This window comes from Carya illinoinensis, chromosome 4 (assembly GCF_018687715.1).
Source record: "Carya illinoinensis cultivar Pawnee chromosome 4, C.illinoinensisPawnee_v1, whole genome shotgun sequence".
Classification (NCBI taxonomy): Eukaryota; Viridiplantae; Streptophyta; class Magnoliopsida; order Fagales; family Juglandaceae; genus Carya; species Carya illinoinensis.
The window spans coordinates 42856825-43000487 of record NC_056755.1 but is presented as its reverse complement, the minus strand read 5'-3'; the positions used below and the strand labels follow the sequence as shown (position 1 = coordinate 43000487).

At 35.2% G+C, this 143663-nt stretch overlaps 10 protein-coding genes, 1 long non-coding RNA gene and 1 pseudogene across 23 annotated transcripts; 8 read left to right on the top strand and 4 right to left on the bottom strand.

Annotated features, from left to right (window-relative positions):
- Positions 1–20958: 20958 nt before the first annotated feature.
- Positions 20959–22124, bottom strand: LOC122306897 (ethylene-response factor C3-like). The gene has a single exon (XM_043119454.1). It carries the CDS (start codon positions 22068–22070, stop codon positions 21201–21203), a length of 870 nt encoding a protein of 289 aa, XP_042975388.1. The 5' UTR covers positions 22071–22124; the 3' UTR covers positions 20959–21200.
- Positions 22125–35399: 13275 nt separating this feature from the next.
- LOC122308093 (ethylene-responsive transcription factor ERF098-like) lies at positions 35400–36206 on the top strand. Its single transcript, XM_043121265.1, has one exon. It carries the CDS (start codon positions 35464–35466, stop codon positions 35929–35931), a length of 468 nt encoding a protein of 155 aa, XP_042977199.1. The 5' UTR covers positions 35400–35463; the 3' UTR covers positions 35932–36206.
- Positions 36207–57890: 21684 nt separating this feature from the next.
- LOC122307809 (hyoscyamine 6-dioxygenase-like) lies at positions 57891–61948 on the top strand. Of its 6 annotated transcripts, none has more exons than XM_043120908.1 (7): positions 57891–58070; positions 58950–59025; positions 59368–59464; positions 59907–60098; positions 60478–60731; positions 60951–61269; positions 61428–61948. In XM_043120908.1, the coding sequence occupies exons 4-7, from the start codon at positions 60066–60068 to the stop codon at positions 61680–61682; spliced, it is 861 nt and encodes a 286-aa protein (XP_042976842.1). In that variant the 5' UTR covers positions 57891–58070; positions 58950–59025; positions 59368–59464; positions 59907–60065; the 3' UTR covers positions 61683–61948. The 6 variants fall into 6 exon arrangements, with proteins under 6 accessions (XP_042976842.1, XP_042976837.1, XP_042976841.1 ...); XM_043120903.1 differs by having other exon boundaries at positions 59887–60098; XM_043120907.1 differs by lacking the exon at positions 58950–59025.
- A 13648-nt stretch (positions 61949–75596) lies between these two features.
- Positions 75597–77328, top strand: LOC122308068 (RING-H2 finger protein ATL16-like). The gene has a single exon (XM_043121223.1). It carries the CDS (start codon positions 76027–76029, stop codon positions 76984–76986), a length of 960 nt encoding a protein of 319 aa, XP_042977157.1. The 5' UTR covers positions 75597–76026; the 3' UTR covers positions 76987–77328.
- A 12881-nt stretch (positions 77329–90209) lies between these two features.
- On the bottom strand, positions 90210–93697 carry LOC122308535 (protein KINESIN LIGHT CHAIN-RELATED 1). Its single transcript, XM_043121911.1, has 2 exons — positions 91896–93697; positions 90210–90680 (listed from the first exon to the last, which is right to left on the bottom strand). Exons 1-2 carry the CDS (start codon positions 93563–93565, stop codon positions 90440–90442), a joined length of 1911 nt encoding a protein of 636 aa, XP_042977845.1. The 5' UTR covers positions 93566–93697; the 3' UTR covers positions 90210–90439.
- Positions 93698–94116: 419 nt separating this feature from the next.
- Positions 94117–101721, bottom strand: LOC122308534 (autophagy-related protein 9-like). Its single transcript, XM_043121910.1, has 11 exons — positions 101381–101721; positions 100942–101064; positions 99478–100124; positions 99023–99343; positions 98572–98794; positions 97359–97538; positions 97050–97256; positions 96091–96168; positions 95932–96002; positions 95689–95799; positions 94117–95220 (listed from the first exon to the last, which is right to left on the bottom strand). The coding sequence occupies exons 3-11, from the start codon at positions 100047–100049 to the stop codon at positions 94383–94385; spliced, it is 2601 nt and encodes an 866-aa protein (XP_042977844.1). The 5' UTR covers positions 100050–100124; positions 100942–101064; positions 101381–101721; the 3' UTR covers positions 94117–94382.
- A 4311-nt stretch (positions 101722–106032) lies between these two features.
- Positions 106033–110215, top strand: LOC122306608 (CDT1-like protein b). Its single transcript, XM_043119037.1, has 7 exons — positions 106033–106405; positions 106501–106620; positions 106994–107228; positions 107818–108717; positions 109294–109495; positions 109573–109660; positions 109858–110215. Exons 1-7 carry the CDS (start codon positions 106086–106088, stop codon positions 109946–109948), a joined length of 1956 nt encoding a protein of 651 aa, XP_042974971.1. The 5' UTR covers positions 106033–106085; the 3' UTR covers positions 109949–110215.
- Positions 110216–114402: 4187 nt separating this feature from the next.
- On the top strand, positions 114403–116149 carry LOC122307231. The gene is made up of 3 exons (XR_006241668.1): positions 114403–114489; positions 115828–115902; positions 116020–116149. It is a non-coding gene; the product is annotated as an uncharacterized LOC122307231 (long non-coding RNA).
- A 902-nt stretch (positions 116150–117051) lies between these two features.
- On the top strand, positions 117052–123294 carry LOC122306538 (protein FAR-RED IMPAIRED RESPONSE 1-like). The gene is made up of 8 exons (XM_043118964.1): positions 117052–117782; positions 117867–118521; positions 118644–118733; positions 121033–121096; positions 122448–122558; positions 122672–122721; positions 122946–123003; positions 123089–123294. The coding sequence occupies exons 1-8, from the start codon at positions 117052–117054 to the stop codon at positions 123283–123285; spliced, it is 1956 nt and encodes a 651-aa protein (XP_042974898.1). The 3' UTR covers positions 123286–123294.
- Positions 123295–124520: 1226 nt separating this feature from the next.
- On the top strand, positions 124521–126036 carry LOC122307059 (annotated as a pseudogene).
- Positions 126037–133696: 7660 nt separating this feature from the next.
- On the top strand, positions 133697–141168 carry LOC122308530 (transcription factor bHLH155). 8 transcript variants are annotated; one of them, XR_006242062.1, is made up of 11 exons: positions 133698–134740; positions 135313–135483; positions 135730–135814; positions 136000–136041; positions 136827–136886; positions 138073–138192; positions 138279–139451; positions 139554–139655; positions 140107–140250; positions 140536–140641; positions 140725–141168. XR_006242062.1 is itself a non-coding variant. In XM_043121901.1 (11 exons), the coding sequence occupies exons 1-11, from the start codon at positions 134580–134582 to the stop codon at positions 140812–140814; spliced, it is 2271 nt and encodes a 756-aa protein (XP_042977835.1). In that variant the 5' UTR covers positions 133699–134579; the 3' UTR covers positions 140815–141168. The 8 variants fall into 8 exon arrangements, 6 of the variants coding, with proteins under 6 accessions (XP_042977838.1, XP_042977835.1, XP_042977833.1 ...); XM_043121901.1 differs by having other exon boundaries at positions 133699–134740; positions 138282–139451; positions 140516–140641; XM_043121899.1 differs by having other exon boundaries at positions 133699–134740; positions 140516–140641.
- Positions 141169–141259: 91 nt separating this feature from the next.
- Positions 141260–143263, bottom strand: LOC122308531 (1-aminocyclopropane-1-carboxylate oxidase homolog 1-like). The gene is made up of 3 exons (XM_043121906.1): positions 142519–143263; positions 141886–142207; positions 141260–141632 (listed from the first exon to the last, which is right to left on the bottom strand). Exons 1-3 carry the CDS (start codon positions 143055–143057, stop codon positions 141381–141383), a joined length of 1113 nt encoding a protein of 370 aa, XP_042977840.1. The 5' UTR covers positions 143058–143263; the 3' UTR covers positions 141260–141380.
- Between the last annotated feature and the right edge of the window lie 400 nt (positions 143264–143663).

The following is a 143663-nucleotide window of genomic DNA, read 5'->3' as shown; positions in this document are numbered from 1 at the left end:
TTTTTAGATAGTGGATGTTCAAGACACATGACGGGAGACAAGACTAAGTTCTTTGATCTTAGATCTAAAGAAGAAGGACACGTGACATTTGGAGACAACTCGAAAGGGAAGATCGTGGGAATAGGTAAAATTGGTAATGAATCTTCTCTCAAAATTGAAGATGTTCTACTTGTTGAAGGTTTAAAACATAATCTTTTGAGCATAAGTCAATTATGTGATAAATGATTTACAGTTACTTTTAAAATGGATAAATGCATTATTTTGAATGATCATGATTATAATATTTGTTTTATTGCTTTTAGAAACAATAATGTTTATACAATTGATTTTGAAGAAATTACTTCACAAGATGCTATTTGCCTGTCAGATCAAAATGAAACTAGTTGGTTATGGCATAGAAGACTAGGTCATGCCAACATGGAACTTATTTCCAAACTTTCAAAAAATGATCTTGTGAGAGGTTTACCAAAAACATATTTTCTTAAAGACAAAATTTGTGATGCATGTCAATTTAGTAAACAAACAAAAACTTCTTTTAAAACTAAGAAACATATTTCCACTACTAGACCATTGCAACTGATACACATGGATCTTTTTGGACCAAATAGAGTTGCAAGTCTAGGAGGAAAATATTATGCATTTGTTATTGTTGATGATTTCTCTAGATATACTTGGGTCATCTTTCTTGCTCATAAAGATGAGGCACATAATGCCTTTACCAAGTTATGCAAGAGAATTCAAAATGAAAAGGGCTATACTATTTTAAGTATCCGAAGTGATAGGGGAAAAGAGTTTGTTAATAAAAATATTGAAACATTTTGTGATGAAAACGGTTTTATTCATAATTTTTCTGCTCCTCGAACTCCTCAACAAAATGGGGTAGTAGAGAGGAAAAATAGATCTCTTCAAGAGATGGCAAGAACAATGCTCAATGAGAACAACTTGCCTAGTTATTTTTGGGCCGAAGCGGTAAGTACTGCATGTTATGTTATAAATAGAGTTATGTTAAGGTCTAAATTAGATAAAACCCCCTATGAGCTTTGGAATGAGAAAAAGCCCAACATTGGTTACTTTCATGTATTTGGATGCAAATGTTTTATTTTGAATGACAGAGATAATTTAGGCAAGTTTGATGCAAAATCTGATGAAGGTATTTTTCTCGGGTATTCTACTAATAGTAAAGCTTATAGAGTATTCAACAAAAAGACTTTGACTGTACAAGAATCTATGCATGTAGTATTTGATGAATCTAATTCTCCACTCTCCAAGAAATCTATTGATGAAGAAATAGAAGGTATAAATAACACAGAAAGTCTCAATCTCAACAAAGAGAAAGCAATAGAGGAAGTTCAACATGGAGCCATCAGGAAAGATCATCAAAATTTAATACAAGATGCAACCAAACAGTGGAAATTTGTGAAAGATCATCCAGTGGAACAAATTTTGGGAGAACCTTCACAAGGTGTAAGTACTCGATCATCTCTTAGAAATATTTGTAATCATACTGCTTTTCTATCTCAAATTGAACCAAAAAATATTGATGACGCACTTCTTGATGAATCTTGGATTCTAGCTATGCAAGAAGAGTTGAATCAATTTGACAGAAATGATGTTTGGACACTTGTTCCTAGACCCAAAAATTATACTATTATTGGAACAAAATGGGTTTTTAGAAACAAGAAAGATGAGTCTGGAGTCATTACTAGAAATAAGGCTCGACTTGTAGCCCAAGGTTTTAATCAAGAAGAAGGAATCGATTATGATGAGACATATGCACCTGTCGCAAGATTAGAAGCTATTCGAATGCTACTTGCATATGCTTGTTATAAAGATTTCAAACTTTTTCAAATGGATGTTAAAAGTGCTTTCTTAAATGGTTTTATAAATGAAGAGGTATATGTTGAGCAACCTCCAGGTTTTGAAAATCATATTTCCCCAAATCATGTTTTCAAACTCACAAAAGCACTATATGGACTTAAACAAGCTCCTAGAGCTTGGTACGAGAGACTCAGTGGTTTCTTGATTGAAAAAGGTTTTTCAAGAGGAAAAATCGACACAACTCTTTTCATTAAATATGAAAATGATGATATTCTTTTGATTCAGATTTATGTTGATGATATAATATTCGGTGCTACTAATGAAAATATGTGTCAAGTTTTTGCTAAGACTATGCAGGAAGAATTTGAGATGAGCATGATGGGTGAACTTACATTCTTTCTCGGATTGCAAATTAAGCAAGCAAAAAGTGGGACATTCATCAATCAATCAAAATATATTAAGGAATTACTGAAGAAGTTTGGGATGGAAAATGCCAAGGAAATTGGAACACCAATGAGCCCATCAACTAAACTTGATAAAGATGAATCCGGTAAGCCAGTTGACTTGAAGATATATCGAGGTATGATTGGTAGCTTATTATATTTAACAGCCAGTAGACCAGATATTATGTTTAGTGTGTGCTTATGTGCACGTTTTCAATCATCTCCAAAAGAATCACATTTAATTGCAGTTAAGCGCATTCTTAGATATCTTAGTGGTACAATTAACCTAGGGTTATGGTACCCTAAGCACACATCTTTCGATCTAATCAGCTACACAGATGCAGATTATGCTGGCTGTAAAATAGATCGAAAAAGCACTAGTGGAGCATGCCATTTCTTAGGTCATGCATTAGTTTCCTGGTTTAGTAAAAAACAAAATTCTGTTGCACTATCTACTGCTGAGGCAGAATATGTTGCTGCGGGTAGTTGTTGTGCTCAAGTTCTCTACATGAAGCAACAACTTGAAGATTTTAAACTCATGTATAATCACATTCCAATCAAATGTGATAATACAAGTGCTATAAATCTTTCAAAGAACCCAATACAACATTCTAGAACTAAGCATATTGAAATAAGGTATCATTTTCTTCGAGATCATGTGCAAAAAGGTGATATAATGTTAGAGTTCACAAACACACACGATCAGTTAGCAGATATTTTCACAAAACCTTTACCAGAAGATAGATTATGTATGATCAGAAGAGAAATAGGTATGATGCATGCTATGAATATCTCTTAAAAGATAGACCAGAATCAATAAAAATAGAGATAGATTTTTTTTAATACTTTTACATAAATTTGAGATTCTTAGCCTCATGTTTGAGACGCTCATTCTCTTCATACAATATCATGTCATTCTTATTCATGGAAACCGGCAAGCGGAATGAAGAATCTAATAAAGATTTCAACTGTTTATTCTTCTGCCGAATGATTCCTTCCCTTGTGTGAGACTCTTGAACAATTTGTTGAAGTACAGCAATTTGTTCTTTGAGCTTTTCAACTTCGTGATTTTTGGCTTGTAGCCGCTGAGAAAAAGCCACAATAGAGGAAGAGTAGCGAGTCCCAAAACTCACCAAGTCATAAATAGCATCAGAATCTGACTTATTAGTCAGATTATTATTTTCTTGCTGCAACATGGCACCAATGGTAGCTGCAGAAAGAACAGGAGGTTGAGATGCAGAATGCCTCATGGATGGATCTAGAGAAATGTTAGAAGAATGAGCCATTGAGAAAAGAATAGAAGGCTTAAAACGAGAATGCTGAAAGAATGCAGATGAGTTATAGAGATGAGATGAAAACTTGATGCGGATTGGATGAACTTCAGGACTGATTTTATAGAGATAGCATAAAGAATAAGACAAACTATTTTCTCTTCAAATCTTATTTAGTCAAAAGAAATACAAGATATGCTGGACACACATTGTCAAAAGTTTTCTTATTAAGCCAGCGAGATTAACAGTAGATTGTCCCTATTTTTCTAGTAAACGATGAACCTCTGCTGTTATCTGCCGATGTTGACCTTGTATCTGAACCCTTTCTCGTTCCAGCTCATCTATTCGTGGTTGCAGATCATGAGCATACCAATCTGCAAATTTTTTCAACTCTTGGTTTTCTTGCTTTAGCCTTTTATTCTCACTATCCTTATTAGCAAGCTTCTGTCGTAACTCAGATATTTGCATGTTAAGATGATCAATCTCACTCACCCTCGCCATTAACCTTCGAGACATGATCGTAACAGAGGCAGTGTGACGCCCCCAAATTCCGTTTGGGATCGGACGGACATTTGAAGCGTCGAGACATGCAACACAAGGTTACCTGCCCCCGTTCATGACATATAAGATGCAATAATCCTAACATGCATCTAACATTATGCAATATTCGCAGCGGATAAATTTTTTCTTTAGCAATACTATGCACCAAACTGAAAATATCCCAATACTTAAAACATACTTCATACATAAAGATCCATTAAATAACTAAGATCACAGCACTATTCCAAAATAGTTATGATCCAAAAGTACTGGAGATGCAACTCCATCGTACAAGTAGTAATTTAACTACTATATTAACATTAATGACGCACCGTCGTTCAGTCGACTGTGTCTAGTTGGTCAGCTCCTGATCCTCCTTCAGGTCCTGTAACAAGATCTACCATTCGGGGGGAATGGTAGTTGGGACTACCGCAGTGAGATTTGATTACAAATCTCAGCAAGTTAACAAAAAACTTCCATACAGACTAATGATGCATGTATGACAGTAAAAGCATAAATGCATAATCAAATTCATAAGTAATTAAAGCATAACTTAGCGTACAACATAGCATAATTGACATAGCTTAAATTGAATCATGAATTGAATTTGACTTGACATGAACTTGATCTGAAACTTGACTTAGCATGAACTTGCTCTGAAACTTGAATTAACATGAAAAATACATACTCCACAGTTGTTGTGGCCCTATGTATTCTACGTGTAAATACATACTCCACGGTTGTTGTGGCCCCATGTATTCTTCACAAACTTGACTTAACATTAAAAATACATACTCCACAGTTGTTGTGGCCCCATGTATTCTACACAAACTTGACTTAACATGAAAAATACATACTCCACAGTTGTTGTGGCCCCATGTATTTTACGCATCACATTTGTAGTTAAATACATACTCCACAGTTGTTGTGGCTCCATGTATTCTACACAAACTTGACTTAACATTTAAAAATACATACTCCACAGTTGTTGTGGCCCCATGTATTCTACACAAACTTGACTTAACATGAAAAATACATACTCCACAGTTGTTGTGGCCCCATGTATTTTACGCATCACAATTGTAGTTATATACATACTCCACAGTTGTTGTGGCCCCATGTATTCTACACATCATAATGTACTCAAGATGAAATGTGACTGGAATACGAAAGGACTGAAGTCCTGACGTAACATAACGTGACTTGAACATAACTTAGAATACATGACCAACTTGAGATAGAAACATTTCGTAACATGGCATAACATATAATAGACAACATATTTAACATGACATACTTGCAACAGTGAATATTACATGATTTGACTTACATGTAATAGATGACATACTTAGCATGACGTACTTGTAATGTACAGTAATACATAACAGAATATATTATGTAACAGATAAAAATTGATGACAGAATAAATTCTGTATAATAGACAATTACATGATAACTTGACATGGCATGACACATATGATAACATACATACATACATACACTGTAGTTCTTTTACTTAGCACACATACATAGTAGACTGCTAGTAAGTTAAAAGCTAACTTACCTCGATCTCCGCGATTCTTATAAAACTTCAAGTGCGATCATGAGGAACTGTAATTAGTGATTCTAAAAGTTAGAACTAAATCACTAATAATTTGAAATATGGAAAATAATAACTTAAAGAGTAAAATTTTCATTTTACTCTCTACATGTGGGAAAATGACCGTTTTACCCATAACTTAAGGATTTTGCATACTAACTCCAAAAGTTTCCAAAATTTACATTCCTCATATAAATTTTGTCCTAAACTTAAATATCAACTCAGAAAAATTTAAAACAAAACACAACTATGGAAAACACACTATGGCCGAAACATCCATAGGCCATTTCCCTTGATTTTTGTTGCAATTCCTTCCAACTTCAAAACTCATGCTTAAACCAAAATTTTGCAACAAATATCTTCCAATTCTAAGTTCAAAACCATACTTAAAACATCCATTTAGAAAAAGCTAATAATTAACACCAAACTTTTTTATAAAAAGATCTAAGCACTTGAATCATAAATTTTGACCTTAAATCAAAATATCTCCAAGAATTTCAAAAATCAAATCTTACTTCTAACATATTCATAATATCATCCTAACATCAACCATGCTTTAAATCATCAATCTAAAGTCACCAAAATCACAAAATAACATTTGGAGTTTTTGGTTTTACACTTAGTCCAAAAATAGAAACTTTTTCCTCAACTAGTTTTGATAATTCTCTTGATCTATGACTTATAATTATATGATCTTCAAACCAAACCATCACATGGTTTAAAAAGATGTCCTAAAACATATATAAGCTTCTAATTCAAGATCACATGGTTAGAAATTAACCAAAACATAAATTTAGCCAAGAATATCCACACTTTAGCTTATTTGAACATCTCTTTGCATAAAATTTCATATCTTTGAAACTAACATCAAATATCTTCAAAATAATAATATAACATGTATATAAGATACTTAGGATCCTCCAATAAAATTATTAAAGTTATTAGAATAGGTTTAGACCACCAAAGAGTTAAACTTTCTCAAAACAGAAACTGTTTTTCCTCTTCCAGTTTCTAAGTTTCTAAATCTAAGAAAATCTTTCATCAAAACCTTTAATCATGCAAAATCCTCAACCAATAGTCATATATACATGTTAACAATACTCCATAAAAATTTCGGACCAATATCTATCCATTAGCTTGGTCAAAAACTCCAAACTATAACATACTCTCCAGATTCACGCCCAGAATGACCTTTCCATGGTTAAAAATACTTTTGACCGACCAAATGACCATGGAATGATACGAAAAATACATCTACGGAAACTAGACTCAAAGAGGAACAACTTATATGAAGGAGACTTTATGATAAAATACTTACAAAAGCTTCGAAATGGGTGTGCAAAAGAACTCCTAAAAGCTGTCCGAGAGAGAGTGTTTGATATTCTTTCAATGGAAAACATAAATGAAGATAATTTCGTGGGGAGGGGTGGCTGGAGATACTTGTGGATAAGATATGGAAGAGATGAGGCTGGAGTGAGAGTTAAGTGTAGTTTTCTCCTACCCAAAAAAATCTATAAATGATTATCTTATAATATTCTATCCAATAATATCTAAAAAAAATCAACTTAAGATATTTTTATCTAATAATATCTATCAACTCAAAATATTTTTACCCAATAATATTCACGAAAATTACCTCAAGATATTTCTTTTTATCTAATAATATCTACAGTTTTGAACAGACGTTTTGTCCGAAAATATGAAAAAATGTTATTGCGCCATAAGACTTTAAATAACCCTCCGAGTCTAATGGCACAAACCATAATACATTTTGACACTTCTAACTATCTCCAATAATCAAAAATACACTTATGATACCATAGTAAATAATAACACTAACTATATAGTTAAACAAAAACCTATACGATTAATGGATTCGTGAAAACTTATGAGGTTTTCACGAGGTTCCTAAAGTTAATAGAAATTTCACAATTGAATTTCTAGCGGGCTGTTACAATCTCCCCTCCTAAAAAAAAAATTTCGTCCTCGAAATCGAGTTAAATAAGAAGTAGCAATTTAATGAGGAGGTGTTGCTTACCAACCTATTGTCTATCCCGTATATATATATATATATATATATATATATATATATATATATATATATATGCCTTTGAGATTATGTCATTCCTTAACTCTCTTACTTTAATCAACAATTAGATTATACTTCTTTGCACAAGGTTGGCCAAGTTGTAACGACATACTCTCCAAACCTAAAACTTTAAGTAATTAATCTTCCGAAACTCTTCTTTAGAAAAGCATAGGTGATATACTTTAAATGTTCTTGTAAATACCATAGTTAGTAAAGAATTCATCAAAATTAAACCGTTAACCTCTCTCTTTTTAACAAAATCGGTGGCACTCTGTTTTAGACCAGACAACTCTGATCCGCGTGATTTTTATAGGTCTTCTGTAGTTGTCAGGCGCCGCATAGCTACGACACTACTTTGTTCTTCTGTAATTGTCAGGCACCGCAGCTATGATACTACATTGCTCTTGTCTCTTGTAGAGAAATGATTCACGAGAGGTGATTCGTCATAATTTTCTCTATAAAAGAATTATTCAGTTCATCTTCTTTCTCATCTCATGTTCTTCACTTTTCTGAAATTAATCTGCATTCTTACTCTGCAATCTCTTTCTGCTTACTCGCTTTGCAATGGCTCAGCAATCTTCTCATTGCCAAAACATGAGGTATTCTGCACCTCGTTCCCCAGTTGTTTCTGCTTCTTCCATAGGTGCTATTATGCAATCAAATAATGATCTGACTAATAAGTCAGAAAATGAACTTATTTACGAGCTTGTGAGTCTCGGTACTCGATACTCATCAGCCATTGTCGCATATTCTCAGAGACTGCAATCCAGGACTGGTGGGGTTGACAAACTCCACGAGAGTATTTCTCTGCTTCAGAGGCTTCTTATGGAATCCAACATGAAGATAGAAGCAGTAAAGCGAGAGAACAGAGATTTAAAATCTTTGCTTAACTCTTCTTTTCGAGTGGCTACTCCTTTAAATAGGAGAGGCATGCAGATTTTTGAAGAGCAAGAACGTTTAAAGATTGAGGCAAAGAGCCTCAAATTTCTGTAATTTTGCTTTATGATAATAAAATAATACTTCACAAATATTCATATTTGTGTTTCTATCTTCTGGTATATGTTTTATGTACTCCATTTTATTTCTTTCAGGGATTTTCATATATATGACATGATCCAATGACTCATATAAATATGCATTTAATCATGCATATCCAAACTCTCGGTAATCTTCAAGTTAATAAAAACCTCAAGGAGTTCTACTGGTCTAGGACTAACTTACTTCTTTATAATCGCAACAATCAGTCCTCTTCCTAGGTGGTACTTCGATAACTGACCATTTAATAACTTAAACTTGAGACTTTCTCTCTTATGATTGTCATAACTATCCATCATGAGCTATCACTTATTCTAACTCTAAATGATTTGTTCTTAATGTTCACATAAATCCTCAAGATCAAGATTTTACTCCCCATATAATAGTCTCCAAAAGAAGATCGATCTATGTATCCATAAAGATAGTGCTTTGCCAGAAATCATTTACTGGCGGCATGGTAATACTATTATCATAAATGAATCCTACTAAGGCAAAAGTTTCTCCTAATCAAATTACTCTTCCAAACACAATTTCCATCGTATTCTCAGAATAAAAACAATTCTCCAAATATGTGGAATACCATTCATCAATCATACATATCCTTTCTCATATTACTAAAAGGTATTCTATATCTACATTGGTATGAACAATAACACTTTTAATGAAAATTGTTACTCTTACCACTAGGATAACAATTCAGCTTCCAAACTGAATTCTCAAGCACCACCACAATTAATAGAAACAATGACTCGTTTGAATCAAACAATGTACAATTTACCAACCCCAATGACTTGACCTACTCCAAAATAACAATAATGCAATACTACCATCAATTGCAATCAGATCAACCTTAACTATGTTTAACCACACATAGGTCCTAGTAAAATACTAGTGACGATACCAGCTCCTGCAGTTCCTGGAGCGCCAGCTTCTACATCTCTCTGAGTGACAGCATATACTCTAATGGATATGTGCACTTGCCGTAGTTGTGGATGTCTAAACACGTTGGTCAGCAAACTTACCACCTCAGCTAATCCTTCATCCATCGGGCAATTTTGATACTCTTGAATGTTATCTCCCTTAGGATTCCGAGGTATTCTACCACGAGTCATGTGTCCCTTCTTGAAACACACAATATATGTATTAAAACCACATACTACTTTTCATACCTTAAGAAATTCAAGCCTACTGACGACTAAAATTTCAAGCCTAATATTTGGTGCATTTCCTAAGGACATGTGGATTTACTGCCCAGAGACGTATTGCTCTGATACCACCCTGTGACGCCCCCAAATTCCGTTTGGGATCGGACGGACATTTGAAGCGTCGAGACATGCAACACAAGGTTACCTGCCCCCGTTCATGACATATAAGATGCAATAATCCTAACATGCATCTAACATTATGCAATATTCGCAGCGGATAAATTTTTTCTTTAGCAATACTATGCACCAAACTGAAAATATCCCAATACTTAAAACATACTTCATACATAAAGATCCATTAAATAACTAAGATCACAGCACTATTCCAAAATAGTTATGATCCAAAAGTACTGGAGATGCAACTCCATCGTACAAGTAGTAATTTAACTACTATATTAACATTAATGACGCACCGTCGTTCAGTCGACTGTGTCTAGTTGGTCAGCTCCTGATCCTCCTTCAGGTCCTGTAACAAGATCTACCATTCGGGGGGAATGGTAGTTGGGACTACCGCAGTGAGATTTGATTACAAATCTCAGCAAGTTAACAAAAAACTTCCATACAGACTAATGATGCATGTATGACAGTAAAAGCATAAATGCATAATCAAATTCATAAGTAATTAAAGCATAACTTAGCGTACAACATAGCATAATTGACATAGCTTAAATTGAATCATGAATTGAATTTGACTTGACATGAACTTGATCTGAAACTTGACTTAGCATGAACTTGCTCTGAAACTTGAATTAACATGAAAAATACATACTCCACAGTTGTTGTGGCCCTATGTATTCTACGTGTAAATACATACTCCACGGTTGTTGTGGCCCCATGTATTCTTCACAAACTTGACTTAACATTAAAAATACATACTCCACAGTTGTTGTGGCCCCATGTATTCTACACAAACTTGACTTAACATGAAAAATACATACTCCACAGTTGTTGTGGCCCCATGTATTTTACGCATCACATTTGTAGTTAAATACATACTCCACAGTTGTTGTGGCCCCATGTATTCTACACAAACTTGACTTAACATTTAAAAATACATACTCCACAGTTGTTGTGGCCCCATGTATTCTACACAAACTTGACTTAACATGAAAAATACATACTCCACAGTTGTTGTGGCCCCATGTATTTTACGCATCACAATTATAGTTATATACATACTCCACAGTTGTTGTGGCCCCATGTATTCTACACATCATAATGTACTCAAGATGAAATGTGACTGGAATACGAAAGGACTGAAGTCCTGACGTAACATAACGTGACTTGAACATAACTTAGAATACATGACCAACTTGAGATAGAAACATTTCGTAACATGGCATAACATATAATAGACAACATATTTAACATGACATACTTGCAACAGTGAATATTACATGATTTGACTTACATGTAATAGATGACATACTTAGCATGACGTACTTGTAATGTACAGTAATACATAACAGAATATATTATGTAACAGATAAAAATTGATGACAGAATAAATTCTGTATAATAGACAATTACATGATAACTTGACATGGCATGACACATATGATAACATACATACATACATACACTGTAGTTCTTTTACTTAGCACACATACATAGTAGACTGCTAGTAAGTTAAAAGCTAACTTACCTCGATCTCCGCGATTCTTATAAAACTTCAAGTGCGATCATGAGGAACTGTAATTAGTGATTCTAAAAGTTAGAACTAAATCACTAATAATTTGAAATATGGAAAATAATAACTTAAAGAGTAAAATTTTCATTTTACTCTCTACATGTGGGAAAATGACCGTTTTACCCATAACTTAAGGATTTTGCATACTAACTCCAAAAGTTTCCAAAATTTACATTCCTCATATAAATTTTGTCCTAAACTTAAATATCAACTCAGAAAAATTTAAAACAAAACACAACTATGGAAAACACACTATGGCCGAAACATCCATAGGCCATTTCCCTTGATTTTTGTTGCAATTCCTTCCAACTTCAAAACTCATGCTTAAACCAAAATTTTGCAACAAATATCTTCCAATTCTAAGTTCAAAACCATACTTAAAACATCCATTTAGAAAAAGCTAATAATTAACACCAAACTTTTTTATAAAAAGATCTAAGCACTTGAATCATAAATTTTGACCTTAAATCAAAATATCTCCAAGAATTTCAAAAATCAAATCTTACTTCTAACATATTCATAATATCATCCTAACATCAACCATGCTTTAAATCATCAATCTAAAGTCACCAAAATCACAAAATAACATTTGGAGTTTTTGGTTTTACACTTAGTCCAAAAACAGAAACTTTTTCCTCAACTAGTTTTGATAATTCTCTTGATCTATGACTTATAATTATATGATCTTCAAACCAAACCATCACATGGTTTAAAAAGATGTCCTAAAACATATATAAGCTTCTAATTCAAGATCACATGGTTAGAAATTAACCAAAACATAAATTTAGCCAAGAATATCCACACTTTGGCTTATTTGAACATCTCTTTGCATAAAATTTCATATCTTTGAAACTAACATCAAATATCTTCAAAATAATAATATAACATGTATATAAGATACTTAGGATCCTCCAATAAAATTATTAAAGTTATTAGAATAGGTTTAGACCACCAAAGAGTTAAACTTTCTCAAAACAGAAACTGTTTTTCCTCTTCCAGTTTCTAAGTTTCTAAATCTAAGAAAATCTTTCATCAAAACCTTTAATCATGCAAAATCCTCAACCAATAGTCATATATACATGTTAACAATACTCCATAAAAATTTCGGACCAATATCTATCCATTAGCTTGGTCAAAAACTCCAAACTATAACATACTCTCCAGATTCACGCCCAGAATGACCTTTCCATGGTTAAAAATACTTTTGACCGACCAAATGACCATGGAATGATACGAAAAATACATCTACGGAAACTAGACTCAAAGAGGAACAACTTATATGAAGGAGACTTTATGATAAAATACTTACAAAAGCTTCGAAATGGGTGTGCAAAAGAACTCCTAAAAGCTGTCCGAGAGAGAGTGTTTGATATTCTTTCAATGGAAAACATAAATGAAGATAATTTCGTGGGGAGGGGTGGCTGGAGATACTTGTGGATAAGATATGGAAGAGATGAGGCTGGAGTGAGAGTTAAGTGTAGTTTTCTCCTACCCAAAAAAATCTATAAATGATTATCTTATAATATTCTATCCAATAATATCTAAAAAAAATCAACTTAAGATATTTTTATCTAATAATATCTATCAACTCAAAATATTTTTACCCAATAATATTCACGAAAATTACCTCAAGATATTTCTTTTTATCTAATAATATCTACAGTTTTGAACAGACGTTTTGTCCGAAAATATGAAAAAATGTTATTGCGCCATAAGACTTTAAATAACCCTCCGAGTCTAATGGCACAAACCATAATACATTTTGACACTTCTAACTATCTCCAATAATCAAAAATACACTTATGATACCATAGTAAATAATAACACTAACTATATAGTTAAACAAAAACCTATACGATTAATGGATTCGTGAAAACTTATGAGGTTTTCACGAGGTTCCTAAAGTTAATAGAAATTTCACAATTGAATTTCTAGCGGGCTGTTACAGGCAGCATATTGATTACTGAGCATTCTTGATTCTGCAATAATCTCAGAATCAGCCTTACTAGAAAAACGGTTCACTGCTCCTATCATGGTATTGACGGCCTCAGGAGAGAAGATTGATGATTGATGCATCAAGGGTTCCTGATTCAACTCTGAAACATTAGTGGAAGAGAATTGCTCAGCCATTCTATCGTTGTGGAAAAACAGAACTCAGGTCAAGAAGTGATTATTTTTTTGGCATCCGATAGATGAAAATGATCATTTTTTTATAGAAACTAAGAGCCTTCAATCTCGTTTGTCAACAACATCAGGCGATTGTTTAAATCTTCAGCCGTATTAAATTCATAGATTTAGGCCTCGAGGCTTTGCAGCACTTGTCGGGTCACGGACGGCTCCATTTTTCAACTATCTACAGTGACTATTAAACGCATCGTTTTCTTCAGTCCATTTACTTGTTGCGGATCCTTTTTAATGATGCCAAAAGGGGGAGAAGTGTTAGACTAGAACATTAACATCGTTTGAATTGCTATATATATTTGGAATTATATTTATACTTTTGCTTGAAAAACTAACGCACATTCTCAGGGGGAGCTTAAGTATTAATTCAGGTTTCAGGTTCTATCAAGTATTTGTCATCATCAAAAAGGGGGAGATTGTTGAACCCAAGATTTCAAGTTTTGTGTAATTATATATTTACACATGGATTTTGATGATAACAAATGAATTCAAAGAATAAAGAAGTCTCAAGCTCAAGTTGTCTACACAATGGAGTCAAGCACATCAAGGAAATAAGCATGAGCAAGAAGGGAACAAGTTCACGTTAAAATTATAGAGTAATGTTGTAAATCTCTTCAAAATTCGAAATTAGGATTAATGCTCAAAATTAATATTTTATCATAAAGCATTAAAATACATTTTCCACATGTGCATGAATATTTTTGAAAATTAAATTTGAAAATTTTGAAAGATGATTGATTGTTATCTTTTGCATGTGCATGCCTTGATTAAAGGGTTGAACTTTGAAAATATTAAAGATGATTGATTGTCATCTTTCACATGTGCATGTTTTATTTGAATATTTTCAAAAGTGGTTGATGCTTTTTTAGACTTATACAAAAAGTATAAGATTAGGTTTGAATTTTTTGAAAATGAAAGTGTGCTCATTTTGTCATATGCCAAAAGTAAAAGATTAGGTTTGATTTTTTTGAAAAAGTGAATGATGTTGTCCTTAACAATTGAAAAAGAAGAACCTTTTATTTGAATTCTTTGAAAAAATGAATGATGTTGTCTTTGACAATTGAAAAAGAAGAACCTTTTATTTGAATTTTTTGAAAAAGTGAATGATATTGTTTTTGACATGTGAATCTTTTTAAATTTGAATATGAAGTCTCATATGCCTATAAATAGATCAATTGAGAGCTTCACATTTACAACACCAAGAGCATACAACATTCATTCAAAGTTTTCATTCTCTCTTCTCTAAACATTGAGCCTTAATCCTTGTTCATTTTGAGAGATATAGTTTGCGTTGTATTGTTCTTATTTCACTCGTTGAGGAGTGTTTTTTGATAACCTACCCACTATCAGCTTTTGTATCAGAAAAAGGGTGTGTATAACCCTTGTGTGTGTAGAAAGTATTTTACACGGGGAATAGTTGAATCACCACGTGTAAGGTGATTGCAAGTGTAGAGGGTGTTCTACACGGATCCTTTGTAGCGGTGTTGTTCAAAGGTGTAATAGGTTTCTATCTCCACCTGAAGGAGGTTGAATAGTGAATTTGGGAATCCTCAAGGGGTAGCTTGAGGCGAGGACGTAGGCAGTGGGGCCGAACCTCGTTAACATACTGAGTTTGCTTCTCTCTTACCCTTACTCTTTATATTTATTGTTATTTCATATTTTGTTTATATTTTATATTATATATTTGATTTATAATTGTTATTTTTTTTAATACAACTCAATTCACCCCCCTCTTGTGTTAGTCCTCTGGGCAAGAGGACCATTAAAGTTCATGAAGTTGATTGGGGTGGTTTGAGATCATATGATGATCTTGATCATAATTAAATTAGACAATTAATTGGAGTTTGGGCATAATCAAATGGAGTTGGTACGACTATTCATTTAGCTTTAGTTTATCATCGAGTTATATTTTATATTAATTCACTAATGTACAACTCATTTATTATTTGAGCTAATTCGAATTTGTTGAAGATTAACTTAATTTTCACAAAATAGATTATTTATACTATATATCTTACATATACTTTATTTTCAAATCTTAACAAACAATTTTCAAATATTTTTGTAAATACATTTTTTTTTTCCTGATAACAAAACTTTAATCTTCATTAATCAATGGATGATTACAAACATAAATCAAACCATAATATTTGAGATAAAAAATCCGGAATACAATCCCACCGCATATTGATACTCTCAACATTTCTCACATATTAAGCAAGAGAATAAGTAGCCATGTTAGCTTCTGTATAGACATGTAAAAAACCATTCCCCAAAATAAGATGATAGCTGTGTTTAATTTTAGAAGAAAGATCACTTGCATCCTGGATTGCTTATAAGAAACTTTATAACTCTTAAATAATGAAACTGCATGTTCAGCAACTTGGTAAGAAGAAATGACAAAATGTTCAAGAATAAATTTATTTCTCCTATACCAAAACTCCCAAGCCAAAGCAAAGAAAGTAGACAAGCTATCATATTGTTTATCTTTACAGAAATTAAAAGCCACCTCAAAGACATTCAAAGAGTTGTCAATAAAAAGTGCCATAAAAATGTTTTCCATGTTTTCTGAAGCTGCTTGCAGCTCACCAAAGCATGATAAATTCATTCTCGTCCATCATTACATAAGCTACAAATCCCATCATTTGGAACATAATAATAGATTTGCCTTTGATGGCAACCCATCCTTATAAGCACACCAAGCAAATATTTTTATCTTGTTAGGAACCACCATTTTTCAAATATGTTTCCAAACCACTCTTTGAGCACTTGCGGTTGAAGACTCGACTTCCTGAGAACCCTATTGGTCTAAAATAAATTTATAACAGCTTCTAACATTGAACAATTCATTCATTTCATAACCCCACACTCTCTTATCTACACTATTCCCAACACATAGAGTTATCTTCAGAATGTCCTCCACAACCCTTGGATTAAAGAGAAGTATTTTGTGAATATTTTATATTCTTGATATAATATCAATATTTATATTTATATATATGAATTCAAGTAACATGATATATAGTAATACGAGTATAATTGCCTTCTGATTTTTTATATACGTAGTTAAGATAATCTTATTGTAAAGTTAAAGAAAATACTAAAAATATAAATGCAAAGTTATTAATGTTTATAGGGTTTTATATGAGTGAAGCCGAGTTTTATACAAGTTGTATTACTACTTAATAATCGATCATAATTTTATGTATATAAATAAATTGAGCCAAACTCAAGAGGAGGCTTGTCAAGCAGTCTGGTCTTTAATGTGCATTAAGATTGTGCCATATCACATATTCTTGTATGTTTTTCGTGGCCTTCTCAAAACCCATATCAAATTTAAGTACCATAGTTAGACGGTGGAACATGTAAATTCTCGTACAATCTTGTGCAAGATTTTAGATACGACTGCACCATTTCAATTATGTTCATCATCTATGACCTGTATATATTATTCGAAAATGATAGTTGTAATCGTGACTGTGTAAGTACTTTAAAAAAAATTAAATAAATATGGGACCTAAATGAAAAGAAATTAATTTTTTAGTAGTGAATTTTACTCTTTTTTAATGTAACTGTATAGCTTTTATGCACTTCACGACTCTATGTAACATTCTTTATATTATTTTAGATGTTTGAATTGCATACTTGAAATTCTTTAGCTGGAAACTGGTATCGTGGTTGCTTTTTAGTTTTTGCTTGTTCGTCATATTAATTGGACCTTTCTACTTTATGTGGGTCTTGGGTCATAAATTATAATTTTACACCTAAAACCTAAGCATGCATCTTCAGTTTTCTTTGTTGGGCTTAGCTGAAATAGCCTGCAACCAAACAAAAGGCTGTGATATATGGGTCTCGTATGGAGTAAAGTTCCAATGCTCAATGAAGCCAATTAACCATATATGCTTGTAATGGTCGACGAATGGTACGGACCTTTTCTAGTTGTCTTGTCTTGTGTGGTTTAAATTAAGTGGGTTTTCTTTTTCTTTTTCTTTCTTTTCATTGGAGTATCCATTTCATTCAATTAAAGAGAGTTACATAATGGAGTTTGGCATCTCATGAACCACATGTTTGGCATGACCAACTTGCATGCGCACCTCCACATTTCCTTCTTCACCCACATGGATCACCTTGAAATTATTGAATATTTGCAATAGAACTCCTATCTCCTTAACCATATTACCTAAAGGAGACGAGTCTTGAGAGGATGAGTTAACCAAATCCACAATTTTCACACAATCATTCTCAAGGATCGATCATCCTGCCCATATATGAGAATCATTTGCAAGCCTCTAGCATTGCACTTGCCCCCCAACACCCTCTGCTGCCCTCAAATCTTGCATATATTAGATGCCATACAATTAAACCAACAGAGGGAAGGATGTGGTCTCATGATCATGAAGAAGGATTAGTGAAAAGTACTAGTTATATATGATGGACAGAAACATAAGCTAAAAAAATTATATATATGATGCTTTATATTTACTTGATAGCAGCATTGGTAACAGTTCCTATCTGGTTCTTCTCATCTCTGTTTTTCTTTTTTTAATCATAGTCCTTCAATACATACAATGAACAATTCATCGAAAACTCGATGTAATATAAAGCAAGACATACATAGATTAAGATGCATTATTATTATTATTATTATCATCAATTGTATAAAAACCTAATAGTAAGAGTTGAAGCTTGATATGTGCAATAAAATATAGAGACAAATGATCAATTAGACTCTGTTTTTGGTTTGGTTTACTTATTTTGTGTTAATGTTAGTGGGGACGAATAAATCTGGATGCTAACCTGTTTGGTGTTGACAAATATTACCCACTTGGGTTGGTGGGTGCCTGCTGCCACTAATAACAAACATGGAAGTTTGATATTTTTGGGACATTAGCGTCTGATGTGATTTGTGTCAAATCCAAGGATCAAATACAAGGGTTAATTATGTTTGAACCATTACCCAACTTGGATATTTGTGGGCCAACTGCTATACCATATCTGGAAGGTTGATAGTGTTGCAGTACAGTCTACCTTTTGACAAATGCTAAACAAATCCAAATTATCAATTCAATGGCCTGAATTATTAGAAAATAAACCTAAAGTAAGTATTGGGGTATGTGCCATGACAATGCTGGATCTACAAGGCGGTGACATTTGCTGCAGCCTGCTTGGACAAACCAAGGTTTGAGGCAAAACATACTTGAGACTCTGTTTTAGGGCTGGTTTATGTATTATTAACATAAAATGCTAAAAGAAAAAAAATGTCCTGAGGACATAAAGAAATCTAGATGCACGCTTGTTTTATGTACCGTGAATGCAAAAGTTTGTTGGTCAGGATTAGGTGTCCAAGTTGATAAGTTTAAATAAAATTAAGTGATTAAAATGATAAGGTTTATTTTATTATTATGTTTGTAATTTTAAATAAATGTAAAATATTTATTGACTTTATCTATAACAATATTGGATTTATATAGAAGTCTTAGAGGATATTTATATAAGTTATTTATGTTAAATTCAAGTCTATAAGGATCTACACTTATCTAAAATAAAAGTTGAATAGAAATCAGTTATTCCATCTGTCAAGAGACATCTTGTGTCAGACTCGTCCCGTTAGCAAAATCTTATTGAAACTGGAACTCTTTCTAAATTGTTTATTTAAGAAATCTTATTGGTTAGGATATGTAAAGATTTAGATCTATATATTTTCTAGAGTACTTTCTAATACATATTTTGATGAGAAAGTTTTTTAATAAATTTTCATATTTCTTTAAATCTCTTTTTGAATGTGATCGTGCTCCAAGTTTGAAAGATCGTTGATTGGATTTTAGTAACTGAAGTTTCAGGAGGAAAGACAATATTTGAAAATTGCTAAAGGATCTAATTGCTACTGCAATAGAAGACATTTCTCTCAATAAGTAAGAGAGTGAAGTTATAAAGATTTTATAATTGATGATTACTAGTAATTAATTTTTAAATAATAAAATTGACTTTCTTGAATTTGACTGTTTGTATAATTTTATCTTTAAAGAGTTTTTTAAAGAATTTCTTTTCATAATCAATCGTTATGTTACGCAAGTTTGTTTGTTTGTTTACTTTGAGTATTTGATTTACTTAATAATTATAATATTAATATTTAATCAATTTAAATAAGAAAATTAATGGATAATTTCATAATTTTACACAGATACCTCGGGAATTTCATAGACCGACATTACCCAGTTGGGGTTGGTGGGGCCTAATGCCATTAACATGTACGGAAGTTTGATATGTCACATTCCCTGATTTTTTTTTTTCTTTACGCAGATCAATGATCTTCACAGTGGGTTGTGTCTGAATTATTACCCAACTTTGGTTTGTGGGACTTACTGTCATACTATATGTGGAAGGTTGATATTGTTGTCGGACACTCTGCTTTTTGTCTAATCCAAGGATTTGGATGAACAATATGGATAGATGCCTGAGTTATTAAGAAAAAGAAGTGAAAGCGGAGCATTGGGCTATGGACAATGACAATGCTGGGTTGGCAGGGTGGTAACAGTTGCTGCCTAGGACAAACCAAGTTCGACATCTCTGGTTAATTAAAATAAAAAATTTCATCTTATTTTATTTTAATTTATTATTATAATTTTTTTAAATTTTTATATAAAATATAATAAATAATTTAATTTTTTAAAATTTCAATACAAAATTAATATTATAATAATATTTTATTTATTACTATTTAAAATATTTATTCTCATATCAAAATTAGAACAGATGGTAAATAAAAAGAAAAAACAAAAAAGCCAACAAGTTCATGCCTTAACAACTGAAATTGTTTGCTCAATAAATTAAAGGGATTATGCCATTTTCTTTTATCATATCAAATACTTCTGGCAAGAAACCTAAAAACAAAAGATACTTTATGTTATTGAGAGATTTTTTTTTTGTTTTCTTTCAATTTTCTTATTCATTTTGGAAAATTACAATTTGTGGCAATTATGTAAGCTGGCCAGCTGTGAAATACAAAGGCAAAGTAGAACTATACATTTAAACAACAGCAAATATGAACAGATTTTCATGTCAGACTTTAGACTGCAATAATAGAGGTAGAGAAGAAGATCTTGCAATTGATAACGACTCTCTTTTCAACTTTACAAACAACAGAATTGAGTAGGACAACTAGGACTTGGATCTAACTCCCATAATGATTATTGAAACGGCTAAACTCTATACAAAATTGATTTTGCTCATCAAGTGAAGATAGGAGAAAGAGGAGAAGAAGAGATATAACCAAAGAACAAACAAAGGAATAACAAGAAAATGAAGGTACCGAAAAAAAAAAAGAATCACTAAAGGCTGGCACTCTCTGATGGGCTCAAGCTACTCCCACATGGGCTCAGGCTCAGAAGTTGCTCTAAATATTCAGCTCCCAAGTCCTCAAATACCACCACATTTTGTGCGCTTGGTTCTTCTTTCCCTCTACTTTTCCTAGCCATAGATTTTCTTCTCATGGAGTGCTTCCTCTTCAGTGCCACCACCGGCGAGCAGTCTGCCTCCTCACAGCCATATTTCATGCCTTGCAGTGACTCCCTGACCACTTCCACTGGAAAATTGAGCACAGCCAAGGTTCCCCTCATTGAAAATGCAGCTTGGTCGTATGCCAGAGCAGCTGCCTCTGCACTGTCAAATGTTCCAAGCCATACCCTGATGCCATGCCTTGTTGAATCTCTTATCTCCGCTGCGTACTTGCCCCACGGCCGCCTCCGAACCCCTCTATAGGACTTCTCTTTCTTGCAAGGTTCTTCCTCTGCAATGGAAGTGACTTCCTCTTCCTTGACAGCACCTATGGAATTGGTTTCCCATGTTTCCTTGGCTCCCTTGGCGATGACATCCAGAAGTAGCGTTTCTTCGGAGTCGTTGAGGTTGAAGGGAAGTGAATTGTGGTGGAAAAGAAGCTCGTCCCATGAGAAGGATTCATTAAGTGATGACCATTCCTGGGAGAATTCTGAACATGGGGGCTGAAAATACCAGGATTCCATGGTGGAATTCAGGGTTTGGAGATATATTTCGATGCTTTTTTGGGGTGGTCTTGGTGTTGTAGTTGGTCTTATGGCAACTGTGTCGGTATGACAAAGGTTTGAAACACCTAACCCTTTATATACCCAAAGAAAAGAGGGGATTTGAATGGAGAAAAAGAAGATGAAATCAAAAGGAACCATTAAATTAAAGCAAGTTGAGAGTAAGATTATTGGAGAAGGAGGATGATGTCCTTGGATCCTAATCATAATTTAATTAATTTAATGTAAATATCTTTGTCCTTGTATCCTAATTTATAATTTAAATGAAAATATCTATTTAGGTCCACATAATGGGGTGGGAGTGATTAAACCACGTGTGTCAAATGAGCATGGCAGCGAGGATCGATGGACCCAAATAAATGGCATATTTAGGTGAAGTCTTATTCGATCATGAAATGGCCTATTTTGCTTGTCATGGTAAGTAGATTGCCGCCTATGTTCTATTTTGGTGGGTGCTTTTCCTGGCAATAAGGCTGGGTGGCGTCCAAAAGTAGTGTGTGGATTTGGATGCAGGTGATGGCATTGTTTAGGTACTAAATCTTGGTTTATGTTAATGGTTGCAAGAATCTGATTGGGTTTTTGTCCTTTTATTAGGACATTAATTTAGTCAGTGCAGTTGATACGTGCCCCCTAATCATGACAATTAATATCATAATAAACCAATTAGTATAATAATAATTATTTTATTTTTTAAAATAACTCAGTTTCAAAGTCATACGCGGAAGGAAACTTTTAAATTATAACGTCGTTAATTATTAATTATAATGTCATAGAATCTGGAAAGAGTGATCTATCCAGTTATACTAAGATATGAACCTACTAAGGATCGAGCACCCTTTTTAAATTTTATTGTACTAAAATCGTCAAGCCTCAAAGAAACTAATGTTTAGACTAGCTTTGTAATTTTCTTGATCAGCAAACAGAGATATAAGGGAAAAGAAAATTATTAATTAGATTCATGCATGTTCTCCCTATGGATGGACCTAGATGATCTTTCTGTGGAGAATAATTGGAAGGCCATGAGGCATATTCTGCCATGAAAAAACTTTATATATCAAGATGACCCGAAAGTGATTCTGAGGCATTGTTTCACGTTTATGACATGCAGAAACACTTATATCTGATTATAGTCATCTTCTCATGGTTACGGGTCAATGAAACTTATTTCTAGAAGTAGGGCAAAGAATACATTTATTTTTGAATGGCCTGAATAAACTTGAATTGAATCTTGTTTTGTGGAAGTTTGGAGGTGGTCCTGGAACGGAGATGTTTTAATTTGTCTCCATCGATGATCACATTATATTTTAGTAATTTGCTCGAAAGTCCATTCCCTTAGGAGGACTTTCCAGATTCAAACTTCTCTTTCTATCCAAAAGTTGTTTGGAATTCCAAACAGCTCAAACAAGGGGGCCTGCATCTGGACCTTTATTAAAATGTCACGACTCACAATCAAACATGTGCTACTTTCTTAGCAATCCTCAACGTCTTTTTCTATCTCACAGTCATCTCATCTAAAGCAATGGATCATAGTATGTATTATTTTGACCAGTCATCTAGGCTATTAATTTATTAATTGGTTGATTTTCGAAATCACATCTCGAGTAAAAAAGCTTTTTGAGTCAGGACTTACAAATGAATAAGATGTGATGACTTGTAAAATGGTCAAAATACTCTATATTTTATACTTAATGATTATAGATTAAGAGTTTTGAATTTTGACAAATTATCTAGGCCGGTTACTTATTTATCAATTGGTTGATTTTCAAAATCACATCTCGAATAAAAAACTTTCAGAGTCAAGACTCACAAATGAATAAGATGCGATGACTTGTAAAATGGTCAAAATACTCTATATTTTATGCTTAATGATTATAGATTAAGAGTTTTGAATTTCATTTCGATATCTTTAAAGTTTAGTGAGAAGAGATGCTTGTTGTTAATGTAAATCGAAGGTATCTTTTGTATGCACCTACCATTATATATACCACTTGTATTGTGCATGACGTGTATATCATCACAATTACACCACCCACCAAGTATTGAAAAGAATTTTCCACCTAATCGTGCTGTTAATTAATAGAAAATTCATTCTATATAACCTAAGAAAACAGAAGAAAAAACCAAAGGTTACTCGACTACACTCAAGTGAGTGAACAGTTGATTAGTTGCACGTGTGGGTCCAACAAATCTATAGCCTCGGCCACAAGGCATTTAAATCTTGACCAGATTTAAACGCCTTGTGGTCATGAAATAGTCTCAAGGTCATAACGATTCATGGTACATGGACATTTCCGATGATTCCTCTCTCTCTCTCTCTCATACAAATTACAAGGACCCACAAATGGCTGGTTCCTAGCCACAATTTTTAGACCAAACCCTACGTCACAGTGATTTTCAAGCTCTAACCATAAATCCGCCGACGTCACGGGGTAATTGACAGTCAACATCGGCGCCATTTTCATTTTAGATAAACATGTAAAATATTGTAAGGGCTTGTCAACTTTTTTTTTTTTTTTTAAATCCACGCTAGCTCTAGAGCATCAGGCATATATATATATATATATATACACACACACATAAAGAACAAAATTAACCTTCTTAAAATTAAAGCAGATTTGTAAAATACGAAGTAGCTTATGTAGATCATTAAGAAAATAAATCAGCTCACTTACTTACAAGACATGCTGCATACTTGCTATGTGGATGATACTATTCAGTGGTGCATGCAAGGCATCATTGCACAAACTTTCACTATAAGAAAAATAGATTTTTGCGATCAATTTATTGCAACGAAAAGATTATTAACAACCAATTTTGGTTGTTAATAGTCTTTTCGTTACAATAAATTAGTCACAAAAATCTGTTTTTCTTGTAGTGTTTATTCATTCACGGGTCTTAACTTGTTATTGGCTATATATGATGGAATTATCCAAGCTAGCTAGCTAAATTGTTCATCAATTAGCAACTCTAGACAATATAATTAGATCATGGAGGATATGATCAATTAATATATATCTTGCGTGTGAATGAAAGAAATTCACGTGCCTTTCTATACAATTTTCATTTCTCTATCGATCGATTGGTTTAATTAATAATTTGGTGGTCACGACGATCGAGCAACTTGCGCCATGTTTGTGATGTCACTCAAGGAAGTTTTCGTTTTCCAGCTTTTTCTTTGGCCATATGGGACCGTGGAATAGAACCCTTTGGAGCATGGTGCATGCATCCGTTCGTACTCCTCAGATAGACGATCGATATTGGCGTAGAAATTAGGTGCATGGAGGAGGAGGAGGTAGGTTTAGATCCATTAATTTCTAGTACTTTTCACATCAAAATTAATTAAAATATTGCGCGCATGCAGACATTTAATGTGTCCTGCCAAATTGTGATTGTTCGTTTTTGTCCACATATATTCATCGATCGATCGATGATAGGGATCATATCGACGGAGTTGTTCATCATGATCAGTTGTGTTTTGTTTTTGGTTTATGCTTTATAAGATATATACCGGGAATCATTAACTTATATATTTATAAGCCAAAACAAAAACAAAATGGCTGATCTATTAATTCATTAATTTACTTGAATTTTATAAAAATCAATACCCCATGTGTGGCTTAAACATTAATATTAATGCAAGTGCGTGCATGTATGATCTCGTGTTAAAGTTACTTTATAGCTTATATTCTGCTTGATCTTATTGAGAGAGAGAGAGAGAGAGAGAGAGAGAGAGAGAGAGAGAGAGAGAGAGATTGAAAAAGGGAGATGAAGACAAACTTACATGCGTCATCCAATTTAGTAAAGCTTTTTGGAACCTAATATTAATAATTACCGCCCATATATATATTATATAAACGTCATACTAATATATATATATATATATATATATATACACATTTGGTTAGTTATAAAGTGATGGGTCAAATGCTAGTATTCCATCTTTATCCATTAAAAAAAGCAAAAAAAAAAAAAAAAAAAAAAAGGAATGATTTGCTAATTCCCTGATCGACCATTAACCAGCTAATTCAGTCCATAGAGTTCATTATCATTGAAGTAGTCAATTCTGTGGGCATAAGCATCCATCATCAACCACCTCAATTAAACATATATATATATATATATATACACAGACAAGTTGCCTCCTAACAAACATAGAATATGTATATATGGGAAAGATCTTTGCATTGTGACCTTTATTTCCCAGTTTTGGTTATAAGTATCTTGATTTTTTTTTTTTAATTTTATAAAAATGGCTACTACTTAGTGGGCTTCTCTGATGGGATTTGCTCGAGATTGTAGCATACTCGATCAGGGGTAGGCAGGTCGTATACGTTCCCTTAAAATCGATGCGCACGTTCAATTGCGCAATGATAGTAATTAATCAAATTTTTAATTATATATCTTTAGATAAACTATCTAGATGTATTTTATATATTGATAATGAGGATGATCCTCCATTATTAGACGTACAATTATATACTATATTATTTTAGTTTATTCAATATTAAACATGCTCGATTAGGAAACAAAAGAACATATCGATCGAGCCTTAAAATCATGTTAATTATCTTAATTTTAAGCCAAGTCAAAAGGTTAAGATTCTCATGCACCCATGCACCATAATCTGCACGTGTCCAATCTAAATTAATTACAGCGGTACATTATTTTATGTTTAATATCTAATATTGGTACTTTTTTTTCACTTGTTTGGAGAAAATTAGGAATTAATTAGACTTGGGTTATGACTTATAGATACAAAATATCACAGAGCTATAAGAATAAAAATACTTCTATAAATGAATTATTAGCAAGCCACGCGCAGAAAGAAGTACCATGCATGCTCATGAATTAAGCCGTCATTTTTGAATCTTTGATCAAGCTGGTTTAAGAATATGGTTCAAGTGGAGAGCATTAATGTGCAATAGACACATTCAAATATAATATATATGTATATTAACAAAGTCAATGAGTACGCGCGGCTGATCATGATCAATTCTGATCAGCTTGACGGTTCGATCGGATGCGACAAAAACGCATATATTAATACATAAATCAAGTATTAAATTGGGATTTCTCTGCTTTAATTAATTAATTAATTAATTTTGTTTGTAAATGAAGTTTATAAATGAAATCAGTTTTAATGGAATATTGGACATTTTTCTTATATACGTTTATAAAATAAATTAAACAATTAATTTGCTTGTATTTTTATTGAAAAAGTTTTTAAGGGAAATCTCCACTTAATTACCCTGTCAAAGTAACTCTCACTTTAATTTATAATAAAATGACAAATAATTAAATAATTAAATCATTAAAGTAGTCATATTATCCTATTAATCCATGCAGATCTATCACATGATATCCCAACACGTGGCTCTAGACACATGATCTGTATCTAATTTTTATCTTTATGCTAAATATTTCCAAATTATAAAGCTTTAGTCTTATATATGACATCACGTCATCGTGAACTATACCATTATATTATGAGAAATGATTTGTGCAGTCGGCAAATACAGTCGGTGTAGAGTCATTTTGAAAAAAATGAATTAATATAGGACCTATATAAAAAAAAAATTATTTTTATAACTTTTTTTATTCATTCTGTACAACCATGAAAAAAAAAATATTTTTATATTTTTTTAATTTATTCCGTACAGCCGACTGCATGCCGACTGCGTCTAGCAAAGCCTTATATTATTATCAAATTACAATTAGTGCTATAAAATCACATCGTATTTTGCACACTTTTGGACTAGCTTCCAGCAACTTGAATCTTGGTCCTCTTACCTATATACTTAAAAAAACACAGAGGGAGAGAGGCCTTGGTGGAGGTCAGGGAGTCTCTGATGTTTAAATCAATATATCTCCTTAATAGTTTGTGCGAGAGTTTAGCCAAATCAGAAAGAGTTCTTTGTACTTAGGGTCGACTTTTATACTAGGTTTTTTAGTAGAGACAACCTATACCTTGCCTTAAGGAGCTTCTGTACTTCAACTATTTGCCTAGTCAAAATCATTTAATACTGCGTGGCTCCTGAGGTAAATATGGCATAGAGTCTGGGGAGCGGCGCTATTAATGTGGCGTGACTCCTTGACGACACTTTAGCCCACTAATGATCATTGTTAAGCCTCTTCATGCCTGCTGTCAAGAGATCGAAACTCCCTCGCATCTTTCATCCACACAAAACTTGAAATGAACAAGTAATGTAAAGAGAAATCTCATTCTCATTCATCTGCTTAATGATACAAAAACTACTACTATATTTACATTACAAAAAGTAGAAAATAAAAAGTTCTAAAAACTAGCTTTTAATCTCCTATTTAGTTACAAGTAATGATCTGCAGCTTTATGGACAATATGGTTTAGACAATGCTTTACATATCAAGTTCCTGACATTTTATTGTGTGCAACCATGTATTTCACATATGATTTCTTACTTTTCTGTGACAATACTTTCTTCTTTTTGCAGCTGCTCTCTATTTATCTTCTACTGCAATATGCTTTATTTTTTCTTTTGTTGCTGCATGTATTTCTTGGTCATTGTAGAGTACTTCATATCTACTTTTGATGCTGCCGCATTTCTTTGTGTGTTGCAGCTTTGATGCTCAGTGTCCTCGTGTCCTTCTTGCTTACAATCATTCTCTTTATGTTTTATTTCGTGAGACTCCTTCTCAAGATGAGCATAGATATTTAGAATTCCCATCTTAGATGATATAAATTAAAAGGTAGAAGCTAATAAAACTTTAGTGAAAATGTCTGCCAATTAGAACCTTAAGACAATGTGGATATGAGTGATCACTCCAGCTAGGAACTTTTCTCAAACAAAATGGCAGTCCAACTCTATGTGTTTAGTCCTTTCATGGAAGATGGGGTTCCTTGTGATCTGGATAGCTGCTTGGTTATCACAGAATAAGTGAGCAGATTGTTCATGATTGATATTGAATTCTCTTAACAGACCAAGAAACCACACGATTTCACAACTTGTGGAAGCTAATGCCTTATATTTTGCCTTAGCTAAAGAACTAGATACAGTTACTTATTTATTTGATTTCCAACTTATCAATGAGTCTCCAATGAACATACTAAAACCTGTGACAGATCTCCTGGTCTCGAGACAAATGGCCCAATCAGAGTCACTATATGCATTTGAGTGTAAAGATGATCTTGATGACAAGAAATGCTCTAGCCTATGGATCCTTTGAGATATCTAAGAACTCTATAAGCTGAGTGCATATGAGTTTGTGAAGACTTGTCCATAAATTGGCTTAGAACATTCACAACATAAGTGGTGTCTAGCCTGGTAATTATTAAGTCAATGAGTCTTCTAATGAGTCTTTTATAGCCTGGTATACTTTCTTTGACAGATATTGATTCCAAAAGATGACCTTGCAACCTTTGGGATAAGGAAATATTTTAGGGGTTCAAGGTCTTTGAGTTTGAACTTGCTGTGAATGTAAGCTTTGAGTGAATCAATTTCATCTTAAGGATTACTTCCCATTATGATATCATCCACATATACTAGGAATGTCGTGAACTCTTTTTGACTAACTTTAGTGAATAAAGAATAGTCAGATTTAGATTGCTTAAATCCAATAGAAGTGAGTGAGTTAGAAAACTTCGAAAACCATTGCCTTGATGCTTGTTAAAGTTCATAGAGGGACTCATTTAGTTTGCATACTAATTTCTCCCCCTCAATCTGCTCTTTGTGAATGTGATATCCTAGTGGCATCTTCATATAAATCTCCTCATTGAGATCCCCATGTAAAAAGGCATTATGACCATCCATTTAAGATAAGAACCAGTTGTGAATAGATGCTGAGACAAGGAAGACACGAAATGTGGTGAGTTTAGCCACTAGACTGAATGTTTCTTGGAAATCAAAATCTTCTATTTGAGTATACACATTGGCTACAAGTCTAGCTTTGTGTCTTTTAAAAGAACCACCAGATTTGAGCTTCACTTTGTAGACATATTTACAACCATTGGCAATTTTGTTGGGAGGAGGGAGGTAACAGTTCAAGTGTTATTTTCCTCTAAAGTAATGAGTTCAACTTGCATTCAATGAGTTCAACTTGCATGGCGTCTTGCCAATGTTTAAATTTCACAGTTTCACTATAGGAGTTAGGTTCAGAGAATAGGGAGAGTGAAATAAAAAAGGATTGGTGAGATGGGGAGATGTGTTTGTAGGTAAGGTGATGATTGAGTGAACGAAGTGTGGAGGATGGAGAGGATGCATTGAAAGGTAGAGGTTTTGTTATCTGGTAATGGTATTGTTGGAGATAGACATGTTGATGCCTATCTCCGATGGACCTTCGAGGAGTTGGATCAGAAGATGAGGTGGCATGTAGCTCATCAAGAGGAGGTGAAAGAAGAGGTGGATCAAAAGAGGTAGTAGGCAGAGGTGTTTCAAGAGGAGGTGGTTCAAATTGTAGAGTGAAATTGGATGTGTTAGATTGTAGCTCATCAAGTGGAGGTGGAAAGTAGCTGTGGTGGAGGAGGTAAAACCAAATTTTGAGGGAATGAGGAGTGAATGTCTAAAAAGGAATGAGAGGAGGGAGTGGAGGTGAAGGAGTGGAATGGAAATAAAGATTCATGGAACATTACATTCCTAGAAATAAAGGTGGAATAAGTCTCTATGTCATAGAGCTTGTACCTTTGATGTTTGCAGGGTATCCTAGGAAAATGCAAGGCTTGGTTCAAGGTTCAAACTTGGTTCTGTGGTGGTTAGGAGTGCTAGCATCACTTAGGCAGCCAAAGACTCGAAGATGAGCATAGGAGGGTGGTGATGAAAAAAAACCTTTCATAGGGAGTCTTGTTAGAGAGGAAGGATGTAGGGATACTATTGATGATGTATGCTGTAGTTAAAATGGCATATCCCCAAAAAGGAGTAGGTAATCTAGCTTGAAAGAGGAGTGCTCTAACAACATTCAAGAGGTGTTGGTGTTTCCTCTCGACAACACCATTCTGTTGAGGAGTATACAAATATGATTTTTGGTGAATGATGCCATGGTCTTTACAAAAATCAGCCATGTCAAATTCAAGATCATTGTCAGTTCTAATTTTCTTAACTTTACTATTGAATTGAGTATGTATGAGCTAAAAGGATGATTGCAGGATAGCCTTTTTGTCTGGTTTTAGTTTCATTAAAAAAAAAACCCAAGTGACTTTTGAATAATTATCCAATATGATTACAAAATAATGAAAACCTTGAATTGATGCTTAAGAATATGAGCCTCATAAATCACAATGGATTAAGTCAAAAGGAAATGAACTAGTGGATACACGTGAAAGAAAAGGAAGATGTTTTTGCTTGGCCAAATGACAGATTTTACAATGAGATAGGTTCTTGGACTTTACATTGGGAACAAGAGAATGAATTAAATTCATTCTTTATGAAGATAAGTGTCATAATCTAAAGTATCATAGGTCAAAATCCTGTTGTATAGCTACTTGGTTGACTCGAGCTTGAATGGAAAGAGCTAAAGAAAGGGCTGATGTTGCTGTCATGAGATGGAGGTAGTAGATAATAGCGGCCAACATGAACCTTAGCAAGTCCAATCGTTATTTATGAAGAGAGGACCTGAATGAAGCAGAGATCTCTTAAGAAAAATATACATGTATTTGGTTTTTGAGTGAGCTTTAACTGAGATGAGGTTGAAAGTGAATGAGGGTTCACATAAGATATCAGTTAGTGACAATGAATTTGATAGCTTAACAGTACCTATGTGTGTGATTTGAGCCGTTGAGCTATTTGGGAGTTGCACAAAAGCTTATATGCAAGAAGAGGGATTGTCAAAGAAGGAGGTGGAGCACACCATGTGATCAGTGGCTCCTATGTCCATGATCCATGGTGTGTTATAAATATCAGAGTGCTTATGCTGGAAAGATGAACTGTGTTTGCAGTGATTCATAGTACTAAGATGAAATTGATCAACATGTATGGAAAGAGAGCGGAGAGGCAGTGATGATTACTTGCTAAATTTGTGTAAAGTGTGGTCGAGGAGCTCGTTTCAGAAGTGTTTGGTTTGGCAGGAGTAGGTGTGGGTAAAATTAGCTTGGTTTGTCTCAAGTTCATCTAAGGAAATTGAGTATTGACAAGATTCATGAGGTGTTGTGCTTGTGCTTGATAGAGGTTTAGTTGAGAGGCACGTGGGTAGGTACTTCCTTAGGTGTGAGGTGGTAATATGTCCAGTAACTTGATTTGCAAAATATGAAGCAGCAGAGATATTTCCGAACTTGGTTTTGGTAAACTTAAAGTTTGGTAGGAAGTCTACTACCTTATAGCACTTATCTTTTATATGTCCCAATTTACTGCAATGGTGACAAACCAGGTCTAATCTTTTCTTTTTTTTTTTGGAAAGTTTTGCTAGGCAAGAAGGGCAGAGGGTTTTGAGATGGGCAAGGCTATATTCTTTGCTTGCCTTTGTCTTTCTTCTTGCAAAATTAGTGAAAATGTTTTGTCCAATGAAGGCAAAGGACTTAGTAAAATGATTTTTCCTCTTACATAATCATAGCTATCATTTAAGCCCATTAAAACTTAAAGACATAATATTCTTGTTGAACCTCACCAACATTTTTCAAGGCATCATAGGTACACTTTCCACAAGAACAACAAGGAAGAGGTCTATAACTATGTAACTCTTCCCAAATAGCATTAAGATATGTAAAGTAATAACTTACAGAGAGATGTCCTTGAACAATGCCACTAAACTTGTGTTGGAGATGATAAATTCAAGTTTCATCCGGTTGAGCAAATTTTTCTTTAAGTTTATCCTAAACTTGTTTAGCTGAAGTCGTGAAAAATACATTAGATGCAATATCTTTTGAAACAAAATTTAGGATCCATGCAAAGAGGATGTTGTTGCATTTTAGCCATGAAACATAGGAAGGGTTTGACAAATCAGGAGTGGTGATGTTGCCATCCAGGAAACCTGATTTGTTCTTGATAGAAATGGAAAGCAGAAATGATCTGTTTCAAGAAATGTAATTTGAACCAGTTAATAGGGCTGAGACAATCATAGTGTTAGCATTGTCACTGTGATTAGGAAGAAGAGACTATTTAAACCCTCAAGGGAAGGAGGAGGAGAAGAAGAAGAGGAAGATATTATAATTTATAAGATGAGGTCTGTTTGCAAATTAAGGAAACATAGCAGTAGAGATGTCTCACTCTGATACCATGTTAAAATAAGAACATAACTTGAAATAAAAAAAAAATAAAAAAAATAAAAAAAATAAAAAAAAAAGTAGTGTAGAGAGAAATCTCATTCTTACTCATATGTTTGATGATACAAAAACTACTGCAATATATATATATATACATTACAAAAAGCAGAAAAGAAAAAGTTCTAAAAACTAACTTTTAATCTCCTATTTAGTTACAAGTAATGATTTGCAGCTTTATGGACATTATGGTTTAGACAGTGCTTTACATATCGAGTTCCCGACATTTCCTTGTGTGCAACCATTTATTTCACATATGATCTCTTGCTTTTTTGTAACAATACTTTCTTCTTTTTGCTACTTCTTTCTACTTCTCTTATGCTGTAATATGCTTTATTATTGCTTTTGCTGCTAAATATATTTCTTGGTCATTGTAGAGTACTTCATATATGCTTTTGATGATGCATGCATTTTTTTGTGTTGCAACTTTAATGCTTAGGGTCTTCGTGTCCTTCTTGCTTGCAATTCTTCTCTCTATGTTTTATTTTATGAGATAGTCATGATAAACTGGATGTACATACTCGATTCAAAACTCTGCATTAACGCACTTGGACGATTGGACTAAGAGAATATTCCTTGAATTACCCGTGCACTTGCATACTATTGACTCTGTTTTCTTTTTTTTTTTATATATAATTTTAAAATTTATAATGCATGCCCACCTCTGTCTATAAAATGATTTGCTTTCAATGATATATACTTCCAATGAACATAAAATAAATGAGAGCCCTCCTTATAGGATGTGGTGTAAAACTTACTCCAATCTCAAATTGCAACATAAGGATTTTACTAATTTTACAATAAGTTTCACCACATTCTAAACCTAAAATACTAAAATCCAAACCCCAAAACCTTGAACTACTTTTTAACCACCACGACCAGCCACCACTTCGGCTGTGATCTATTAATGTGTTGGCTAAAAACTCATTATGGTGCACGCATGGTGGCTTTGGCCACTCGAGAGTGGCCAGGATCCTGGGATGGCCTGTTGCAACCCTTGGGTGAATGATAGGCTAGTACCACGTGCTTTTTAATTAAATTATATTTTATGAATTAGTTGTTTGACCGTGTAGGCCAGATGATTTTATTTTATTCTATCTATTAATTAAAATAAAATAAATGTGTCAGCTTTTAATTGGATTGGTGTAATTTACAAGTATAATTTTGAAAAGACGGTGCTACTCACACCGAGAGAAGCCACCGATATAAAGTATCGAGATGTGTTAAATTTTTTCAAACATTTTATTTTTTTGGTATATTGTTTTAAAATACAAAAACAAACACAATACATAAAAAAGAAACAAACACAAATAGGTACATTTTGGTAGAAAAATGGGTAGATGGTTTTAGATGAGAATTTGGATTCAGAGATGAGATGAGATGAGATAGTTTTATATTAAAGATGAAAGTTAAATAAAATATTATTACAATATTATTTTTTTAATATTATTATTATTTTATGATTTAAAAATATTAAATATTTGAAATTTGAAAAAGTTGAATTGTTTATTATATTTTTTATGAAAATTTTAAAAAAATTATAATGATGAGATGAAATAAAATACTTTCTAAATCCAAACGTGAGTTTATCATTTTCCTTTTAAAATAGATTTGCCTTACGAAATTAAATAGATGTGTCAACTTTTAAACGAGTCTATTTTAATTGGAGGGCTTATATATATATATATATATATATTTTAAAAGAGATGGGGTCACATGTCCAAGAGTAATATCCGTTTATTAAAATAACATTTATTTATGGTGAATGAATACCGTGAAGACAAACAAAAAACACATGGGTTAAATAGATAAAGCAAACAAGAAAATGCAGCCCATGAACTAAGTCTACAAACAGACAAAAACAAATACCAACCTCAGATAAACCAAAACTAAAAACGAACTACAACCTCCCGCACAAAAACAAACAATTAACTCTTAAAGAGGCGGGGAGTCCTATTTTCTCAAGTGTTAGTCTTCTTCTTCATAAATTTTATTTGTTCTGCCTCACCATCTCGTGCTAAGAAAGCAACTTTGTTGCTTTCACGGAAAACATGCGATATCTGAAAACCAGTATATCGATCACCTATCTACACCTAAGATAAATCCAACTTGAATGCATGTACCTTAGAAAATTATAGTATGACAAGTACTACTGTCATACTATAATTTTACCGGTCATACTATAATTTTCTAAAGCAATTCAAAGGAAATCGAAATCTTGTTCTACACGCATTGAGGAAGTTTCCCGGCAAATGCACATTCATTGACATCCAAATATATTATAAGACGTTAAAAACTTCGTCTTAACTTCCAATGCATGTAAAACACAACATGGAGGGGAAGACAGTAGCAGGGAATCATGAAGAAAAGGGAAGAGACACTCGGTACAGGGGGATTCGAAGGCGGCCATGGGGTAAGTTTGCAGCGGAGATACGTGACCCGTCAAGAAATGGGGCACGCTTATGGCTAGGAACATTTGACACAGCAGAAGAAGCCGCACGAGCATATGACCGAGCTGCTTATGCTTTCCGGGGTCATTTAGCCATTCTCAACTTCCCAAATGACCATCAATACCATCAAAGTCCGAGCTCTTCTTGGCCATCAAGCTCTTCTTCTTCATTGACTTCGTCCTCAACTGATATACGCAAGAATGAAGAACCAAAGGGTACTGCCGGACAACAAGGAGAAGTTATAGAGTTGGAGTATTTGGACAATACTTTATTGGAGGAGCTTCTTGAAACCCAGAAGGATACGCGAGGAAAAGGCAACGACGTGATCTGATGCGCATCAAAATAAAAAAATATGATTAATTATATTAAGTTGATTAATTAATTGAGTTGGGACATGAAATTAAAATGATGGTCATGCTCATGATCTTGTATTATTTTTATTTAATTGCTTTGTCGGTTTTTCTTTTTTTTTTTTTTTTTTGGACTTTTTTTTAAATGCAAAAGAAAATGCTAGAATATTCATTCTCCCCTATAGCTTATGATCATGGCGAGTGTATATTCTCGAAGAATTAGTCTCGGCTCTGTTTGGTTACACAGTTTAAATAAGATAAGATGAGATGTTTTAAATAATAATAAATAAAATATTATTATAATAAAATTTTTTAATATTAGTTTTATATTAGGATTTGAAAAAATTAAATTGTTTATTATATTTTATATAGAAATGTAAAAAAAGTTATAATGATAAGATGAGATGAGATTATTTAATTTTGGTTAACCAATCCCGACAAAATATTGCCACATGGTTGGACTCATGTGGAGGCTTGGAGCAAAGGGCTTTGACCAGTGTTCTTCTTCCTCTTCTTTTCTATATTTTATTTGTATCCTCATTATCTTGATCATTCTTGTAAATTTTTCATTCACATGTTGATTCATACTCCATCCCAATCCACACATATCAATTCTCTCTCCCTTCTTGACCATTCTTTTTTGTCCTTCTAAATCTTAGGTGGGGGTGGATAGCAGTGGCCTGCATCCCTCTACTACACCCCTGTCTGCCCCATCTCGCAAGGAGATTGCCCAGCAGGGACGAGGGGTGGGCTAACCTCAATGGGGCCCCACCCCGTTCCCTGCTCCACACCCCATATATAAAAATAATAATTTTCATATAAATATATTGCATATAGATATATACAATTTGTTAAAGATATGAAATTATATTCAAGTTATTGGATTGCCTTGACCTCTTATATAAAAGTTGGCCTAGGAGGTTAAAACAATCCTAAATAAAACTTGATCCGCATTGGTGCAGGGGACAGGGCTGGGGGTTGCAAAACCTCTTCCCCTGCATGGTGTGGGGTGGGGTGGGGTGCGGGTGAATGGTCCCCCCACCCCGCACCATGTAGGTAGCACCCCTAGATTCTTAGGACATGATATCATGTGCATATGTATGGTTAGTGTGGGTGAATCTTTAATATTCCTGAGTAATCTAAATATACATTAAATGCGTAAGTGCTATATAATCTTTTTGTAAAAAATGAGATTCACTATTAAAAAATTAATTTTTTTTCGTATAAATCATATATTTACTTACTTTTTAAAAAAAGATTGTATAATATTTACGTACCCTAAAATTGCACTTATCATTTCTCAATATTATTAGAAAAAATATATTTATAATAGTGAATTATACAATCGCCACGTTATCACTTATAAAAAAATGAACAAAATATGAGATTTATATGAAAAATATTAATTTTTTAATAATAAATTTTACTTTTTTTTAAAATAATTATGTGGTATTTATGAATTTTACAATTAGAGGTAGAGGTACTCACGTTATTATATGTCAAAGAAACCGTAAAAGGATAAAATACTAGGTACGATATTGATACTACTTCTCAATATTGACGGATTGTATGCCAAAATTGACGCCACCTAAGAAAGGAAGTCAACCAAACATGCATGGCCCAATAGCATGAAATCAATGAGAACCATATAAAATATTAGACCCCTGACAAAGATAAGATAACGTATACATTCTAAGGCTCAGATTTGACTAGGTAGCCTGTTCTTTTAACCACAAATCGTATCTACAAATCCTCAAAACATGTGAGCAGACAACACCAACCCGTCAAAGAAAGTTTGTTGGGATGTTGAGAGTATTTTAATATTTTTTAATATATTTTATTATTATTTATTAATTTATTAATTATTAATTATTATTTTTTACTATTATTTAATATTTTATTATTACTTTCTATTTATTTTTTACTCCTTTTGTAACGTAATTTAATAATACCTTTCAACATCCAAACTGAAAGGAAATAAGAAAAGCAGACTGACATGGTAGATCCATCCAATCCACTTGTTTATGAAAGTTATTTGGATTATAGGAAGAATATAAAAGACCCCACAACCTTTAATCTTCTTTGTTTTTGTTTTTAAAACTAATAATAATGGTCTGGAAAGGCAGCTTGATCGTAAGCCCGTGCAGCCTCATCTGCCAGGTTAAAAGGTCCAAGCCTCAATGCCACAGCCTCATTCAAAAATTTGTATAATATCACATAATTTTTTATTTAATTATTCTTTTTAAAACTTATTTTCACTTTAAATCATTCATCTATTAGTCAAATTAATAATAAAATATTATTAATTTAATATTTTTTTAATTTCTTTTCTATTAATTTTCTTTTTAAATTAAGAGCTACGTGGAAATATCAATATTATACAATAGGAGATATAGATCAAGAGAATAAATTAAGAAACTTGGAGTATACATCATAACTTGAGTAATTGGAAAGTTTGGATACTCATGTCTACAAACATTCATGATACAACCATTAATTGGAAAAGAACACAAATAACCTACACAAATTCCACAAAACCAATTCTGGGACATTCCACAATTCCAAATTTGGTAAAAAACTATCATCACAAAACCAATTCCACATCACAAAACTATCAACACTAATGTTCAACACATCTAGTTTTACATAATCAGCACATATGGTGATACATTTTCACCTCAAAATCACACTAAACTATGGCCAGTCACAAAACATCACAAAAATTTGCTCATCACAAAAAATAAAGACAATGCCCAATCACAAAACTAAAAGCAGGGTAGCCATATCTGGTCACATAGTTACTGCCCAGCTACATGTATTTTCATCACATGTGGCTAGACGACCACTAAAATAGACAAAATATAAGTTAAACATATACTACTGTTAATTACAATGTTCAAATAGACTAGACAAATACTTACACACCTCCAAAAGGTGTGGATGAGTACTCAGATGGTGATGTGATTGTAAACTTATTCATTAAATTTTCGTAAATTTCATCCTGAAGATGTTGGAAATAAATTTGTTACTTTGCATTCATACCAACAAGATCTAATTGTATTATTTTAGTTTCAAACTTCTTCTCAAGTGCAAGATGTTCACTTCTATCTCACTCTGCCTTGCTGATTACTTCTCTTCTCTCCACCATGCATGCATTTCTATTATTTTTCATGCAAGCTAAGGCATGGTTATATTCAGCATTTGATACTTCTATAGACTTCCTCTTGCTTTCCTTTTATTTCTCAGTCTTCTTATCTGGAGGTCTGTCATGGATGACCTCGATGTAATTGTCATCCAAAATAGTGTCTCCATTTAGAGCTAAGCTAGTACTGGTTGGACATTTTCCAAGTAGTTACCTCCTCATTGACAATGTTGACTGATGTTGTTGCCATTTTGATTGGTGTCTCGATAGACAACACTGCTCTATGGTAAACTTGCCTTCTTAACCTTTTTGTACATAATTTTCGCATTCTCAATCATAAATTAACAAAGTAATAAAGTTAGTATGTAAAAAAGCCCAAGCATATAAAAATACTAAAGGAGAAACAAAATTAATACCTTATTCAACTCCGTGGTACCACTTGGATGCAAAGACTCTACTTGTGTTACAACAACACAAAACTTGTTTGTGCATTTTTGGATAGATTGCCATCAATTAGTCAATGACACAGTCGAACTTTCATGAGTATTTGGTTTTTTATACTCATTATAGTATTCATAAATCTTTCTCACATTTGTGTGAATTTTTTGTTAGTCCCCCATATAACATCAAGGCTAATGTTTAGCCACTCTAAAACAAGGAGATTATCCTCCTTTATGGTGAAAGACACATCTCATTGAGATTTTTTAGTGTGTGCTTTTGTTCACCTTCAGCTTGTGAGGGTTGGAATACCACATTATTATTTGATTTTTTATACTCATTATAGTATTCATAAATTCTTTCTCACATTTGTGTGAATTTTTTGTCAGTCCCCCTTATAACATCAAGGCTAATGTTTAGCCAAACTGAAACAAGGAGATTATCCTCCTCTATGGTGAAAGACACATCTCATTGAGATTTTTTAGTGTGTGCTTTTGTTCATCTTCAACTTGTGATGGTTGGAACACCACATTATTATTTGGTTTTTTATACTCATTATAGTATTCTTAAATTCTTTCTCACATTTGTGTGAATTTTTTGTCAGTACCCCTTATAACATCAAGGCTAATGTTTAGCCAAACTGAAACAAGGAGATTATCCTCCTCTATGGTGAAAGACACATCTCATTGAGATTTTTTAGTATGTGCTTTTGTTCACCTTCAGCTTGTGATGGTTGGAACACCACATTATCATGTATACTATTGAATGGAGTGTTGTCTTTTCCTTGTCTACCACTTTACAAGATAGTGGTGAAGAAGTGATCCGCATCAAATGAAGATTCCATCCTTAAATAATTTAAAGTTTATCATAAAACTTGAATACAAATTTTAAACAAGACCAAAATAATTAAGGAATATAATTAAATGAGGTGGCACATAATTAAATGAGTGTTCAAATCAAACTCAGACGCATCACAAGATAATGAGTTAGCAAAAGATACCAAAGTGGAGCAAAAGATGGATTTGCATTCAAATCCTGTGTCGGGTGCCTCATTGTTACCATAGCCACAAATTAAATGCTGCCTCTAGTGTTGATATTTTTAGTATTGGGTTCTAATTATTATGATCCCTTCAAGCCAAAGTATTTCGAGGCAGATCATCAACTTCATTTCATCTATGACAAATATGTAGTTATTAAAGTCTCTCTCTCCTTCTCTCTTCTCCATCTTCTTTTTCATTATGTTTTATATTTTCTATCATTTACAATCAATTTTTATGTACGTTTTTTTTATTATTATGAGCGTTATTTTGGAATGCATCTCGCATGTGGTAATAGAATGCTTACATACATATATAAACATACATACATATATAGAATTAAGAATCTAATTAAGAATCATCATGCATGCTCTTTAGTCACCTAAAGCTAGCTAACACAACAAATGTTTTTTTTCTCTTAGGAATCAAAAAATACGTGAATTAATTCCTTTGCTCTTCAAGAAATTTTGTGTTAAAACCAATACAGAGGAAAACAAAAATGGGCATTGACTAACCCAAAAGATGATTTTCTAATACAAAGAATTAATTGTTTATTTATAAAATCAATATTCATTTTCTTCCACTTTATCGGTATATTCCTGCCACTCTATCAGTATGATGCCAATGTATTCAAACACAACTATATTCACCTTGATACCATTAATCAAGTGCAAAGCTACATTAACCAACAGAGAGAATGAGACAGCAACGTTTCTCTTTTGTATTTTAACAAGTCATTGAAAATTTTCATTAAAAAAACAAAAAGAATAGCCACAAATACACAGGACCTATACAAGAGCCACAAATTCCAGAAGAATCTCATAGAGGAATGCCGAGCCATTTGAAATCATCTTTATAACTTTTGAATCTCTTGGGGCGTTACTATTGGACGTACAATCTGATGTTCCCAAATTCCACAAACAAAATCCCTTTGATTGATTCGAGCAAAATCATCTCTTTAACTTATGTCTATTGGTTGATTCGAGTAACAAATCAATTTCACAAACAAAATCCCTTTGGTTCGAAACTTTACAAGAAAATCCCTAATAACAAAACCCTAAACCCTCAATACACAATAAAATCATCACACCACTTCTAAGTCAACATAACATGTAAAACAAATTTCAAACATACTTACCTATTTTTTGCAAAATCATAGCAGGATGTTCTGGTGCTACTACAACTGATGCTGCTAAAAGCCTTGAAAGCAAAGGGCTTCGACTGGTGCTGCTGCAACGGACTGGTGTTGCTGCAACGAATTGCTACTACTGCGATGAAATAGAAGGTGGTGGACAAAGGTCTGTCTAGGAGAGGATCGAAAGAAAAGTGATTTCGCAGACACAAGAGGAGATAAAAAAAGTAGTGATTTTTCAAAGATTGAGAAATGGAAGAAACCCTAGCAAAAAGGAAGTGAGGGAGAAATGGAGGGGAAATACTACGGGAGGAAGAAAGGAGAACTGAGTTCAGGAGAGGGACATTCGAGGAAGAGAGAAAGTATTTTTTATTTGCTTTGGTCTAGTTACAGTACAAACAAATGTGACCTCCAATCCCAAATTACTGTAACTAAAAGTCATATTTTTTGAAGTTGCATGATTTAATGTAGACTATTTTTAGCCTCTATTAGGCAAACTCCTCGTTGAATTTGCATTTGCATGAGAGGAAGCTCTAACAATGAGAAAGATATGCATACGAGAAACCCAGCATGTCGTTACAAATCTCATGATCGTAACATCACGTGCAATTTGCTAAGAAAAGGGCTAGCTAACCTGAAGAAACGTTAGGAGCTAGCATCATCATCTCTTCGGCTTCAGCAAATTTTATAGCAGTTTTCATTGTTTCAGTACTGTCATTTTGACAAGATGGTTTCTTTCCCCTTTGTTCCAATGTCTCCATGAAGTGTCTAAGAGTACAGTGAAGAAAAGAAAATAAAAAGATTATCAGAAACAGTTAGAGAAGTAAATTTACCAAAAATATTACTGTTTCCCACACATCTAGCTGATGAATGCTCTGTCAACAGCACTGCGCCATGATTCCAATTGCCAAAATCCAAGTGTGCCAAACAAAATGATCATGGAAATATATATATATGCATCAATTCCTACAAATCATGGGAGAAAAACATGATGATCAACAGAGTTAAACCAATAAATCTTTGATAAAATAATACCAGTACGTCAAACAACATTGGCTCTAAAGAAACATCTGCTCGTGGATCAGATATGCACTGAAATGGGCTGTATACTGAATAATATAAAGATGCTGATGCCAAACATCATGAAGTTTTTGCTAACATTAACGCAGCTGCTACCCTGAACTTCCAGCCCAGGTGACACCACATCAAATCCACCACCACACTGCCAACTCCCACCACTAAAAACCAAACATCACTAGACTTTAAAAACACTAACCATGGTTTCTGGCCCCTACACATCACTGCCTGTTCTCTGTCTGGAAGTGGTAAACAATAATACGATAGAATTAGAAAAATTCTTACCCATTTCATTACCTGAAACCATAAGTTCAGAAAAGATTTTAAAGGAATTAGAATCTAAATCCAAGTCAAGTGTACAAATAAACCATTTTCTCGGCTGTCCGGGAAATAAGAGGGCAAACTGTTATAAGTGGGCTTGATCATTGGGATTAGAATCCAAATCTAAATAAAGCCTACCGTCCATTCACTGTTTTATGAGATGATCACATAAGTTCATAGTGACATGATTCCAGATCAATGCAATGGTCTCTGGCCTATTTCCCATTAAAGTATCCGTCATTAGGCACCAAAAATAGAGTTTTTCACATTAATGTATCACCCAAAACGTATGGCAAACCGAAGCACGTCCTATGGTCTTGAGATCAGGAAATATGCTGATTGTTTACATTTTTAAGTAAACACCAAACACATTTCCTTTTAGATCTTGTCATCCTCGATCATTGACGTATCACATTGCCAGTGACTTCTTTTTCAACACTCAATTGGGACCTACTTAAATGTGTTACATTAACAATGTGACAGAGAATAACAAGGCCGATTAGAATATAAAAGAATAGTACTTATTACTATAAATAAACCATATAAACTTATTTTATGGTAAGTATATTATATGGCATTAAATTTAACTCGCTTACTCGATCGGTTACCATGTTTAAACAAGTGAGAATGTAAGGCTAGCGGGCTCAAAGTTCTTGTCTAAATCTTAAGGTTCGAAGTTATAACGACCAGTACTTCAATATTTCTAATACCAATATATAGATAATCTATTGGACCCAAATTAGGTTTAATGGGCTATATTGAATAAGCCCACGAGCTATTAATTTACTGAAGTTGTCTAGGAATTTTAATTAGGCTCATAGGCTCAAAAGTTCATTTTAAGTTCACTAAAATTTAGCTAATGATTTTGGATGGTATTAATGGGTTGATATTTTAGAAACACAATTGAGATTTGTTAGATAATTTTGAATTGGTTATGGGCCTAGAAACTATTTTGGTGGATTATGAAGTTTTTATTAGACTCAATAATTAGGTTAAAGCGTAAGAATTAATTTATAAGTCCAAAAATATTTATTAGATGAGTTGAGCTTATTTTAGAATTTCAGATTGGCTCATTGAGGTTATTAAATGACTTAGCTCATGACATTATAAATAAGGGTGTAACCAATCCAATTTAGTCTAGTTTAGACAAAATCTAAGACCGAATTGGTAACACCGGTTTTGCATTTTTTAAAATCGATTACGCACTAATTATCCTCCAAATTGGTACTTCCGGTTTTACCGGTTCTGGTCTGATTTGGTTTAGTTTTTCAGTTTCAATATATTAAGTACATTAGTATCACTAATGTATTTATTAAAAAAAAAAATATGTTGAGAATTTATTAAGCAATAAAATGTTATGTTATAAATTATAATATATTATTTCATACATAATTATATATATTTTATATATAATATTTTATATTATAATATTACAAAGTAATAATATATATAATATATGAACCGTTTTGGTCTAGTGTTGAAAAACGTAAAATCGATTCCAAACTAGATTTAACTAATTTTTAAAATGAATTAACCGATTCTGGACTGAACGGGTCGAAAGCCATACCGCACCAACTGGTCTGGTCCAGTCGAGGTCAGTTTTCCAGTTTTTCGATTTATTTTTACACTCTTAATTATAGGTAAACCCTAGAATTTAGTTGAACCCTTAAAATTGAAAAGCCCTAGATTCCAAACAATAAAAATTGGATTTAGTCCATGTATGTGTGTGACAAGCCAACCCAAGACCCAAAACCATTAAAAAGCCCAAATCTAGTTGCAAAGAAAACTCTACGCGACTGCTATATATACCAACATCGTGATCCCCATGCACTTGGAAAGTGCGTCTTCATCACAACATTAGGTCATTCCACAACTCCTTACTTTCCCAAGCCGTTTAGCCCTTTTATCACCTAGGTTTTAGCTGCTGCACCACCATGGGATGGCCCCACTACTACAGACCTGTTTAGGCCACGCCAAAGAGGATTAGCACTGCACCACCGAAGCGTTAAGTTGCCAACCCATTCACATCCAACACACAGTCTTCAAGCACGGAAGTGCTTTCAGTAACCACCAGCAATGTCACGCCCCATACCCCGGGGTGTACCCATTAACTTGAAATCCACAATAATAAAAACTTAAATACAAGAAGTCCTCAAAAATAAAATAAACTAAACACTAAAAAAATTTCTCTTAACTTAGACAAATCCACTTACACCACCTGGCACTTATCTCACATTTCTCTTAAAATCTTGCCACGTGCCATTAAAATCATCTGTAAAAAAAAAAAGTAGATAAAGGGTGAGTTCACCAACTTAGTAAGCAGCAAACATATACGAATGTGTAAATATGAGCCAGTTTCAGAATGCAGAAAGAAAGCATTCTAAAAAATAGCAGTAATATTTTTAGAAGCATTTCATATAATAATATATACAAAAGACCTTAAACACAAGCGTACTAAACAACATCAAAAACATAAGCAAATGCCATATTTACCCCCGTGGCAAGGTTGTCCATGTCTACGATTAGCCAAGCAAAAAATAAATAAATGTTTTATAACCAACGTAATGCACTCAAAACAAAGGTCATATTTACCCCCATGACAAGGTTGTGCAATCTGTGGATAGCCAAGCAAAACATAAGTCATTCTTTCACCAAATTTGTTTACACTCAAACAAAGACCACTATTTTATCCTAGCATCCATCAGAGTCAGATTCTTACAAGAGAGGGGAAAACTGACGGAGTCCAATATTGGAGAGAGTTTGCACCATGACCAGCTGGTGTTGTCATCCAATCCTACTAATTCATAGTTACCAATAAGGAAATAAGTTAATCCATTAATTTTAGCATTTATCAATTTAGTTTATTAAGGGATTTTATTCCCATTTGTTCGTTATTCAAGGATCAACTTGTTAGCAGTAATTATTTAAGGGTCTGTTTGTAAACTAGAGGGACACTTGATGCTTATTGAATAAATTGTATGTTGATCCTGAGATGGAAATCTTGGTACGGTGAGACTCCATTGTCGTAGCAAGGTCTGCCATCACATGATCATACCCTTCCATATATATACTGTAAACATCATGTCTTTTATAAAAGTAGTAAGTATGTATGCCCTTTATTGAAAGCTCATTTTATGTATCACGCTATGTTGAATGAGTTTTGAATGTTATGTTAATGTGTTTTACATGCAGCATGATATATTTTCATTATGATTACGATAAGCTATATTATGTGCTCTACATGCATCCGGATAAGAAAGATAAAAGAAAAGTTATGAAAGAACATTTAAGAATGGCCATCAGAAATGCATGGTACCAATGGGTGGATGTGCAACGAATCTAAGCGTGGTCCACTATAGTATATTATGATCAGATCAATGGTTCTCCTTATGGTCACAAGATGTGAATAGATGCAGAATCTTGCACACAGGGGTCAAGGTGTGCTAGTCATTAAAGAAAGAAAGATACAAGTTTCATGTATGACTTAGCCCATCAAATTTCAAATCATTCAAAGGTTTTGATGATCATGACCAATTGCTTATCAAATTTTAGCTTGTTGCATGTATTCATGATCATATGTCGGCCAATATCAATCCTTTTAGTTGTTATTTGAACATGTTACGAGAATAAAAACAACTTCTTGTCAATACAATTCATCATTTTATTTGTTATTAAGAGTATTATCTTCCACGTCGGAAGGCTACTATCCTTTAATATTATATTATATATATATATATATATATATATATATATATATGTATATATGTTATATATGGAGTTGCTGTATTTCAACTTCTAGTCAATATGCAATTATATATGAGCATATATACTCCTTTACTTGCCCCATTGTCAAGCAATATCCAATTAATTTAATGAACAAATTATGAACGAGGAATAATCATCCACATAATAAAATAAAATAAAAAACGAAACAAGGAGTATAACATATACATGTCAAATGGTACCTACCGACACATTTTTTTTTGGTAATGGTACCGAAAAAGAAAGAAAAACATGGGTGGCCCAAGATGGTGCATGCATGGAAAACTGACGATTGAAAAGTATTCCAAGATTTTGTCATTTTCCCAAGGTCCAGCTCGGACAGCCCATTATACATACATACATACATATATATATAACACTAGCTAGAGATCCTAATTACAAATTAATTAAGCCACTACTAGTATTAGTCAAGCAATTAATTACCTATTAACGATCATTAATATCAATATATATAATATTATTGATATATTATCGTGCCAGCATTATATATAAGTGCATATTAATGCACAATGCCATGTGAATATCACCATCGATCATTGTCAAATGTCTATTATAGGATTAGAAGTTCAAAGAAAGATAAATAATTAAGAAGGTTATTTATATATATAGACACACACCTATATACATACATACATACATATATATATATATATAGATATTGATAAGGTCACGAGAGAGATCGATCATAGGCATGGAACATGAGTACCTTCGGCTTGGGCAAATATGATTTATTTTTGTAGATCATTGCTTATATTTCGACAGATCGAGTCTTAGATGATCTTATATTATAATATATATATATATATATAAATAGTTATGTGATTCCAAGATTGGTTTCTTAGACTTCACAAATTAATAAGGGTTTTGAGAGCAATATTTGCATATAAAGGGCTCATGTGGACGTGAAATATGGTAGGGACTCCCAACTTGAAGTAGTAGTACTGTTAGTGGGGACAAAGCTTCGGACAGCCTTGTTTGAAAGAAAGAAGGAAAAATGAAACTTCTTTAGTAATAATTACTATAGCCATTCATATATATGCATAAAGTAGGTGCCAATGAGAAACCAAAGTACAAAAACCACCGGGTTGTCATCATTTCGAATAAGAATTCCTTTATTCAAAGATTCTATTTATTATTCTTATATATCGTATCTTTTTTATTTTTTATTTATTTTGTTATTAAATACGTAATATATAAATAATGAATAGAAGGATTTAATTAGTTTAAAAAAATAAAATTAAAAAATAAAATTCAACTCATTACTATTTTCATTTCAACTAAACTCAACACATTTTTATATAATGGCCTAAAAATAAATACATAGTCTTAGGATTTTCATTTAACATAATTTTTTTTTAACATTCACTTTTCAAGAAAACTTGTACGGACGTGTGCAAGGAAAATATCAAATAAAAAATAGAGTTTATATATATAGACAATTGTGGCAACACTCACAAGATTATATATACATTAATTGCAAAGTCTAGCTGGAAAGAATCATATAATCTAAATTATAAATCAAATACATATATTTAATTTTGAGTTGTATACAAAAATAACCATATCATGCACAACTAGCTAGCTAGTACTATATAATAAAAAAATATTTTTTAAATTCAAATAATTAAAATAAAAAGAAAATTTTAAAAGCCAATATTTTATTAAGTAGTTGTGTAAAAATTATTAATAGTTTGTCACTTTCTAATTATTCTTGCTTAATTAATTAATTTTATACATATATATATATGTGCAAATGTGGTAATTAAAGAGATGAATAAATACCAAATATAGGAGTAGTACTAGAAAGAAATCCTCTGACTGCTTTAGTTTCCCCACCCAAATATTCTGCTCTACTTTTCTTACCCATTCAGCCATACATATATACATTTTCGGTTGAAATTAATGTGCGATTCGACACTAAAGTTTCCACTTCTGTTGTCATGATCAACGATGTCGACGTGATTCTTGTCTCCAATAATATCAATTAGAGGGCTGCTAGTGTTGTCCAGCAGTGACCGCTGGCGTATCAATAAGAATACTAGTATTGATTTTTTTATATATATTTTTAAAATTATATTTTTTAAAAATTAATTATATATATATAAAATAACTCTCACATTAAATTATACATCTTTAAATCAAATAATAAAAAATATATATTATTATTTTTACTTTTTTCTTAAAATTATTATTTTTATATATTTTATAATTAGCGCTAAAAAATACCAATTATATATATCTAAATATTATCAATTTTATATATCAAAATGACCACTTTTATCAATAAATATTAATATATACTAAAAAATCACTTTATGTCATCAAGTTAATATAAATTTAATATATTAAAATCATCTTAATATAAATTTCACAAAATTGATATTAATGTGTAAAAGAGAGAAAAAATAGTAAAATAATATTTGAAAAGTGAATTGTGCTTCTTCAAACTTGAAAAAATATTATTCATAGCTATACAAAATTTTGAAAATGCATAATCTAATGTAGACTAGTTTAGAATGATATTATACAAATATAAAAATGAATATGAAGATGCATAAGCCATTGCCAATGCTCGGTGCTATCAAATTTTTTTTAATATTTTTAATTTATAATTTTTAACATGTTTAAATATTTTTAAAAAATATTTTAAAAAATTAATATATTAATAGTCACTTTCTTAATCAGTAAGTAAAAAAATTTAAAAATTAAATGTATAAGCAGTCAAAATAAGATGACAAAATAGAGAGACAAATTAGCATTATTCTATGAATTAAGGTCCTGTTTAAATAGTGAAATTGTTTCATCTCATCTCATCATTATAATTTTTTTAAATATTCACACAAAATATCATAAACAATTCAACTTTTTCAAATTTTAAAATAATAATAATATTAAAAAAATTCTAACAATATTTTATTTAATTTCTAATTTTCATTTAAAATTATCTCATCTCATCTTATCTCACTATCTAAATTACACATAAATTGTCTTGAGGGTATTATATAAATAGATCAATAGATCATATATATAGCTATCCAGCTAGGTTATGAAATACATGTATATATTGATGAATCATAAAATTAGATTTTAATTTATAAGTTTCTATGCGGACGTAATATCATCATCAGTCAACATTATTTGATAATGATATCACGATAAAAAAAAAATATATATTAAATACAATCTTAATGTGTATAAATTTTACTTATTGATTTTTAAATAAACATAAGGTTTATTATTAAAAAAATATTATGTATATTAATTATCCACTTTTTAAAAAATACGAATATACAAACCCTACCACTATAAATATAAGAGTTTTGCTATATACAAGCACGGTCGCATACTAATCTGTATATCAATATCGATTCATTCATACTTAAAATTTAAATTAACATTGTTTTTAATAAAATTTATTTTTTGATCAATCACATTATATTGATGTACAGATTAATGTATAATTACTTGTAATTATATTTTTCTAAAATATAATTTCTTTATCACAAAAATCGAGAACCACTAATATTAATAGTAAAACAAACAGAAACTAATTGTTGTGGTCAATATTAGTTGAGCCACGTGGACACTCTGATATTCACGATGATATAGTCGGTGATCTCTATCTAATATACATATCGTACCAGCACCATCCGTGTCCAATATTAAAGTAAATTAGCACGACAGATCGAGAGTCGTTATCAGATATTAGTGGTCTTGATATTTCGTCCATATGATCTGCTACCAATTAGGTGCATGCGCTTATGAATTTTTAATAATTTATGTGTTATAAACATATGTATTTGGTGGATGATCTTAAGAGTATTTTTTATTATATTTCGTATTATCTCTATATTTTTTGTACATGCGATTTATGAGTTTATTATAGTCATGAGTTATGTAAACGTTGCATACTTATTTTTTTTAAAAAAATATAATTTATTAATTATATAAATCATATATTTACTTAATTTTTTTTTAAAAAAATACACAATATTTATATATTCTAACGTTACAAATATCATTTCTATAATAAGTAAGTGTCGCGAAATGCATAGCCACAATAATGGATGATGATCGTGAGGCATATTATGGCTGGAGGCTATACATGCACCTATCTACCTAGCTAAAGAATTAGTGCATGGGGACAAGCTTTGAAAACATCCCTTATTAATTTAATTTTCTTTATTTTCTTAAAAAGGCTTCTATAATTGCCATCATCCATGCATGTCATTATATGCATGATCAAGGACGACGTACGTGCATGCCCCAAATTAATTAGTACAAATTAATTAATTTTTTAATATAAAATAATTATTTTAATAAATTATATTAGTATGAAATGTATAAAAAATACGTAAAAATAATTATATATAACAGAATTCTTAACCACAAAAAAAATTATATAAAAATAATTTTAAAAACTAAAATTTAATAGAAAAGTGAGTTTTACAATGACTTAAAAAAAAAAAAAAAAAAAAAAAAAAAAAGCAGAAATCTCGAAATTAAGTAACAAAACTTCATGATATATGAAAGGCTTTAATTAAACCTAGCGGCCTGGCCAGCCGGCGCATCAAATTAGGCTTAGAGTAATTGATGATATACAATATTATTAATGGAGATCACAATTATCATGCATGACGAACAAACAGTAGTCATTACTTAATTTGTTCGTGTCAAATGGCGCATAATTTTTTTTATTTTATTTTTTATAAGAAGCATGTCATTAAAACAGAAACAACACCATAACCATTAATGTTTATCTACACACATACATAAGAGACTGAAGAAAATCAGGTAGACTACCCTTCCCAAACACTTGGATTCACAATATGCCAAGTATGCTTTACCAACTTGTGTGCCCGTTCATTGCCTAATTAACGCCCAACATGCTGTATATAACAACATTGGTGGAAGAATTTCATCATATCCTGAATATCTTTAAGCATGTTACCAAAGAGAGACATGGACACTCCTTTGTCTTGGATGGTTTAGACCATTATTAAAGAATCACTCTCAATCACCAAGTTTTTTTATTTTTTTAGGAACAGAATCATTTCATTAATATAAGAATCATCATCTACTCCAGTTCCACAAAAAGCACATAAACCATCTCTTACAACCTGCATTTTTTTCAAGTTAACTCTTGTAGAAAGGCCATTCTTACAAGCTCTCAATGCAAAGACCTTTATCTTGTTAGGAAGGTTTAACCTCTAGAGCCCCTTCCAGAGACACTTCTTTTTCTGTTGCATTAGATGACTAAACTTGCCTAACATCCTGCTCCAAAGATATGAAAAGTTTGTAAGCACTCTTCACACTATACACACCACTCTTCTTTAGCTCTCAGATTAACTTGTCAAGATTATCACTTGGATTGATTAAGATTCTAAACACCTCTGTTGCAACAGTTGTTGAAAGCAGCTGGTTCACCTTCTCAACATCCCACCATCAAGTATTCTGGTCAATAAGTGATTCAACTTTTTGATAAACGTCCAGCTCTACCTCATGAACATTATGTTTCAGTTGTCTGTATTTAGGAACTCAGTAATCAGTCCAAAGATTTATCTCACTTCATTTTCCCACCCTTCATCTGCATCCCATCTTCATACTTTTTTTGACTCATCATATGCCCCTCCATGCATACGAGGGGGAGTAACTCAACTTTGCATTCAGAAACTCTATATTGGGGAAGTTTTTGGCTTTATAAATTTTATGCAATAGGGTGGACTCCTCATTTATAATCATTCATCCTTGTTTTGCAAAAAGGTTTATATTAAAGAGCTTGAGATATTTAAATCCCATGCCTCCATCTAACTTAGATTCACACATTTTTCTCCAGCTAACTCAATATATTTTATTCTCCTCATGCTTCTGTCCCTACCAAAACTTAGCTATCATTCTTTTCAACTCCTTACAAAAATCATCAGGTAACTGAAAGCAGCTCATAGTGTATGTAGAAATGGACATATCTACAGCCTTTATGATAATCTCCTTCCCTCTTTGTGACAATAGTTTCTCTTTCTAGCACTTCAATTTCTGTCAGACTCTATGTTTAATCTCAGAGAAAATTGATGTTTTGCACGCCCAACAATAGGTAGTAATCCCAAATATTTATCATATTGTTGATGCTTCTGGACTCTCCATAGAGCTAGAAGGCCTTTTTGTTGGATGGTTGGAACATTTTGCTAAAAACCATTACTGTCTTTGTTCTATTGACCTTTGTCCAGATACTTGCTCATACACTTCGTGAGTTTAAATAACTGTTGGATCCTCATATTCTCCCGCATATTAGCCTTACAAAACAAAAAAAAAAAAAAAAAATCATCTATAAAGAATAGATGATTAATCCGAGGAGCCCCTCTACATATTAATTTGAATACCTTTGAGTTAATTCTTAGCTACAGCTTGTTGAAGTAAATAGATAAGGCCTTTAGTGAAAAGTAAAAACATATATGGAGATAAAGAATCCCCTTACCTAAAACATCTAGATGGAATAATGAGACCTTTAGGCTCACCATTTATCAATATAAAGAAAGAAACATTGCTTACACAAGTCATAATCAAATCAACCCAATGTCTGCTAAACCCCATTTTAACCATAGTGGACTCTAGGAAAGATCAACTAACTATATCATAGACTTTACTCATGTCCATTTTAAGAGACATAGACTTTACCCTTTCTTTTCTTCCTAAAAAAATGAATGATTTCATGAGCTACAAGTACACTATCAGTGATTAGACACCTAGGAACGAAAGCACTTTGAGACAATGAAATTACATGAAGAAGAATACCCTTAAGAATATTAGCAACCACTTTAGAGATTAGCTTATAGATCAAATACAAAGGCTTACGGGTCTATACTCAGCAATAGAAACAAGGCTCTTTTCTTTGGAATCAAAGTAATAAAAGTATAAATTATGGACTGAGGAAACTGACCAGTATTGAGAGCTTTGAGAGCAACAATTGTCACTGATCTTCCCACTATATGCCAATACTTATGATAAAAAAAAAAAAATAGAAGTCATCCCATCAGGCCCTGATGCTTTGGTTGGATTCACTTGCTTGATAATCTCATTTATGTCTACTTCTGTGAGTCTCTGAGACAACACCTAGTTCATTTCATATGTTACTCTTCCTTTTAGGCCATCAAGAAAGTCCATATTCTCACTCTGATCAGGGCAGTGAACAAAGTTATGAAGTAATCCACAATAATCTGGTCCCTTCCTTCCTTCACATGCCAATTCCCTTCCCCATCTTGTACTCCAGTGATAAAGTTTTTCTTTTTCCTTTGGGAAGCTTTCCTATGAAAGTATTTGGTGTTAAGATCCCCCTCATTAAGCCATAAAGTTTTTTTTTTTTTTTTAATCTTTGTCTTCACATGATTTCTTCCTTCTCTAACCATTGCGGCCAACTCCCCTCTGGCCTCTTTTTGTAAACATTCACATTCTGATTTTGAGGATCTTCATTATGAACCCATTTTAGTTTAAGTCTTGCCTTCTTTATATTCAAATGAACTTTTCCAAAAGTAGTTTTATTCCACACTTCCAACTTTTCACTGCATCTAGAGATTTTTTTTTTCATAATCCCATGCATATCATCCATTCCTACATGAAAATGCCAAGAATCAGCAATCACTTTCTCACATTCTTCATTGCCAAACCACATAACTTCAAACAGAGCCGCTTCTAAGCAGTCGGGCCAATTTTCACCTAATAACAGCCTTCCACTGACATTATGCCACCTCAGAAATTACACCAAAATCACTCTACACTCATTCACATGTGATAGAAAAGGGCAAAGAGAACAAAGATTGGAAACTAAGGAGAAGCTTCACGTTTCGATTTACGCCAACTGTTGTTTCATGCCCACTAGACTTCCACTACCAGCATCCACCTCCACCAGTCCACCACCGCCATTCTGACACCGAGTATTGCCCACCATCTCAGTCGTTCACTCACCCAGGCCGATTTCACCCCACGACTCCATCGCCCATGGCTTCTTTTGAACTGTTTCTCATGTTTTAATAAAGACCAACCCACCCAGATACTTAAATTGAGATGTGATTGTGATATGCTAAAATCATGTTCTTACGAGTCTCAGTTCAATCAATTTACACCATTTGAAATCTTGAGAAAACTAGTTTTCAGAATCCAAGTGATGAGGGATGAGAGAGAGAGATCGAGATGTTAGAGGCATAAACTGATTTACCCAAAAATGATTTTGCTAGTTAGGTAAAAAAACCCAGATGCAAAGATATAGAGAATGAAAAAAAATCTCAAAAATTTTGAACAAACCCAGATTTGAAACAAACCCAAGTGAAATCTCAAAGATACACCACATGCCATACGTCAAGCATCTCTCTCTGTCCCTCTTTCACTTTTCTTTACAACTTTGTCGCTCAGATGAGTTTTTCCACAAATTTTCTCGGAGTCCAGCCACTCTTGCTACAAAGCTTTTAGATATGCTTCATGACTCAACTGGGAGAACAAAGATGTAGTGAATTGAGCCAAACCAATAATCTGTAGGTGGGCGATGGAACAAGTTGGGGATTTAAAATGTAATTTCATTTGAAATGTAATCTGTTGGTACTTTATACCGATTGATTGAAGTTTTTGCTGAAGAAATTGAATTGAAAGACATGGAGCACAGGGGAAGGGACTGCGAAGGGGAGGGGGGCTGTGTCTCTTTTGATGGAAAGCCTAAGTGTCTAAAAACTATTGGCAGGCTGTTATGTGTGGATTTTTAGCCGGACCGACTTTAAGGAATTCTCAACTTCAAATCTAAATAGTCTCTTTTCCCCTCTATAAAAACCATCTTCATTGAGTTGCAAAAGAACTGGAATATGATCTTAATGGGCAGCTATTCCATGCTTAATCTTTGCTATGGGGAACATATTTGACCAACTAACATATTTTATAAATGAACTCTAGCCCATTACACCAGGTGTAGTTTGAACCATGATATCCCATATCAGATAAGGCACAATCATCCAAGACCTGTCTAAAATCAATCATTTGCTTCTCAAGTCTGTCTCTACCACCACTTTTCTCCTGATTGCATAACACCTCATTGAAATCCTCAAATGACACATAATTAATTACAAGTACTACCGATAAAAATAAAATATCTATAAATGAACTCATGTTGAAAAGAAAAAATAGAGCTAGCAATGCAAGCAAATTAGGCTTATATATGCAGATGATCTATACTGATCCTATATTTGGGTAGTCGCTAGCTATAAATAGCCGCTAGCTAGCTGGATTATTTGATTGATTATATGAATTTATCTTCTTCTTTTTTCCTAAGAAAGCATATTATAAATACATTTAACAGTTATAGGATATAATAATCAATAGGGTGGGAGGCCCTAACATTCATCCCAAACCAGTAAAATAATAGAAGACATAAATAAATAAATAAATAAAATAAGGATCTGGGGCCAATGACTTGACCCCCTACTCATTTCCTATAAGGAGAATTCGCTTAAAGTGGTTTTGATACAGATTGAAAATGGATTGTAATACTATATATGACCGAAAGTGGCAGTGAAGTGATGTGTGTTGCATTTTGCTGGTCTAGACTAACTATTATAGACTTGCACTACCTCTTTCGCACAATCCTTGGTTGGAGAAAGTAAGAACATAGGAAGAGAGCAAACTAGAGATGTGTCGAATTGCCGAGGAATGACTATGGTGGCGCGTGCCAAGCGCCACGCTAGGAGAGTGGATGGATGGTCGATTTTAAAGGATCCAAGGTCATTGGCCCTGAAAATGCCACGAGTGAAAGTAGTAAGCACTCCTCAATGTGGCAGCATTTGAATCTCATACGCAGTTTGAGCCCACTTGTGGCTCATGCGCTACTCCTTTCTATATTCTGCTTCGGCCATCTGAAAGATTGGCGGTTGAGGAGTCCTGCAGTGGGGCTCATGGCAGTCTTAGGGGGTCGGAATGCAATAGATCAGTGATTCTCCTTGTCATGGACGGAAAATTAGAAAAAAATGAGTAGAAAACAACCTATACAATTTCTGAACAAGCTAGAAGGAAAGAGTAGAAGCTTTACCCCTCCTCTGGGCTGAGAGGATGAGATGTTCAGGTCTTTTGGTAGAGAGCAAAATGGCCACTGGAGACAAAAAGAAGAATGTTTTGATAGAGCTTGTTTATAATATAAATTTATCTTACATGTTTTTTTAATATATTGCAATTGAAAAATAATAAATATACTTCACTTTTTACAATACTTTACACAATAATATTTTAAGAAGAGAAATAACTTTGTAAAATACTTTATATATAAAATACTTTGAAATACTTTTACTTTTCAACGTATATTATAAAATATGTTGTGTAGATTACTCTTGCAATTTAAGGTTGTGTTTGATTGTTGAACCAAACTCAACTAATCTCAAACCAATCATTAATGAGATCTACTATATTTTTTTTAGCTTTTCATAAAAAAGTTAAACTCATCTTAAGTTACTTCATATATTTCAACCTAAAAAGTTAAATTGATATTAATAGGATTAATAAAATATTATTATTCATAACTCATTTCAACATCTAAACATATCCTAATTAATATCTACATGTAAGCAGAGAGGATAATGATACTCCTATAATGAAAGCCACTAATAGTGGCCACATATTCTTTTTATTTATTTATTTAATAATTAAGGAAATGTTTTTAAATGATGTTGTGAGTTTTTTCTAAAAATAATATTTAAAAATATAAAAAAAAAAGTATAAAAATAGATTTTTTTAAAAAATATCAATACTGTATTCGGTGTCCACCATCTATGACTTTCTTACGTGGCTGTAGCAGGATACAAGCAGAAAATGAACCCACCGTGATAACGTACGTGCGACGTGACATATATGTGCAATAATTAATTGTGATCGATGCCCATACATGATCATGTTATATATGGCTATGACAACCCCCAAAAAAATATCTTCTTCCATATTTTTTCCCCCTAGCTAGCTTCTATATAAAGGTGTTCGTTTGGGTTAGGCAATGATATATTTAACTAGCTAGTGATCAAGAGCAGAAACAAGCTAGGGAAAACCTTTCCTTAACAAAATATATGATCTCCCCTGCAGCCTCCATTATAGCTTGTATAAGTTTGGGGCAGGCAACGTACGACATACATAAGCTAGGTGTACTCATCATGATGTCCTAACTAACAACGTCGTACGGTACGTAATTTCATGCAGCATGCTAGCTTAATTTGGGTATTTGTTTTTCCCTAATTTTCCTTGAACTGGTTGGTTCTAATTTTTTCGTTTGGTGTGGTAGTGCTTTCATCTGAGGCTGTTGTATATTTTTGCAAATTATTTAAGCCGTTGTGTTGAACGTTAACGTTTTGGTTCTGATGTTTAGCAATTCCATGCCATGAATACCATGCAATTAAATATATAGATTATACATGATATTCTTCTGCATATATAGAAGTACGTTCTGGGGCCGGAAGAACGTTGATCAGCTAGTACAGTGATCTTAATTAATCCTGATCTGATTGAGTAGGGAACATTAATAATGCATGATGATCATGAAGTACCGGTTTGCAAATTAATTCTCTTCGATGAATAATTTTACATACAATCGTAAAGTGTGTAAATGTCTAATAATCTTTTTAAAAAATAATGAGATTCATTATTAAAAAATTAATTTTTTTTTTAATATGAATTTCATATTTTATTCATTTTTTTTTTTAAAATGCAGTTATACAATTCATGATTACAAATATCTTTTCTCATAATTGAAAACTCAACTATATATTACTTAATGCTTCAATTCCATATTCTTTGACTTGCTGCATGTTAACAATTAATTAGTCACACTAATATTTAATTAATCGTACGTGATCAGGGTGTTGTGTATGGCTTGCTAGCTATTTAAGTGAAAATGTCAATTTCTTATACACTGCCTGCTGGCTGCATGTGGGCGGCTCTGATCTATTGGAATATATATATTCTCTTGGCTTTGTTATATATTGCCGCACTTGATCCCTGTGATCTCAGCTGCTTTCTGTCTGAATGTGCGTTTGGCTTGGTTGGGATATTTTCTGTTGGCAGCTCATGCACGCGCGTTGCTGATCTTGAGTTCTAAAGAGACGCATGATCTTTGTCTGAAGGCACCATTTCATGTGGGGTATAATTCTGAATGTAATAATATTCTAGTTTAAAGGTGGCTGGGGAAAGTGCTTTAATCACTACTAGTCTATTGCGTGGGTCCATGTCATAGAGTTTGAATCTTCCCTGGCTAGCTAAAATCACTAATAAAACCAGTTCCGCTTCGTAAATTATAGTCAGTAATATTGAGATCTATATATACGTATATATACCGTTATAATTAACTTACCTAGTACGTACGCTCTGCGTAGATTATAATTTATATTCTGTGTTACAGCACATGATGTTGTTGTACTTACGTACACAGCTCTACATGGAGAATCATGTTTAATTCCTTGATATTTATATTATATGTTTTCAGGGACAATATTATTTTCAGCTGTTTGGCGCAAGCATGCACGGGGACGGGAGCAAGTTTTTCTGTCACTAGATCTCCTATTCTCTTCTCTTCTCGTGAGGTATTTTTTCTATTACTGTTCATGTATTTCGTTTGCCGGTGATTGTCGGTACGTATTCTTCAATGAATTCAAGATATAATATCCTCTTATATATGTACGTACGTGCTTCGAATAATACACACTTTTGGTCAATCCTTTCGACGTTCCTGAAATGAGAAAAAGAGTTTTTTAGCATGTCTTCGATCTGTTTCGAGAGTATAGTCATGATGATCTATTTCTACCCAGAAAACTAAAGCCTAATTTTTTCATGAAAATTAGGACTTGGTCTTCCATAGTATTGTTGCGCCCACTGTCCATATTTAAATGCTGATCATGGCTTCATGTCTATATTTAATGAGTAGCCATGTTCAACCATATATGAACCTTTATTAGATCCTCGCTTCACACCATTAAAGCAACTCTTCTGCTTCTGCAATTCCAAGATTGACAAACCATGGATCAGGAACTTGTTTCAAGCTGGCCTAATGTTCAGTTCGTACCTGACTCTTACGTGCGCCCACCAGAAGAAAGACCCGGGAAGCTCGTTCTTAGTTCGTGCAAAACAAATATTCCAGTTGTTGATCTTGAGGGTCATGATGAAACCCAAATCATTCTGCATATTATGAAAGCTACCAAGGACTTTGGGTTTTTCCAGGTGCAAACTCATGAACCCATTGTTTTCTCTCCCTTTATTTCTTTATTTTTTACTTTTATCTTCTGTTAGCTAGCGTCTCAGATATAAAGTTTCTGATCAAAGTTCTTTGAAAAGAAATCATCTTTTAGCATTTTTTTTAACTCCTGCAGCTTGCATCATGTATCTCTAGAGTTACAGAACTCTACGATTGATTCGAGGATATATGAACCTAGTCTTCATCAATGAACAGACGAAATTGAAAAAAAAAAAAGAAAAAGAAAAGAAAGATATAATAATGATCAAAGTATGAATAGTCGATCGTCATTTTTATATATGCATGTTTCGATATGATCTTTATCATGTAAAGTTTACATTTCCTGTCCAAAAATGTGTTAATCAGGCCATCAATCACGGAGTTCCCAAAGTATTAATGGATGAAGCAATGGCTGTTTTCAAAGAATTCCATGCCATGACTGAGAAGGACAAGACAAGTGAAGGCTCCAAGGACCCCAGTAGAAACTGCAGTTTCTATAGAAGTAGTAAAAATTACCAGACTGAGGATGTTCATGTGTGGAGGGATGTGCTTACACACCCTTGTCACGATCCTCTGGAGGAACATATGAAATTTTGGCCTGCAAAGCCAACAAGATACAGGTTATATGTAAAATTAAAGCAGCAGTATTTAATTTTCTTTATTTTTAGACGGAACTCCAATTTTATTAATAATTAATTTTCTTTGGATTAATTTTCTTTAATTGATCATACAATTAATTAAAAGTCTATATACGTACAATTAATGATTTTTTTTTTCTTGACAATTATACCTAATTAAACTGATCATCATTTTGCTATTGGCATGCAATTAATACACAGGGATGTTGTCGGGAAGTATGTAGTAGAATTGAGAAAGCTAGGGGAGAAAATTTTGGAGCTGCTTTGTGAAGGATTGGGACTTGGTGCTAGTTATTTCAGCAGTACTGGACTTAGTGGGAATCCTGTACTGTTGGTGAATCATTATCCTCCATGTCCAGACCCAAGCCTGACCTTAGGATTAATCAGACACATGGACCCTAGCCTCATTACCATATTGCTCCAAGTAGAAAATGGACTTCAAGTCTTCAAAGATGGTGAATGGATTGCTGTTGAACCTCTTCCTCATGCCTTCGTATTAAACGTAGGCCTTGTGTTACAGGTATGTCTTCATGAATACTACTTCTTGCCGATAGTTTTTCTCTTCTTTTTTTTTTTTAATTTATTTTGAATAACCCTCGTATTAGCTTGTTATAATAATTTTCTTGGTAAAAGGCTTTAATTAATTTGCATGAGAATGTTCATGACTCTGAGCTGTAGATTATAAGCAACGGGAAGCTTAAAGGTGCTGAACATCGAGCAGTCACAAATTCAACACTTGCTCGAACATCCGCTGCCTTCTTCATTTATCCTTGTAATGATATCGTTATTGAACCAGAAAAGGCTCTGACAAATGCATGCAATCCCCCATTGTTCAGATCCATGAGATTTAAAGAATTTCAAAGTAACTTCTTGTCTAGATATGCCAATTCTGAGGCAGTGCTGCAATTTTTAAGCACTGGGCATAAGCACTGATCAATGATCATGAAGCATGCAAGAGAACGGATCGTGAAGATGCACGCTATCATTTGAACTAGGAGCTAGACAATTAATATATATATATATATATATATATAATTAAGATTAGACGGAAATGATGGCATCAACAGGAAATCATGAGGATCGATGAAGCTATGTTGCTATATATATAGGTATATATTTTGTGTAATATAATATATATGACTTTGTTTATATACTAGTGTACCTTTTAAAAGATCAAGACTGGATGTTTTGCGTAACGAGAAGTGTTATAAATATAAAAAAATTATATAAAATTAAATTTATAAACTGTTGTGGCTTTACGTGAAGTGTTAGATCTACTTTATCTTAAAAGTAATTTTATAATCTGACGTACTGCATCAAACCATATCAGTTTATAAATTTACTTTCGTATAATTCTTTTATAGCTGAAGTATTTCTCTTTCTTAAATTAATTAAAAAGAAACTGATAAATATTCTTTTAAAAATGATAGAAAGGTCATTTAAAACATACAATTACATGCTTTAATTAATAAGTGATGGAATATTTTGTAGCCATTCAGAAATATATATCATTTATAAAAATATCATTATTTATTGAATATTTTGTAGCCATTCAGAAATATATATCATTTATAAAAATATCATTATTTATAGTGTTTGCATTATGGCTAGCACTTCATTTTGAGACATGTTTAATTATCATGTGCCGAATGTCCCAATTAATTCATGGCATGCGGCACCACTCAAACATACTCAAATATCGTGTGTGTGTGGTGCCCGGGGGGGGGTGGGGTTTCAACACTACGGCCAATTAGCAAAGGGATCAACAGCTAGCTTGATCTTAACATGACTTCCAATGACTCGATGTATAACAAGTAATTAAAAAAGAAAAAAACATACCTGAAAGCCATTGAGCATGACTTTTAGCCCAAGCACCGACTGTACTAGCTAATTATAATTTAAGCACAACAAAAAAATAATGAAAATGAAAACACTCAAAGACAGGATTAATTTAGCGCATGCAACAACAAAAAAATATATCAATAATTATTTAAGACGTGACGAACGTTAATGTTGATCCTTAAATGAAAAACAAAACATATATACAAGAGGGAGGCGAGGCTCTGGTAGGTATGAAAGTGTTATGTGAAACCACCGCTTGACACACGAAGGTAGATATTTCCATTGATATATATTGGTTACAACAGATGTATAAGGTAACAAATGAATGAATAAATAAAAGGAAACAATTACACAAAATCAACAAATGTAATCTCCTGCAATCAAAGGTCAGTTATGACTATTATAAAGGATGCTGAGAATCCAGTGATGACTTTGGGGAGGAGGATTTCCAGTTATCCTCACCCCCCCCCCCCCCGACATGCGGGGCAAGCAGAGCATGGGATGAGGACACACGCGAAGCTTGGACCGAAAAAGAGAAAAGAGTGGCTAAGAGACACTCTTGGTGAAAATGTCGGCAACCTGAAGAGATTGGAGGGAACATGTTGGGTCCGAAGCTTCCCAGCAACAACAAGCTCGTGAGTAAAATGGTAATCAAGATCAACGTGCTTGGCGCGCTTGTGCGAGACAAGATTGGAGCTAAGAAAGATAGCACTTTTGTTGTTGCAGAGTAAAAGAGGCTAACGGGAAAGAGGAACCTTGAGATCACGTAGGAGATGAATTAACCAAATAACTTTGGCAATAGTAAGCATAAGAGCTCGATATTCTGACTCATAGCTGGAGTGCAAAATAGTCGGTTGCTTTTTGGCACTCCAAGAGACAAGATTGTCACCAAGGTAGATAGAGTAGCTAGAAGTAAAGCGAGAGTGTCAGGGCAACCTGCCCAATCAGCATCGGAGAAGGCCACATGAGGAGGATTGTGTAAAGGCCAAACTGAAATCAATAGTGCCCTTGACATAATGGAGGATCCGCTTAACAGTCTAAAAGTGAGCAACAGTAGGAGCATGTAAGAATTGATTGACAGAGTTTACAACATGTGCAATATCGAGTCTTGTGATGGTCAAATATTGTAGAGCATCCACAAGCGATCGGTAGAGAGTGGAATCAGAAATGGCTCCCCTTCTAAGGACAGGTGTTGAGAAACAACCATGGGTGTATCAATGGGTTTGCTGTCAAGGAGTTGAGCCCGAGCAAGAATGTCCCTAGCATACTTTGTCTGACTGAGAAAAAGACCATCATCAGAGGGAGTAACCTCGAGGCCAAGAAAATAGCTAAGAGAACCCAAGTCCTTGGTGGCAAATTCCGAGTGAAGCTTCTTGATAAGGATATGAAGAAGAGAAGAATTATTGCCAGTAATGATAATGTCATCCTCATAAAGAAGAAGAAGATAAATAAGATCGTGATTGCGACTGAAGACAAAGAGGGAAGTGTCAGCACGACTGCAAGAAAACCCAAAATGCAAGAGAAAAGTGCTAAACTACTCAAACCAAGTGCGAGGGGCTTGCTTTAGGCCATAGAGGGCTTTGTTTAACTTTCAAACATGGTGAGGAAAGCGAGGATCAACATAGCCCGGAGGTTGCTCCATGTAGACTTGTTCAAGAAGGATGACATTGAGAAAGGCATTCTTTACATCAAGTTGACGTAGGGGCCATTTATGAGTGATAGCCAGAGGGAGAACAACACAAACAGTAGAGACCTTAACCATAGGACCTAAGGTATCCTTGTAGTCGAGACCAGGGAGTTGAGTATAGCCTTTTATAACTAGGCAGGCTTTGAGACGATCAATAGACCCATCAAATAGATACTTAGTGTGGAACACCCATTTAGAGCCCACAATATTAGTGTTAGATGGTCGAGGAACAAGATCTCAAGTGTGATTGGAGTGAAGAGCTATGACGTCTTCATCCATAGTAGCAAGCCATGCAGGATTTTTGGTTGCAGATTTAAAACCTTTGGGCTTGGAATGAGTAAGCAAAGCATGAAGAAGGCATGTAGAATGAGTACTGAGAAAAGCCAAATGTCTGGATTTGAAGATGCCAACTTTGGCTCGAGTGACCATAGGGTGAAAAGACCCACGAGAGGTGGCAAGAGAAGAACCCGTAAAAGAGGCCACAATAGGATCAGTACTGGGAGCAAGTGAAGACTCGAGAAGAGTCACACTGGGAGCTGTGGAAGGTGCCTGCAAGGACTCAGAAGTATTGTTAAAACAAATAGTGCAAATAGGAGAAGGAGTTAGTGCAGTAGTTGGAGAGGAGAGTTCAGGTGAGGGGTGAGAATTTGGAGAGGCAAAGGGCTCGAGAAATTGGGAAATATCGAGTGTGGAAAGAGATGGGCAAGGCGTGGTCTGAAAGTAAGAGAAAAAATTTTCATCAAACATAGCATGCCAAGAGAGGTAAGTGCGAGAGGTTCTAGGGTCGAGACAGTGAAAGCCTTTGTATGAGGGACTATAACCGAGAAAGACACAAGGAGAGCTATGAGAGGCAAACTTGTGAGGTGTATAATCACATGAACAAGGATAGACTCGACAACCAAAAGGACAAAATTCTCCTAATTACAAGAATTACCATAGAGAACCTCAAAAGGTGAAATACCTCCAAGAAGTAGCATGGGTAGCCGGTTGATGATGTAAGTCGCGGTGCTAAAAGCGTCAACTCAAAAACGATGAGGGACATGGGAATGAAAGAGAAGCACAAGGCCGGTTTCTATTATATGGGGATGCTTCCTTTCAACATGACCATTCTGAGAAGGAGTATAGGGACAAGATATTTGATGATGAATGCCTAAGAGATGAATATGAGATTGAAATTGATTGCTAGTAAACTCGGCAGAAGAATGTAAAAAAAAATAAAAAATCAGATTTCAACTTCTTGGATAAAGCCATGTAAATCTTGAGTGATCATCAATAAATAGCACGTAGTAGAAAAAAACCTAAGTGATATTTAATAGGTGTTGGTCCCTAAATGTTACAGTGAATTAAATATTAAAATTGATGAGCATCGATTATCATTTGAACAAAATGGTAACCGATGACTTTTGGCAAGTTGGCAAGTAGAACAAAGAGTAGGATTTGGAAGTAAAGATGAAAGAGAAAGTTGTCCTTTTTTATTTAATAAGGAAATAGTAGAATGATTTACATGCCCAAGACATGCATGCCACAGATCATAAGAGGCACTTAAAGTTTTATTCTTAAGGATAGAAATAAAAGCAGTATTGCCACCTTCCAGCACATAGAGACCACCATCACGTTTACCAGTTGCCACTACCTTTCCTGTTATTCGATTTTGAACAAGAAAACAGTCATTAGAAAATGTGACAGATAAGGGCAAATCAGATGTCAACTTACAAATAGAGAGTAAATTTTTAGTGAGACTAGGAACAACCAAAACATCAAAAAGCTTTAGATGAGGAAAGGAAGAAAGAGTACCAGTGTGGGAAATGGGAAGAGAGGCTCCATTTCCAACCACTACATAGCCCTTACCCATATATGGCTCTGTTTGAACAAGTTGTGAGGGGTCCAGTGTCATATGAGATGAAGCTCCAGTATCCAAATGCCAGTCTGAAGCAAGGCCATTAGATAGAGAACATGATGAAGTGAAAGCCTCAGCAAGTTGAGCAGTTTGCTCGGCACAATCATACTGACTGCAGAACCTATCGGCAGTGTGACCTTCAGTTTTGCATATTTGACAGTGAGGGATATAATTGCGCCGACCACCACGCCCATGTCCACTTTTGGTATGTCCTTTTCCAGAGTTGCTGCAATGGCAAGAATGACCAACACCCCGAGAGTTTGAGTCGCGAGTGACAGTGAAAGCCACAGAGACACAATGAAAGGATCAAGTGACTTCTAATAAAGTTCAAAACTTTCAACCTTGGAGACAAGATCCTTGAATGCAGGCAAGGGGGAGAGGGACATCTGGGAAGTGGAGAAGCTGGTAAAATCAAAGCCTAAACCTCTGAGAAACCAGTGGACTTTGTTGAGATCTTTGATAGGTCGGCCCATGGCACTGAGTTGATCATAGAGTGCTTTGAACGCACGGGCATACTCAGTGACAAAGTGAGTGCCACACTTTATGAGCTGCAAGTCATCCTTGAGATGAAGCTCGTGAGTTTTGGAGTGGTGACTGAAACTATTTTCAAGTGCGAGCCATACCTTGTGAAAAGTTTCAAGGCCAATGACTTTGACAAGGTCATCTTTTGTAAGGGATGAAAACAAGAGGTTGAACAACCACTTATCTTGAAGTCTCCATTCCTGGTATTTGGGGTTGGGTATAAAGGATGAATCTGCGAGGACCAACGCAGGAGGCATGGCAAGAGATCCATCAACGTAACGAAGAATGCCTCAGCACTCAAGGAAAGGAAGGAGCTGACTTTTCTATAGGAGATAATTGGTGGAGGAAAGTTTAATAATAACCATGTGAATCATGGTGTTGAAAGACAAGGAAGAGATATCGGAGGCCGTAGGATCAATGGGAGCTGTTAAGCCACGAATGGCTCTAATGCCATGAAAGTGTTCTGTAAAACCACCACTTGACACACGGAGGCAGACGTTTCCATTGATATATATTGGTTACAAATGATGTATAAGGTAACAAATAAATGAATAAATGAAAGAAAACAATTACACAAAATAGCAAATGTAATCTCCTACAATCAAGGGTCAGCAGCAACAAGATATGTGAGCGGGACAAGCCACAATGTATGTGATAAATGGTCAATTATGTGGTATTAGTACTCTTAAATATCTTGGGTTAAAAGAGTTTTATGTGTTAAAATAAGAGTATTAATTAGATAATGTGAATTAACTTTATTTGGCATGTGAAATGATATTTTACCCTAATTAAATATAGATGCATGCATTATGTTGTGGGGCTGACTAACACTTAAGTAAAGGAGTGAAGGCCATTGCCTATATAGTTGAAAAATCTGTGAAGAAATAAAATAGAGGCCAGCATCCTTAGTGAAGCTAAGCATTTCCAAACTCAATGACTCAAGCCCACATCCAAAGCTGAGAAATACTTGCAGCCGTGATTTAATTCAAAGACCAAGTGAAGAAATAAATTAATGAGGGGACCACGAAATATGGACGAAACCTAGAGCACGCTTGGGAGGGGCACAATCGTGGCCTCTTGGACACGAGAGTAAGGCTGGTACGTACAGCAGGAGCTACTGTGTTGGTGCGTGGAGCTGCAGCTAGGACAAGGAGGTTGAAGGCTAGGGAAAAACAGAGTGGAGCAAGGGAGATTTTTGGGTTATTATTTTTTTTTGCATTTTTTCCTTGACTTTTTTTTCTTTCAGTTTTCATTTACCAATGGTCGTTCTTCTTCATATTTGTTTTTTCGTAGTTTTAGTTTTGCTAGGCGGCAGCTTCATTTTCTTTTTTCATTCTTCTTGCTTTCATTTTTCATTTGGGGGTTGAGTTTTTCATTCGGTTAGTGGACTTCTTGGTTTTTTTTTTTCAGTTTTCCTTCTATGTTGGGGCACTGTAGCTTCGGCTTATTTTTATTTCTTTTGTTGGGTTTTAGTTTTTTCTTTCCTTCAACAGAGCTTTCATTTTTCAGTTTTCTTTTCTTTACTTAGCTTCTTCTTTCGGTTTTATTTTTCATGTACTGCAGTGTGCGGCTTCACTTTTTTTTTCCTTAGTTTTATTTTTTTTTTTTCTGTGCTTTGGTGTTCTTCTTCACTGGAGGCAGATTGGTATTTTTTTGTGTAGCAGCATCCTCTACCATTTGGTAACAGTACCTCATTTTTAGACTTTTCATTTTGGGGATCTGAATATTTTCAGGAGTGTTGGCTTTATTTAGATTTATTTTTACTGCTAGAAATATTATATGTAGCTAATTTCTAAAGCTTGGGTTGTGAAATGAGACTTGATTTGTTTTGGGTTCTAATTTAATGCAATATTTTGTTGATAAATGTTGATATCACTGTTACTAATCGGATTTAATTTGAAAATAGATTGTAGCTCTTGTTCTTGATTTGTTGTTGACATAAGGCACAACAAAAACTTAAAAATTATCAAGGCTCCTCTTAGTTGATTGTTAACGTATGTTTGGCTAGTAAATTAGAGAATCCCTTCGAGAAATATTACAAAACCTGAGCATAACATTTTTTTTTATCTTCCATTTATCAATGTCTTGACTGGATTGTTAATCGAGAAAATTATTCAGGAACTGAAACAAAGAGAGTCTCATACCCAACTCAAGTATTTGCTAATTTGCCTTTTAGACATAAACTTTATTTTCCATCTCTGACTTAATTTTGTTGAATTAAATTCATACTTTTTCTTAACTCATCTTCAAGAGTCTTCACATGTTAAGTTACTAAAAGTGAATTTCATCATTTCGGTTTCAAGTTTAGTTTAGTTTTGCATTTGCATATTCTTTCTACAGCCATTAAAAAAAAAAAAAAGCACAAAAATATTTTTCACTTTGCATTTCATTCTATTTTTCATCTCTCATAGCCAATACATTTTTTATAGCAAAAATTTCACAAATACTTTGATTATCGTTTGTCTCTATGAAATACAATCCTGGACTTATCCTTAATACAACTTAACATTTCTCTACTTTTTTTTATGAGAGTCGGGACCACTTGTCCACAGGTGACCTCTCCCCAAATCTACTAAAGGAGCATCACTTTAGGCGGAGGAAAACCATGTATACAAACTGCTGACTCTTACCAAAAAAAAAAAAACCATACCAAAAGACAACAACAATGTTCACAAATAAAAAAATAAAAAAAAATAAAAAACCCAAAGACCCCGGAAACTCAACACTGAATTTGAGGCAAACCAATCCTATCAGTACACAGTACTCCTCTCAATAAATGGGATATCGAGTCCCAGAAATCCCAATTATTATAGACTCCCTGAGACCCCAATCGAGTTAGCAAATCAGTAGTTGAGTTGCCCTCTTTATAGACATGTTGCAAACTAAATGTGACTTGCTGTAGCAGGACCATGAGCTCTTCCCAAAATTCTTCAAGATACCAAACACCACATGTATATCAGTTGATCCGGTTTATAACCACCTGAGAGTCCATCTCTATCTCCACTCTAGAAATCTGTTTATGCCTTATAAGTCTGAGGCCGTGAAGGAGTGCAAAAAACTTAGCAACTGTGTTAGTCCCCTATCCGATATTTCCTACAAAAGCTAAGACCATTCTCCCATCGACGTCTCTGATAATCCCTCCCACTCCTTCCATCCAGGATTACCTCGACTACCTCCATCAATATTTAGCTTATACCAACCCGAAATTGGTCTTTTCCATATGACCAACCCTATTGGTTTCAGCTTTGGGGCTTTATAAGGAATGTTCAAGTCTGCTAAAATTTTCTCATCTCTTGCACTCAAAGGCTTTACAGCTTTTATTTTTTCACTTCATTTCATAACCCAATATTTTATCTGCCTCCATAATTCCTCTGCACTTATACTTCTTCCTTCCATACACACACTGCATCGTCTCAGTCATAACTGCCAAGTAATGATAGAAGGGATTATGCCAAGTAGATGTCCCTTTGTAGTAGCTTTAAAAGCTCTACTAAACCACGCTTGCACCACTTCATACCAGTTTTGGAACTGTCTCCAAGGCATACCGACCTGTTTTGCACATCTCTCCTGCATAGAAGTGGCCACCTCACCCGTAGCCAACACATGGTTAATGTCCTCATATCCACCTTTTTTACAACAATTGCATTTTGAAACCAAAGGTATGCATGTTCGACGCAGACGATCATCCACACTTAAGGCGTTGTTAACACTTCTCCACATAGTTACCGCGATATTTTTAGGAGGACTTGGATGCCAAATCCATTGAGCCCAATTTACCTTGGGCGATTTTATCCTCACCACCTCCCATACACTTTTTGTTGTAAAAACTCCATCATCCTTAGCCATCCAGACAAGTAGATCCTCCCCCTCTTTTTGACGACTCAATAACTGGAAATTTTTTCCAACTTTTTGAGCTCCAACCAGATTGATAAGCAGATCCAAGTTCCAGACCCCATTCAGCTTGCACTCTTTTAGCTTTAGGCCCAAACACAAATCAATTGGCATCCTTTCCCTAAGTGCCTCTTCTCCCATCCACTTATCCCACCGAAAGGAGATTAATCCCTCTCTCAGTCTCCACTTTGAGTTATCTAAAATGATCGGGACACTCCTTATTACCAACTTCCAGAACCGACTTCCCTTGTTTGGGTTTAGTAAAGATACATGATCATTTTTCACATATTTTGCCTTGAAAAATCTGACCCATAAGGAATTTCCTGTTAATAATCTCCACACAAATTTCATGTGTAGTGCTTTCTGAGTTTCATGTATATCCCGAACACCAATACCACCTTCCCCTTCCAGCTTGCACATTTTTTTCCAACCTTTCCAATGCTTTTTTGGCTTCCCATCCTTGTAACCTTAGAAAAAATAAGAACAGCTTTTAGTGATGTTGGATAAGACAGATTTAGGGGCTTGTAAGATGGATAGAAGATATACTGGAATACTGTTAAGAACGTGCTGGGTCAGCAAAAGTCTAGCTCCACTAGACAACAATCTAGCCGACCATCCTCCAATTTTCTCCTGGATCTTACCAACCAAATCCTCCAAGTGAATAGCCTTTAGTCTACCCACAATGATTGGTACCCCCAGGTACTTGAAGGGCAAAGTACCCTCTGAGAAGCCCATGTAGTTTAAAATAGCCCTACGCCTTGAAAAGGAAATATAGTTAGCGAAAATTATTGCAGATTTTTCTTTATTCACACTCTGGCCAGACCATGCTTCATACACCTCCAATACCTCAACGATAGACCGAAGGGATCTTTTACTCACATTCGAGAAGATCACGATGTCATCTGCGTACAACATATGTGAGATGAGAGGCACCTCTCGAGCATGAGAAAAAGGTTTAATTTCGCCTTCTTGAAATTTCTTCTTTAATAGCCTTGACAGAATTTCCTCCACAATAATAAAAAGGAAGGGGCCCCCTTGAAAGAAACCTTTTAGAGTCTCATTCATTACCACCGAAAACCAAGGGGAGGATATGCAATGCCAAAGAAGGCAACAAAACTAGTCAGAAAACCCAAAGGCTGCCAAAATTTGAATGAGGAAATTCCATTCTATAGAGTCATACGCCTTCGCTATATCAATTTTTATAACAACATTCCCACCTCTTACTTTTTTATTAATGGACTGAACCATCTCCTACGTCAAGCTAATATTCTAAAAAATGTTTTTTTCTAGAATAAAAGCTCATTGTTCTTAGGAGACAATCTGAGGTAGCAAAGGGGCCAAACGACCCACTAAGATCTTTAGACATATTTTATAAAAAACTAAACAAAGGCTTATGGGATGGAACTTATCAAACCCTTTCAAATTTTCAATTTTTAGAATCAATACCAAATAAGAAGATGAGAACAATTTGGGAAGTGGATTACCTCTAGAGAAGTCGTGGACAGCAGAAACAACATCTTCAGCAATGATCTCCCAACAGGATTTAAAAAATCCTGATCCAAAGCTGTCTGGCCCTGGACTACTATCAATGGGGATGGAGAAGACCGCAACTTTTATCTCTTGGACTGAAGGAAGCTCCAGAATACCCTAATTATCCGATGGGCTCACCATGGGGTCAACTAGACTAGACAAATGAGGGAAGATCCAAGGATGGGAGCTTGTTAGAAAACTCTTAAAGAAATCAACAGCACCCAATTGGACCTCTTCAGGGGACTTCAACCACCTATTATCGCCTATTCTCATCTCTCTCACCACCCTATGAGTTCTGGTGGACAACGCATGGAAGAAATGAGAATTACCTTCCTCATTATCGAGCCATCTTTGCTTAGTTTGTTGAGCAAGCCAAGTCTCTTTTCTGCTCATCCACGTATGCAACTTAGCCTTCAAGGCCAATAAGTCAAGTTCAACATCTTCGGAGTACCCAAGCTGAAGATGTTCTTCCAGCCTGAAGATCCTTTCCTCAAGGCATTTAATATGTGAACTTGTCCACCCAAAAACACCTCTTTATTCCATCTCCTTAGCACCCCTTTTAAAACCTTTAATTTCTAAGCCAACTTAAACATACCCTGTCCAACTTGCTCCCTACCTCAAGAATAACTCATGAGAAGTCCACATGTACTGGAATTTGAAGGGGATGAAGGCATACGGTTGGTCACTTTGTTCCAAGATCACCACTAGTGGTGAATGGTCTAAACTTTGTCTAGGCAAATAGGTCATCAGCACACCTGGAAATTCTAGCATTAGAGTCGAGTTTACCAAAGTTCGATCCAGTCTTGCCCAACTACGAGCTCTTCCTTACTGTCCATTGCACCACGACATCATATTTCCTTCGTAATTTACTTCCATCATCCCCACTGCATCAATAAAATCATTAAATTCCCTCTTGGCAATGACCTGTCTAGGACTTCCACCAATCCGCTCATCCTCCTTGTGAATGATATTAAAACCACCTATGATGATCCAAGGAGTGTTACCAATGCTTAAACTACTCAACTCCTCCCAAAGTTTTCTACAATCCTAATATGAACATTTAGCATAAACAAAAGTTGTAAGAATTTTTTTATCCTTCTCTTTAACCAAAAGGGAAATACTTTGACCCTTTATAGACTTCATAGTAACGTTCACATTAGTATTCCACAGCACCCATAACTTTCCTCCAACACCCTCATTAGATATACATCCCCAAAAGTCTAAACTTTTCTAGAGTCGAGACATACAATGCTCTCCAACAAAAGGCTCTGCAATAGCTACCACATTCACTTTATACCTCCTAACCATATTTTTCAACTTCTTTTTAGAGGTACCGAGCCTTCTTAGATTCCAATATAGGAAAGAATTCATAAATCCAATTTTGATGGTCTGCTCTTGACCCTATTGGAACTCCTCTTTTTAGCAACTAAATCTCCTTCACTACTTTCTCTAGGCCTTTCGTTGTCTGAGTTAACATCCCGTGTTTTTTGAAGATGTACTAGATCATGCCTACCTTCAGAGTCTGAGAGAGATTTCAATACCTCATCCGGCGATACTCCTCCCACGTGGTTACCAGCTTGAGCTTCCATATCTTCATCATCCACATCCTGCAATTCTCCCACCTCCAGATTCCGAGCATCCTGATAGTTATCCAAAGTCAATGGCACAACAGATACAAGCTCATCCTGCCGCATACCAGAGGAGACAGCTTCTACCCATGGTTCCTTTCCAACTTCATCAACTTCGCCTGTCAGGTTGGCCTGAACACATTCAAAGGCTTTTACATTTCCTTGCTCTAATTCCCCCTCCTCTATTTCTTCTATCAGAAACAGGTCCCCCTTTTGCATACCTTCCTGATCCAATACCAAGTTATTTCCTAGAAATTCTGGATCCTGCTAAACAACTTCTTTACCCTTCAGTCTAGAGGACTCTCGTAGCTCATGTCTTGTGATATCCGTAGTATGTGTCACCAACTCAATGTTCATCTTTAGGTTCCTTAACCACTCTTCCTGCCCTGGTTTCTCAACGCTATTAAGCTCCCCTTCCTTTGAGTTTTTTTGTCTCCCAGCGTCAACCCAACCTCTGCTTCCCAACTTCCCCAATTTTAGGATTTTTCTCTACCTTTTTACACCTACTGGAATTATGCCTCTACATCTTACATATACAACAGTAAGCGGGAAGGGTCTTGTAAATTACTAGCTAATAACGACTTGAAGGGGCTTGAGGAATCCCAATCCAAAAACCATTAATCGATGTCAATGCTACGTCCATCTCAACACAAAATCTTGCACCATCTGTTCGAGTGGCACATCTCGTGCTATTATCGCTTCTTAAATAAGTCCCAATAGGCATGGCCAGATTCTGGAGGAAAGATTCATGGTAGAAATTGGAGGGTAAAACAGGTAAAACCACCCACACTGGAACCAAGGAAGGTTCCTTCTCCTTAGAAAAACCAATCAACCATTTAAAGACATGATAAGGAGTACCATCTATGTCACAGGCCTCTCGAGCAAAGGCTTTATGATAATCATCTACTTTTGCAAATCTTAGAAAAACATGGTGCAGAGTTCTCATGCTTGAGACAACAGGTTGAGCACTAAGCCCCCACCAAGAATGAATGAAAGCACGGATTACATCTAGAAAGGGTCTCTATCGAAGGAATTTCAAGACCAAGGAATACCTGAATGGTTGCGTCGAACGCTCCAATTCCTCCTATGAAAACCAGGTATACATTTCACCATCCATGGTTTTTGGGGCATGCATAGGGACCAAAACTTCTGGGAAAGAGAAAGGTGTCTACGAGACCATATCCGCGAAGGATCTTGGCCTCAGATTTGCCTGCGGGCCCTTGAGGGCCTCAACAGCTACCATTTTCCTCAGAGATGACCAACCCTAGCAGAGAGAAATTTTTCGCCTATCCACGTCAGCACCTCCAAAATTTTTCTTTGATGACACTTCTCTACTTGGAAGCACATTCAAGTCCGAGTCTATATGTACTTGCTCGGCCCGTCATGCATCCTTGGGAGGAGTTGCTCGATCGGTAAGGAGAGTTATTCTAATGGGAACCAATCATGTCAAGTAATATTCCTACAGAAGGCAATTAATATTATTTGCTTTTGATCTTCATTAGATAAATAACAAAAAGATAGGATACTCTCTAATCTCTATTTATACTCTCTCATAGCATGTCTCCATATGAAGACATTTATATATATATATATATGCACCCATCTAGAGAGAGAGAGAGAGAGAGAGAGAGAGAGAGAGAGAGAGAGATTTGAAATTGTAGGCAGCTCAAAATAGTTATTTGAGCCAGGAAGTGAGCTACTGAGTCTTAGAGCCCCAATGATGCTTTGGATGGGCACCCTTGCTAATCAAGGGTCGAAGTTGCATGTATATATAATATTATGGGATGGGTACACCAAAAACTTGTAAGGTCTCCCCCATTTCCACTATGATACTTAGTTACTAATAATAAACTGCATAGCATCTCCATGCAACAAAGCCCTTCTTCAAGTTTTCAAGCTTTTTCATGTACCTTTCTGCCAACATTAATGTCTTCAAGTCAAATCCTAGGGCTTCGGCCCCTCTCCAACTCTGGTCATCTCCATGTATGTCTATGCGCATGTATCTTAGAATCTTTCACTCCATCCATTTGATTGGGTTCTTTATTCTTTATTAAAATCAATCTTTTGCTAAATTTTCTAGCCCCCACTCTTTTTCTTCCACTTGGATTTCAATAAGCTTTTTGCCACTCCCTCAAGTCTTTCTCTGAATATAAATTACTGTATCTAAGTCACTAGCATGAGTCATTCTATTCAAGATCTTAGTAGAACCATTACTCATACCCAAATATCCATCTCTATTTCTGTTTCAAACATCTCAAAGTTCCCATTGAACCATCTGCCATGAAAAACCAGACGAACACAATTCATCAGCCATCCCTGCCTACTTCTGAGTCCTCTTTTCCCACACTAGCCATTGGTATTCTATGCATCATGGCCACTGCTTTCTTACTAGTTAGCTACTGCATCGTTGTGACCAAGTGCTGCTCAAACTGGCACCAAACTAATCTGCTGAGATGGTTTTCTACATTGCGAGCAAGACATCGTGAAGATCCCTTTATAGCTCTCTCTCCATCGATTTGGAATCATGGGCTTGATGAATCGGTCATTAGTGAAATCCCAAGGTGTCAATTCAGAGGAGAAGGTAAGGCCAGATCAAGTGTCTGCTGCGTGGTTTGTTTGAATGAGTTTCAAGAAGAGGATATGCAAAGAGTTCTTCCCCAATGCAGTCATGCATTTCACCTAGATTGCATTGATATATGGCTTCAAAACAATGCAAACTGTCCTCTTTGCAGATTAAGCATTTCTGGCACGAGCCGGTCTGGTATTGACCGTATCATTGCACCAAGCTCTTCACCACAAGACTCTCAGATCTCGCACAATAGCTTCATGAGTAGTGATGAAGACTTCGTGGTGATTGAATTGGGGGGAGAAGATGAAGTTGCATTGCTACAAAGGCAACAAGGGAGAAACGATTCAATAGAAGTTCCAGTGCAGCCTAAAAACCATTCACCAATGAAGTTGGAAAAGAAGCTTGGAAAGTTAAAACCAAGAAATTTGCAGCATGTTTCAATCATGGGAGATGAGTGCGTTGATATAAGAGAAAAAGATGATCGGTTTTCTATTCAACCCATCAGAAGATCTTTCTCAATGAACTCTGCATCTGATCAACAGGTTTACTTAAACGTTCAAGCAATCATTCAACAGAAAAGACATCGCCATCGTATTGAGGTTAGTACAAGTGCAGATTGTGATGGCAGAAGAAGCCCAAGGATCCAGAAAAGCAATTCTTCTTCCTATTAGTTTTACATGTAATGTGAGAATTCGTTTTCTTTACATCAATTTCCGTTTTTTTTTTTTTTTCCCCTTTTCTTTTTGGGAGTGGAGGTGCTTTGAGTTAACAGAAAAATTCCGTCTTCATTTTTTTATCCTTCTGCATCGTATTAATTTGTTCTTGATCCTCCTGGAGAGATAACGATAGCTGTAATTCCCTTTAATGGAAGCCAGAGTAGAGGGGCCGCTGGGAATTAATGACCATAACTAAAGCCATTACACAAGATTTGTTTTTTTTTTTCTTTAAAGTCTCAAATAGTTTTGGCAAGACGTTTTCACTGTTCGGTCCCTTCCCGTGTTGGTGTCGGTGGGCTTGAGATTTTAATATATCTCACCCATCCAGAAATGGATAATCAAAGCTCAACATTATCATCTAATTGGGTAATCTTGGGGCAAAAGAACCACTAGAATATCTTCACCAGCAAGCATATATCTCAATTTTCTTTCCCCAGGTAACAAATCAGAATAAAGTGAAGATCATAGCAGGACATTATTAAGTAATAGACAATATTATGACAAAAAAAAAAAACCCTGTATTTCACTTGGAATGTTATCATGATGTTCACATCAACTGGACCTAGTATCTAGTCATTATCACATTCCAAAACGAAAAAGAGAGTTTTAGGATCATAACCAAACACGCCTTGCTACCTCTCAAAAGTCATAATAAGCTATCAATCACTGCCAAACAAGCATAATTGCAGCTTGCTTAACATATAATCCATTGCCGCCAGTGAGAATGTAGTACAAGCATGATGTTGAGAATTCTTTCTCCGTAGAGCAATCCAGTGCCAAACAGAACTCTTCTCCCAGTCTTGGCCGACTTTCTTAAACGGGCTTTGGACCGGAACCCGGGTTTCAAACCCGGGTTGACACCTTGACTGAGTTAGATTGGGTCAGACACAGGCTAGAATTTGGATGAAACCGATTTTAAAAATCTGGAACTTGGGTTTCCAAGTTGTACCCGGAATTTTTTTTTTTTTTTTCAAATATTCATTGAAGCAAAAAATGTTCATATTGGGTCTACATCTTTACTTTATAAAGTTGAGGCGATAATCTGTCTGCTAGAGGCATGGCCAATATAGACGAGTTGGAATACGTACCATTAAGAGTTTTGTTACGTACAAGCGAATTCACATACCGATCTACATACCAATGTTACTGTCTTCATATTCAAAATTTAAATTAATACAATTTTCATTAATGTCTAACTTTCTGACCAATCTTATTGGATGGGTGTGCATATTGGTGCCTAAAATCACTTACAACTAGGTTTTTCCTACCATTAATCATGTTTGTAGGTGTGGAGGGTTGAGGAATTTTGGAGAAGCACCAAACAACGATTCATGGTGAAACTGGAGGGCTAGTTTTGATCACCAGGCAGGCAGCAAATGCAGTTTTAAGGAAACGTGCACCAACTTTATTTGCAAGCGCGCGTACGTACATTTGAAGGAAATATTTGGAAGCGCAGGCAAGAAGGCAGGCCAGTAGGCAAACGTTAAATGTTATGGCAGCCTAATGGGGTAGCTTCTATTTATATAACTAGCTAGAAGTAGATATTCTTTCGACTAACATAGATCCTGTTCGTGCAGCATACAAAATAGTCATTTAAAAAATAAAAAATAAAAATAAAAAGGTTCTAGGTTTTAAACCTATTTTGGTACCCAGACCAGGTGTATCCGGGTTTGTTCCGACCCGGGTATTTGGGTTTCGGACCGAGCTTGGAAAAAACCCAACCCGAAGGAACAGGCCTATGGTAGAGAGCCAATTGGAGGACACATCAAGTGGAAAGAACCATCAAAACTCGTCTCTTGGATTCCAAAATTTAGGTTACCACCAATCAAACTGGTATACCAAGTATGTTTACAAAAACTAATAAGTTTTATATAATGTTAAGTAAGGTTAATTCAAATTACCTCAAGGAGTGGAATTTTCAGAAGGTCGGATCTTTGCTCGTCTTACAATTCACGTCACTTTGTTATTTGCACTTCTACGTCCTTAGAAAATTCCACGCTTCAAGATCAAGAGATCTAGATAGTTTCTCTTGAAAATTGTAGAGGGCTGAGAGATATTCTCTTTTTTATGTAGACTTTTTCCATACAAAATTTAATGTACATAAACCCTTATTTAAAGAGTTTCACATAGGAAGTTAATTACTTTCCTGAAGTTGTGGTAGTGGTAGGGAGTTAATTAATAACTTCTTACCCATGTGGACACAACATGGGTCATGGGGAGCTACCCACTACCAACATCTCACACTTGTCCACTATCAGTGCTATGTCCATTAAAAATCTCTTCTTGATCTCTCAGTCAATTATCCCTCATAGAGAAAATGAAGCGTGCAACCTAACAAGAAGGCAAAGGGTAGGAGTACTATATTAAGTCACTATCATACTAATATAGAACATCATTCATAACATCTCGTCTATGCCCCAGACTATTTGATCTCACTAGGTCAAGGATTCTTAATCCCTCACAAGTTTATAACTCAAAGCAATTCTTGACCTTATATTATATAATATGCTCATGATTTTATCGAGTCAAAGCCACACAATCACCCAATCTATGGGACATAAAATAAAAAGCAAGAATCCAAACAATATTCCCTAAACACTCATGTCAATTCAATTAGACTTGACTGCTTTCCTAAACATATTCCTCGAGATTGTATCATTCATGGCCCTAAGAAAACATGCTAAAGTAGAAACATCAAGTTTTCATTTCATGACATAGTTCTAGGCTCAATGACATATGAATAGATCATTTACTAATCTATTAGGGCTCACATAGTGATGGAGCAGAGACTCATCCAATCACTCCCTCATATGGTCTTCTACAACACATACAAAATGAAATGTATGTTACGGCGAAACTCCCACTTAATTGGGCTTGTCACATTCAAACGCCATAGGAATCTTAGTCTAGTCGCCACAAAGGCGATATAACGTTTCTTAGCACAGTCACTCATCTAGCGTCTGCCTAAAATCTCACATTCTACTTTAATCTGGCTTCATAAAGTTGTGCAATAATTCATATATGACTCTTGTAAGTCTCATCTTAGTCAATCTAAAGCGACATTGTTTAAATTTAACTTAAATACTCTAAAAGTATTAAGATATTTACTAGCTCGATTTTCAAACGTTAAAGTAATCAATTTGTCTCATCTTACTTGCTATTCAAGCACCAAGGTGATTATCAATATGAGTGGATTGATCACTACATGGTCACATCTTTATAATGTGTGCTTTTCACTTAGTATCAGTTAATTAATAATATGAGATAAACATAATAATCTCACTGCAATAGATACTAATAGTGCCAAATATACAATAAATTTTAAGGTATCCTCAATGCAACATATATCAAATCCGATGAAGTCTCAAACTCCTAACATGAGTTTGGAAAACATTTCTACTGGTAGCCTTAGTAAGAGGATCAACTACCATCTTATTAGTAGAGATATGTTGTACGACCACATCACATCGTGCAACATCTCAAATGTAGTGAAAATAAATATCTATGTATTTGGTTCTACCATAGTATTTGAGATCCTTAGCATATGTCAAAGTTGTCATACCATCATTGTATATCTTAACGACTTCATCTGCAAGAGCCATAATCTCAAGGTGCTGAAAAAATCTACTCAACCAAATAGCCTCTTGTACAGCTACTGAACAAGTAAAGTACTGTGGACAAAACAATCAAAGCAATGCATGATTGTTTCTTACTACACCAAAAAATAGCTCCCCCACTAAGCATAAATGTGTAACCCGTTATGTATTTTCACTCATCTTTGTCATTAGCCCAATCAACATCGTTATAACCCTTCAATCTCATGTCTCCACCCTAATAGGAAAGAATAAGGTTTGATGTCCCACAAAAGTATCAATAAATCATCTTCACTGCTTGTCAAGAATAGGTCTTGGGTTACTTTGATAACGACTAACCAATCCAACTACAAAGCAAATGTTAGATCATGTACACAACATAGCATATATCAAACTTCCAATTGCATTTGCATAAGGAACTCTCGTTATTTCTTTCTTTTCCTCATCATTATTAGGGAAATGTTTTAGACTCAAGTATAATCCTTCTCAATTGGAGTATTTATGAGTTTGGAGTTGTGCATAAGAAATCATTCTAGAATTTTATTAATTATGTAATTCTCTTGAGACAAATCAAGAAACTTCCTGAATCGATCCCTTGAAATTTTAACTCCCAGTACATAATTTGCTTCACTTATGTCCTTCATCTCAAAAGTAGAAGACCACTACTCTTTTGTGCGACAATTATTTCTATATCATTTCCAGCTAATAAGATGCCATCAACTTACAAAGACAAATTAAAATACTTTTTCTTGTATGTTTAACATACACACAGTGGTCTTCTTCTAGCATTTCAAAGCCAATTGAAATAATGACCTCATGAAATCTAAAGTACCATTGTCTAGACGATGGTTTATAGACATAAATGGAACGTTTCAACTAGCATACTTTGCGCTTTTGTCCTTCAACCTCAAAACCAACAAGTTGGTCCATATAGATCTCGTCTGGTTCTCTATTGAGAAATGCAATTTTCACATCTATTTAGAAAATTTCTAAATCTAGATGTATAACTATAGTTAGAATGAGGCGAATGGAAGTAAATCTCACCACGGGAGAGTATGTTTCTTCATAATCTATACCCTCTCTTTGAATATGGCCCTTCGTCACGAGTTAGACCTTATACTTATCAATTGATCCATCATCCTAACACTTAATTTCTAAAACTCATTTGTTTACAATAGATTTATGCACATGTAGAAAATCAACTAACTTCCAAACTTGGTTCTTTGCCATAAAACTTATCTCATCTCCCATAATAGCTAGCCATTTATTTGAAATTTGTGAACTTAGTATTTCCTCATAAGAAGAAGGTTCTCCAAAGTCACACAGAGTACACATGAAAGACTCCCCTTCAATCTAAAAATGACGACGAGGAATGGTTTCACGTTCGCTTCTACGTCATTGAGACTCTTGTTAGTTACTTTCTAATGGTATACTCCCACTAGGAAGCAAGTTATTCTTACTATCTTTTGCAATTCGAGGATGTGATAATTCTCTACCATCACCAAAAATGGTGTAACTCCCTCAAGTTCTTGCAACTCAAAAAGTTCAAGATCATTCTTTGTTTCACCAATATTGGAAAAATCATTCTAAAAAAATGTGACATCACATGACTCTATTTCTGTCATCCTACTGTTAGGATGTTTACCAAATATTACATAGCCATTGTATATTTAGGGTCCATAGCATACTACTCAAACCTAAAAATAAGAGCACAGAGCCTAGTAGCTAATGTTCTCCCCATAATCAAATTTCAGCCGATTCCACGTATCTTGGACAAATAATGGGCAATTCTCAAATTCTTTAATAAGATCATTGTGTATGCTACTAAGTATGGTAAAACACGCATACCAATCTTTCCTTGCCCAAGCCTGATAGGCTTCCATATCACAACAATATTGAGAAATATTCACTTCCTCAAGTTGTATCATAAGGTGGGACCTCTTGTTCATTAAGTAGATATTAGATTTTCTTAAGCCGTATGTCATAGTTGGTCTGACCCAGTTTCTTTCCCTTAGTAAGGTCAATAACTACGTTCTTAGTGGCCATTATCACTATATTCATTGTGCGAGATTAACATTAATACATATTTAATTGTATTCCAAAATCTAATTAGACTATGGAATTCCTTCTTACATAGTGAGATTGAAAATTTTACAAAAAGCTAGTAATCTAATTAATTTTGAATAAGATTTATAGATGAGTTTTTTTTTTTTTAAATACTCAAAACTCATGCACATATAATCCATTCATCAAATATGAAAAATCCATAATCATTGTGCTAAACACATTGCACATAGGCTCTACCCAAAGCATCATTGGTAATTTGGTGCATCATGTTAAGGTGCCTTAAAGTATATCATTAGACATGAAACACATCCCTTTATATGGCCTCAATAACAAAATTATATTCCCAATATTACATTTTCAAAAAAATCCTACTACAAATTTCCTAGGAAAACAATAAATAAATAGGGATGTCACGTCATCGATATACTTATAAGCTACACATTATCCATTCACATAAAAATAAATACATACATTATACATGAGCCCAACAAATTACCAATGCCAACTGTATCTAATTTTATAAAAATATTAATGAACTCAAACATTCAATCATAGTGGTATGCAGAATGGTTTAATGGATAGAGAACCCACATTATCAACTAATGAGAAGGGATTAATAGATCTTCAAATCTAGGGACACATTTAATATGGACATGCATTTAATAATGATTCAATATATGCAGCCACAACTAATCTATATAAATATTCACATGACACAAAAAACTTGGACTTGGGGAAGTATGACAAGTGTCCCAAAAATGATTTTTAGTATTATCAAAATTATTATTATTTAAAAAATGATTTAAAAATATTTCTTCGGCTCTCTGTTTCAACAAAAAATATATTAATCAACTTTAGACACCAACACATGAGTACACGTGCCACACGTATAAAAAATTGGACAACAAAAGTCTCCGCACGCACTCCCACGTGCCTCCTATGTGTGTGGGCTTCATTTTGGCTCTAGAGGGTGTCTTGCCTCTGCTTCACTTGCCGCGGCGACGAGTGCATCACCTCCGCCTTTCACGGTGTTTCCAGACTTCAAAACACAAAGTTCAATCATCTTAATATGCATGTGTGTCAATAAAGTGAGTAAACCTCACGTCATTAAGAGGTAGGGCTTAGCCAATATTTCGATGATTGGGATCATGTATATGAGGCTTATCATGATTCGTATGTCTAATGGAAAGGGTTTTGCTAAAGCCTAGGCTAGGGAATCGAGAGAGATGGAAGGATTTCTATTTAGGGTTTTCAAGTGGTCGCCGGATTTTAATTGTAGAGAAGTGCCTCCTTTGGCTGATGTTTGGGTTTCACTTCCTAGTTTGCCAATTCATTTCTGTGAAGCTTATTTTTTGAGGATCTTTACTGGCTCAATGGGGCGTTTCTTAAAGCTAACAATGCTACAATTGCTTTGACAATACCTAGTTTTGCATGTTTCTGTGTTGAATTAGATGTTTCTAAGCCTTTGGTGGATCGATTTTGGATTGGGAACTGAGAGACTCGTGGCTTTTGGCAACAAGTAGTGTACGAGAAAGTACCTTCGTTTTGCTCGTTTTGCAAACACCAAGGACATCTGCCAAGTGTTTATAAAAAAACCTTAAAGGGTAAACAAGTTAGTACAAAGCTTGCAGGAAGGTTAAGATGGAAAAAGTTTTTGTGGTGAAAAAAACCAAAGCTTTTGAGGTAGACGTGGTTGTAGAGCCAATAAAGGATACAGTCATTAATGAAAATGACAATATAAATGTGGTAAAGTGATTTGACAAGGAGCCCAGTGCTTTAGAGGGAATCATTGGAAATGATGGTCCAAGTGCAGTATTGGAGGGGGCTCCCCCGGGGCGGCCAGATAGCACCACTTGAGCCGGAGAGCTCCATTCAATTCAAATCCTTGCTAAACATGTTGGTGGGAAAATGATGTTTTTTTTAATCTTGAAAAGGAGCCCCCTTTGGAAGGGGAGGAAGATCAAAACTCCATAACTCCATTGAGTAATTCCTTTGCTTCGCTCCAAGATCTAGAAGAGGAAGAGGATTTATTTCATGCCATTCTGAATGCCTTCAAGGAAAGCATCTCAGATTCTGATCAGCCTCTTAAATTTTTTAAAAATAAAGGTAAAAGAAGTAAAATGCAGCATATAGCCAGAAATTCCTTTGACATCAAAGCATTATCATGATCCCACCAATGCTTGTCTGGAATATTAGAGGAGTAGGTAATCTAGCCTCATTGGGAAAGTTAAATAAATTGGTGAAGCAGTGGAAACCGAAGTTAGTGGCTATTTTAGAGCCTTTCATTTCTTTTAATAGAGTGAATAAAGTAGCCACCAAGTTACAATTGCCATCCAGCTTTTCAAATGAGGCACATGGGGGTAAGATTTGGATTCTTTGGGGTGCAGATGTGGATTTTGACATTATCCAAATTTCTTCTCAGACAATCTCAGGTATGTTTTCAATTGATAGTTTCATTTTTGTGGTTTCTATTGTATATGCAAGTTGTGGTTATTTAGATAGAAGAGGCTTCTGGAGGGAGTTGAAGAACTTACCTACCTTGGGTAAGCCATGGCTTGTAAGTGGTGAGTTTAATATTATTAGAAGTGCTTCTGAGAAAATTGGAGGGGTTCCGAAACATAGAATTGTTGTTGAAGATTTTAATAACTTTTTTTTATGATTGTGGCTTGGTTGAACCTTCCTTTGAATGGTCTAAATTCACTTGGTGCAATAGTAAGGGAGGATTTCATAGGATTTGGGCAAGACTTGATAGAACATTGATCTCCTCAAATTTCCCTCGGTCTGTTAACAGTATGCAAATTAAAACTCTTCCAAGAGTGTGTTCGGACCATAGCCCAATGGTGATTCTTTCGTGTCCTATTCTTAAGTCATATGGCCCATCTCCTTTCAGATTTCAAAGAATATGGTGTCTTCACAAGGATTTCTAGAATTTGGTAAAAACTATATGGGCGGACCCCATGAATGGCAGTGGTCTTGTTAAACTGGCAGTAAAGATCAAAAGACTAAAGATACATCTCAAGACTTGGAATCGAGAGGTTTTTGAGAGAGTGGAGACTAATATCCAAATTTTAGGAGATAACATTGTTGAGTTGGAGGCTAAACTTTGTTGTGCTTATGATAGGGATGTGGAATTCGAGTTAATTGAGAAGAGAGCTGCTCTTGAAAGTTGCTTGCTTCAAGAAGAAATACTGCTGAAACAAAAAACTAGAGTCAAATGGTTAAAAGAGGGTGATTCTAATTCTAAGTTCTTCCATGCCACACTACAGAATAGAAAAAGCAGAGGGACACTAAGGAATATGGTTTTTTAGGATGGCAGAATCTTAAACGACCCACAGTCTATCCATGATGAAGCTGTTAATTTCTTTCAGAATGCTTTGACTTTAGAAGTTATTGTAACAAGTTTTGATTTTAATAGCATTATTAGTCCAGTTATTTCAATAGAAGAGGACATAAATCTGTGTCTTCCTCCTTCCCTAGAATAGGTTAAAGATGCTTTGGCCGATATCCCTGTGGATAGTTGCCCAGGTGCTTATGGTTTTGGCTCTAGTTTCTTCTTGGCTTGTTGGGATGAGGACCTTTTAGATGCTGCGGAGGAGTTTTTTTAGGGGCACTTTTTACCCCCTCATCCTCTTTCGTTGTGGCAATTCTTAGAGAGGACAATTGTAATAGTTTTTCCAAATTACGCCCTATTAGTCTGTGCTCATTTGTTTACAAAACATTCTCAAAAATTCTGGTTAATCGGCTATCCCCGCTTCTTGGGAAGTTAATCTCTAAGGTGCCTTTATTAAAAGAAGTATCATCCATGAGACTTTTTCTTTGGCTCAAGAGCTAGTTCATAACCTTAACTCCAAAGTGAGTGGTACTTAATGGTCAAAATCAATATGGCCAAAGCTTATGATATATTGGAATGGTCTTTTCTTCTTAATGTAATCAAAGCCTTTGATTTCTCGAATCATTGGATGAAATTGATCTCTAATTGCATTAGCCTATCATCATTTTCAGTTATGATTAATGGAACTTATTGTGGATTTTTTAGATCATCTAGAGGCCTGCAACAGGTGGATCCTTTATCCCCTTATCTTTCTATTCTAACTGAAGAAGTATTAAGCCGACTTTTAGATCAAGCTTTTGCTAATGGCAGCATTGGTGCTTTCAAAACTTCTAGGGGATGTCCTTTGATATCTCACATTCTATATGCAGATAATTTGGTTCTCTTTCTCGATGGCTCTAAGTCTTCTCTCAAGGCTTGTTTGGAGGTGCTTCAACTGTATGAGTCCATTTCAGGCCAACGAATAAATCAAGACAAGTCTGCAATTTTTTTCTCTAGTAAGGTCTCTGCCGCAAGGAAAGCTATTGCCTTAAAGGTATTGGGTTTAAGGAAGGGAATTTTCCTTGTTTATATCTAGGAGCTCCTTTACACACCGGCAAACTTACCACCGGATTGTTTTAGCCCCTATTGCATAAATTAAAGAAAAAATTGGCCAGTTGGAAATCCACCCTTCTCTCTAGTGGCGGAAAATTGACCCTCATCAAGCAATACTCTCTAGCATTCCCATTCACGTCCTGTCGATTTTAAATGTCCCAAAACTGGTGATCAAAGATCTCAATCGACACTTTGGTGATTTCTTTTGGGGTGATCATGAAGGGAAGAAAAAGAAGAAGTGGATAGCATGGGCGAAAGTTTGCAAACCTATTGAAGAGGGAGGCTTAGGTATTCGGGACCTGAGCGAGATGCAAAAAGCACTACTCATGAAATTTGCTTGGAAGTTTTTATAAGTTTTTAGATGAAGATTCTAAATGATCAGAATTTTTCCGTGGGAAATACTTCAACCAATCCCACTTTTACCTACTCTCCCCTACTCGGTATGACTCTAGCTTCTAGAAGTCCATTAGACCACTAATTTCAAAGGCCATACGAGGCACAGGTTGGCTTCTTCGAAAGTGTAATATTTCATTTTGGTTTGATAACTGGTCTCACGTAGGCATCCTTGCTGAGAAAGTAACCCATGTGCAACAACAATAGCTGAAAATGAATGAGGTCTGGGAGAGCAATAGTCAGAACTCAAGCTTGCTCAAGGAATTGGTGGGTGAGGAGATTGGTAGCTGCATTATGGCCTAGCAACTATGGTTGAGGGAGGGAGGGGCAAGCTGATTTGGCTCTCTTCCATATCAGGTGTCTTTACTACCAAATATGTTTGGTCTTCAATTTTTGGCCATGGTCAAAGTGTTAGTTGGGCTAAATGGGTTTGGCACAAAGCCATTCCAAGTAGAGTTTCGATCTTCATGTGGAGATGCTTTTGGAATAGTTTGCTTGTTGATGCTAATATCCAGAAACTCAACATATCTCTTGCCTCTAAATGTAATTGTTGCAGGTTTCCAGCCAATGAGTCTTTGGACCACATCTTATGGTCTAGTGAGATTGGCTTTGAAGTTTGGAGAAATTTTGCAGGCATACTGGCTATTAATTTCGAGCATACTAGAAGTTGGGCGTGTATGGTTGGGAAATGGTTCCGCAAGGCCAAAGTAGTCTCAATTAGGTGTTGTTGTAGGCCTAATGCCTTCTATAATCTCTTGGTGCTTGTGGCTTCGAAGATGCAAGGCTCATATGGAGAATAAGGTTGAGGCTGCAGGTAGTGTTTGTTTCCATATCAGAAGTATGATTGCTGAATGTATGATAAAGCTTAGTTCTATGGAGAAAATTACTAAGTCTAATACACACATTTTGAATCAACTTGGATTAGCCATTATCAAAACGAAAGCCCCACGATTTCAGGTACTAAGGTGGCTAAAGCCAAGTGCTGGTTTTTTAAAATTGAATTTTGATGAACGTATATAGGGAATCCAGGTGAATGTGGTGGTGGCGGAGTTATCAAAAATAATATGGGTGAATTGATCGCTAGCTTTTCTACCCATTATGGTTATGGTACTAATATGATGGCAAAAGTCAAAGCATGCTTAGGTGGTGTGAAGTTGTGTGTGAAATTACAACTTCCAATGGTGATGGTTGAATCCAACTCTAAGATCATTGTAGACTGGCGGCACAGAAAGGGTGATGTTTACTGGGCAGTAAGGGATGACTAAGAGAGGCTATACCAGCTCGCTCAAACCTCAGTTATTTCTTTTAATCATGTCTTCAGGGAGGTTAATACAGTTGCAGATGTCTTAGCAAAGGAATGGGCTAAAGGCCAAAGTGGCGAGTTTTTTACTGCCCCTAGAGAAATTTTTGGTTGTCTTAGGACTGACAAACTAGGTTTACCAATTTTGCGTTGTTGATATAGTCTTGTTGCTCCAAACTAGCCGGTTACAATCATGAACAATGCAAGTTTGTTTAGCTTTCGTGGTTTTTATAAAGGTATATAATCTGTTTTGTTATGGTCTATATGCTTATCTTAATGTCTTGTAAAGTGGTTAGTTGGTTTTATAATTTCTTTTGATGCCTAGGTTTGGTTTTTACAATTATGTGTAACCTCTAGGTGTCCGAATGTAACTACGGCATTCTTCTACTATAAGTGAGGGCTATCAATAAAATTAGAGTAAAACGGGACCCCAAGTGGAAGGGTGGATTACACTCTCCATAACTGAGAGTGGAACTAGGTTAAAAAGCAATGTTCATCGTCTTCTTCCTCAACCAAAATTTCTGGTTTTTCCAGATTTTGAGTATCTATATTCAATCATTCATAACTTACTCATACTAAGTCTAAATTAAGCATAAGATATGTCAAATTAAAGCTTATGAACCGAGATTTCTAACCATATAAAATTTATTTCCAGAAAATAAGATTTAGTTGGTTACAACTTAGCTCAAAATCACGGTCCAAACATGAATTTTAAAACTAGGGATTCGGATTTCTTTTCCTATATGCAACGAAACTTCACCAAATTTAATAGACATGTTTCTGACATTATAAAGAATGTTTTCATGTAAATAATTCAACCTTAAACATGTCATACCGTAGAATCAAATGAAAAATTTGAAATACAATCAATCATGAGATATCATCAATTACATGTTTTTACACTCATTCCAAAGCATCAAACAACATATAATCATATTCATATGGACGAAAACAAGTAGCATAGACTCTTATACCAATGTTAAATAAAGCTAATTTGAATTACCTCAAGGAGCAGAATTCCCACAAGGTCGGATCTTTACTCGTCTTAAAACCCAAGTCACTTTGTTATTTGCACTTCCACGTTACTTAAGAGACTCTAGAGTCTTCTAAAAAATTTCACACTACAAGATCAAGAGATTTAGATAGTTTCTCTTGGAAGTTGTAGAGAGATGAGAGTTTTTCTCTTTTTGATGTAGGCTTTTTCCCCCACATAATTTAATAACTTCACACCCATGTGGACACAACATGGGTCATGGGGGGTTTACCCACTACCAACAAGTAACAATTTCACATTAAGAATATAACATACAGGTTTCAGCATGAATTGGAATTCATTTTTGTGCAACCCCGGGGCTGCCATTTGAGAGATGATAATTTCTCATTGAGAATAATATCTATATCATTTAAAAAAAAAAATACTATGTATTCATAATTTAGTAGAAAGAACCTTATTGTTACAGAATAATTAACATTTTGGCATCCTGAAAAATCAAAATTGAGGCTACGCACAAACTTCCGATGCCTCAAAAGAGCAAGAAACCACCCTCACCATTTCAACGATAATTGGTACAAGAAAGTGACATGTGGGCAATGTGATAGAGTATGAAGTAGATTGGTTTATAAAAAAGGTGTCTAACTTGTGCTGGATTGCTTTTGACTGGCAGGAATACCAGGTTGTGAGCTCCTGGAAGAGACATCAGTATAAGGCAAGGGCAAGGCCTTTATGGGAAGATCCTTTGATGATGCACCATGGGCATTTTTCTTTAGCTGTTCAAGAAGTCGGCGGCCTTCTCGGAGTTCATCTTCTGCACTTGAGCCATGGTTTTCCCATGCATCATTTACTTGCTGCTGGAATTCTATTGCTAGAGCATAGCTGCACAAAACAAGAGATAACTTTAATGTACATCACTCAATATTGTTAGTGACAAAGACCCACTCTTCCTGCAACCCTTGCTGTATTTAAAATTTACACTTGGCTGAAAAAATAAATCCTTTTATTTTTATTTTTTTTTATTGACACCAGGTGTCCAGAACAATGTCCCGACTAATTCCGAACGTGCACAAGCCCTCGGTAAGGAGTTTCCTGCAAGTGCACCTCGTGTAATTTAAGGAAAAAATCCTCCAGTCCAATGGCCCCTAAAGATTGTTTGCACCTAAAGGAATCTGAACCTTAAATCTAGGGGGAGCATGTCCCCAAGTCCAAGGCCTTTACCACTTGAGTCAACCCCAAGGGATTAAATAAATCCTTATACTGAAAACACAAATTTAACTAATCATTTCCTTTTTGTGTCACTAAATTGCACAGTGTGGAATATATTCATGCAAAAATGCCGTGCTCTTCCTTTTATCATGTGTGTCTTCACATGAGGTGCTCTTTAAAATGAAGTTTGTGACCATTCAACAAATACATTATATTATAAGGATAATTTTTGCGGAAGAAATAGAAGAACACCTTTCTTTTGAGCTAGGAAATCAATCCTACAGGGAAAAGAAGTCATAAAAGAAGACAATTTGAGGAGACACTAAACTCAAGAATCTTGACAAAGTCTCCAAGGGGTTGGCCCAAGTGGTGAAGGCCTTGGTCTTGGGGTATCACTCCCTTCAAGATCCAAGGTCAACACCTCATAGGTGCAAACAATCCTTTGGAGCCACACCCCCTAATGAAAAACCAGCGGTTCAACCAGTTCCGTATAAGGAAACTTTCGAGGGTGCAGTGCACAGGACTCAGATTTACTCTGCAATGGTGGGTCTGAAAGGCCCTACTTTGGAGACGTTACCCGGCAAAAAAAAAAGTTCCCTGGAATCTGAGATGGAGATATAATTTATCTTTTTCGCTTTAACTTCAACTAAGACCATCAGTCATAGACGTTATTTTACATTTCCAAATAAGACATACATTTGATTACTTTTACTCAGAATCGTGTCTCCAATATGGCGAAGGAAAAAAGTATTACTAAATAGTCCCACATCAAGTTGAGAAGCACAAGGCCATTGAGAAAAAAGATTGAAAACGCTCATGTCAAGCTAGGTAAATTAGTTAAAACCCAAGTCAGGAAATCAGACCCAAAAGCAGGGAAACCGTTCATACCTTCCCATGGAGCCATACGCTCTTGAGAGGTTCTGACATGCCTCAATGGAATCAGCATGATGAGGACCAAGAGATACATCCATGATGTCCTTTGCAACTGCAAACATCTGAGCAGCTGCCTGAGGTCTATCTAGCTCCAGATATGCTGCCCCCAAATTATTGTAGATATACCCAACACCAAAATGCTTCTGACCAAAGCTCTCTTTCAGCCTTTCCGCAGCACCCTCCAAAAATGGAATAGCCTGCGCCACCTTACCTGTCAACAAAAGCAACCACCCTATTCTTGCAGAAACACTTCCTTCAGAGTGCTGTTCTTGTGGGAGCTTCTCAAGCAAAGCCAACGATCTCTTTAATAAAGAAATTGCAGTTTCAAACTCATTCATAGTTTCATATTGCATCGCTATCTCCGAGTATGCTTCAGAAACTTCCACTGGAGTGGCTGTTTCTTTCTTGTCAAGAATTCCCAAAGCAATCTCCAAGCTTCTTTTTGAGTCTGAAAACTTTTCCTGATTACATAATGCTTTTGCCATTGATATAAACACTAGTGCCCTAGACTCGCTATCCTTATCTGTGAGCTGGACAACACCCTTCAAAGTATTAATAGCGGTTTCATATTTCCCCAGCGCAATCTGCATATTAGCAGCATCAATCTCTGCACGGAGCAAATCAGAATCATGACCCCAATTCTTCAAAACCTTTCGTGACAGCTCATTCTGCTCCAGGGCCTTCTCATGCTCCTCTAAACCAGTATAAATAACCCCAAGAAGCCTCCTATCATATGCAACCTCCACCGAATTCTGACCCAAATGCTTCTTATGTATCTCCAACGCCTTCGTACAATATGGCAACGCCTCCTTAAAGTCTAAAACTGCAACATATGCTTCGGCCAAATCTCGGTTAGCTTTACCTAATTCCCTACAATCTTTCTCCAAAGTCACCTCCTTAATCTCCAAACACTTCCTAAGATGCCCAAGAGCCTCCTCTCTCCTCCCCATTGCCGTCTTCACATTTGCCAACTCAAGTTGCACTGCGTGAAGCACTGGTCTAAAATCCTCACCGCTTAAACCCTCATTCTCTAACCTACCCAATATACGATTGGCCCTATTAAGGTACCCCAAACTATCAGCAAACCTTTTCAAATTATAATTAACAGAACCCATTAATTGCAAAGTCATTGCAAGAAGCAAAGAAGAAGGTTTATCATCTCTATCGAAAGTTTCCAAAGCTCTAATTGCAAAAGATAGAACCTTTTCAGGGTCCTCACCTTCTTGGTCGAGTTTGAGGCCAAGTTTCAAGGAAGCCAATCCAAGATCTCTCTCATCAAAAGCTGATTCCATGTCCTTGAAAGCCTTGAGCATTTCCTCGGCGGTCTTCGCAGACTCAAAAGCCTCTTCAAGCTCAGATTTTTCCTTCAATTTTTTCTGCCTCGAGGACAGTTGGCTCGGGTTCCCGACAAGGGTATCCATATTTCGAAAAGGATTGGTTCGAAATTGGTTGGGCTTGAACAATAACCCATGAGTTTTGGCGCAGGGCTTGAGATGGGTGGGGGAGACAAGCGGGGCAGGAGAAGAAGAAGGGTCACAAAAATAATTTCTGGATAGAAGGGTGGCAAATGATTTCGGTCTGTGACGACAGAGCTGTGAGAAGATCGAGATGGGGGGTTTTCTCATGGTGGAACTTGGAGAGGTTTTGGAATTCTGGCCTCTGGGAGTTTGGGTTTTTGTTAAACCTTTGCAAACCCCTAACTTCTGTTTTCGTTAGACGGAGAGGTAAAAGATTCTTCGGTATTCGAGGTGTCTACGAACACGTCGTTAGGAAATTTATTTTATTTTATTTTATTTGAGAGAAAATGATAGAATATCAATTTTATTAAAGAATCTCTTTATATCTTTCTTTTTAAGCTTTTATAGCTTTTTTTAAAAATATTATTTTATTTGTCACGCTTCTGAATAAGGAAAAATTCAGTCTTAAAAGAAGTTCTGTCCGTGCAAGGAAATTCATTCGATCATCTTTAACCCCAAACTCATTCCTCCAAATGAGATCCTTGAAGAAGAAAGCACGCAACACCATAAATTTTCTGAAAGCGACAAGCCAAGTAGTCCTCAAAGTCTACGGGAACTCTTAAAGAGATCACATTCACTTGGACAGAAAAGAAAGATTGCAATGTTTTTGCCACAAATTCTTCTGATTTTCAAAGCAAGTGGCCTGTTAATGTCTGTCCTTAAACTAGAATTTTAAGTCCATATAACCATTATAAAGAGAATTTGAAAGTATCAGTGAATTACATTTGTTTCTAGCTTTTACATTTTCCGATAGCCTACGATGACTCTTTGGACCTCTGTCACCTTCCAGTTCAAGCTTGAGGCTTATTCAGAAACTAAACCCACGACGAATTTATATACAACAAAGAATACATAGTTTCCTTTACACGCGGAACAGCTATCGCAATCAAAGAAATGGAAATCCATATGCATCACAATTATCTGATCACCCGAAGTTTGTCGGGCCTTGATTTATTCTTGGAGTTTCTGGAGGTCCGCTATATATATCATCGAAATGAAGATTGAAGTCCCCCATCTCCAAGTCCTCCATGCAAGTGGTTTGGGATAATTTGCGATTATTTCTCCAGTCCAGGTGTTGCTCCTGCTCCTCAGAGCTTCTATCTGAAAAATTGTCATAATGGTTCCCTGAAATCCGGTTATTGAAAGCCGGAGGCTCAAGGAAACTCGTCTGTGGTTGCACATCATCTGGGCCACTTCTAGTCCACCATTGGCTCCGGGTACTGGTTGGGTTTGCCAAATTAATAGAAGCATGATGCCGTAGTACACTATCCCGGAAGAAAGGAGCTGATGTTGAAGCCCCCATATGGGACTGAGTTCGATCCTCATAATGGTCACCCTGGTATTCTTCATACCTTGGTTCATTATTTCGTGTCAAGTTGGATGGCATCCAATAATCTCCAGGATGTTGCTCCGTCACTTCAAAGGGTTCTTGTACACTGTCTCTTGATTGGTCACCCGTGTGGTTTGGTTGTGAAGTATAGTACCAATCAAGAAGATACGGATGAGTCCTGTGATCTGGATCAATTAGCCACAGGGAACCCAACTGGTAGCCGGTTCCAGGACTATTGTGTGTAAGCTCCCTTGAAAAAAAGGCACGTCTGTCTCCACGGCCCCTGAATATGGGGCTCTCTCGCCACATTCTAGGGGAATATGTCTGTCTGGTTCCCTGCCCTTGCAGATTTTGCTCCCTGAAAGTCCTAAGATTTGATACAAACTGCTTTCCTAGGGCATTCGCTTCCCATGAAGGGTAGCTACTTTGAAAGCTGCAACCAGAATAGGAAGATTAAAAATTGAGAAACAGAACAGAATAACCTTTTTTTTCCCCCAAGCATGCATTTATTTACTAAAAAGATGAAATATAAAAAAGGTGCACGAGGAAGGTTCTGGCAATCATCAAATTGCAGTAAACACAATGCATGAAGAGAAAATACAAACAATAAAACAAGATATGGATGCAAAAAATTGGTTTCAAGCCATCCCTATGTTCCTTGGTTGAAGTTTGAACCAAGGGGAGCCACCTTAATTGGCAGCTTTGATACGGTCTGACTTGGTGGATTTTGGTCCATGGTTGGACACCGTGGCCAGTTGAGATTTGTACTACAGTTCACTTTTTTGGAATGGCTGGTGGAAACAATTCTTTGTTCCTCCAAATCCTTGGCATAGGAGAAGATAAAGGCTTTGTTCTCGAGAAGGGAAGAAAAAAAGCTGAAATAATTGATGTATAATCATACCTCAAAAATGATTTCTCCATTTTCCCCTGGGAACTCCTCTCAGATCGAAGTGCATTATATGGTGAACCATAATTGCTATTGCCATGTCTTTGGAAGTCAAAGATGCCGAAACTGCAGAAAGATCAAAAGTGTAGAAGTAAAATGATTCTTATCAACGTCAACAACAAAATATTAAAATAAAAAACTACTGATGTTAAGTCTTTAACTTGAGGGACCCAGAAGATCAAACCAAAGAAGACTAACCTGCAGACGTGACCAACACCTTCAACATTCACTGTGAAATCTGCAATGAACTGCAAAATGTCATCCACACGCTGTAAAAAAAGATATGGTACTGTCAGTTCAAAACAAGCATTTATGATGCAGTAGAAAATAACATAATGAGTCATAAATACAGCCAACCTTTGGGACAACAAATATAAGTAAATATGGAGTGAGGAAAATTGATGCCATCTCCTCAAGTAGCATCATTCCAGTGTACTGCATCAGAGAAAAGGGGGGGAGGGGAGGGGGGGGAGAGAGAACCTCATGAGCACAAAATTAGTTAAAACCATAAAAAAGAAGGCTATCTTCTTCTTCTTTTTAATCCACCCAGGAATTATAATGCCCAAGAAGAAAAAAAAAAACCAAAAACTGCAAGATGCATCCCTCATAAGATGGTGGCATGTGTGGATTTTCCACATTCCCAATATGGGACTAAGAGTGCTACAATATTCCCCCTCTAGAATTCCTGATGTTCACGTTAGAGCCATGTCATACAGTGCTCCAATATCAAGTGGATAGCCTTACTCGGTGGCTTTGATACCATATGTAAAGACCAAAAGAAAACACTAGCCACATCTGCCCTACAACCCCAAAAAGACTAATCAATTCGAAGTTTCACTAAACACTTACAAAGCTCAGTTTCACCTAGTAAGTAGCCAATGTGGGGACTTAGCACCCATGACTACCTTTATAACCTACCCATTTTAGGTGAATTCATATTCCCAATGTAGGCCTGGGGTGTTACATAATACATGAAATCAAAAATTCAGGCAAACATCCAACCAACGACTCGGCAATCCTTACACTAGCCCTGTTGTAACCTTGTCAACACAACATACCGGTTAAGGGTATGGCTACCATATCCAAAATGTGGTATCTGGCCAGGCACCAAATCCAAGTCCATGTAAGCAAACAATATCACCCAGCACTCTGCTTTATGTCTATCAGGATTTCAACACAGCTTATTCAATGCAATTTTGGCAGTTCAGCTAATGCACCCTTTTGTAATTAAAAGCAACAAGAAGTTTGTAGAATTTTCTTGCTTAACCATTCATCCCAGATCTACTTCATTCAAAGCATTAAATACAGTTTATTACCTGAAATAGGGTTTCAAACTCAGCACGGACCATCTCAGTATTTTCTTTGCCACGCCATCTCTTTGGCATGTAATGTGTGTGTTGGACAACCATAGACATTGCTCCCTCAGGATCAAGAACTAGAAGCTCATCCGTAACAGCAGCCCGGCTAATCGCGGTAATAGTTCCGAAAACAGCAGCATACCAAAACAAATTGCGACCAAATATCTGATGGATTAAACGAAGGGAAACAAAATTAACATCTATAATTGTCACCAATATCAAATAAGGTCTGATATGCACTAAAATATGACGTGAGAATTCAATTACATGGCCCTCTAGCAATGACTCCTCCAGAAATGCAATGATGATTAGGATAGCAGCAAAGCCACCAGATACAAAGGAGATGAACTTTGCAATAATAGAAATAATAGGAGAAGGAAACTGCTTGAGATAATTAGAAGCATGCTCTACACTGCTATTGATCCGATGCTTAAACAAATGATCCACCTGTTACAAAAAAGAAAAAGAAAAGTAAAGTTAAAGATAATCCATAATCAAAGAAGATTACACATTCTAAGATTATATGTGGGTGGGACCAAAGGGGCTTAATGTATTATTAGCAAAGAGCAGTAACACAGCAATTATCCTGAATCTACCTTGTAAGCCTGCATATCTCCCTTAAACTGTGCACCCCAGCTTCTTGTTTTTTAATAGAAAGAAATTTTATTAATATGAATGAGTGAATAGGTGTAGCATAAGTACATGAGATGTATACAAGATAAAAATTCCTAATCACGAGCTAGAAATAGATACAAGAAAATCATTAAAGTTTAGTTCATTGAAGTCTATCGTGCTTGCCCATAGAAATAAAGTTTTGAAGAAGAAACTTCTAAGTTCATCCAATGAGCTTTCCTTGTCTTCGAAGTTACGGTTGTTCCTTTCCTCCAAATGCACCATAGTAGGCATATAGGGTCCATCTTCCACACTGTTGTAATGTTCCAATTAACTCCCATCGTGCCCTCTGTTTTATCTTTTTCTTTATTAATTGAGATTTTTTTTACTGTTGTTCACGGGATACACACCTGTGTTGAACTAGCTTACCCAAAGTAATAGGAACTAGAACATCTTGAACATGTATGCTATTCTTAAGAAGTTCATTTGTAGGCGCTGTAATATAGCCACTAGTAGCAACACCAAGTTGGTTTTTTTTTTATAAGTAAAGTAGCAACACCAAGTTGTTTCAGAGAAGATTTGGTTAGATTCCCTCAATTAAACTGTAAAATGAAAAAAAAAAATGAAACTCTAATAATGATTCAGGTTTTAAAGAAAACAATGCTACAATGTGGGGGAATAAATTGGTGATTCGAATGATAAAGGGTAAAAATTACAATTTACCTTGAAAAGACAGGGATGATTCCAATCACTGGCTAAGAATCATACCCAAATTTTGAGTATGCGGCAGATACAGAAGCTACATATATTATGCATCCAGGAAAAATACTGGTTGAGTACAGTAAAATCGCAGTAAAATAGTAATTACCTCATTGTATTCCCTAAAAATCCACTTTGACAAAGTTGACCACCTTTGAGATGATGCCGTGCTTGGGTGATTATAGAACTGTTCAGCATGCCTCAGGAAGAGATAGACCAGCATGAAGATGACAAGAAATGGAGAAAGAAGAAGCATCGCAAGCCCGACTACCATAAGCCTTTTCTTTAATGTTGTAGGATTAGATATAAAGTCCCTTCTAACACAGAAGTTTCTGTATGAATTGTATGATCACATTAGAAAATCATCAACAACCATGGAAACCAGACAGGTCATCATTATTTTTCAAATAATTAACAAACGAAAAAGTAAACTCATAACTACTTCCAAAAAAGGGGGAATTTTCTTTTTTCCATTATACGGTAGTGTAACATGAATGTATCATGGTGTATATGTTCCAGACACTAAATATAGCCAGTTACTCATGAAAAATTTACTGTACCGGTCAAACATGCTCTGTAGTATGCACCAATTTAAGGTCCACTCTAAGGTCTTTGTCAGTATCAGACGATGTTGTGTTCCATTCGAGACAAATTTGACCGTTGGCCCAGCACCAGGGACCCATTGAGAGATGGGGAAAGCAAGCACCCCCTTGTTGAGCATTCCAATCAAGTAGTTTTCCTTGCGCATCAATCGCATCACAATATCATGAGCAGAAAGATCCTTAATTATACAGAGTTGTTGTGAACTTTGCAGCTGAACAACCTTTTCAAGAATTGTTGCCCATGGCATTGTTTGAATTTCATTGTCCGTAACATGGAGACTGCAGGAAGATAATAAACTTGCCCAGTGTTATTTAATGACGATATTTCACTCACACAAGAACTTTACAGTAAAAGAGAAAGTGTTGCCTTCAACAAGATTAAGTTTGTAGGGTTAAAATTATTCCAGGCTTACCTATTGTAATAAAAGTGACGAATCCCCAGAGTGTCCTTTAATTGAGCAAAAAACCTTAAAAAACAAAAGATCCAATAAATGGAAAATATCCCTAAATATCCAACAATGGTAGCTTTGCTAAGTGTTAAAGGGGTTAACGGGTGCTGATGAAGCGCTTCCTTGGCAAGATCACAAGGCTTAATTCCAGATTCAACTGCATCCATCCCACATTTTGCATTACGAAGACCATTCCAGTCCACATATAATAAGAAAAATCCCGAGAAACAAATGGTGAACCCCAGGCTTAGAAGCTCAACTATCCACTTTATAATGATGCACCAAAGCCCTTTCTCACAATAGTAGCCATAAAGCCTTTCAAAGAACAGGTCCAAATCAGCAATTGGTTTTACATTCAAAGTATCACCATTAAGAAATCCTGAAGGGCTCTCACTACCAGGGCTTGGTGGTACCCTTCCGTAGTCAGACAATTCAATCTCAGGAGGCACATCCTTAAGCAAGCCTGTAGTCAAAGATGATTCAACATGTGATTTGAGCACACCAATGGGATTTGAACCCTTTGTCCCACCGAACATGATTCACAAAGACTGGCAGTAGGAAAATACAGCCAGTCCATTCCATAAATCAGTGGCAAGCATTAAGGAAAGATTCTGTAGAAAAATAACAAAATGTTATCCCCTTCTGTTGTCATTCATGAAATATCATTTTAATATCTGTCAGCAAAAACTAAGAAAAAAGGTGACCGCAAAAAAGAACAGATCCACCAAAAAACTGCACGACAATATCACAACTTTTTTTTCATTTGATAAGTAAAGAAAATCTAAAAATATCATAACTGCAGACAGATGATGCTCATCCACCTAACTCACTGCAACATTTCGATTCAAGTTAAAATAAATAAATAAATAAAATAAATAAAATAAAATAAACATTGAACAGGTTGAAATGTTACATAGCAAGCACAAAAAAAAAAAGTATACGCTACTATCTCGGTACTGAAATTGTAGTTTGCTAAATATAACTATTATAACGTAGAATTTTTTTTTTATCTGAGATTTACCTCCGGGCAATCATGATTAATAAATGAGCCTAACTTAATGAAAGACATGTAGCTAACTTTATTTACGAGCGTGTCATTGGATTAAGGACAGGACGCAAGCCAAAACCATCTTTGAATACTGCCATAAGGCATAAACTAGCAATTTGGGCAAAAATACTTGAATATGTCCTCTCAGCCTTAAGAGAGTTAGAATAGACAATTAGTGGGCGGCACCAGGCTTCATCGGACCTCCATTCTCAACCCATAGGGAATCGATGTATTGCAAGCCTTGGATACCTAACTCATAACTAAAATTATATGAAAAAAGCATGAGAAGATGCCCTGCAGCATGAGCCATAACTAACCACCAATGTAAATACTATGACTTGGAAAATGTAATGCCGAAACCAAAGACATTCAGTGCGTACCTTTCCATTATTTGTAGTAATTTTTGTCTCCGATCGTATCCAGAATTTGTAATAATCTTTGACAAAAATTGAATACGCTAAACTCAACCAAATCCTATTGCGTGCCGCAATAACAAATTGAACCTGTCCGGCAAATGTAACAATATGAATATGCTGTTGTAAATTAAGGGTAAGTTTATTTATCAAGAGGAGAGGAAAAGAAATGCATGTAGTCAAGTACTCCAGAGAAGTGCTGGTCTATCTACTCTATCTGAAAATACAGAGAAATTTACGAGCCAGAGAGAGAAAGAAATAGAGAGGCACTACTATATCATCAACGGTAGATTATAACAGCAAAAGTGATTCCATCAAAAAATAACGAAAGCCCAACATGAAATTGCATAAACAAACGAACGCATAGAATAAATATGACTGAATTTGCAGTAGAAGACAAAATTACCTGCAACCCACGAAAGAATAGGAGTAACGAAACGAAAAGAACGAGGAATGAACCAAATTAAATAAATTTAATTGGTATCCAGCAAAGACTTTGGGGACAAACCACCAGAATCAACGAATTTTAGAGCATGACAAGAGAGGGTTTGAGGTAAACTTCAGAAGCGGAAATAACAAGGTATTGATTGAAGCAGATGAGAAACCCAAAGAGAAAGAAAAGAGGGTGAGAGAGAGAGAGAGAGAGGTGTTTGGTTGCGTGAACGAAAAGAGGAAATTTCTTGAAATGTTTGTACGCAGCCTCAAGAGTCGAGCTTTGGGTCTCTCCCTCCTCTCTGCCAGTAAGATATAACAAGGAACAGTTGTTAAGGTAAATATTTATTTATTTATTCTTATCTAATCTAATGGAATCTTAATATTCAAATATTTGTTTAAATATTATAAATATAAATATTTTTTAATTTTTCATATAATCATTATAATTTTTTTAAACTTTTAAATAAAATAAAAAAATAATTCAATTTTTTAAATTTTATTATAAAAATTATATTAAAATTTATATTGTAATAATATTTAATTTTATAATTTTTTTATTCAATATTTATTTCTCATTTTTCAATACCTTATCAAATATATTAATTTAAATTATTTTATTACTATTTATAAATTATTTCATTATTATTTACAAATTATCTCATTTTATGTCACTATCCAAACGAGGTCTGATCCAAAAATTAATAAAAACTAATGATTTTAGTGCTTTTTTGTCATAAATTTTCATTTTTATCATTTCAATAAATTCTTTTCAGAATTTAAATTAGGAATTTTAGCTAAACCATACTTATTCATTTTTATACAATTTAAAAAAAAAAAATGAAGAAAGATGATGTGGCTACCACGTGGTTGAAGTCTCCTCTTAAAAATGGTGAAAGTTTTCCTTTATCTTCAAGGGGAAGAATTCTCCTTCTCTTCCCTTCTATTCCCATATTTTAGTTGAGGGAATTATTTTATTATTATTTTATTAATGATTTTTATATAGTGCTGATATTTTATTATTTTTTTGTTGATAATAGTGATATACATATCGTTAACTAATTGTGATAAAATTAATTTATTCAAAATATAGATAATTACAAGTAAATCTATATAAACTAAACTCATAGCCTATTTTACAAATCAGATAAATTCAATTTATCATCTCCTACACCATATACCAACATATGATTTGTCATTTTTACCTTTTTATTTAAACACACGTATTAATGTGTGTAAAATATATATATTTAAATAGAATGATAAAAATGATAAATTACATATTAATATGTAGTGTAGAGAATAATAAATAAAATTTTTAATAAATAATAGCAATTATTTTTAATATTTAATCTTAGATAAAATGAAATGAAATAATAAATTTGGAAGATTCTAAAGGCAGTTGGGCCGTATAGCTAGGCCTAAACCTCCTGGTGTGGGTTTTGTAGAATTAGAAATATGTCCAGCGGCCCATGACGGCAAATTCCACTGACATGAATCTCACCATCGAATTGAAAAATACAAAGACAAAAATGAGTTTTGAAAAAAACTATCTAAGCAAAAATAGTTTAGAAAAAAAAATTAAAAAATTATTCTATTATCAAGCTAGTATGTATAGTACATCATCCACATCATTTAAAATGGTAAAATTTGATTTATTATAAAGTTGGTGTGTATAAGATTTGATTTATAAATACCATACTGTAACAGATGTCTGAATTGAGGCTAATAAGTCAATTCAGAAACTATCAATAGTTGGAATGGAATTTATGAATATGTGGCAACAAATCACTGAAAGACTGAAATTGAATTGGTGGTATGTGTGATGAGGAGATTATGACAAAGGAGAAACTCTAATTTTTTAAAACAATTTTGAGAATCTAAAGCAGTTGTTTAGTTCTACAAAACAAAGACTAATGAAGTACCAATCAGCTTAAGACAAAATGCAAGTTGATTTACAGCAGAAAGTTACAGTGAGACATAAAGCGAGATTGAAGAAACCTAAGGGCAGGCATGTGAAGGCCAATTGGGATGCTACTGTGAATTCAAAAGAAAAAAAGACAGGTATTGGTGTTATTATAAGAAATGCATAAGGTGAAGTATTAGCTTCATTATGGAATATTGTCAATGCTTGTTCAAAACCAATAGTTGCAGAAGCTGTAGCATTAAGAAGAGCAATGACTTTTTATATTAAGCTAGAAATGACACAAATATGCCTAAAGGGAGATGCTCATATTATAGCCAAAGCAGTTACAAGCAAGGAAGAAATATGCACTAAATATGGTGTTGTGATTAAAGATGCTAGGAGATTGCTGCTTGAAAGGGAATATTGGATTATTGATTTTGTTTACAGAAAAGCTAAGTCAATGGCTCATACACTTGCAAAACTAGTTCTAAGTATAGGGGAAGAAAGAGTATGGTTAGAGGAATGTCCTATTTCAACATGCCATCAATGAATGTAACTCATATCAGCAAGCTATGGAGGCCATTTCTCAACAGAAGCTTTTAGTTCCAAATGCTTAAGTTAAATGGGAGTTTCCCCCAAATGGATATATAAAGATCAATTGGGATATTGCTATATAGAAACAAGCAAATAAGATTGGAATTGGCATTGTGCTTTTAGACTAGGAAGGGATTGTATTTATAAGTCTGACGAAACCTATGAATTATTGTTCAAATGCTGCTATGGCTAAAGCAATGGGCTTATTTGAAGCTGTCGAGTTGTGCAAAGAATTAGGACTACTTAACTGCATGTTTGAGGGTGACTCTTCTCATGTTGTGATTGCTATATTTCAATATAATGGAGAAGTGGACAGCTACAATCCTCGAATTACAAACATCAAACAGTTAATGCATTGAATTGACTAGATGCTAAGACATGTCAAGAGGGATGTAAACCGAGTTACATATGGGCTAGCAAGGGAAGCAATAATATTAGATGCAAAGAAGATTGATGTTGACCTTGTTATTCCTTGTATTTCTGATCTTGTAATGGCTGAATGTCAACATTATTCTTAATTGATTGCAAGTATCTCTAGAATGATAATATCGTTCAACTATAATGATAATTGATGAGATTATTTATGTTGGTGATCGATTGAAATAGTAAAAGTTAATAATGATAATTTATTAAGTCAAAAATTATTTTTCTTGTCGTGTTGACCAAAAGGTGATAATAATTAATGAGATTCTTTTATCTCGTCGTGCCTATTGGAATAATGAAAGCCTTATTTGGATAATTAAAAAATTTACAGTTTTTTTAAGACGCAATATGAGTACCATAATTTGAAATATTTCAGTCAAAGAATCTTTCTTTTTTTTTTTAACAGAAAGAAGGTTCAAAGTTTGTAAAGAACTTATATACACGCTTCATCTCTTCTATTTTTTTTTATTTAACTCTTTGTTTTGTAATTTGATTTTGTTTTCTTTTTAAAAGTGAAAACATATTCATTCATAGCATCAATAACAATTTAAGCTTTTAGCCAATACAAGAGCAGAAATACAAGTTGGGGTTGAAACTATCTAGTAATTCTGTGTTAAGAGAAGCAGCCTCTTTAGCTAGAATATGTGCCACCCTATTTGCTTCACGTTTGACATGTCTAATCTTCCACTCAAAAACAGAAAACAACAGCTTGACTTCATTAGTGAGACAATAGAAATTTGTAGCAAATAACTCCCTTTGTGAAATAACATAAACAACAGTAATTGAATCTCCTTTAAAAACAACTTGTTGCAGGCCAAGGTCCTTGCAAAAGTGAGTTGCTTATAAAAGACCTTGAGCCTCAACCATTGTAGGCTCCACATTGAAACCAAGTGGTTTCATTATTGAAGCTAAAATAGATCCAGCTCTGTCCCTACCAATAACACCAATTCCAATCCAGCTCTGCAAATCTTATTTGATATTGATTCAGGTGATTGCAAGATTCTCCAAGCTTGTTTTGCCAATAGAGCTTTGTTAAAACACTCCAAAATCCAAATCTCTGAATCCCAAATCACTATTATGCTTCCCCAAACATAAATAATTTCAATTCTTCCAATGAATTTTGGATTCATTGTCACCAGAAATTTAAGATTAAAGAGTTTAACCTTTTACATAATGTTTTTGCCAATAAAAAGACACTTATATAATATGTTGGTATAGCTTGTAAGACAGTTTTAATTGTAATTTTTTTCTCTGCCAAAGATAGGAACTTAATTTTTTTTAGTGATAAGAACTAACTATAATTCTATGATGAAAAGTCACCCATTTAGATCTCCCAATTAAAGAAGGAAGATCATGGGGTACATATCAATTTCATAAGTCGCAATTTAATTAGGTTTCTTAAATAAAAGAAAAAACCTTTTTTTTTCCTAAAATACATAAATCGAGGCACTAATTACTAATTTTATTCAAAAAAAAATATTAAACATTTTATTATTTTCGTGCTAAGCACATTGGAATCCTAGTACGATGGTAACCTCGCACAAGTACCAAAACTAGTTCACCCTATCCTACTTCCCAAACAAAGCCGTAGAACATTGCGCGAACCAACGGATCTTTTTGGCGGGAAGCCACGTGTCAAGCAACTAGGTTAGCAGCGGCACATTTCCCGCCAAAAAAGCCTAATATACTGATCATTGCTTCGTACCCTGCAAATACCGACTCCAAAATCCATCACCCTCTCCCTCTGTGATGCCAAATGAACCCTTTAGACAGCATGTCAAGTCCCTTCGACTCCAAGAAGCCCCGCCTCCAGGCAAAGTCCCCAAGCCCTAACCAGTTGAGCTCCAAAACCCCAGAGAAGTCCACGCAGCTCCCCCACCGATCGCGCAACCGCGGCGTTACGCTCTCGATAAATGAAGTCCGAAAGGTCGCCGTGAGCCTCAGAGACTCGGATCGTCCCGACCAATCGATGGCCCCTCAAAAGTCCGCCAGAAGGCAGATAAAATCCTGGCTTGCCGAAAGCCCAATCCGTGAATCGGAGAAATCTGTCGGTGGACCCATCAAGCTACCGGAAAAGTAAGAGATTTGAATACTAATTGATTTGATCGAGTGTTGAGTAGTTTAATTTGTCTAATTATCCTTTTTTCTTTTGTTTGGGGTTTAATGGCTAGGTATGAGATTCTTGCCGAGTTTCTTGATAGCTTGGATGGTTCGATTCGCTTATTGCGGTTGAAGGGTTCGGCACCAACTTTTACGAATATTTGTCCAAGAATCGAGTGTTTAACCGATAGGTATTTAGAATGCTTTTTATGTTCTTGATAATATTTGTAGCTTAGGTTTCCGGGATTTTTGTCCGGTCTTTCCTTTGTTTGGTTTATGAGAAAAATGGGAATTGGGTTTAGTAAATAACTAGACTTTTGTGTATCGGCTTTGATTGGTATTTTCTAGTAATTTTATTTATGCAAACTCGTTTTGGATCTGAGAAAGAAGGGGCAAAAGATGAGAAGTGTAAAAATATAAAGGAACCTAATTTCTTAAGTAATTGAACATTTTTTCTTCCGAGATTTAAACCAAGCGCAGGATTCCAATAGCAGCCAGACGGAGCCTTACATTGATTTCTCTTTGCTCTTCTATGTTAATGAAGCTCTTTTTAAAATGTATTAGGAGGTTTTCATATGGTCACTTGGCTCAGATGAAGTTTATTTTACGTAATGCAATTGAAATAAAGAGGGTACTTGTGATCGATGAGCGGACGAGTTGTATGAAGCCAGATCTTCATGTTTCTATCAATATTGAGGCAATAGAAGACGATGGGACGTTAACATCTGAAAGCAGGAATATTTATTTGAGAAAGGTGTTCAGAGAACGGCTTGCGGATTTTTCAAAATCCAATCCTGAGGTATACATGATCTATATTGGATTTTTGCTTGATTGCAAGCTATAATGTATTTTTAATCACATCTTGTACTATAATACTTTTTAATCATTTGCTTCTTTTAGTACATGCAAACATAACATTGTTGAAGTTACTCTGTCATATGCTCCTAACCAAATGCAAACACAATGATGATATGGTGTGAGGGGTGCAGTTTATTTGAGTAATATACCAAAACTGTAGGTATATATTACCTTTTTCATAAGGAAAAAATTTATTGCAGTCAGATGCTTTTGCTTCTATTTTTAGCTGTGGTTCTATCTATAAATGAGTTAGAAGGCCTTTTTTGTGAAATTGAGTTAAAGGTTCTACCTGCTACCATGGCAAACTAATGAGAATGGGACTCAAAGCAAGATGACGTCACTTGTTAGGAATCTCATTGTTGTGTTTTAACCTTTAATAATAATGACCTAGCTAATGTATCTATATGTATCTGGGATGAAATTAGTCATACCTTCTATGTGAAGTATTTATTGTATGTTTAAATAGTGTTTTACATTACATTGCTCTTGTTAAATACCATATAATCTATAAGACTTTTCTCTGCTTTCAGGTAGATGAAATTCCAGAGGAAACATTGCCAGAACCATTTAATCGTACAAAGCCAGACATCTATTCAAACATGAGAAAAATACGTACCTCAACATTTCCTGTTAGGATATCTATTGCTGCACTAACAGCTCAGCAGTCTGCAGTACCAGAAACCAGCATTTGGGATGATGAAAATTCAGAAGGAACAGAGCCAGATCTGAATTCAAACGTTACAGAAGCTCTCAACTTGGCATTACCTGTTGGGACCTCAATTGAAGCACTTACAAAACAGCAACCAGTAGTAGCATCACATCTCCCTCAATCTTTCCGTAAGAACTTTTCACAGAAAGTCACATGCAATGAAACAGATACCTCTTCTCAGAACTTTTTAAAGACTTCCCTCCAACCTTCAGCTGATCCAGTTCCAGAGTCACCCCCTCTTAACAGAAGTTCTTCCAATGAGGAAGCTGCTGCTGCTTCTGCTCCTGCTCCACAAGCAAAATTGTCCAATGAACCAGCCAGCAATGGAAACAACATAGCATTTTGTGCTTCTCCTGCTTGTTTACCTCCTTCCTGCCCACCTGCAACCCCAAGCAAAGTTTCAGAGGCCATCAATAATAAAAATAGTTGTCCCACAGAAATTGCTGACGTAAATGTAACTCCTGCAAAATATACCTACACTCCAGATAGGCTGATGAATGTGACACCCACGTTGCATCCACCAAAGAGATGCTATATGAGCCCAGAGGATGATTGTAATAGCACACCACACAAGTTACTTAGGCGTCCACCCCGTTCCAGGTCATTGAAATTTGACACTCCTGAAAAAAATGAAAATGTTGAAGTCGAAATAGATGACAATGGAGTTGTTTCAACTGATACTGATATTAGTTATGTTCTTCCTGAGAATCTCCTGCAATCAGTAAGCCCCATCCTAAATTCCTTTCATCCTTTCATTTTCACCCTTACGAAACATGATTAGAACTTTTATCTAATATTTTATATGGTCAATGGTTTTTTAAGTATTACTTTAATGCTATTAACCTACTTATATTTAGTGAAGTAAAATTTTTCCCTGATAGGAAAGGAACTCCCAAGTATCAGACTGGCAACTGTCCCTTAAATTGCAGACACTCGGATAATTAGTTGTTGACCATCTGAGATGTCCCTGGGCGATAGAACTTTGTTAACTGTTGAACCCTACAGATTTGAAAAATTTTGAAGGACCATTTTGATTGATTGAATGAAGTTTATAAGCAACATATCAATAAATTTCATTTTGCTTACTTCATTTCATAGTAATAGCAGGCAACATTATTAAAAAAGAAAGGAAGTAAACAAGATGTGAAGAAATGAGGCCTAGCAGCGGGCATCCTTTGTGGAAATTGACTCCTGCACAATGTTTCTTCATATCTTAAAATCTTGTCAGCAATGAACCTGCGGTTATTTTGATCTTATGATTAGTATTGAGATGTAGCCATGTCTTATTCTTTTGCAGATAAGAGAGAAGGAGATGAAGGCTATAGAAGAACAAAACCCAGCAATTTCCCGAGCAAAAAGGAGGCAAAAAATTATTGCTAGCCTCCCTAAAGTCTTTAACACGATTCACTTCTTATTTCTATCCATTAAGCAGTCTGTTATTACGAAACAGGAGCTTATACACAAGATAATTGCAAGCCATTGCAATATTGTTGACAGAAGTAAGCCTCAGTACTATCCGGATTTAATTATCCTTTATCTGGAAGCTTTTGGTGATCCTCTTGACTTTTGTTGGCAGGAGAAGTTGAAGAGCAGCTGAGTCTCTTGCTAGAACTAGTTCCTGAATGGATTTCAGAAAAATTGGCATATGGGGATTTGCTCTTCTGGTAAGCCTAGCTAAAATATAATGTACTTTTGTGCAACCCATCGCTATTGTGAGTGAGAAGAAATGAGTATCCAATTAAGACACCGATTACTTAATAAAATCACTCTTAGGAGAACTATTTATTGATTCAAATCACAATTTATACTTACAGAGATGAGAAATTTTCAAATCGATTGATGTCATTATCTTGTTTTGCAGTATAAATAAGAAATCCAGTCCTGAATCAGTAAGGGTGCGGCTTGAAGAAACAAAGCAAGAGGACACCACAGTGTCTAGGGAATTACTGTAGGAAACATGTTGGGTGATGGTCTGAAATTTTCCTTACGAGCGGCTATTTTTAAACAATTCGGTCTAATTATTCCATGTTGACTGATGCTTATAGAGGAGTTGATTTTAGAAGGCCACTGGCTAAGATGAAGGCTTTTGTCAAGTATATTCCTTGGATAGAAATATTATTAACATTCAAAAGCTTGCTTTTTGATTTTTTTTTTAGCTTGCTTTTTGTAAACTGACGTTTTGGATTAATTGAATATAAATAGTAAAAACTCTTATGCAAGTAGCATTCAGTATGCGATCAAGAACCGGCTGCATCAAGTCTTGATGGGTTATGTCCTCATCTTTGTGATTTTCTTATTAGGACCAGAGTGAGCCAGATAATTAATTCATAAAACCTGTTCAAGACTTGTAAACATGTTAGAAACATTATATCGGAGTACAGCCGATGCGATTAAAGCATTTACTTCGAGCGGCGGCATATCATAGATTGGATGCGGTTTGTTCCACAGATGTCCGAATCAATCAGCTTTGTTGCTTCCATTTGGCTGGCAATGCATCTGAACATATCTACAGAAATGGACATTTACATTATCCCTGATCTTGAAGTAATCGTCCCCTGTTTGTCTGCTGCAAGTCTCTATATATATATTTTCCAGGTTCCCCTTCTATCCCTCCATGTAACCCGATTTCATGTTGTGCAGTCACTACTTGGTGTGACTGAATTCTGAAGTACCATGAATTAAATCAAAGTTTCATCTAAATGGGCCACTTCCAACAATGTAAACGAAAACATTCTCATACATTCCATCCCAAATCGACTCCTCGATCCAAACTTCATTTACGAAATCCCATGAGCCGTTTCACATGGTCTTGTTTGTATTTGCCAAGGCTTACCGATTGACCAAAAAACGGAAAAGAAAAAAAAAAACAAAACAAAACTAGCCAGTTTGTACCAGGTTAGTGTGGTCATTTTGCAGAACCAGACACTCTTAAGGACACGTCACTACATGACTAATGTAACTGGACTCTTAAAGCTTTGAAGATGAACCCAAAGTGACATGGGAATTTTCTCCCAGATGTAATCCTTCATTCAATAAAAAAGATACCAAAGCTATTAATAGTAATACATAGGGCACAGAAAGATTGGAAGGCTGAGGACAGGAATGAGGCAGCAAAAAAGAGAAGTGGTGGAATTTAGAACACCCCAACACCCATCTTTGGGAAGTAATAAGTGGGGTGGTGATTCTCCCTTGTTAGCAAGAAACATTCCCAAGGAGTCACTTGAACTAAGGTACCTAAGGCTCAACGCAATTCGTGGGCGGGATGAGATCTTCCCAGCTCAGGCTAATGATTTCAACTGCTTGCCTTAAACGACAGACTTCTAAAGCATGTGGTCTCACCTCCTCCAAGCCAAACCGCAGCCTGAGAGATCTTTTGTCAAAGCTATTTATGTTTCCTCGGAAAGAAAAGGATGTGTCCCGATTGAATCCTAAGAAAAAGATAAGGTTTCCTGATTGGGATCCTCGGCATAGGTGGCCTCAAGGTTGGTGTTAATTTACTTTGTGCATGCACAAGGTTGGCAGTAAGAAAACAAAACAAAAATTGCAGGTCTTGTAAGGCAATCGTGTCCAAAACCTTGGAGGGCGGTTTTGGATTCTTTCGGGAATTGGCTTGGTAGACTATTTTCTTCTGTGTGTATTGCTTTTTTAGAATGGATCATGGTATATGTCATTTATAATGAAGTTTTTGGAACCTGAACTTAAGAAGTTTTCAGAATGTTTCTTTTCACTGAATAAAAATATGAAGTGGATCTTGCAATCATCATGTGAACTGTGAAGTAGGAAATTAAGTGGGAGAGAGATAAAGATCATATGAAGTTGATCCTGCAATCGTAAATTCAAATAAAAACTTGTGCAGATCTTCATCCTTATTGGTGAGAATGTTTTTCCCAAATGAACCGACGATAAAAAAAGAGGATAAAATTATAGCTAATATCATTTACTTTGTCCTGGAAACAAATTCTTGGCTCTGTAAATACTCACCAGTCACGACAAAGAGGCTCCTTAATTTGCAGTGAATATTACATATTAGAGTGCATTTATGAGTAAAGAATCACTGGATAAATAAATTATAGAGTATATCTAATTGTCGTGTGGGGCCCGTTGGGGCAGGCACTTGTGAGTCCCACTCTCCTCCTCTTTTTGACGGATAAATTACATAAATCATACCTACATTTTACTCTCATCCTATTACGTAAAATGTGTTATTTTCATTATTTTTAAATATTTTTTTTTAAGGAAAAAATTGACATCTTGATGGATAATATCACTTCGATAAAATGAGATGAGAGTGTAGTCTATAAAATTTCCCTTTCACACCATGTCGTTCTCCCCCATCTCATTGTTCACCCATCCATCATTTTTTATGCTTTGTTTTGTTGTTTTTTATTTTGTGTGTATTTTCTTTTAGGGACTTTAAAGTTTAGATTTCCACCGTTTAACCACCAGCAACACCCACAATGATATCCAAAAAGGTTCCTAGGGTTCAACTCCACCTTATCGCTTGGTCATATATACTTTTTGATAATGTGTGACCACCACGCACCGCTGCCAGCGTGCATATATAGTTGTCACATGCTCATTCCGAGCTCATCCATAGTTCTTGAAGGGCTAAAAATGGTCCATCCAACCCATTAAAGGGCAATCGTAAGAGGCAAGTAAGGAAAATAAAGGAATGTCACAAGACAAAAAGGAATGGGAGGCTGTTAGAGAAGAAGAGAAAAAAAAGAGAAGAAGATGAAAGCAAGTTAAACATACAAGAGGAGATCACATAAATCTGATTTCCTCACCTACTATTGACAAGGCCACAATAGAAGGGATCAGAGACTAGAGGATGGTGTACTTCCTGAGTGACTATTATTAGAATAAAATGATCATAACCTCACGACGAGAGTTTCATAAAGACTATTATTTCCAAGAAAGTGATATCTAGCCTCTATTATATAAAGATAAATGAGTGATTATGAGATACTGTAAAATACTCCTATTATAGCATTGGATTTGCCTTCCAAATGATTTGTGAACGTAGGTCCTATGTTGAACCACATAAATATGTGTTTTCATTTCCATTTATATTTTAATTAATACTATTTTTTCATTTACTATTATATATGAATGTATGTATGTAAGGGTGCCGTACCACTACTTCGGACCGCCATCGTGGGTTTCAGACAACATCATCGAGACTTTGACAACCTTAATGGATCGGGAATAATAACTCTTTCTTCCGTTCCAATCTATTGTGCAATTTTCTACATTAACAGTCATACGTACTACCTTTTGCATACTCTTTTGTTGGCATGCTCCTCCATTACGGCGTGAGTTAGGTATTCTACAGCATTTGCCTCAACTGGGATTTTACAGAACACACTCAATACCAATCCACCATTGAACTGCGCTAAAAATCCTCAGAGTGGTGATAATTTCTTGGCTTCATGTTAGGAAATTATATGAAAATGGCCTTTTGCAATTACCATTTTCTACGTACTTTGTTTCTTAGATTTCCCTGTATTAACTTGTTTGTGGTTTTCTTCCCCCCACCATTTGTATTAAAACGCTCAAACTCGAACCGTTGTAGCCTGAGTACTTAGAAACTGATGATCACTAGGCCTATAATTGGATCAGAATGTTACATAAAGTTTCAATTAACAATAAAATCAATGCAAGTATTTCTGTTTTTAAGTACGTAGAACATGAGTTTTTTGTCCTAGTCAAACAAAAATGGCTTAGAAAGTTTCTTATAAATTACCATATACAACCCTTCAATTCTGTGAAGAAAAAAAGAACCACTTTTGTTTTTTTCACGAGCAGTTCTATATGTAAGCACACGGCGCACCAATATGCGGACGAATGCTCACGTGGCATGTTAAAAAAAGGAAAAAAAAAAAAAGGACAGAAAACAAGAAAAAGAGGGAAATGCGGCTTCCTTCAGAAGCTTTCTCATTTCGTCCCATCTAGGCCGTGCGAGACGTTCTTCCCCGACCATCCACATACTTTTTCCGATGAATCTTCTCCACCATTTTCAGTGTAACCACCAACCCTCTCATCAGTTAACATTTATTTTCATCTATCTCTCACTTTCTCTATTTTGATCCTCAAGTCGTCTCTGTTTTTTTGACAGGTTCCTCAAGTGGCCTCTGTTCCGGTCCATTTTATACCATTAGAGTACATGGTAGTCTCAGAAGGAGAATCTCACCTAGCATTCGACTTTCACATGTAAAAATGTGCTTCCCGAAAAGGTATTTTTTGTTTTCTTGTTTATTTGAAAACAAGCATGTAACTTTTCACCATTTTTTTACTCTGGCTGTTCTTGTGGTGTTTTCCTTTACCTTACAAAGTGTTATTTATTTTAGTTTACAACCAAACTGATTTGTATATAGTTGCTGATCGAGGAAACCAGTAGAAGAAGGGAGGGTTGAAGGCTGCGTTGGTTGGTTTTCTAAAAATAGGGGAGATTGAGGCGAGAGTGAGGGTCGGAGGCTTGTTGGAATAGAAGGTAATTTTTCCTGCATGTTTAGATTTCATATGGATTATACAGTTTATAATAGGTGATTAGTTAAGTAGAAAGTAGTGAAATAATCGGCCCTCATAGATTAAAGAAACATTACAGAAGTGTTATACATGGTCTTAGGGGCATTATTAGCAACCAACATGCTGCTTTCGGATAATGTTGTTAGAATTTATTCTCATGTGCAGGCAAAACTTGTTTTGGTGCTTCAGAACATGAAAAGAGGAATTCACGTTGAGTTTATGCATAAAGTAGTGAATAAATTCACGTTGGTTGTAAACATAAATTTTTCCTCTCATTTCTGTTGTACTGTTTCTTTTTCTATGTTTTATTTGTGCTTGATCTCTGTCTCCGTTCAAATCCATGTGGTATGTTCGAGTGTGTGATCACGTGGAGAAAGATAGTCTTCAGGAGTAGTTTATAGTTTTGGTGTTTGCATGCTTTGAAATTCCTAGCTAAAAATAGGTAAATGTTTGGTTTGAATCAGAGTTCATGTGTCTTTGATCCGTGCTACAGTCCTTGGAAGTCTCTGTGATTATATTGGCTGCTATGCTTGTGGTTGTTGTTTCTTTCATGCTTTTAATTATTGCTAATTTTTATTTTTTCAAAATATTTCTCCTCTTTTAATAAACATTTTGCTGGACATAATGACTCTTAGATTTATTGTAAGATCATCCCTTCAATTGTTTCTTTGATCCTCACCATCTGATGGAGGGTGTTCATTTTTCAGTTTCAGAATTGCAAGATTGAGGCTTTTGATTTTCTTTAACCTCTGTTTGGACATGCAAATTAATCTATTAATCTATGTCTTACGGTGTTTGGGTTGCTTAGTTTAGTAACAAGGAACAGTTTGTTTCAAAATATAGTATGCATCTATATAGTAACCCCTTTTTATTTTTATTTAATAATTTTTTTTATTCTTAGAAAAAAAAATATAGTATGCATCTATTCATACATACAAGCATTGAACTAGAAGGGCTGGGTTTACTCAAACTATGAAAAAATGACCGTGCTCAATAGTAACGTTGAAGACATAATTTCTTATTATTTAGTTCTGTACTAATATCTGTTTTAGCTAGAACTAGCATGCACATAAACTCTACATATGCAATCATGCATGGTTGTATGTATTAAGTCCTCTTGATAAAAAGTTGCGGCCATATCAATTTAGTTTCAAAATGATAAATTATTCTAAGCATATATAATATCTATTATTGTATACTGCTACCAATGAAAATAGGTAATATAAAGCTAAGTTCCAAATTATTTATTGCATTATATATAATTTACATAAGCTGATTTTTAATGTATAAAAATATTCTCTAGATGGAGAAAGGGAAGGAGCCTGCATCTTCCTCTACACCTCCTACCGCAGATCCAGCAATAAATCCTTTGTCCTAGGTAGGAATTTATCGCTTTTGTAATATTCAGCTTTTATACCATTATCATTACTGGTTTTGTTCCGCAGTTGCGACGAGTACATCTTTGTTTCATAATCATTTTTATTTTATATGTTAGGCGATACCAATATCATTTTATCCGGATTTGTCAAACTATATGCATGGTTTCCATCTACCAATGCCACAGGCGTGGTTACCACCATTTGTAGTTCGTCCTGATGCAAACCCATCTACATGGACTAGTCAGGTGATAACTTCATTTGTTAAGTACAGTGGTTAACAATATCAATGCTTGTAATCAATTTTGTGGGTGTAATTGCAGGGAAATCTACTTCCCCCATTTCACTCATCAGTTTTCTCTCCGATTGGTGCTCAGTCGACAAGTTCAAGCCATGTGGATGAAATCCAACATATATCACCCAAGTCTAGTGGAAAAAGTTTGTCTACGCCCTCCATTCATGATACAAATGAACCCAATGATACTGATCAGTCTGGGGATACTGTTGAAGTCAAAGATGCTGATCAGTCCGACGGTACAAATACTATGCATACTGAAGGGGCCGATATCGTTGAGGAGCCGAAGTTGGAAATGGTGTTTAAATCTAAAGAGGAGTTACTTTCTTACTATAAACGATATGGGCAACAATCCGGTTTTGGGATTAACAAACAAATGAGTCATAAGTTTGAGGATGGGAGCATTAGATATGTCACATTGGGTTGTGCTCGTGGTGGGAAGGCACGGAACCGTACGACAAATGTCACGAGACCGCGTCCGACATCAAAGACAGAATGTAAGGCAAGGATAAATGTGATGTTTGAAAAAGGGGTGTTGAAGGTGTCCAGTGTTAACAATTCCCATAATCACGGCCTAAGTCCACAAAAATCGAGATTCTTTCGCTGCAATAGAGAAGTGAGCTCGTCTGTTAAGAGAGTGCTAGATATAAATGATCAGGTTGGGATCAGAATGAACAAGAGTTTTGCCTCTCTAGTTCAAGAAGCGGGTGGGTTTGAGAACTTGCCATTCACTGAAAAAGACTGTTGTAATTACATTGACAAGGCATGCCACCTTTGATTGGGAAAAGGTGGCGCTGGAGCCCTCCGTGAGTACTTTACTCAAATGCAATATAAGAATGACGGCTTCTTTTCAGTAATGGATATGGATGATGACGGGCGGTTGAGAAATGTATTCTGGGCGGATGCACGAAGTAGGGCAACCTACAAATATTTTGGAAATGTCGTCACATTCGACACGACATATTTGACAAATAGATATGGGATGCCGTTTGCACCGTTTGTTGGTGTAAACCACCATGGTCAGTCAATTCTTTTGGGGGCAGGATTAATTTCTAGTGAGGATACAGAAACGTTCACATGGTTATTTCAAACTTGGTTGACTTGTATGGATGGTGAAGCTCCCAAGGCTATTATCACAGATCAAGATCGAGCCATGAAAAATGCTATTAGTCTCGCCTTTCCAAACTCCCGACACAGATTTTGCTTATGGCACATATTGAAGAAATTGCCAGAGAAGCTAGGTTCACATGGTGCATACAAAACTGGTTTGAAAAGCCAGTTGCAAAATTGTGTGTATGACTCTCACACGATAGAGGAGTTTGAGGGCTCTTGGCAAGTGTTGATTACGAAGTACAACTTGCAGGAGAATGTGTGGTTGAAGAGTTTATACGCTGAGCGTACATATTGGGCACCGGTGTTCATGAAAGAAGTTTTTTGGGCTAGAATGAGTACAACCCAACGAAGCGAGAGCATGAATGCATTTTTTGATGGGTATGTTCATGCTAAAACAAACTTAAAAGAGTATGTCGATCAGTTTGATAATGCATTGAGGAAGAAGATTGAGAGTGAAAGTGAGGCGGACTTCCAGTCATTCAACGTCACAATTCCCGTTGTCTCTCCCTCTCCACTTGAGAAGATTTTTCAAGAGATATACACTTGCAATAAATTTAGAGAAGTTCAGAAAGAAGTTATAGGGATGCTTGCAACTCTTCCAGCTCTACACCGGAAGGATGGTGTAATTGCAACGTACCATGTAGAATGTGAAGTGAATGCTGATGAATTCATGAAGGAGGTGACTCACACAGTGTACTTTAATGAGGCCGAATGCGAAGTGAAGTGTTCATGTGCCTTGTTTGAGATGAGAGGGATATTGTGTAGACATGTATTAGGCATTATGAGAGTTAACAAAGTCCGTTCGGTTCTTGAAAAGTACATACTAAATCGATGGAGGAAAGACATAAAAAGGACATACACTCTTATACCTTCTTATTATGACTTAGTTGATCAGAGGCCTGAAGTTAGCAGATATTCATGTATCATCAAGAAATGTTACGAAGTAGCTACAAATGCATCGTCATGTGATGAGCACACTGAGGATATGCTAACTAAACTAGATGCGATGAACTTAGGCTATTGCACCAACTTGCCGCCCTCGAAGGTTGTAGTGATTCATGCCAACTCAACCACATATGCGAGTTCTAAGAAAATGTTGAGTCCTCATGTAGTCAGAAGAAAAGGTAGACCTCCATCTCTTAGAAAAAAATCAATGATTGAGAAAGTGAAACCCACGACGAAGAAGGCTAGTCAAAAAGGAAAGCGTAAACAGGTTAACTAAGTGCACTATTCTGAATATTTTAGCTTTTAAACTTTGTTTTACGTTGTGATATAACTGACATATATAAATTGCAATTTATTCATATATATATACCTGGTTTTTTTGCTTTGTAGCCACATGGAATAGAAGACGAAGTTATTGGAACGTGCAGGAATTTATTTGGGCAAACAGTTGTTGGAACACAACAAAATGTCCCAGTTGAGGTACATTTACGGGTTTTAAAATGAGTGCTTTAATTTTTTTTAGCTAAAAAGGACATATTGAAAAATTCTAGTCTATAGCTTTAATTTGATCTAATATTCCGCTTATGTATTGTTAGCCGATACAAAACACAACCGAAGTGTTAGACTTTAGTGCCACCGAGTTTGGGTTTGCAGTGAATCAGACTCAAGAAAGTGTAAAGCGTCTTCTTTAACTTGGTGATACTGTGTAAATTTGTCTTGATGAGTGTTTTGATGGGTTGTATTTTTATACTTATATAAAAACTGATATTGTAATGTGGACAGATTTTGCTTGGGATGGATGGAACCCAGCCGGATAGCTTGTGTGAGACTCAACCGTCACAATGAGAGACTTTTATGGTGCTCATTCTAGTGAGATTGCTTATTACATGGTTATTCATATAGAATTTTGCTTGGTTACGGAGCTTAGGAAAAGTACACACTTATGGTTTTGTGGAAAAATGTTGTATTTTTAAATCAGAATATTAATCATTCATTCTCAAGAAATGTACTTAGGAGTATACCTTCTTTGGCCTGCTGATGTGGTGGAGTATAACCCAAAGTTGTTATTAAATATTGTCGAGTGTTAGCTAGCGATTAGGCACTATGCCATTTGCTTGTTATTTTTTTTTTTTTGTGGTTTAAATTAAATCAGCTTGTAATTAATTTATGCTATTGATTGAGCTTTTATATATGATTTGGTGCTCTTCATGGCAGTTATGTACAAAAATTGACTTTTAGTGCGAAGAACAAGCGGATGGGGAGTCGATCAGCTCATAAAGCACTCAGGTGATAATGTATTGCAACATTAGTGGAGCAGGAGACTCAAGAAACTGCCATGAAAGATATAACAATCCGGTTTTTGGTGCTTGATGGGTGGTGTATTGCAAAACTAGTGGAGCAAGACATGCTAAGACAAATCTGTCCATGATGTACATTTTTATATATTTGGGTGGACTTGAGCCGTTGTAAACAGATTTTGTTGGGTGGAAGTTCGCAAGTAATTATTTTTTGATGGGTAGTTTGAGCCGTTGTAATTAGTTTTAGATTAAACGAGAGCATCAACTGTTGTATGTTCTCTATGTATTCAGATTTTTCTACTCCGTGTTTTTCATCAGTTAATTTCTAAAATGTATTCTTTTACTTGAATGATGGTGCTCTTCACGTTAGATCACAGATTTATGGATATGTATCAACAGATTTGATACATTAATCTATTTGTAGACTTCCAGGTTCCATTTTTACATGATTCATTGATATTGTTAATTTACAGGATATCATTTTTCTTGGCATCAGGCATTTATTACTCAAGTTATAAATGGAACTTGCCAAAATTTGCATTGTTTTTATGTTGGATCTCTTGATGATGCTTGAATTCCCGAATTGAGTGCTTGGCAGAATTAACAAAGCGTAAAAAAGGGCAGTTGCAACAATTAAAGATCTGGTGATAGCTAAAATGCTGCATTCATTTGATAGGTTCCTAACATATATGCAGTTTTGAATGTAACTAAGATTTAAGCGTACAATGTAATTATATTTCCCAATTTTGATTAACAACCGGACATGATGAGTCCGTTTTTATGAACTATTGAGAGTGAAGTTGGCAAGGCGAGCACCTGGACAATTTATGTTGGAAGGAGAACCCAAGATTACATCCACTTTGCATAGATAAGTTCAGATATACAATCAAGCCTACTCTTTCAAGCCTAGTCCCACAAGTTCCAAAATATTGTACATATATTTCCCACAAAATTGTAGGCATTTGCATAACTACTACTCTAAATGATTCGCAAGTGTTCATATCAGTACACACAATTCCAGCTTAGTGTGTATTTTATCATGATCGTACATAAAACAAATAGACAAATATTAAAATTGCCCAACATATACAAATATGTGTGCGTTGACGCCGAACTTCTAGCTCCATCTTGACAATTTCCCCCTATACTTTACGAACCTTTTCCATCCCATGTCGAACTTCTTCCATAGTTTTTCGAACCTCTTCCTCTAATTTTCGAAGCTCTTCTCGTGTTTTTTGAAACTCCTCTTGTGTTTTTTGAAGCTCATCCTTCTTCCTTAATAGCTCAATTTTGAAATTTACAAGTTCTTGTTCTCTTTCTTGACCGCTATCTGCCCATTTAAAAAAGTTGCAATGTGGTAACCCCTGTACAATCAACCAAACAAGAAGCATATTTTGTCAATATAAATACAAAAAATTTTAGTCAAACCCAAATGCAAGTTAGAGTGAATGTTAACAAATTTTTGTACCTTCATATTGTAGTTTGAACACCCAAAGAATGCTCGCCCTAAATTTCGCCGGGTATTTGATGTTCTAAGTGAAGCAGGTGATCCACAGGTGCACATTGGGTTGTTTTCCAATGTGCGATTAACAATAAAAGATGACGAAATCGACGATGATACCTTTTCTTTACTCATCATGTTCCCAAGTAACTATGGAGTATACAGATCCAACAAAAAAATTGATGATTTCATATACTGATTTATGTTGTGGTGAAGTAAGTTTTTTAACTAGTTGGTTTATCACCAAGTCTCAAGAATGCATTAGATCCAACAAAAACTACTGACAAATCAAGTACAATATTACCATGGAATATTTCTAACAAGGGATGGGTAAATCGTGGATCATCTCTTACTAGCAAGATGTTTTTTATCACTTCAGACTAGACTATGTTATGCCTAGTCGGGTGGTAGATCTATTAGCATGCCGGAAAGGATGTTTTGAGAGTTATCACAGCAAAATCTGTTGGAAAATGATTTTGTTCTGTTTAATGTGGTGCATGTGGAAAGCCAAAAATGGTCGGAGCTTTGAAGACGGCACAAGGACAATGATTTCAACCCTTGTTCTTCTTTAATGCTCTTTATTATTGGATTGCTAATCATTTTTATTTTTCTCTTGGTTCATGTTTTTCTTGATCTTTTTACTTCATCAATTTGGATTAACCTGATGTATACACTATGTGCACTTGGATGGTGTTTTTTCTCATTTAATAAAGCTTATCTTTCTTAGAAAAAGTCCTCTTGAAGTTCTATTTGTAATAAATGGCAACAGAACTTCTGATTAGGATTCTTCACGTTAAAGTTGTTTTCTTTGTTTTCCTTTTCCTTTTCTATCCGAAGGTTTTGTTGGATGTTGGGATTTTTAATAAACAAATAGTATGTACTTTGTAGAGAACATTACTGTTGAGTTGGTACTATATCATTGGTCTTGCTTCAAGTGCAAATGGGAGGACGGGCTGGGTTAGTGTACAAGTCTTTATACCTAATGTTCTTAGATGGTGCCCATTCTCTCTTGTCCCCACCCAAAAGAGAGAAAACTGTGAGTGTGTTATCCCTCCATGCTAAACAAGATGCTTTTCATGACAGTTTATTGTACCATGAGCCCCTGGAGAGCAATTCCCATTGTTATTAAGAAACCATATCTAGTGATAAGGATGGCCACCTCAAAGATTGGCAAATCTTACCCTCCACTGATTTTTGCCTTCAAATCTATATTAATTGGCCCCATCTTTTGATTGATAGTGGCCCACTAAGAATTTGTCTGCCATACAGCTGTGATGGCCAGCCTAAATTTCACATTGGAGGCCCATATGTTAACAACCCTCACTCTTGGTAGTGAACATTTTTATATCGTATTTTGCACTCGTCAATCGCATTGGTTGAAATTATTCAATGCAGATGAAGATTCAGCAAAGGAGGAGGCAAGGAGACAATTTCTAGATGCACTAGCTTACTCAAAGGTGGAAGTGGTTGTCAAACTTCAGGGTTGGGACGCTGACCTTACCAAAAGTGTGGCCCAAGCATCCTAATGAAATCTATCCAAGACACAATTGTGATTGTACAGTCAAAGAAATATGCTATGATACTAATGTGTTCCTCTAATATTTAACCTTCGATTGCAGGAGATCTACACTGGAAGCAAGTTTCTTTCAATATAAGTTCAAACTGGCAGGTATAAAAAGCAAAAGAGACTTTATAGACCTATATAAATGAAAAAAAAAAATAAAGTAAGGGGGGCAAGAGACCCCAAAAATTTTTTTTTGGCTCCTAGTAAATCTGGTTGTTCTTCTTAGTTCTGTTGCATAATCACAAATGGCAAATCTGTTTTCCTCTACCATTTGTGTTGCTTATCTTTGTAAATCATTATTTCCTATCTGAGAATAGAAATGACAACAGATTGTAGCTAAAACGAAAAGCAAGTACATGGCAGGAACATTCACAAAAAAGAAGAAATGTAAGCTAAGCTTCATAACCAAAAATAAACTACTTTCTTCCTACTTATCCCCTGTCAGTTGGGTTAAGTCATGCTATGATTACAGGTACAGTCTCTGGGGTCTACAGTGACATTACAGCATGGCCCGGAAGGGAGAGGGAAGATGGTAGTGAACAGATGGCTTATTTTGGGATAAAAACAGCTGAGAGGGTAATAGAATTTGAATGCAAGAGTAAAGTAGATAAACAGATGTGGACAGAGGGCATCCAACATATGTTAAATTGCCGTGCCAACTTAACATAATGATAAGATTTGAATTATTATCATTGGGGTAAAACAGACCAAACAACTTCTGCTAACAAAGTTACCAAGTCTAAATGAGAATGGTTCTATGTTTTCAAAAGATTTGATGTGGCCTGCCTTTTCTTTTCTTTAATGTAAAATGACCAGTTGTATGGAATCATCTACAACATAAGAACTAATAATACCACCACACATAAAATTTTAGATGTTCCTTAGTCTTTATTTTTTTTTCCTTTCTTTCTATTCTTTCTTTTCTTTCCTACAACGTAAGAACTAAAAACTAGATGGAATTGGAAAGCCGATAGAAACGATAGATCGAATAACATAACATAAAGCAAGAGAGAGAGAGAGAGAGAGAGAGAGAGAGAGAGAGAGAGAGAGAGAGAGAGAGAGAGAGAGAGAGAGAGAGAGAGAGAGAGAGAGAGAGAGATCGAGACCTGTTAATCTGTGAAAAGCTTGATTTAGGGTTTCCTCAACAATCAATCTCGCCTGCAATAACATTTCAGGACCAACAGAAATCAAAATGAAGACAGAAATTAGGGATATTTTATCATATATAATAGATCGAATAGATTGAATAGATCGAATATATATCATAAGATAAATGTGATCGAAATGAAAAAAAAAACTACATATAAACTTTTCGATCGTGTTCGTCAGTCAGCTTCAACGATGAGTGTGGGGGGATTCTTCAGTCAGCTTCGACGATACTTGGTTTGCAGGTTTCTTTCGGAAAAGTGTGAAGCTGATAGCAAGGGGGGAGAATTTCAATTCTGAAACCAAGTGAAAATGAAGAGACTCACTTCCCGCTCTGTGAAAACCAAAACAACGCGCTTCAGTTTCATTTACAATGAAGACGGGAACAGACCAAAACGCCATGTTTCATTAATCCACGTCAGCTGCCGGTGCGCAAATTCGTCCGCATCATGCCTGCAATAAGAGTTTTCATTTTTTCATAGGTAGGTACGGCCTAAACAACTACAAATTGAGGGAAGTATCGATTAAATATTAAGATTTCAACTTCATAGAGTTGACATTTTCGTTCATTCATTTTTGCAACAGCACAAAGTTAACTACCGGCAAAGTCGCCGGAAGAATATACTAATGCAATGATTGGAATGACCTTCTGTTTCCTCTCCATAAAAATAATGAAGATCATTAGGACTAAAGCATTAAGCTAGAAGGCAAAAACCCTTTTGGCATATCCCTAAATCACAGATATAGCTAATTTGCAAATGGAGAAGCTTATATCCAGCAGATCAAATTTGCAACTCGTGCCGGAGTCTTACGCAATTCCACCGGAAAGTAGACCTGGAAATGCTAAAGTTCCTCTATTTGAGACCACTTAAGTAATTGATATGGCAGGAGAACTTAGTTCAGATCGAACACAACTGGGGAAATAGATTATGCAGGCGTGCCAAGACTTCGGATTCTTTCGGGTTTCGATACATGCATGAATCCCAAATATCCTCCCTTAGAACGATGCATGCTTTATAATTTCTTCTTATATTGACCTCTAATGCAATATATACATTTTGTTTGAACATGACAAAAACAAAACAGTTGATTAATCATGGGGTTTCAAAGAAACTGATGCATGATGTTTTGGAGGTGGTGAATGAGTTCTTTGAGCTGCCTGCAAAGGACAAGGAAAGCATATGTTCTGAGGACCCCAAGCAAAGCTGCAGGCTATATACGAGCATGGATTTTGATAGAGAGAAGGTCCATCATTGGACAGACTTTGTGGCATCCTTGTCATCCTCTTGAGGAACATGTTCAATTTTCGCCTGAGAAGCCAGCTCGGTATCGGTACGTGTGGACTTGAAAAACTTGTTTAAATATCTAGGAATTCCGTATTTTGCATTGATAATTTCATATCATGCATGTTTTTTTTTTTTTGGTTCTTGTTGTAAATTTTCCATTTCAATTCTTTGATATGTTGCATAATTAATGGCAGGGAGGTGGTTGGAAGTTATCAGAGGTGATGAAGTTGAGTTTGTGGCTTTTGGATTTGATCTGTGAAGGATTAGGTTTTGAAGCTGGATATTTTGAGGATCATGAACTCATCCAAGTTGAGTTAATGTATATAAACCATTACCCTCCATGCCCGAACCCAAGTCTAACCTTGGGATTACCTAAACATAGCGATCCCAATCTCATAACCCTTCTTCTCCAAGGAAAAGTGTCTGGTCTCCAAATCTTGAGGGATGGACAATGGCTTGGTGTTGAGCCTAACACTAATGCCTTCGTGGTTAATGTAGGCTACACATTACAGGGATAACATAATCCCTATTCTTGATCATTAACGTCTGCATGATCAAGTTGATGTTTTATATCACTCACTAGATGAGATCAATTAGTAGTTCTTTAAATGAATCAAGATTAATATGTTGTTCTGATTAATGATCATGTAGATCAGCAATGGGAAGCTACGCAGTGCTGAACATAGGGTTGTGACACAAAAAAACGTTGCACGGTCATGTCTCGCGTCCCTAGGTATTCTCTACCTACCCACTTGTGTCGATTTTGGGTACAGGTACCCTTTTGTTGAAGGTCGTTCGAGCTTTTCCTGGGAGTATGGCATGGGTTACTTTCATTTATACCTCTGAGAATTGCCATATTGGACCTGAAAAATCGCTTCTTGCTAAATGCAGTAGTCCTCCACTCTATAGAGATTTTGCGTACAAGGCCGATTATCTCATCTCCTATGTGGCAAACACAAATGATAGCGTTCCACCTCTTGAGCGATAGAAGATTAAATATTAATTAAGGATGCCAATTATTCACAAATATATAATGTAATAAACAATGGTTGATTAGAGAATAATTACTTTATATATATGATCTTGCATGTAATTTGTTTCTCAAACAATGGAGGAGTATATTTCTAATACTATGATCTACTGTATCCGATTGGTCTGTGGTTCTGTGTATTGAGGATATTGCGCGCCACTACATATAACAGAATGAGTTTCTTTTTTTTTTTGGGACGAAATTTCTCTCAAAAACTAAAATTTCATCCCAATAATATAGAATTAGAGACGACAAATTTGGTCTCAAAAAGTATTTTGAGACGATTTTTTTTTCCAAAAATGTACTTTTATGGATGAAATGTGACTGACCCGTTCAAACACAAATTATTTTGGGGACAAAACAGTTTTGTCCCAATATATTGTTTGAACATGCAAAAATATGTTAAAACAATCGGGTATCTATTCAAACGTCATGAAAATTTAATTTGAATGACACGAATTTATTTGATCCTTTTCGAATGAAGTCAGTGTTCAAACACTTTACTTTTGTTCAAACAATTGGGTTTTTGTTTGAATATAAATAACCCGTTTGAATATGCTTGAGGAACGTTCAAATTTAAAAACTTGTTCAAACGAATTTGTTATTCAAATGATACCAAATTTGTTCAAACATAAAAGTATGTGTTCAAATTTTAAAAATAGTGTGTAACATTCAAACGTCTTATTATTTCTATTCGAACCGAAGTAATGATTCTCAATTTCATTTGAATGGTTTTGGGTTTCTCTTTCGAATGTATGAGAAATGTGTTCGAACATTAATGAATAGTCATTTCTTGTTCAAACTAAATATATTACGTTCGAACAATAACCATGATATTGTACAATCCAAATTTAAAAATAAGAAAACTTCATTTATATATATATATATATAAAACATCACAATTTTTCAAAAAATGAAGTAAAGACAAAGTAAGAAAATAAGTTCTAAGTCGGTGGTGACATAAAATTTTGTGCCGACATCATTAATAGCATCTGTTCCAAAAAATTTTGCTCTTAAATCTCCATCTTCTATTCCAATCGTGCCTCTATATCTATTGCTTGATCTAATTGAGTCTCTAACTCTCATTGTTTGGACTTGAACTATTTGATCTCGAGCCTTGCATCTTCTAACTCCCGAGAGCTGTTATTCAATCTTACTTGAGAAGAAGATGAGGTTGAGGTAGGCATCACGCAATGTCCTAAACCTTTCAAATATCCAAAACGGGTTCCAAGAACTTGAGAAAATATATCTACATCGTTAACAGAAGATTCAGTAGATACAATAATAGCATTTTCTAGAAATGAAACCATCTTCTCCTACAAAAAAAAAAAAAAAAGAAAAAAGAAAAGAAAAGAAAAGAAAGATCATTAGAGAAAATATAAATATCATAAATATTATTTTGTAAATTAATATTAAACTTACATAATTTGCTTCTACATCAGGACTGGTCCAAACACCATCATGATTTGTATGGAATTTAACGTACAATTGGGTCAAATTATACTCAATCTAACTATCTTGTTCTTTCAAAAGGAAAATATATTATTTTATAACTTCAATCAATGTTGACATGTTAATGCGTGATGATGAGTAGTATAAAGTTGCCAATTTTTTTTGGAGTCGATGAAAAGATCTAGAATCTACAAGATGATGTATTGCTAAATTTGCTTTGTACGTTGATAGTACTCCGTTGCTACAAGAAAAAAAAAGCATTATTACTATATATGCTTTTACAAATCTAACATATAGAATAAAGAAAGAAAGTAGCAAAATTACCACATATGCTACATCTTCAAACATATCACAAAACTTCTTCCATTTGTTTGGTGGCATGTTTTGGAATGGGTTTTATCGGGCTATGGATTAGATGGATGCCAATGAATATTCATTCTCGTTCATTATTTGGGGAGTGACTATTTCTATATCAGTAGACATTATAGCTGACTTTATTGGCATCTCCCGTGAGCTTGGTGCATGCCTTGCACAACAAGCGACTGCAATGACAGATGGTGAAGATGCCAGCGAGGACGAGACTCTATTAGATGATAGTCCGACGCATAATGAGATTCGTCAATTGATGCATGACAATTTAGATCCTCCATATGATGGCAGCAATGTGATCAAACAGGTTGATTGTATTTCATTTTTCTGCATATTGAATTGATTGTATCATATAATATTGATCCAAGGAAACGTAAGATTGACTTCGGCATCGAACGAGCTCGATTTATATTATGAATAGCAAGAGGAGAACCGATTGATCTGCCTCTATACTTCCTCATGCGTATCTGATCTAAGTCACCATATTCGACTGGAGGTAGTTTATCGTATGCGTTGATGATCTCTAACCTCATAGTTGATTCGAGAGTTGAAGTGTAAATGACATAGCGGAGGCAACAACAAATTAGGCCCTTTAACAAAATTATTTTTAGTAAGAGCAAGAGCCACTTGCGGAAGGCACGCGTTAATGTTTTAGCAGCACAAGGTAGCGGTACGGAGAGTGATCCAGTTTCTGCAGATGTCCATGCTGATAGAGAGGCTGCATGGGCTACTACCCAAGAGATGTGATCCCTGCTTGAGGAGCATCGTACAGTTTTGATCTAGGACATGAAGAAGATCATTGTGCCCATCATGGTTTGATTGGAAGAGATTGAAGGAGACATTACTCCAATCCAGGAGGACTTGGATAGTTTGACATAATAGTTTTGTTTTAGATTTGTCTTTTTATTTCGTATCGAACGTTGTCACTTTATTACTATATTGTTTTTACTTGTTAAATATAACTAGCTTATTTCTTATCAAAAATCAATTTTCTTATTTTACTTATCATTTGACATATAAAAATTTTTAAATTAATTATATAAAATTTCTATGATGATATATATAATATATTTTAATTTACCATAAATAATAATTAATCCGTATAGGTAAACTTGTCATCTTTTCAAAATGTTAATTAATATACTTAAATAATATTTATTTCGATAAATAATTGAATATCTTCCAATAAATTTCTATAATTAAATTTCGATTGTCTACACTTTCGTTCGAACTTCACTATTTTGTATTCAAAGGTTTGTAAATATGTTTGAACTTAAATTTACCATTCGAACATTACAGCAACCATCCTACTAGATTTATTTATAACTTCTCGCTAAAAAACCGTTTGAATGAATAAATATAACATTCGAAAGGTTTTTGAATTCCCCCTGCCACAATTTTGTATGCTTTCCCGTCAAGACTATTATTTTAACAATTAACTCAACATTCAAACGGATTTCAATGAGTATGAATGAGTTTCTTTATATATTGAGATGCTTGATTTCATCTTAGAAAGTCTAATTTGAGCAAATTAAAAACCGGTTCAAAACTTATATTTTAATAATATTTTATTAATTATTAACTTTTATTCATATTTTTCTGTATAACCAAACAAAACCATGGTAACTGTGCAGTAACTTTACGTTGATGAGTTCAAAACTTCAGAGCAGTGGAAATTATGGGGATTTTAAATGGGGGGCTCAGTTGTTTCATGGGCTGGACAATAGAACTGTACATGAATCTAGCAAATTCGATCTGAAAATGAAGGAAAATTATGTAAATTTTGAAAATTAAATATATATTTTTTAATATTAGTTGGTTATAAAATAATTGTAGAAATATCATTATTCAAAGCTGATTAATGAGAATTCAGTACTCTTTCCTTCTTCTTTTCTAGGAGGTTCATCCTCATTAGTCATTGCATGTCATTTCTTGCCTACTTTTCTTTCCCATTTTCATTACTTTTCTTTCCCATTTTCATTAATTTTCTTTCAAATCAAACCCATAATTTCGGGAGTGTTACCTGCAAATTGCCAACAAATTGTACGTGAGCTGAGGAAGGACTTTTTGCTGAGGTATAATATTGTCATATTCTCTGAAAATTGGTCATTTTTTTTCTTTAAATTTAGAAACTATCTTATATATATATATATATATATACTCTGACACCAACAGAATTACCTGTCTGGCCAATAGCAATCATATAAAAAATAAACATACTATCGTCATTATGTTTATCAACATCTCCGATAATATATTTAGAATCATTTGTAAGATGTTTATTCCATCAATGACGAAGAGTACCAATATATATAGATAGAAAATGAGGAAAAGAAGAAGAAGTAGATACATTAATTCAAGTTGTTCATAAATTTAGAGTAGTAGTCTATTGATGAATGAGAAATGGCACTAAAGCCATGACCTTATGCGTGGTTGTCCAAAGTGGTGAGAAGATTAGATTAAGCACCAAAAAATCTTACAAAATTTTTACATGTGGCTGGAAAGCACTTTAATTTGTACCTTCCATGGTGGGTAGCTATCGCTTTCTGATCATCGATGATCAGTACTACAAATTTATTTCTCAAATGCATCATTCTTCACCTTTTCCTTATCGACTGTATCATTTAGGATTACACTATCAATGCCTTTTTTGCACTAATCTTACTTGAAATTGATGCTGTTTTTACTTTTGTAATCTTCCAAAGTTACTTTTTAGGATAATCTGTCGTTGGGGTTTGGACCGATATATATCTCAACCCTTGTAATTATATTATTATTATTATAATAAAATGCATGATTAATTAATAGTCAAAGAATAGACTAATTTCTTTATAATTATTATTATTTCACGAGATTTTATATGCATTATTATGAAGATATGCCTCATTAACTTTTCTGGTCCAACAATTAGTAAATTTCAATATTAATTATTAGTTTTTTTTTTCTCTTCTCTTTATGAGGCCAAGAGTCTGACTGCACGATAATATATGATCTGATTCTTTAAATGAAATATCAGAATTCAAAACCCACAATCTCCCTTAAAAAAAAAAAAAAACTTTATAAAGAAATTTGATAATTCTTTTACTAAAAGAAATTGATAACCTTTCTTTATGGTTACACTCCAAATTAAAGTAGCATATATATATATATATAGTTGTAGTCATCTCCTTTAATTGTAATATTACTGATGATGATAATGGCAATATATATGCTACTTCTAGAATCATGGAAAATTTCAATATGCTCATAGAAAATCTGGAGAAATTAGAGTTCCACTTTCATTTAAAAATGCATTTTTGAATGTTGAAAGTTATTGTGATCAAGATTTATTGGTGCTAACTAGTGCTCTCAATCTGTTGATTACAACATGACTTTTGAAAGTTCAATATTAATCAACCCAACAATGAATCCTTTGTAAATTATATTTTCGCAATACAAGATCTAGTGGTAAGTATCTTAGTCTTTATCAAATATAAAATTCGAACTTTTAAGTACAAACGAATTCTAGAATCATATAATTTCATTCATCCGTGTGATCATAAAGATCATACAGATGATCTAAAGTTTAACTGAGATAAAAGAGATGTTGCGTTTGTAAAGTCGTTAAGATTTTTCACCTTGAGAAAGAAAAAAGTGAAGTCATCTAGTCATGACCATTGGATTCCCTATCACTAGATTTGTCTTTGAGCTGGTGAGAAGTTAAAAGAGTTGGAGATCGAAGATCATCTAAAAAGGGCATAACCCCAAATGAATAGCTAAGCATATAGGAATAATTTACTATGGTAATGGCCTCTACTGTCACTTGTACGTCATTAGGTAACATTCATGGAGTTCTTGATCAAATGGGTCTTCCATTTTCACGCCCGTCGATATTGACTTTTAGAGAGAGAGAGAGAGATCAAAGAATTACTCATGACCATGGAGACTGAGGAGACACCCCTCTACATCCCATGTTACTAAAAAGCTATGCTACAAAATCTACTTGGGATGGTTTTGGTTCCCAACTGATCTCTAATATTAAGAAGATCACAAAGAAATCAAAGAAAAAGTAGGAATTGATGGAAATGATAAGAGGTGTGGCCCTTTGGAATCCAATTGCAATTTGAAAAAGCTTATAAAAGTGTCGCACCAACCCTTCTTTCTTTCTTTCTTTTTTAACATTTTCCAACATTACATTACTTGGAAAAATATTAATTAATTATTAGGTTCTTACATAATATTTTTTATTTTGTTATGAAATTCATGTCATTAAAATTATTCATTATCTCATTATATATGAGTAAATTACAAGAATATTATTTAATATTATTAATTATACTTATATCTATATGTTAGATTTGCTTAACTAGAAATTGAATAATATTATCATTTTATTTGAAAGATTAATAGGGAAACGATCGAAAGATACTTATTGCCCTTAATTTGTCTCTTTGCGTTGATGATCCTATACTCATTTCTCTCACTATTCTTTGTACAAGGGAAAGCAACTTATCATTTACTTCACTAATTTTGCTTATGCATGATCGTTCTAGTCTACCTTTATCTAATGAAAATTAATAAGTTGCTTTTCTTTTCATTTCTTTTCTTTCTGTTTGGGAAGAATGAATCTTTCTGTTTGGGAAGAATGAATAAACGACAAGAAAGAAAACAAAGTTAAAAAATTCCATTTGCATAATTGTAGGATCTGAATTATAAGTTGGAAAACATTTAATTAAGCTAGAAAATTATCTGTAAGATGATGATCATAAGTTTGTATGGCAGGCGTCTCTCTTGCAGTCAATTTTTGAGCCCTAGCTGTTTAGAACATTATGATCATGATGATCCATAACAAAGGAGACCAAGAGGTTTTTAATTAATTAATTTTTTTATTATTCCATGCTCAAACAAAATAATCAAGATCTTTTTACAATCAAATACGATACACAAGAGAAAATATATAATGATTATGCCTATATTTTGCCAGTAAACAATGTAACTTCTCTCATGTTACTCCCGACAACTGAATCTTTAAAACAAAAGCAAGGCTGGGTAGGTGATTGTTTTTGATGTTTAGTAACGTGATCATTTCAGTGTCAAACCTTGTTTTGTAGTTTTGTCCTTCATGACTAGTAAATTCACCACAACACCCTAATTAATTTTTTTTTGAAAAATGTAATAAAAATGTGAAAAATGATTAGAAATCAATGCCAATAATCACTCGAGATCCCACTGTTAAAACAGAAATCATGGGTTCCAAAAGACAATGTCTAGTAGGTGAAATACATGAAACATTGCTTCATAAGCATGTCATCTACAAACCCATACAACAAAATGCATGTAGAGATATCAAGAAACATAAAATCAAGGAATATCATCTCGGGGTTTAATGCCACACAACGAGCATTTGTTGACTGAAATGCGTCGACGATGTATAATTTTGATTAATTTTAGTGTATTTAACCATTAAAATTAAAACATATGAAGATGATGAAGAAGAAGTTGTCTGATTGTGGAAGGTGGCAAAGAAAAAGAGAGTGTCATAACTTTTAGGCAATAAAATGATTGTTGAAAACGACCTTGAGGGAGATTGAGAGATGGGGGGAGGTAAGTTTTCATTAGGGTTTCAATAAAGGGATTGAAAAATGTAGGGGAAGATAAGGGGCATTTTCCTCACTTGGGCATCATGTTGTTGGCCATTTGTACACTACCTAGAAAGTGTACTCAATCACCCAATTCTTGGATTTTCTTTTTCTTTTTCTTTTTCTTTTTCATACCCAAGAAATTCCTTAAATACAAGCCTTTCCTCCTACTCCTAGCTCCTTGTGCCCTTTAGTGTGCCTCCTCCCTCCTCTGACCTCTCTCATTTTCCCTTTTTTCCCTACACATTTCACACACTAGAAAGCCATACTTCTAATTGTGATAGTGCTAAAGTGCGCATTATGCATTGGCTAGCATGTAGTGCCCACTGCGCATACCACGCACCATATGAATAGACTGAAAATTTTTTTGAGTAGTGCTAAAATGAACCGAGTGCGCTCATAGGTCACATATCCATTTTTGCACCAAAGACACTCTCTCACGCACAAAAGGAAAAGCCATTAAAGCTCCTCTCTTTTACCTTCTGTGTTACTTTCTCCACTCTCTCTCTCTCTCTCTCTCTCTCTCTCTCAAACCAGTGGGAAGAGTCCAAAGCTTTTTCTTTGTCTGTCAACAAAAATGGCTGCAAAACGTAGCTTGAACCTTTGAAATCTCACTCCAGTTCTCACTACTCCCCAAGCTCAAAAGCTTCAAACCTTATTTAAAAAAACAAAGTGGTTAGCATATCTCTATTCTTCATCTTCCATACCAATCCCATCCATGTCGTCTGATATCAGCTAAAAGACGGTTTTCGCACTCTGTAATTTAAACGAATCGTCGTGCTTTGATTTTTGAATTCCAAATGGAGAGAAGTGCGAGCTGTGGAAACAGAGCTACCGACTTCCTTGTAGTGTCTTTGAGGTTTTAAACGATTTGGGAAAATAAGTGGGGTTTAGGGGTTGTTGGGTAGTTTGGGGGAGATGGGTACAATTCGTCTGCTTTTTCCGACGGTGGGACCGCCAATCAAGCGGCGAGCAGGGTTGCGGAGGAAGCAGGCTGGGAGAGGCTCGTATAGAGGGAGTTAAAGCCTTTAGCTTTTTGTTGTTTTGGGAGGGATAGTGTGTATGTTAGAAGAAGGTGAAATAGATATAGAGAGGGAGACAAAGATGGGAGGTGGCGTTGGTGATATTGGTCATACTGAGTTCTCGCAAACGCTGAGGAGCCTCTGTTTGGAGACAGGGTGGAAGTATGCAGTGTTTTGGAAGCTCAAGCATCGCGCTAGGATGTGAGTTTTTGGATTCTTTCACTCTTATCTGTGTTTCGTGAGTTCATATGTGTGTGTACTATTTTATTTTATTTTTTTCTGGATGCTGAGAAAGAACTGGTAGTTTGTCGGAAAAGAAGCGGACGGAACTTTTGGAATTTGGATTAAAAAGAGAGATGGATTTCGTGGCGCTTGAGATTAGTGATGTTTTAGTGGTGTCCATGTCTTTTGTGCTTTGTTTTTGTTAGACGGATTTATGTATGCTAACTTTGTTGAGTGTAATCGGTTTTTTCTCCTTTCTTTTTTCCTTTTCTTTTCGAAGTTGACATGAGCTAATTCGGGATTTGAGCGTAAAAAGGAATGTGCTATGCATCTATTTTTTTTTTTTTGGGTTTAATTAGTGCTAGGGGTTTTTCTCACTTGTAAAAAAAAATTACTGCTAGGAGTTTTTCTTTAATTTTGTTTTGTTTAGTTTTAATATGTTACGAGGTCTGAATAATTATGTAGTGCGGAGTAAAATTTAGTCTGAACACTGTTAATTATATAAAAACATGTCTCCATGATTTTCATTATGACCATGGTTTCTTTTGCAGGGTGCTGACATGGGAGGATGCATACTATGATTTCCATGAGCAGCATGATTCTTTGGAGAATAATTGCTGCAGTAAGACACTGGACAAATTGCATGATGGCCATTATTCGCATGATCCCCTAGGTTTAGCCGTGGCAAAGATGTCTTATCATGTATATTCTCTGGGAGAAGGGTAGGACACTTCTCACTTATTGACTAGTTGAGGTGGCTATCTGAGATTGCTCTTGTCATGCTACTGTGATAGAAGGATGTTCTTGAACATTGCCCGCAAGTTACTTCTTTTCATATCCCCTTATACCTTCTTATGGTTTTGTTAATCAAGAAACCTTCGAATTATCATCGTAAAAGAAGCTTATGCTTGTGGTCATTCTCCCTGGTTTGCATATTCACTTTGCATCTTCATCCTTCGTTTTCACAGGATTGTTGGACAGGTGGCTGTTACGGGAAAGCATCAGTGGATCTTTGCTGATAAGCATCTTATGAGTTCTCGTTTATTATTTGAGGTGATGAACTTCCCTGGCATTTTTTTTAATGAATAGCTTCCTTGGCATTCAATGAAACTAAATGACGTACTTTTTGTTTTGCATGTATGACAATTCATATTGTTTTAAAAATAGCTCAACGCATATTTAATTGGTTGATATCTCATTCTTAAATTTTTGATCTTTTTCTTCCCTCTCATGTACAGTACTGTGATGGGTGGCAAACTCAATTTTCAGCAGGGATCAGGGTATGCCTACTATCTTTTTTATGTTTTAACTATATGAGAACTGATGAATACTTGAGATGGTGAGGTTTTTGTTAATACTCTGAAAACGATTCATTACTTTCCATTTTATTTTATAACACCATTAATATTTAATTGACTAATGAGATCAATCAGTAGAATTGCCAGTTGATTTATTGTAATCAGCCGACTCAATTGTTGGTGGTATGTATAGTTGGATACCACAGCAAGCTATTTGGTTGCCCATGAGCTACACCAAATTGTCCCACCATTAGGCAAATATGTCCAGTCATTTCTGAATGTGAGCTGACATTAGAGGCACACGTCACTCTGACTAGTCTACTTAGTTTTTGATAACATGAAGTTTAAGAGTAAAGTATTCAAGTCCTTATCTGTTATGTGTTGTGGACCTGTCATGATCTGAATTGCAATGCATCAACATATGGCTAAATAGAGAAAGAAACTAATATGGCTAAATAGAGAAAGAAACTAAGTAGTAAATTGTACTGATGTGGCATTCATACTTGGGTGTCGCTCTTGTATATGCCCCATGTACTTGGGCTATGCTTATTTATATCAATAAAATCATTGTTTTACTGATAAAAAAAAAAAAAAAATAACTTTTGCTGTTGTGTAATGATAATGGATTGATGAGTACACCGTGGGAGAACTCGTGTTTAGATCATCCAACACTTCCCTTTACTCTCTTGTTTGCCTTTAATCTTATGTTTTCTACTGGGTTCTCCGGGATATTCTTTTAACAAAATTGTTCTTGTCTTGCCATGTAGACTATTGTTGTTGTGGCTGTTGTTCCACATGGAGTTGTGCAGCTTGGCTCTTTGAATAAAGTACGATTCAAAGCTTCTTTTTTGCAATTGTTTTGTTGTGTTTTTTCCTTTTTAAAATGGCAGATGCTGTGAATTTGGCATTATAGCCACTTAGTCAATAATAAAATTCTCTGTCACAGTACTTGCTTCTGCATATATTATTGTTGGTGATAAAGTGCTTTTACGCTAAAATTAATAAGAAGGGCCTTTGTAATGGTTAAAGGATGGGGCTAAAATCAGGTTTCCCTTCTCGGGATCTTGGTTTGGCACATTAGAACTTGAAATAATTGGGTAAAACCAACCGGGGCTTCCTGTATTATGTTGTTCTCACCATAATGGGGATTTGGTGCTGTGATTTTACATACATCTTAATAACGTCAAGTTCTGAAGCTTTTCCAAGTCCACATTCTAAAGCTTTACAAGCTTTTTTTGTATTCTCTCTTTTTCAATGGTTTTCTGCTATTGTTCTAAAGGGTGGGAATGTTCATGAGTTTGTATTTTCTTTACAGCTTACTAGAATGTAACTAGGTGTCTCACTTTGCATACTTCCTGTGTAATTGGGCATAGCCTAGCTTCTTCCTATTTAATAAAGATTATTACTTATAAAAAAATATATATATATTCTACATATCAAAAAACAATATTAAGTTATATGAATTTGAGGGTTTGAGGTCAACATGTTAGTGCAGATCCTTACATTGGGTTAAAAAAATGGGGAAAGATAGTTGAATGAAACAGTGATCACCAAGGAAGGGATTTGTTGTTACCACTAGACCGCTGAACCAATGTATTCTTTCTTATGTTTCATTTAAAGAATTGATACTTATGCCGCCCTTGTTGAATATTTTGTCACCCTTGTTGATTAATATGCCCCTGTTTATCCCATTTGTTTGTATCTACTCATTAATGATTCACATGCTTGGATGCTTCACAGTATGCTCCCATTAGATTTTTTTTTTTTTTTCAGAAGTTTACTTGCTTCTCTTTAATGCTAGTTTCATGTTTTTTCTTCTATATGAATTTATGCATTGGTCTCTCAGTAATGAATTTTAATTGAATTCTAATCTATTTGAAAAACATGGGAGTAATTTTTTTGCTTGTTATAATGGGCAGAGCAACACGTACAGATGCTAAAGTTTTTGGACTCACATCCCACATCTGTTTGATTCTGGATTTAATTTTCTTTTTGTTTCTTTGAGGAAATCAGGTCACTGAAGATATGAAGCTTGTGAATCATATTAGAGATGTATTTTTGGATCTTCAAGGTTCCTCTGTAATGCATGTACCTAGTCCAATACTAAGTAGTATGAAGAATTTACTACATCTGGTAACTTTCTCATGCAAACAAGTAAAGCGACGGCATAATTTGTCACTGTGTGACACCTAGCAATATTGAACTTTTTTATTTCTCAGCAGGATATGCCAGGAAATAGTTCGGCTTCAGAGGTGATTCCTGACTGTCTACGCAATTTTGATAAAGTTGTGGACAAAGAAAGGGCAGATTTGCGGTTGCCCATGTTTCCATATTTTGGTAAGGGCAGAGGAAATTCTTATTCATTCCCACTACATGGTTTTTATCAGAAACAGGCTATTGAAGTGGTCAATGATCATGGGAGGCTTGAGTTATCCACATCAGAAGGTGATGACAGTCTCCAGTCAAAATCTAACCTTATCTATTTGGAGTATCAGAAACTAGTTGGTGGCAAGACATGTGGAGGGGACACTAGTGGCTGCAAGGATATGGTGGGTTCAGAACCCAATGTTAGTTCATTTTCACACAGTTCTGCTGCAGATAGTGTCAACTTATATGATGCTATACCTCCAGCTGACAAGAACCTCCTTGAATCTGCTGTTTGTGACAGTAATAAGTTGGATAGTAAAGCTTTTTACGAAAATGGTTTGTTACAGATATCTGAACCTTCAGACATGAAATTCCAAAAAGACTTGAGAAAATTGAACTTCCAAACCGAGTTGCATCACATGGACATATTGGACACATCTTTGAATTTTCCTGCTGGCTGTGAACTCCATGAAGCACTTGGACCAGCTTTTCTCAAAAAGAGTAATTATTTTTATTTGGAAGTGGAGAAGACTGAGAATGATGTAGATATTGAGATGCCAGAAAGGATGAGCTGTAGCCAATTGACATCCGACTCTTACCCTGATCATCTCTTAGAAGCAGTAGTATCCAATGTTTGCCAAAGTGGCAGTGATGTTAAAAGTGATAAACTATTCTGTAAGCCAGTGCATTCTCTATCCACAACTGAAGTGACTCCAGAGCCTTCTAGTCATACCATGCATACTACTACTTCAGGAGGTTATCTGTTTGAACAGTCCTCTCTTGTAGGGGAGGACAAACTGCACTGCTTAAGCTCAATGGGGGTATGCGGTGTGATATCCCCGACAAGTTTTTCATCAAATTGTACAAGTACATGTAGTGAGCAGCTGGAGAGATCTTCTGAACCAGCTAAGAACAATAAAAAGAGAACCAGGCCTGGTGAAAATTCTAGGCCTAGGCCGAGGGACAGACAATTGATACAAGATCGTATAAAGGAGCTGCGGGAGCTGGTGCCCAACGGATCAAAGGTGACTTTCTCGTAATCTGTCTGTCTGCTGAGCTTTGGTCTAGTGATAGTTGTAGTTCCAATTGATGTAAGGTGTTCTGAAATTTTCGTGATAATTGTGCAGTGCAGTATTGATTCACTGCTGGAACGTACAATCAAACACATGATCTTTCTGCAAAGCATAACTAAGCACGCTGACAAGCTAAGCAAATGTGCCAATTCCAAGGTAAAGGCTTAAGCATTCAATGCCTCAAGTAACTGCCAGCATTCACTTGACTGATAAAGAACTCAACCGGCCTCCATCATAAATTAAGATGAAAATATTGGATTTCCTTTACACCTCCATAATAGTAGGTACAACTGAATTTTGATTACATGTCACAGTGCGTACAGTTAAACCACCTATAATTTGTTTGGGGTGGACTCACCGATCGGAAAAGGAATAAATTGTTTGAAGTGGACTCCTCCGTGCCACTTTGGTCGCAATAATATCCATCTCTGGAAAAATAAAGTTTTATTCATACATTTTCCAAGTCTGTTCAACGACAATATTCCTAGACTTAAAATTGATATAAACACAGACTTCACTGTCTACAACCTATCATAAAGGCCATATCTGTTTCGGTTGCTTATTATATTATTCTCCTGTTTTTTATATGTAATAAATGAATTTGCAGTTGCATGGCAAGGGAACAGCAGGCATTGTAGGATCATCTGGTTCTGAGCTAGGTTCAAGCTGGGCAGTGGAGGTGGGAGGTCCTTTGAAAGTTTGTTCGATAGTAGTAGAGAACCGTAACAAGAATGGTCAGATGCTTGTAGAGGTACGGATTGGCAACACATGTAACACTTTTTGTAGGTTCAATTGTGTTTCGGGAATTGGGATTTAGAAAAAGAAAGAAATAACCGATTTAAAAAAAAAAAAAAAAAAACAAAACAAGAAGAAACCCCAAAATAAATTATAAATGACAGTCCAATTTGGTTCTCCATAGAATATGCTCCTCTATTTATCCCTTTTTCTTTTCCATTTCATTGTCAATACTGCTTTCTTTGTGTTTTCAGTATCACCACTAGAGCTGATATGTGCAGATGTTGTGTGAGGATTGCAGCCATTTTCTTGAGATAGCAGAGGCCATCAGAAGTTTAGGTCTTACAATCTTAAAAGGTGCAACAGAAGCCCATGGGGAGAAGACGTGGATATGTTTTGTGGTTGAGGTATGTCCAGTATTCTAGATGCGGATATTTGGTTCTTGCTGACTGTTCACATGTTTGACTATTTGGAGTTTCTAATCATTCAGGGTCAGAACAACAGAAACATGCACAGAATGGATATACTGTGGTCCCTTGTTCAAATATTGCAACAACCCAAGAAAGAAATGCAACAATGATGGCTTGTCAGATCTTGGAGATTTGCATGTAGGCATCTCTGTAAAATATCGTGAGTCATATATGCAATCTTTTATTGGGTTTTCTGGTCTGTCGCTTTAGTTTGAACAACCACCTCCCCCAAACAGAAGATTTGCTGTAGAGTAGCTTTTACACTTGCACACGGAAAGAAGTCCAAGGAGATGAAAGGGAGAACCAGCACTTATCTGGAGAGTATTCATGTTTCTTTAAATTACCGTGTGCAAGTGTAAAAGTGGTATTTGTCCCTCTATTTACCGCTTGGAAGATTTGCTGCCCCTTGTTTGGAAGTTTGATTTTTGCTAGAAAAAATGTGAACTTGTTTTTTTTTTGGTCAATTCTTTTGGTGCTTTCATTTATTGCAAGTATTATATCCATTGAACATTTCCAGCCAGGGTCCCCAAGTAATGATGAAACATCAAACAAGTAAAGACGAAATTATAAACTAACTGTAATATCATAGACTTCTCGGCTTCCTTGATATCAGTTTAAAGCATTCCTCAACTTGTAATTTTGAAGTACCTCAGACTTACATTCCATTGATATCAAGTTAGACTTTAAAGTGAGGAAGGGCTGAGTTGCCATCCAGTCCCTTTGATCTGTAATAGGCAAGATATTCAGTAATATGAGTTTCCCTGTATATGGGTGGGTCCGTATCGGATAGAAACTCCTTTATTGGCCCATATGGCTGCAATTTGTGCGTAGCACTTGGATAGAAAAAGCATGCAACTGAAACCCTGGGCCCAACCGGTCCAGCCAGCACCCTGTGCTTCACGCTTTTGAACTTATCATTTGTGATGAGCTACAACAGTACGGAAAATACAGCCAAGTCGTGATGCAAGATTGAATAATACCATATACAAGACTACAAGAGCAAAAGTAGTTACTTTTATTTCTTAGGTTTTCCAACTTGCATTGGATTGAATGATACCATATACGCATACCGTGTGTTTGCATGCCGCTTATAGGTCTTTTCATTGAAATTTTGTATACCTATCAGAAAAGTGGGGAAGGAAGAATAGGAGGAAAAAGTATGTGAGAAGAAACTATGGTACCTGCATAAAGTCACCAATGTTGGCTACTAGTGCTCCTTCCACTGGTGGAACGTCAACCCAGTGATTTTGATGGAGGACTTGGAGGCCACCAATACTGTCTTGCAAGAGTACAGTTATAGAGGAGGGGTCTGAATGCTTAGTTGCGCCAAGGGTTAAGTGTGGTTCGGGACAAGTTGGGTAGTAGTGGCACACCAATGATTCAGATTTCATGCATTCTATGCGAGCAATGTAGTCACTGCTAAGCCCCAAAGCCTTTGATAGTATTTCTGAGAGCCTCTTGCCTAGTTCGATGATGTATTTAATATATTCGCTCACAGCCTCCCTGAAGAACAACACACAAGTTTTAGTTAGATTTGCATGGGCATGCAGTATACATGTGTGTGCGTTTTTAATTCATTTGAGAAATACTTTTTGTAGTCGGGAAATGCAGTCGGCGTGTCGTGGAAAAAAAAGTGAATTAATACGGGACTTACATAAAAAAAAAATTATTTTTATAACTTTTTTTTTATTCATGTAGGTCTTCCTGAATATAAAATAATTTTTTTATAATTTTTTTTTATTCATTCCGTACAAACGACTGCACGCCGACTGTATCTAGCAAAGTCCATTCATTTTCAACCATAGATCTAGTACCTGCATGCTAGGGGAAATTCTTCAGGGTTTAGAGGACCATCTTGGAAATCAAACACGATTGAATCCCTCCAATTTGCTGCTTTTGACACGAGGAGGTCACCGTTGCAGTAATACCTCACTCGTTGCTTGTAATCTCGCGAGTACCACTGGATCTTCTCATCCTTTGGTTGCTCATGGAATTGTCTCACAGCTTCTAACATGTTGTTCATGACTGTAGCTGGAACTCCATGATTAACCATTTGAAAGAAACCCCATGTTTCTGATGCTTTACGTATTTCATCGATAACCTCTGTCTGCCAGCAACATTCAAGCCCTCGGAGATCTATCACTGGAACTTGGAAGTGTACAGACGTGGCTGGAGATGACTTTGGAAGGCTCTCCGATGGATGGATGAGGAACCTTGGCACCTTGGCGACACCAGAGTCAACTAGCCCTTTAACTCCAGCTTTTGTTTCATCGAACTCCTTCACTTCCTTGGCTCTGTCATACCCTAACTCATTTTCTGGAACACCCATTTCAGCGTTAACAGTAAGTTCCATGCTAGAGGAGTGGGTTCTGGATTATCAAAATGGAATTTCTTCCTCAAATTTGAGGAGTTGGAAGTGGTCATTCAAGCAAAAGAAAGGGAACTAGATGCCAATGCTGAATGAACGATCTCGAACACGAGATGCCTAGGATTTTAAAATTGCACTTGTGAGCAAAAGGCCAAGATAAGGAGATACCCACTTGTGGCCTTTACCCATCCCCATATATAGTCATTCAGACATTACAACACATCAATGAAAGTTAAACCAGGAAATGTCCTTTTCCTTGGGATTGCTTGGCAGACAAAGAAAGCTTTCTTGATGGGTTGGGCCTATTATGTAATCACCACTTCCCAAAATGAGGAGAGGCCACGTCTAGGGTAAGCTCTTCTCTTAAAACAGGATCAGACGCCCTAGTCAAACTGACCGAACCATAAAAAGGGCACCCGCTTCCTTTTTTTAATTAAGAAATTAAGCAAGCAGATGACTTATGGCAGCGTAAAATATTCAATATTCAGTTAAAGTTGTGATGCTCTGATCACTCAGCAGAACAATGCTTATGCTATCGTTGATTTGGCACTCAAAAAATAATATGTTATATCAACAGGTGTGATCGAGATG

Bases quoted from the DNA above. Each gene is read 5' to 3' on its own strand.
- LOC122306897 (XM_043119454.1), bottom strand. From the start codon at position 22,070: ATGGTTCCTTTTGATTTCATCTTCTTTTTCTCCATTCAAATCCCCTCT.
- LOC122308093 (XM_043121265.1), top strand. From the start codon at position 35,464: ATGCATGTAAAACACAACATGGAGGGGAAGACAGTAGCAGGGAATCAT.
- LOC122307809 (XM_043120902.1), top strand. From the start codon at position 59,898: ATGGATCAGGAACTTGTTTCAAGCTGGCCTAATGTTCAGTTCGTACCT. The intron at 60,099-60,477 runs GTGCAAACTCAT...TGTGTTAATCAG, and splicing joins AGGACTTTGGGTTTTTCCAG to GCCATCAATCACGGAGTTCC. The intron at 61,270-61,427 runs GTATGTCTTCAT...TCTGAGCTGTAG, and splicing joins ACGTAGGCCTTGTGTTACAG to ATTATAAGCAACGGGAAGCT.
- LOC122308068 (XM_043121223.1), top strand. From the start codon at position 76,027: ATGAAAAACCAGACGAACACAATTCATCAGCCATCCCTGCCTACTTCT.
- LOC122308535 (XM_043121911.1), bottom strand. From the start codon at position 93,565: ATGAGAAAACCCCCCATCTCGATCTTCTCACAGCTCTGTCGTCACAGA. The intron at 90,681-91,895 runs GTATGAACGGTT...TGTTTTGTGCAG, and splicing joins GCGTATGGCTCCATGGGAAG to CTATGCTCTAGCAATAGAAT.
- LOC122308534 (XM_043121910.1), bottom strand. From the start codon at position 100,049: ATGTTCGGTGGGACAAAGGGTTCAAATCCCATTGGTGTGCTCAAATCA. The intron at 97,539-98,571 runs GTAATTACTATT...TTTTTGTAACAG, and splicing joins TTTTTAGGGAATACAATGAG to GTGGATCATTTGTTTAAGCA. The intron at 95,221-95,688 runs GTATGATTATAC...TTCTGGTTGCAG, and splicing joins ATGGAGAAATCATTTTTGAG to CTTTCAAAGTAGCTACCCTT.
- LOC122306608 (XM_043119037.1), top strand. From the start codon at position 106,086: ATGAACCCTTTAGACAGCATGTCAAGTCCCTTCGACTCCAAGAAGCCC. The intron at 106,406-106,500 runs GTAAGAGATTTG...TTTAATGGCTAG, and splicing joins CCCATCAAGCTACCGGAAAA to GTATGAGATTCTTGCCGAGT. The intron at 109,496-109,572 runs GTAAGCCTCAGT...TTTTGTTGGCAG, and splicing joins TTGCAATATTGTTGACAGAA to GAGAAGTTGAAGAGCAGCTG.
- LOC122306538 (XM_043118964.1), top strand. From the start codon at position 117,052: ATGGATATGGATGATGACGGGCGGTTGAGAAATGTATTCTGGGCGGAT. The intron at 117,783-117,866 runs GTCATTCAACGT...CAATAAATTTAG, and splicing joins GAAAGTGAGGCGGACTTCCA to AGAAGTTCAGAAAGAAGTTA. The intron at 121,097-122,447 runs GTGATCCACAGG...TATTCAATGCAG, and splicing joins TGATGTTCTAAGTGAAGCAG to ATGAAGATTCAGCAAAGGAG.
- LOC122308530 (XM_043121899.1), top strand. From the start codon at position 134,580: ATGTTAGAAGAAGGTGAAATAGATATAGAGAGGGAGACAAAGATGGGA. The intron at 134,741-135,312 runs GTGAGTTTTTGG...TTTCTTTTGCAG, and splicing joins CTCAAGCATCGCGCTAGGAT to GGTGCTGACATGGGAGGATG. The intron at 136,042-136,826 runs GTATGCCTACTA...CTTGCCATGTAG, and splicing joins AATTTTCAGCAGGGATCAGG to ACTATTGTTGTTGTGGCTGT.
- LOC122308531 (XM_043121906.1), bottom strand. From the start codon at position 143,057: ATGGAACTTACTGTTAACGCTGAAATGGGTGTTCCAGAAAATGAGTTA. The intron at 142,208-142,518 runs GTACTAGATCTA...GTTGTTCTTCAG, and splicing joins GAATTTCCCCTAGCATGCAG to GGAGGCTGTGAGCGAATATA. The intron at 141,633-141,885 runs GTACCATAGTTT...GTACTGTTGTAG, and splicing joins ACATTGGTGACTTTATGCAG to CTCATCACAAATGATAAGTT.